At 41.2% G+C, this 144,179-nt stretch overlaps 3 protein-coding genes and 1 pseudogene across 10 annotated transcripts in view; 2 read left to right on the top strand and 2 right to left on the bottom strand.

Moving 5' to 3' along the window:
• The window catches only part of ACBD7 (acyl-CoA binding domain containing 7), a 13,124-nt gene extending 3,025 nt beyond the window's left edge, over positions 1-10,099 (bottom strand). Inside the window, exon 1 of the mRNA XM_066279663.1 lies at positions 10,042-10,099. Within this exon, the coding sequence (XP_066135760.1) occupies positions 10,042-10,053 (12 nt within the window). The 5' untranslated portion in view covers positions 10,054-10,099. The remainder of the gene's footprint in view (positions 1-10,041) is intronic.
• Positions 10,100-23,175: 13,076 nt separating this feature from the next.
• Positions 23,176-23,275, top strand: LOC136306990 (U2 spliceosomal RNA; annotated as a pseudogene).
• An 18,935-nt stretch (positions 23,276-42,210) lies between these two features.
• Positions 42,211-47,262, top strand: RPP38 (ribonuclease P/MRP subunit p38). 5 transcript variants are annotated; one of them, XM_066279314.1, is made up of 3 exons: positions 42,211-42,231; positions 44,420-44,528; positions 46,324-47,262. In XM_066279314.1, exon 3 carries the CDS (start codon positions 46,339-46,341, stop codon positions 47,182-47,184), a length of 846 nt encoding a protein of 281 aa, XP_066135411.1. In that variant the 5' UTR covers positions 42,211-42,231; positions 44,420-44,528; positions 46,324-46,338; the 3' UTR covers positions 47,185-47,262. The 5 variants fall into 5 exon arrangements, with proteins under 5 accessions (XP_066135411.1, XP_066135407.1, XP_066135408.1 ...); XM_066279310.1 differs by lacking the exon at positions 42,211-42,231 and adding an exon at positions 42,283-42,456; XM_066279311.1 differs by lacking the exon at positions 42,211-42,231 and adding an exon at positions 42,283-42,466.
• A 2,825-nt stretch (positions 47,263-50,087) lies between these two features.
• On the bottom strand, positions 50,088-143,209 carry NMT2 (N-myristoyltransferase 2). 4 transcript variants are annotated; one of them, XM_066279308.1, is made up of 16 exons: positions 142,996-143,209; positions 100,888-100,923; positions 100,185-100,192; positions 95,602-95,607; positions 87,611-87,746; positions 87,189-87,231; positions 83,699-83,843; positions 79,579-79,697; positions 79,393-79,484; positions 79,162-79,278; positions 76,852-77,022; positions 73,095-73,203; positions 63,394-63,564; positions 53,284-53,451; positions 50,912-51,049; positions 50,088-50,729 (listed from the first exon to the last, which is right to left on the bottom strand). In XM_066279308.1, exons 1-16 carry the CDS (start codon positions 143,103-143,105, stop codon positions 50,709-50,711), a joined length of 1,590 nt encoding a protein of 529 aa, XP_066135405.1. In that variant the 5' UTR covers positions 143,106-143,209; the 3' UTR covers positions 50,088-50,708. The 4 variants fall into 4 exon arrangements, with proteins under 4 accessions (XP_066135405.1, XP_066135404.1, XP_066135403.1 ...); XM_066279307.1 differs by lacking the exons at positions 95,602-95,607; positions 100,185-100,192; positions 100,888-100,923 and having other exon boundaries at positions 142,996-143,150; XM_066279306.1 differs by lacking the exons at positions 95,602-95,607; positions 100,185-100,192; positions 100,888-100,923; positions 142,996-143,209 and adding an exon at positions 93,357-93,502.
• Between the last annotated feature and the right edge of the window lie 970 nt (positions 143,210-144,179).

The raw sequence follows: 144,179 nt of genomic DNA, 5'->3' as shown, positions 1-144,179 counted from the left end.
CCCAGAAAGAAACTTATGCATATATAGTCAATTTAATATACAAGAAAAAAGCCAAGAATATACAATGGGGGGAAGAGAGTCTCTTCAATAAATGTTGGGAAAACTAGCCACATGCAAAAGAATGAAACTGGATCACTATTTATACCATATACAAAAATCAACTCAGAATAGGTAAAACACTTGAATGTAAGACTTGATACCATAAAACTACAAGAAGAAAAAGTAGGCAGTAAGATCTTTGACATTGATCTTGGAGATAATATTTTTTGGATTTGATGCATAAAGCACAAGCAACAGAAACAAAAGTAAACAATTGGAACTATATCAGACTATATACAGCTTCTGCACAGCAAAAGAAATCATTAATAAAATGAAAAGGAAACCTACCAAATGGAACAAAATATTTGAAAATTATATAGCTGAAGAGCATTAATATCCAATATATATAATATATATTTTTTTCATATAAAAATATATAAGAAAGTTCTTATAAAAATATAAAGGAATTCATATAATTCAGTAACAAAAAACAATCCAATTAAAAAATAGGAGGTAGAGCTGAATAGATGTTTTTCCAAAAAAGACATACAAATGGCCAACAGACACATGCAAAGTTGCTCAACATCAATAAACATCAGGGGAATGCAAAACAGAATGAGACAGCACTTCACACCTGTCGGAATGGCTCTTATCAAAAAGACAAGAGATAATAAGTGTTGATAAGAGTGTGAGAAAAAGGGAACCATTGTACTCTGTTGGTGGGAATGTAAAATGGTGCAGCCACTATAGAAAACAGTATGGAGGTTCCTTAAAAAAAAAAATTAAAAATAGAACTGCCGTATAATCCAGCAATTCCACTTCTGGGTATTATCTGAAGGAGACAAAAATCACAAAAAGACATCCGCACCTTCATTTTCTTATTTTTTTTTTTATGGATATAGAATTCATTTATTTAGGTCTTCTTTTATGCCCTTTAATAAAGTTTCACAGGTTTCTTCATGTAGATCTTACATGCTTCTTGCTCGATTTATCTCAAGATGTCTCAGGTTTGGTTACTGTTGTGACTGGAATATTTTTCCTGTTCTTCAAAGCTATTGATTTATTTCATGTTAATCTTTAATCCAGTCAGATATTTCAGTGATCTCTCTTACTAATTCTAATGGGTTTTTTGGGGGGTTTTGTGTTTTTTTTTTGTATTTTTCTGAAGTTGGAAACGAGGAAAGACAGACAGACTCCCGCATGGCCCGACCGGGATCCACCCGGCACGCCCACCAGGGGCGAAGCTCTGCCCACCAGGGGGCGATGCTCTGCCCCTCCGGGGCGTCGCTCTGCCACGACCAGAGCCACTCTAGCGCCTGGGGCAGAGGCCAAGGAGCCATCCCCAGTGCCCGGGCCATCTTTGCTCCAATGGAGCCTTGGCTGCGGGAGGGGAAGAGAGAGACAGAGAGGAAGGAGGGGGGGTGGAGAAGCAAATGGGCGCTTCTCCTGTGTGCCCTGGTCAGGAATCGAACCCGGGTCCCCGGCACGCCAGGCCGACGCTCTACCGCTGAGCCAACCGGCCAGGGCCTCTAATGGTTTTTGAGGTAAAATCTACATACAGTTAAATGCACATATAATAAATACACAGTTCAGTGAATTTTGCTAAATATATTCACTTGTAAAACATCCTGCTCAGGAAAGTTCTAATCGTTATTTTTTAAAGATGATTTTGTAGGATTTTTTAAAAATTTATTTATCAAGGTCTATCCATGTTATTGTAAATGATCCGATGTCATCATTTCTTATGGCTGAGTAGTATTCCATAGTATATATGTACCAAAGCTTTTTAATAACCTCGTCCTCTGACGGACACTTGGGCTGTTTCCAGATCTTTGCTATTGTGAACAATGCTGCCACAAACATGGGGATGCATTTCTCCTTTTGGAACCGTTCTATGGTGTCCTTGGGGTATATTCCTAAAAGTGGTATAGCTGGGTCAAAAGGCAGTTCGATTTTCAGTTTTTGAGAAATCTCCATACTGTTTTCCACAGTGGCTGCACCAGTCTGCATTCCCACCAGCAATGCAGGAGGGTTCCCTTTTCTCCACATCCTCGCCAGCACTTATTCTGTGTTGTTTTGTTGATGAGCGCCATTCTGGCTGGTGTGAGGTGATACCTCATTGTGGTTTTAATTTGCATTTCTCTAATGATTAGTGATGTTGAGCATTTTTTCATATGCCTGTTGGCCATCTGTATGTCCTCTTTGGAGAAGTGTCTATTCATCTCTTTTGCCCATTTTTGGATTGGATTGTTTGTCTTCCTGGTGTTGAGATTTACAAGTTCTTTATAAATTTTGGTTATTAACCCCTTATCAGATGTATTGTCAAATATGTTCTCCCATTGTGTAGTTTGTCTTTTTATTCTGTTCTTGTTGTCTTTAGCTGTGCAAAAGCTTTTTAGTTTGATATAGTCCCATTTGTTTATCCTGTCTTTTATTTCACTTCCCTGTGGAGATAAATCAGCAAATATATTGCTCCGAGAGATGTTGGATAGTTTACTGCCTATGTTTTCTTCTAAGATGCTTATGGTTTCACGGCCTACATTTAAGTCTTTTATCCATTTTGAGTTTATTTTTGTGAGTGGTGTAAGCTGGGGATCTAGTTTCTTTTTTTTGCAGGTAGCTGTCCAATTTTCACAACACCATTTGTTAAAGAGGCTGTCTTTACTCCATTGTATTTCCTTACCTCCTTTGTCAAATATCAGTTGTCCATAGAACTGTGGGTTTATTTTTGGGTTCTCTGTTCTGTTCCATTGATCTATATGCCTGTTCTTATGCCAGTACCAGGCTGTTTTGAGTACAATGACCTTGTAGTATAACTTGATATCAGGAAGTGTGATACCTCCCACTTTATTCTTCTTTTTTAAGATTGCTGAGGCTATTCGTGTTCTCTTTTGGTTCCATATAAATTTTTGGAATATGTGGTCTATATCTTTAAAGTATGTCATTGGTATTTTAATTGGTATTGCATTGAATTTATAGATTGCTTTGGGTAAAATAGACATTTTAATGATGTTTATTCTTCCTAACCATGAGCACAGTATATGCTTCCACTTGTTTATATCTTCCTTGATTTCTTTTATCAATGCTTTGTAATTTTCCAAGTACAAGTCTTTAGTCTCCTTGGTTAAGTTTACTCCTAGGTACTTTATTTTTTTGGTTGTAATTGTGAAGGGATTGTTTCCTTAATTTCTCTTTCTGACTGTTCATTGTTGCACACCTTCATTTTGATTGCAGCACTATTTACAGTCAAGACATGGAAACAACCTAAGTATCCATCATCAGATAAATGGATAAAGATGTATACAGTGAAATATTATTCAGCCATAAAACGGAGGCAGTCCTACCATTTATGACCCTGAGAGCATTATGCTAAGTGAAATAAGTCAGACAAAGACAAATATTGTATGATCTCATACATGGAATATAAAAAACAAAACTCATACAAACAGAGAACAGTTTGGTGATTACAAAAACAGGGGGTTGGGGGATGAGGAAAATAGGTGAAAATAGTCAAAGGTTAAAAATAATGTGATCGAGGCCTGTTGGCTCAGTGGATAGAGCATAAGCCCAGAGTGTGAACATCCTGGGTTTGATCCAGAAGTGACCATCTGCTTCTCTTCCTCTCCCTCTCCCACTTCTTTTTCTCTTCCCCTCCCATAGCTAGTGGTTTGATTGGTTCAAGTGTTGGCCCCAGGCACTGAGGATAGCTTGGTTGATTCAAGCATCGGCCCCAGACAGGGATTGCTGGGTGAATCCTGATTGGGATGCATGCAGGAGTCTAGGAGTCTGCCTTACTATTTCCCCTATTCTCACTTACAAAAAAAAAAGTAACATTTTTCCTGTAAGTTTAAAGTACGGTGGTACCTTGAGATACAAACAGGCGAACATACAAATTTTTTTTTTAAGATACGAGCTGCAACTCGGTTTGTATTTTTGTTCTAGATCCGAGCGAAATTCCGAGTATGAGTCGTGATTCGGGAAGCTGCAGCTAGTTGGCACGTTGACACACAGGTCCACTATCGGCAGTTTGATGCACAAGTTGACTGACTTACGAGCTCGGTTACAGAATGAATTAAATTTGTATTTCAAGATACCATTGCATATAAATAAAAGTTTCTATTAAAAATTGTTTAGCTTGACCAGGTGGTGACCCAGTGGATAGAGCATCGTCCTGGGACACTGAGAACCCAGGTTTGAAACCCCAGAGTCGCTGGCTTGATTACAGGCTCATTCATCCAGCTTGAGCATGAGATTACAGACATGACTCCATGGTTGCTGGCTTAAGCAAGGGATCACTGGCTTGGCTTGAGCTCCCAGGTAAAAGCACATATGAGAAGCAATGAATGAACAACTAAAGTGATGCAACTATGAGTTGAAGCTTCTCATCTTTCTCCCATCCTGTCTGTTTCTGTTTCTGTCTCCGTCTCTGTCTCTTTCTTGCTAAAAAAAAATTGTTTAATCACATTATACTCAAAGCAGCTTTCTCAATCACCCTCACGAACACTTTCTTCACTTCTTCCTAACTATACTTTATTATATGTAATAGCTTTGCTATTAATTAACTAATATCTTGTTCAGGGCATATGCCTCCCACATTCTTCAGCATCTTTGTTATTTATACCCACTTAGTGGCTAGCTACTGAAGGCAATATTTCTGATTTCATCGTGTAGATTCCTTTAAACAAAACTTGCAAAACTTATTTCAACTGGTTCACAGAAAAGAGAAGTTGTTCAGCCAACCTAGAGCTGACTAGTGAGAAGAAACTGGCTTCCTGGAAATTTTGTCTACAAATATTCTGAGTTATAAATGTTGTCCTGCCCTCAGGATTTATCTCTGAAAACCATGACCTGGTTTTCCCAACATCTCAGGCTGGCCTAGGACCCTTAGCTCAAGAATGGGCCAGTAGCTGCCCCTTCTAATATTCCTCACAGGGACAAGTGCTTCTAGAAACTTGGCTCCTGTCCCCTTTCTACTTATTGATTTTTAGAGAGAGAGAGAAGTGGGAGGGGGGTGAGAAACATCAACTTGGAGTAGTGGTTGCTTCTCGATGTGCCTTGCCCAAGCAAGTCCCGGGTTTTGAACCAGCGACCTCACCGTTCCAGGTTGACACCTTATCCACTGCACCACCACAGGTCAAGTGTCCTGTCCCCTTTTTGACCTCTTAGTATTATACAAAGACTATGGTGATCCTTTTCCTAAACAGAATTTTTCCATTATTTTTTTAATAGAATGTATTTTACCTTATGTTGTTTTAAACCACGGAGAAGCAGGAATTGTCTGGTACCAAACAAGACAGTTTCAGTGAGGCATTCTACTCCTATACTGCATTTGCTTTCTCCAAAGCCAGAGCTCTCTTTTACTTATTTATTTATTTATTTATTTATTTATTCATTTTGTGGGGGGGAAGGGAGGAGGAGGAACAAGGAGCATCAATTCCTGTATGTGCCTTGACCAGGCAAGCCAGGGGTTTTGAACCAGTGACCTCAGCGTTTCGGGTCAACACGTTATCCACTATACCACCACAGGTCAGGCGCCAGAGCTCTTTTTTGATCCAAAGAGAAAGCAGATAGCTCCACTGTAACTTTAGAACCCCAGTGATGTCAGCAGAGTTGCTGGATAAAATTTCCATCCAGTGTCAAAGTCAGGACAGTAGCACTGCTGAATAGTTGTTTTGTAATGAGAAAAAATCACTTGCAAAGGGGGGAGACCAGAGTCTCCAATTTAAATAACCTTGAAGATGGCCTTGCCTCCTAATTATCCCCTACAGGAATCTGAGAAGCATGTGGGCATGTGACAAGGAACAACCCTCACACCCCATCCCAGCCCACCGCCTCATCTTTCTGTCTCTAGGAAATTGTCAGTTGCGTTACACAGTGTCATAGTTAAGGACATAGACTCTGAAGCTAGACTGCCTTAGTCTGAATTTCACCTTCACCACTTCAGAGCTGTGTGACTCTAGCCAAGCTCCTTAACCTCTGTATCTTCATCCAGAATACTGGCCAATAACATCACCTATCTATAAGGTTGTTAGGCAGATTTAAATAAGTTAACACATAAAATATTTAAAATAGTGCCTGGCACATAGTGACTGGTCAATAAAGTTTAAATACTTTGTTTTATTACTAATTTGTTTTATTATAAGGCTCTTTGAGAAAAAAAGAACTTGTTCTAGAAAAAAACTGAAAAAGGTATTCATAATGAAGACATGAAAAATACTTTTTTATAATTTAACAAAGACTACAAAATTGTTTTTACACACTCAGTTTTGTAATATAAAAAAATAAAGACTAGAAAGTATTCTAAAATATGTAAAAATTACCTTTGTTTTTTGATAAGTTTTCTAGTTTTTTAATACTTTCTATACTCTCCAAATCTTCCATAATGTGCATGTATTGTATCTATAATAAGGACAAAATGAAAAGGCTACATCAGTGGCAGGGCTTCCTGAGGGCAAGGCAGGCAGGACAACTTAGAGAAGCCTGGAGTTCCTCCCCTTCTGGTTTTTTGGGTGTCTCCAGTGTTCCTGTTTGTTGTAGAGTCTCAAGTCATTTTCCAGTGACAGCAACTCAATTCACTTTGGTAAGTTAAGCCTGGATTAGAATTCTAAGGCTTCTCAACAACCATGCTAACTAGGCATCCTGCCTTTCAGGAAGGAGTTTCTGGAAAATTGTTCTTCATAGTATACATAACCTAATGAAAGTCTGAGACCTTCTCCTGAGAGGACTGCAGAGGCTGACACAGTTTCACTGGTGGTGTGGGGGTCCCTGTCCCTCCCCCCTCCCCAGGTGGAGAGGCCCATCCCAGAGCAGGCCTCAGGATCATTCTGTCTTTACAGCATGCCCTTCGCTGGCACCTTGACTTGGCACATTCCTACTCTGTGGTGTGTGGTTCACGTGTGCCTTCCTCTACAAGGACTTTCCCCATCCAACCACAACAAGCTCTAGTGCAGGGGTCAGGAACCTATGGCTCGCAAGCCAGATGTGGCTGTTTTGATGGCTGCATCTGGTTCGCAGACAAATCTTTAATAAAAAAAATAATGTTAAAAATATAAAACATTCTCATGTATTACAATCCATTCATTTCCTACCGCTCATGTTCATGGTTGCGGGTGGCTGGAACCAATAACAGCTGTCCTCTGGGACAACACCAAATTTTTATTGGATAATGCGTAATGTACACAGGTCGTTGTATGGCTCTCACGGAATTACATTTTAAAATATGTGGCGTTCATGGCTCTCTCAGCCAAAAAGGTTCCCGACCCCTGCTCTAGTGGGAAGAACACTGGCCTCGCATCAGGATGCTGGGCTTGAATTCCATCCCTGAGACACACTGCCATGGGGTTCTGTGCCAGCAACTAAGCTCCTCTGAGATTTGGCTTCTGCTGAAAAAAATATCCTGTCAACCTCGGTGGGAAGGCATTAAGATGAAAGACAATTAAGAATGTAATTATTTTTATTTTACTCTGTTGACTCTGCTTGCCCAGAGCTCATCACTTGTATCATACTATGTATTTAACAGATGTATTGGCTAGGCAACCAGGGGTGAACAGGGCAGCCACCTTTCAAGGAGCTCAGGCTCTCAGGAGATGAGCAGGTCAACAAGGACCATGTGATACCTGGGTGCTCTGGGAACAAAGAGGAGGGAGTGGCAGCAGGTGTAGGAGAAACCTTCCCAGAGGAACTAGAAGTTGGCTCAGCTGGAGGTCATGTGGGATAGACGGGCAGGAAGGATTGCAGGCAGCAGGGACAGCATTTATCACCTCTCAGCATAAATGCTGGGTGGGACTGTACTTATTGGTCCCCCACATATCCACAATAGAGGGCAAACATAAATACTCATCTTGGTAGCAAGAGCTGTGCCCTACAGAGTGCTAGCAGGTGGTACAGCCTGTGTGAGGCCCTTGTTGAATAAATGAATACATGAATGGATCTGAGGACAGTCTGAAAGTTATAGGTGAGAAGCAGCTTTAAATGTACAGCTGTTTGCATTAAATTCCTAAGCATTCTGGGCAAAACAAAACGTTGTGATGTTCCTCTGCTACTGTGGAGCTAGGCTCACTGATGTTGGTGAATTTCTGCCTCTTCAGAGCTGACTGTCCTAGAGCTGGTCCTCAATATCCTGGTTCAATGCATATGTGCATCATTTCCTGGCAACTCTGGTGGACAGTCTTCAAAACAAACTGCCCTTAGGCCTCTCCCAGACCCTTTCCTATTCATGTGTTCACCACAATGACCCCTGACCACACTCCTGGTGGAGCAGTAACCCCACTGTTTTCACTATCACTTACAGTGGCTGCATCCTGCCTTCCCAGAGATGGAAGCGATCTCTTACTACCTAGGAACTCTGACCATCCTGGTGTAAATTTCCTTTCAGATTTCACTGCAGCTGAAGACAGCCCCTGAAGGTGACTTTCACCTACTCTAGCTTTATTTTCTGAAGCCAAAGAACATGCTCATCCACACATAGGGTGGATAATACCTTTGTGAGCAATCCTTTCCCACTGCGAAACTGAATTAGGAAAAGCATAAATTCTCACACTCAAGGAACTCAAAGTTCTTAGGTTGTGCGAAGGTATGTGTGGAGGGAAAGGGGTTAGTTATGTGTCAATTGTAAAATCGCGAATTCCCTAGCCTCAGAAAGATGGGTTTTCTTGAAGAAGCAGTCTGCCTTGTATTTTCATCATCTAAGAAAGAAATATGTCTAGTTTACATGACTGTCAGTTCACCTAAAAGCTTTGTTGCAGAAGTAAACATAATACTAAAATAAAATTTAAAAATTATAGCTGATTAGAAATCCCATTTTTCCCCAAACAAAACAAAACAAAATATTAAGCTAAAAAGGAAGAAAGTTTTGACATCGAAAGATTTGATTATTTCAGGGAAAGTTCAATATGCCTTTATGTCATACAAAAAAAAAACAACACACACACACACAAAAACTAAGGTTCAAGGATACACTTATCTTTATCGGACACTCAGCACATGCCAGGCAGTTTTAAAAGTTCTATACATACAGTTCATTTAATTGTGACATTGCCTCTCCTCCATTTTTAGATGAGGAAACTGAGGCACAGACAGTTTAAGTATGTCACAGGCTAAGAAGGGATAAGGTTTAAATGTGAAACCGGCTGGCTCTGGACTATGTGCCTTTGCCCACCATAACATAAAGAATGCTTAATGAAACGAGCTGTGCTCATTCCATGAAATTGTATGCAGATATTTTGAGATTATACTTTCAAAGAACATTTAATGATGACAAAATGAACAAAAATGTGTATACATAGTAGTATAATCATTGTGTCTATATACAGCCACATATTTGTACATACATATGTGTACACGAACACCCTGTGTGCACAGACATGCGCACATACACATTTCTGGCACACTTGAGAAAGTAACCCATTATGTCAGCAGTGGTCATCACCTAGGTTAAGGAATTAATGACGGTTTTTACTTTATGTTTGTTCTCTTTCCCCCAAATTCCCACCCTGAACATACATATTTTTCACATATCATAGCAATAGTATTTTTAAATCGTAGTTTTACAGATACCTGCCCCTGCTGAACAGAGAGAGCCCCTGGACGTGCCGGGGAGCAAAGCGGCGCGAGTGAGACGCCAGACACGCTTGCCCCCGCTTCTGTCTCCAAGAGGAGCGAGTCGTGGAGCAGGGCCGTGTGTGCCCCCCGAGTCACCCGGCGTCCACCCTCCCTGGCGCTCGTGCCTAATTTGCGTTTAACCGTTTCCCGGAGTTCACAGGGGTTGCCTTAGGGGCCCCGGCTAGCCGTCAACAAATGGCACCGGTGCGATCCTATGTCCACGGCAATACGCGGGCGCCGGCGAAGGGGTGAAAGCGTAGACCGCCCACGGGTGACAAGGACGCAAAGCGCAGGGTCCCAGACGCTCCGCCGCCGGAAGACGCCACGCCCGCCCTGCCCCCGTGGGCACGCCCTGCCCCCGTGGGCACGCCCTCCCCGAGGCCCGGTCATCCTCTGACTCACCTGCAGGGACATGGTAGTGGTACCTGCCGCAGCAACACTCCGAGAGCTTGTTGCCCTGCCCTACGTCCCGCCGCTCTTTAAAGAGCAGCGCGCTCCGCCCGCAAGCTCCCACTGGCCATCAGCCTGGGAGGGCGGCGCCAGGCGGTGACCGGCCCGAGGCTCCCGCTGCGGCTGCCATGGGAAAGGTGAAGGGAGAATTTAAATAAGTTCTCCGCTCTTGGCTCGCTCACCGATTCTTTCTCACGAAGATGTTTGCATGAAATCCAAATAGGTGTCCCCGGGCACAGTCCTCACTTGAGATTCCTTTTTTATATATATACCTTGTCCTCCCCATAATTCCTGGAAACCTGGACGGTAGACAGCGTTTGTTCAGACCTTCCGCGTCTCCGCACCCGTCTCTACACACAACTCATCGGAAACGAAAAAGCTGGGAGTTTGGGTCTTTTTCTCCTCTTTTAAAGCAAAAACACATTCTGAACACGTGCTGCAACCACCCTAACTAGTTTTCAAAGGCACGGGGACTATATCCCTATTCAATCTGACCCCATTCTTCAGGGGGAACAAACCCAATGTCATTCCAAGTCTGCAGACACAAAGAATCGGGTGCTGATTCAAATTCGATTAAATTTTCAAAGAACTGGAACCGCATTTCTTGGTCAAATGAGTTAATTTCCGGCTTTTCACTTAAATAGAAACATTGTGCTGTAAGGTGACTGGGAGAACCCACAGAGTCAGTGTCAAGAAAGTAAATTACTGATTTGAAACGTCTAACGATGCAACAACGTCCAACGATGCAAGGGACAGAGAAGAAAAGTCCCGAAACATTTTGGCTTGTTTTTGCACCAAACTACATTTAAAAAATATCTGCTTCTTCATGTAAATACGTTGGTTTTCAATTTTGTCCTCAAAAATATTTTCATAGTGATATTAGTGAATTTCCAAGTAAAGATAAAAAAAGCAAATGTTACAAAACATACTGGGCACAATTTTTGTGTTTTTATTTTTATTTAATTTCTGGATAATGGGTAATGCACACTGGGTTCAAAGGCGAAGGGCAGCTTCAGAACAAGTGAACACTTCCTCTGCGACTGAGAGCCCTGTCTAAAGTGTACCAGCAGGTAGACACTGCAGTGACCGCCAGATCTGTGTCTATCTTCAACAGAGGCATTTTGGCATTATAACTATTTTAGGAAATCAGGAGAAGGGGAGAGGGAAGGCACTTCTGCTGTTTTATTCTCTAAGTCTAGAATCTTTGTCTTTTAAAGACTCTTCTCAGAGTACATTCTTCTCTTGAGTTGTCATTACTAGATGTAATGTCAGAGCCTGTGTGTCTTGTCTCTAAGAGCAAGAAGGAAGAAGAGATCATGAAAATAGTGATGCCCTCTGTCCAGTATACTAGGTACAGTAGAAACGCAGCTTTCTGGAACCCATAAGGAGTGAGTCAATATAGACAGAAAATCATGTTCTGGTTTTTTTTTAAACTATTTTATTAAATATTACTTATAAACCAATATATATACACATATAATAAAAATTTTTATATTAAGGGCACATTTATGAACCAACTAAGTTTAAGAAATTGTACATGACTTTTACCTTTGTGATTCTACTGATTCCATTCCATCCTATGCTCCTATTTGTTCATTAATTCATTACTTTCATTCATTCAAATAGTTTAGTTCATGCAATACATTGAGTCCCCACTATAAGCCTGGTATTGTTCTAGATTTTTGAGAGACATCAGTCAACAAAATTGCAAGAATCTTTATTCTTGTGCTGCATTCTGGTAGGAAGTTACAGGTGATAAACACTACAACAAGCAAATTACATACTTATTAAAATATGTTTGGTGAAAAGTTTCAATTTAAAAAAGAACAGAGCAAAAAGAATGGAAAGTCTTGAGTGTGTAGGATGAAGGAGGTGACTTGGAATTGTAAATGGGGTGATCATGGGTCTCTTTGGGAAGATGACATTTGAGTAAAAACTTGAAGGTGGGAGAGCTGACCAGGAAGATCCCTAGGGAAGAGCTTACCTTGCAAAGGCAGCATCCAGCACAGAGGCCCAAATGAACAAACTTCCCTGGTGAATGAGAGGAACAGCAAGGAACCAGTGTTGCCAGAGCACAGGAGTAAGAGCAAAAGTCAGAGAACAGGAAATGGAGACCGGCTCTTATGAGGTCTTCTTGCACAAAGGCATTTGGTTTTAGTGTGAGTGAAACAAAACCATTGAAGGGTTTTGAGAAAGACTGACATGATGTTGACTTTTTTAATTTATTTATTCATTTCAGAGAAGAAAGAGAGAGAGAAGTGGGAGGAGCAGGAAGCATCAACTCCCATATGTGCCTTGACCAGGCAAGCCCAGGGTTTCAAACTTGCGACCTCAGCATTCCAGGTCAAGGCTTTATCCACTGCGCCACCACAGGTCAGGCTGATGTTGACTTTTTAAAATGATCATTCTCTTTTCTGTGTTGAAAACATACTACAGGGGAACAAAGTCAGAAGCAAAATCTTTACTGTCATAATAATCCAGGAAACAACTTAAGAGCATCTCAAATTCAGGTGGTAGCAGTGGAGGTAGTGAGTAGTTCAGATTCTGGATATATTTTGAAGGTAGAGACAACAAAAGTCCCTGACAGATTCTACATGGGGTGTGAAAGAAAAAGAAGAGTCAGGATAACTACAAGATTTTTGACCTGAGTAACTGAAAGCACCATAGGTGGAATTGGTTTGGTTGGTAACAAAGATCAGAAATTCAGTTTTGGACATGCTACTTTTGAGATATCAGACATCCAAGTGGAGATGTCAAGTAGGCACTTTGATATCCAAGTCTAGTCTGGGTTGGGTATATAAATTTGGGACGCATTTACATAAGGATAATATTTAGAACCTTGAGACTGGATGGCCCTGGAAATTGAAGGTATATAGAGGAGAAAAGGAAAGAGCTGTGGCCAATTCCAGCATTAAGGGTTTAGGGAGAAGAAGAAGAAGAAGAAGAAGAAGAAGAAGAAGAAGAAGAAGAAGAAGAAGAAGAAGAAGAAGAAATAGAAAGAAGAAGAAGAAGAAGAAGAAGAAGAAGAAGAAGAAGAAGAAGAAGAAGAAGAAAGAAGAAGAAGAAGAAAAGAAAACAGGAAGTGGCCATTGAAGTAACAAGAACCAAGAGAACGTGGCGTCCCAAGAAAAGGAAAGAGCTGTGGCCAATTCCAGCATTAAGGGTTTAGGGAGAAGAAGAAGAAGAAGAAGGAGAAGGAGAAGGAGAAGGAGAAGGAGAAGGAGAAGGAGAAGGAGAAGAAAAGAAAACAGGAAGTGGCCATTGAAGTAACAAGAACCAAGAGAACGTGGCGTCCCAGAAACCAAGTCAAGAAAGAATAGCAAGTGAGAAAGTATATTAGGGTAGATGAGGACTAAGAATTAATAATCAGATCTAGCAGTAGAGTGTTGGCCTAGCATGTGGAAGTCCCAGGTTTGATTCCCAGCCAGGGCACACAGGAGAAGCGCCCATCTGCTTCTTCACCCTTCCTCTTCTCCTTTCTCTCTCTCTTCCTCTCCTGCTGCCAAGGCTCTATGGGAGCTAAGTTGGCCCAGGAGCTGAGGATGGCTCCATGGCCTCTGCCTCAGGTGCTAGAATGGGTCCGGTTTCAATGGAGCAACGCCCCAGATGGGCAGAGCATCGCCCTCTAGTGGGCATGCCAGGTGGATCCCAGTGGGGCCCATGAAGGAGTCTCTCTGACTCCTCGCTTCTCACTTCAGAAAAATACAAATAATCATCATTATCATCATCATCAGATTTAGGTCATTGTCAGGTCAGCAATTTTCTACCTTTTCATGTCATGGCACTCATAAACTAATTACTAAAATTCTCAAATTTTGTTTTATTCACACCAGATAGCTATTGTTGTGTTGGCTGTTGTCTTTTTTATTATTATTATTTGACAATCTGAGGGAAAAGAGGTCAGCGTCTCTAAGCAAATAGTTAAGTATTAATGTTTCAAAAATTCTTGCAGCACACCAGATGAAAATCACCGGTTAAGATCACTGATGACTTATAGTGGTTCAGTGGATAAAGCATTGACCTGAAACACTGAGGTGGTTGGTTCAAAACCTTGGGCTTACTTGGTCAAGACACATATGGGAGTTGATGCTTCCTGCACCGCCCCCCCCCCCGCCACACACCTTTTCTCTCTTACTGCTCTTCTCCCCTCTCCTCTGTGAAATGAATAAATTTTTAAAAAATCTAAAAAAAAAAAGAGAGATCACTGATGACCTGAAGAGAAGTTTTAATGCAGTGGTGGGGGCCAAAGACTAATTAGAGTGATTTTAAGAGGAAAAATGAATAGCAATTATAGAATAGTTTTAATGGCTATTTGTTTATTCCTCCACTAATATCACGCTGTCTTATTAAATCCTCCCCATTTTGTTCTCCAGGAACAGTTTTGGCACTTTGCTCTTGCATGTAAATTTTAACATCCATGAATCAAATTCCACAAAATAGAAATTTTTAAATATTTCTTGAAATTGCAATGAAACTCTGCATCAGTAGGATGAAGGTAGGAAAGCTGATATCTTGATGACACAAAGTTTTACTACTCATGGCTCATATATCTTTTTCAGTTTGTCTTATTTAATGTTTTCAGAGTAAGTTTTCTAATTTTCTCTATTGATGTTTTTGCACATCTCTCGTAGATTTAATTCTAAGTAACTTTATAATTTTTGATGATGTTGTAGATAGAGTCTTTAAAAAGATTGCATTGTTTATTTGGTATATAGAAAGGGAATTGATTTTTGTATATGATCTATCCAGCGGCCTTAATATATCTTTTATTTTTCAGTAAATGATTTTGCATTTTCTATATAACAAACATAGTCTATGAACAATGACAGCTACATTTCTTCCTTCTTGTTTTTCTGCACTAGCTGGGACCTCCAGTATAAGAACAAATGGGAATAGTAATAGTGTACATCCTCGTCTTGTTTCTTAGATGTAACCCTTTCAGTGTTTTGCCATTGAATGTGATGTTTCCTGTAGTGGTTCATTATTTATAATTTGGTAAGAATTTGTTTTCATGAATGGATGTAGAATTTTATCAAAAAGTTTTCTATGTCTTTATCAGTATGAGCACATGATGTTTCTCTGTTAGGCTTTTAAAGAGATAGCTTACATTAATTGATTTTCAATTGTTAAATCAACTTTGCATTCTTTATTAATCTCAACTAGATCTTGATGAAATATCTTTTTAAAAACACACTGAACAGTTTGCTACATTTTGAGATTATTTTTGCCTCCATGTTTATGAGTGACATTAGTTTGTAACTTCCTTTTTTCAGACTTCTTTCTAATTTTTCATATCACCATTATGCCAGTTCATACAAGTTGGAAAATCATCTTCCCATTTCTGTATTCTGGAAACAGTTGTGTAGAATAGAGAAAATTACAAAAAGAGACGAACATACAGTAGCCAATGACATACCAGCTGAATTTCCTCTTGCTGCCTCCCTAACTTCCAATCCCTGAGGTTAAAACACACTTTCATTTTTTCTAAATTGTGACTCCCACAGTGAATAATTATTTGTATTTTAATTCTGATTAGAAGGGAGGGTCTCATCCTGGCTCAGCTAATTGATGTTTACTACCTCTCTAATACATTTCTTTTTCTAATAAGGGGGAGAGACAGACAGAAAGGGAGAGAGATGAAAAGCATCAACTTGTAGTTGTGGCACTTCAGTTGTTCACTGATTGCTTCTCATATATGCCTTGACTGGGGGACTCCACCTGAGCCAGTGACCCCTTGTTCAAGCCAGCAACCTTGGGCTCAAGCCAGCAACCTTTAGGCTCAAGCCAGCAACCATGGAGTCAGGTCTATGATCCCATGCTCAAGCTGGATGAGCCCATGCTCAAGCCGGTGACCTTGGGTTTTGAACCTGGTTCCTCAGCGTACCAGGTTGTTGCTCTATCTAATGTCGTCTATCCACTGCACCACTTCCTGGTCAGGCAACAATCTCTCATTTGTTTTAATGTTCCTCATTAAACTTGCAAAATTCTTAGGCTTTGGTGTCAATGATAATATGTAGTAGCCAAAGCTGAATTAAAGTACATAGAGATAGCCTGACTGGTGGTGGCACAGTGAATAGAGCATTGACCTGGGATGCTAAGGTCCCAGCTTCAAAACCTCAAGGTCGCTGGCTTGAGTGCGGGCTCATTGGGCTTGAGCACAGCCTAGCCAGCTTGAGCGTGGGGTCACCAGCTTGAGTGTGAGATCATCAACATGATCCCAAGGTTGCTGGCTTGAACCCAAGGACGCTGGCTTGAGTAAGGGGTCACTGGCTTGATCTGAGCCCCTGGGTCAAGACATATATGGAAAGCAATCAATAAACAACTAAAACTGATGTAACTATGAGTTCATGCTTCTCATCTCTCTTACTTCCTCTCTTTCTCTCTCAAAATAAATAAATAAAGTCTATAGGGCTTATAATTTTGGCTCTACTCTGCTCTTTGGTTGCATGTGTTTTACATATTAGTGTCCAGTTAATGTACTCTGCAGCTGAGTTCCTTCTTCCTACTGGGGATACCGCTGGTTCCCCACCGAGAAGACATACCCCTCACCTTTTTTGTCAAGAACTCTATGTCTGCTTAGTTATAGAGCCCAAAGATGCTCAGGGAAGGTGGGTCCATCTGCAGAAGAAGAATTATAATTGGCCTAAACCAATCTTTCTTGACTCATTTATTTCTGCCAGTCATTGCTTTAGGTATGAGCATATAACCAATTCTGTCCAATAAGCCACAAAAGGAAGTTGTTGGGGATTCTTAAATTTTATGATAAAAGGAAAGATACTTATACCTTATACAAGGAGATTATATAGGTTATGATGACTTGGTGCTGTGACAGCTAAATTGTGACCTCGAGAGGACAAGCTTGAGGGCAAATGCCAACACTCTAAGGATGGAAAAGGGGAACTATAGAAAGCCCTTGGGATTTTGATGATCTGCTGTGTAGCCAAATGAGCCAATTCTGGAAAACTTCCAGACTTCCATGGCAGATAAGAACCCCTATTAAATAACCACTTTCAGTAGGAATGTTTTGTTACCTACAGACTGCCAGCATCATCATTCCTAAAACTCGATGAAAATATTATACATGCACTTTTACACTATATTTAATACAGATGGTACATGTATTTGCAAAAAAGTGATCCCCACTTTCCTCTTAGGCACATAGAATCTTTACTGTGCTCTAGGCCAAGCCTTCTTATCAAGTGAGGGACTAGCCATGTCTGAGACAACAGACAAGCACCTGTTTTTTTTTTGTTTTTTATTTTATTTTATTTTTTTAATGGAGTGACATCAATAAATCAGGATACATATATTCAAAGATAACAAATCCAGGTTATCTTGTCGTTCAATTATGTTGCATACCCATCACCCAAAGTCAGATTGTCCTCTGTCACCTTCTATCTTGTTTTCTTTGTGCCCCTCCCCCTCCCCCGTTCCCTCTTCCTTTCCCCCCTCCCCCCCATAACCACCACACTCTTACCAATGTCTCTTAGTTTCACTTTTATGTCCCACCTACGTATGGAATAATGCAGTTCCTGGTTTTTTCTGATTTACTTATTTCGCTTCGTATCATGTTATCAAGATCCCACCATTTTGCTGTAAATGATCTGATGCCATCATTTCTTATGGCTGAGTAGTATTCCATAGTGTATATGTGCCACATCTTCTTTATCCAGTCATCTATTGACGGGCTTTTTGGTTGTTTCCATGTCCTGGCCACTGTGAACAATGCTGCAATAAACATGGGGCTGCATGTGTCTTTACGTATCAATGTTTCTGAGTTTTTGGGGTATATACCCAGTAGAGGGATTGCTGGGTCATAAAGTAGTTCTATTTTCAGTTTTTTGAGGAACCACCATACTTTCTTCCATAATGGTTGTACTACTTTACGTTCCCACCAACAGTGAATGAGGGTTCCTTTTTCTCCACAGCCTCTCCAACATTTGCTATTACCTGTCTTGCTAATAATAGCTAATCGAACAGGTGTGAGGTGGTATCTCATTGCAGTTTTGATTTGTATTTCTCTAATAGCTAAAGAAGATGAGCATCTTTTCATATATCTGTTGGCCATTTGTATTTCTTACTGGGAGAAGTGTCTGTTCATATCCTCTTCCCATTTTTTTATTGGATTGTTTGTTTGTTTGTTGTTGAGTTTTATGAGTTCTTTGTATATTTTGGATATTAGGCCCTTATCTGAGCTGTTGTTTGAAAAAATCATTTCCCATTTAGTTGGCTTTCTGTTTATTTTGTTATCAGTTTCTCTTGCTGAGCAAAAACTTCTTAATCTGATGTAGTCCCATTCATTAATTTTTGCCTTCACTTCTCTTGCCATTGGAGTCAAATTCATAAAATGCTCTTTAAAACCCAGGTCCATGAGTTGAGTACCTATGTCTTCTTCTATGTACTTAATTGTTTCAGGTCTTATGTTTAGATCTTTGATCCATTTTGAGTTAATTTTTGTACAGGGGGAGAGACTGTAGTCCAGTTTCATTCTTTTGCATGTGGCTTTCCAGTTTTCCCAGCACCATTTATTGAAGAGGCTTTCTTTTCTCCATTGTGTGTTGTTGGCCCCTTTATCAAAAATTATTTGACTATATATATGTGGTTTTATTTCTGGACTTTCTATTCTGTTCCATTGGTCTGAGTGTCTATTTTTCTGCCAATACCATGCTGTTTTGATTGTCGTGGCCCTATAATAGAGTTTGAAGTCAGGTATTGTAAGGCCCCCAGCTTCATTCTTTTTCTTTAGGATTGCTTTGGCTATTCGGGGTTTTTTATAGTTCCATATAAATCTGATGATTTTTTGCTCTATTTCTTTAAAAAACGTCATTGGAAGTTTGATGGGAATTGCATTGAATTTGTATATTGCTTTGGGTAATATAGCCATCTTGATTATATTTATTCTTCCTAGCCAAGAACAAGGTATATTCTTCCATCTCATTATATCTTTTTCAATTTCCCTTAAAAATGGTTTATAGTTTTTATTATATGTCCTTTACATTCTTTGTTATGTTTATTCCTAAGTATTTTATTTTTTTTGTTGCAATCGTGAAGGGGATTATTCTTTTGAGTTCGTTCTGAATTGTTTCATTGTTGGCATATAGAAAGGCTATTGACTTCTGTATGTTAATTTTGTATCCTGCGACCTTACTGTATTGGCTTATTGTTTCTAGTAGTCTTTTTGTGGATGCTTTGGGGTTTTCGATGTATAGGATCATATCATCTGCAAAAAGTGATACCTTTACTTCTTCTTTTCCGATATGGATGCCTTTTATTTCTTTGTCTTGTCTGATTGCTCTGGCTAGAACCTCTAGTACCACATTAAATAAGAGTGGAGAGAGTGGACAACCCTGTCTTGTTCCTGATTTAAGAGGGAAAGCCTTCAGTTTAGTGCCATTTAATATGATGTTAGCTGATGGTTTATCATATATGGCCTTTATCATGTTGAGATATTTTCCTTCTATACCCATTTTGTTGAGAGTCTTCAACATAAAATTGTGTTGTATTTTATCGAAAGCCTTTTCTGCGTCTATTGATAAGATCATGTGGTTTTTGTTCTTTGTTTTGTTGATATGGTGTATTACGTTAACCGTTTTACATATGTTGAACCATCCTTGAGATTCTGGGATGAATCCCACTTGATCATGATGTATTATTTTTTTAATATGTTGTTGTATTCAATTTGCTAGTATTTTGTTTAGTATTTTAGCATCTGTATTCATTAGAGATATTGGTCTATAGTTTTCTTTTTTTGTGCCATCCTTGCCTGGTTTTGGTATGAGGGTTATGTTGGCCTCATAAAATGTGTTTGGAAGTATTGCTTCTTCTTCAATTTTTTGGAAGACTTTCAGTAGAATAGGGACCAAGACTTCTTTGAATGTTTGATAAAATTTGCTGGTATAGCAGTCAGGGCCTGTACTTTTATTTTTGGGGAGGTTTTTAATGGTTTTTTCTATTTCTTCTCTACTAATAGGTCTGTTTAGGCTTTCTGCTTCATCTTGACTCAGTCTAGGAAGGTTGTATTGTTCTAGGAATTTATCCATTTCTTCTAGGTTGTTGAATTTAGTGACATAAAGTTTTTCATAGTATTCTACAATAATTCTTTGTATATCTACGGTGTCCGTGGTGATTTCTCCTCTTTCATTTTGGATTTTGTTTATATGAGTTCTTTCTCTTTTTTCCTTGGTAAGTCTTGCCAAGGGTTTGTCAATTTTGTTGATTTTTTCAAAGAACCAGCTCCTTGTTCTATTAATTTTTTCTATAGTTTTTCTGTTCTCTAATTCATTTATTTCTGCTCTGATTTTTATTATCACCTTTCTTTGGCTGGTTTTGGGTTGTCTTTGTTCTTCTTTTTCTAGTTCCTTAAGGTGTGAAGTTAAGTGGTTCACTTGGGCTCTCTCTTGTTTGTTCATATATGCCTGAAGTGATATGAACTTCCCTCTTATCACTGCTTTTGCTGCATCCCATAGATTCTGATATGTCGTATTGTCATTTTCATTTGTCTGTATATATCTTTTGATCTCTGCACTTATTTCTTCTTTGACTCATTCATTTTTTAAAAGTATGTTGTTTAGTTTCCACATTTTTGTGGGATTTTTTTCCTCTTTTTTGCAGTTGAATTCTAGTTTCAACGCTTTATGATCAGAAAATATGCTTGGTACAACTTTGATTTTTCTGAATTTGCTGATGTTGTTTTTGTGGCCCAACATATGGTCAATTCTTGAGAATGATCCATGTACACTGGAGAAAAATGTATACTCAGTCACTTTGGGATGAAATGTCCTGTAGATGTCTATCATATCCAGGTGCTCTAGTGTTTTGTTTAAGGCCACTATGTCTTTGTTGATTCTCTGTTTGGATGACCGATCTAGAGCCGTCAGCGGTGTATTGAGGTCTCCAAGTATGATTGTATTTTTGTCAGTTTTTGTTTTAAGGTCAATAAGTAGCTGTCTTATATATTTTGGTGCTCCTTGGTTTGGTGCATATATATTAAGAATTGTTATGTCTTCTTGATTCAGTGTCCCCTTAGCCATTATGAAATGGCCATTTTTGTCTCTGAGTACTTTTGCTGTCTTGTAGTCAGCATTATCAGATATGAGTATTGCTACGCCTGCTTTTTTTTGGATGTTATTTGCTTGGAGTATTGTTTTCCAGCCTTTCACTTTGAATTTGTTTTTATCCTTGTTACTTAGATGAGTTTCCTGTAGGCAGCATACAGTTGGATTTTCTTTTTTAATCTGCTACTCTGTGCCTTTTTATTGGTGAGTTTAATCCATTTACATTTAGTATAATTATTGACACTTGTGAGTTCCCTATTTCCATTTTATATCTTGCTTTCTGTTAGTTTTGTGTCTTGTTTGATCCTTCTCTTTCGTTTTTCTCTTTTGTTTTTATTTGGTTGTATTCCATACATCTTTCCTCTGTTGCTATCTTTTTTATCTCATGTGCTTCTGTGGTGGTTTTTTCAATGGTGTTTACCTTTGAGTAATGAAAAGGGTTCCTACCCTGTTCATTGTAGCGAACTATTTTGTGAATACTTTTGCACTCCATCGTCCTTTGCTACTGTTAATCAAGCACCTGTTTTTTGTGTGCGATAAAATATATATAACATAAAGTTTATTATTTTCACCATTTTTTAAATTTTAATTTATTGTGTTTACATACATTCTAGTGTTCCCCTGAATGCATCCTCCCCTCCCCCATGTTCCCCACAACATCCCCCTTTTTCCCCTCCTACAACACCCTCCCCCTTTTTCTCCAGGATTACCTTTTCTGCTCTCTATAACATTGTGTTATGTATGTATAATTTCAGCAATCTCTTTCCCTTTTCTGATCCCATCCTATCATCCCCTTTCTCTCTGTCTGCTTTCCCTCTGGTCCCTTTGATCTCACCTCTGTCTCTATTCTGTTCCTCAGTTCTCATTGTTCCTTGGATTCCTCAAATGAGTGAGGTCATATGATATTTTTCTTTCTCTGCCTGGCTTATTTCACTTAACATAATAGTTTCCAGGTCCATCCATGTTGTCGCAAAAGGTAGGATTTCCTTCTTTTTCATGACCTCATAGTATTCCATTGTGTATAGGTATCGCAAAAGGTAAGATTTCCTTCTTTTTAATGGCCCCATAGTATTCCATTGTGTATATATACCACTGCTTTTTAATCCACTGGTCCACTGACAGACACTTGGGCCATTCTGACTGGTGTGAGATGATATCTCATTGTGGTTTTAATTTGCATTTCTCTAATGATTAGTGATGTTGAGCATTTTTTCATCTGCCTTTTGGACATCTGTATATCCTCTTTGGAGAAGTATCTGTTCATTACATTTGCCCATTTTTTGATTGGATTGTTTCTATAACTGGTGTTGAGTTTTACAAGTTCTTTATACATTTTGGTTATTAACCCTTTATCAGATGTATTGTTGAATATGTTCTCCCATTCTGTGATTTGTTTTTTTATTCTGTTCATATTGTTTTTAGCTGTGCAAAAACTTTTTAGTTTGATATAGTTCCATTTGTTTATCCTGTCCTTTATTTCCCTTGGAGAAAATCAGCAAATATATTGCTGCAAGTGATGTCAGAGAGTTTACTGCCTGTGTTTTCTTCTAAGATGCTTATGGTTTCACAACTTACATTTAATTAAGTCTTTTATTCATTGTGAGTTTATTTTTGTGAATGGTGTAAGTTGGTGGTTTAGTTTCATTTTTTTGCAGGTAGCTGTCCAATTTTCCCAACACCATTTGATAAAGAGACTGTCTTTACTCCATTGTATGCTCTTACCTCCTTTGTCAAATATCAGTTGTCCATAAAGCTGTGGGTTTATTTCTGGGTTCTCTGTTCTGTTCCATTGATCTATATGCCTGTTCTTATGCCAGTACCAAGCTGTTTTGAGTACAATGACCTTGTAGTATAAATTGATATCCGAAAGTGTGATACTTCCCACTTTATTCTTCCTTTTCAAGATTGCTGAGGTTATTCGTGTTCTCTTTTGGTTCCATATAAATTTTTGGAATGTGTGTTCTATATCTTTGAAGTATGTCATTGGTATTTTAATAGGAATTGCAATGAATTTTATAAATTGTTTTGGGTAATCGCTTCTCGGCCTTTTGGCTAAGATCAAGTGTAGTATCTGTTCTTATCAGTTTAAATTTCTTTGGGTAATATAGACATTTTAATGATATTTACTCTTTCTAACCATAAACACGGTATATGCTTCCACTTGTTTGTATCTTCCTTGAATTTTTTTATCAGTGTTTTATAATTTTTTGAGTACAAGTCTTTAACCTCATTGGTTAAATTTACTCGTAGGAACTTTATATTTTTGGTGCAATAGTGAAGGGGATTGTTTTCTTAATTTCTATTTCAAACAGATCATTATTGGTGTATAAAAATGCCTCTGATTTCTGAGTATTAATTTTATATCCTGCCACCCTGCTGAATTCGTTTATCAGGTCCAACAGTTTTTTGACTGCGACTTTAGGGTTTTCTATATACAGTATCATATCATCAGCAAATAATGATAGTTTTATAACTTCTTTTACAGTTTGGATGCCTTTTATTTCTTCTTCTTGTCTGATTGCTGTGGCTAGGACTTCCAGAACTATGTTAAATAAGAGTGGTGAAATGGGGCACTCCTACCTTGTTCCTGAACTTTTGTCCATTGAGTATGATGTTGGCTGTGGGTTTGTCATAGATGGCCTTTATTATATTGAGGTATGCTCCCTGTATTCCCACTTTGCTGAGAGTGTTAATCATAAATGGGTGCTGGATTTTATCAAATACTTTTTCGGCATCTATTGATATTATCATGTGGTTTTTCTCTTTTCTTTTGTTTATGTGATGAGTCACATTGATTGATTTACAAATATTGTACCAGCCTTGCCTCCCCAGAATAAATCCCACTTGATCATGATGTATGACTTTTTTCATGTATTGCTGGATCCGGTTTGCTAATATTTTGTTGAGAATTTTAGCATCTAAATTCATCAAGGATATTGGCCTATATTTTTCTTTTATTGCGTTGTCTTTACCTGGTTTTGGAATCAGAATTATGCTCACCTCATAAAAGGAGCTTGGAATTCTTCCCTCCTCTTGAATTTTTTGAAATAGTTTGAGAAGGATAGGAGTTAGTTCTTCTTTGAATGTTTAGTAGAATTCACCTGTGAAGCCATCTGGCCCAGGACTTCTGTTTATTGGGAGTTTTTTGATAACTGTTTCTATCTCATTTGTTGCAATCAGTTTACTTAGGTTTTCTGATTCTTTCAGATTGATTTTTGAGAGATTATATTTTTCAAGGACATTGTCCATTTCACCTAGGTTGTCTAATATTTTGGCATACAGTTCTCACAGTATTTTCTTACAATCCTTTGTATTTCTGCTGTGTCAGTTGTTACTTCTCCACTCTCATTTCTAATTTTATTTATTTGAGTCCTCCTTTTTTCTTGGTGAGTCTGGTTAAAGGTTCATCAATCTTGGTTAAGATTAAAACCAGCTCTTGGTTTCATTGATCCTCTGTACTGTTTTGTTCTTTTAGCCTGTATGTCATTTATTTCTGCTCTGATCTTCATTATTTCCTTCCTTCTACTTCCTTAGGGCTTTACTTGCTGTTCTTTTTGTAGTTGTTTTTTTATTTTTATTTTATATTTTTGTTTTTTTTTACAGTAACAGAGAAAGAGTCCGAGAGAGGGATAGATAGGGACAGACAGACAGGAATGGAGAGAGATGAGAAGCATCAATCATTAGTTTTTTGTTGTGACACCTTAGTTGTTCATTGATTGCTTTTTCATATGTGCCTTGACCATGGGGCTGCAGCAGATTGAGTAACTCCTTGCTCAATCCCGTGACCTTGGGTTCAAGCTGGTGAGCTTTGCTTAAACCAGATGAGCCTGCACTCAAGTTGGCAACCTCGGGGTCTTAAACCTGGGTCCTCCGCACCCCAGTCAGACGTTCTATCCACTGTGCCACTGCCCGGACAGGCTTTTTCTAGTTCTTTTAGTTGCAGGGTTAAGTTGTTTATGTGAGCTTTTTCTAGTTTTTTAAGGTATGCCTGTAATGCTATGAACTTTCCTCTCAGGACTGCTTTTGCTGTGTACCATAAATTTTGAGTTGATGTATGCTCATTTTCATTTGTTTCGAAGAAAATTTTTTATTTCTTCCTTGATCTCATTGTTGACCCATTCATTATTTAATAACATGCTGTTTAGTTTCCAAGTGTTTGAGTGTTTTTCAGTTTTTATATTGTAGTTGATTTCTAGTTTCATTCCATTATGGTCAGAGAAGATGCTTGATATGATTTCAATCTTCTTAAATTTCTTGAGGCTCATATTCTGCCTTAACATGTGTTCTATCCTAGAGAATATATCGTAAGCACTTGAAAAGAATGTGTATTCTGCTGCTTTAGGTTGAAAGGTTCTGACAATATCTATTAAATCCAGTTGATCTAGTGTGTCCTTTAATTCTGCTGTTTCTTTATTAATTTTCTTTATTGAGGATCTATCTGGTGATGTTAGTGGGGTATTGAAATCCCCTACTATTATAATATTGCTGTTGATCTCACCCTTTATGTCCATCAAAGTCTGCTTTCTATATTTAGGTGCTCCTATATTAGGTGCGTAGATATTTATAATGGTTATCTCTTCCTATGGATTATTCCCTTTATCATTATGTAATGACCTTCTGTATCCCTTTCTATAGTCTTTGTTTTAAAGTCTATTTTGTGCCTGACCTGTTGTGGCGCAGTGGATAAAGCGTCGACCTGGAAATGCTGAGGTCGCCAGTTCAAAACCCTGGGCTTGCCTGGTCAAGGCACATATGGGAGTTGATGCTTCCTGCTCTTCCCCCCCTTCTCTCTCTTTCTCTCCTCTAAAATGAATAAATAAATAAAAATAATTAAAAAATAAATAAATAAAGTCTATTTTGTCAGATATAAGTATTACTATCCCAGCCTTTTTTTATTTGCATTTGCATAAAATATATTTTTCTATTTTTTTCTTTGTCTATGTGTATAATTTGTTTTGAGGTGTGTTTCTTGTAGACAGCATATATATATGGGTCCTGTTTTCTTATCCATTCAGTTATCCTATGTCTTTTGATTGGAGCATTTAATCCATTTACATTTAAGGTTATTATTGATATATAGTTGTTTCTTGCCATTTCTTTTTAAATCTACATTTCTCTTTTACTAGTTTTTTTTCCCCACTTTGTTCTGTCTACAGCAGGCCCCTTAATGTTTCTTGCAGCTTTGGTTTGGTTGTGATGAATTCCTTGAGTTTGTTTTGTCTGTGAACCTTTTTATTTCTTTTTCAATTTTAAACCATAGCCTTTCTGGTTAAAGAAATCTTGGTTGTATGTTCTTGTTCTCCATTACTTTGAATATTTCTTGCCATTCCCTTCTGGCCTCAAGTATTTCTGTTGAAAAGTCGGATGTCATCCTTATGGGGGCTCCTTTGTAGGTGATTGACTGTTTTTCTCTTGCAGCTTTTAGTATTCTTTCTTTGTCTCTTAGCTTTGGTATTTTGATTATGATGTGTCTTGGTGTAGGTCTCTTTGAGTTCTTTTTTAATGGGGTTCTATCTACTTCTTGAAACTGTATGACTCTTTCCTGCATCAATTTAGGGAAATTTTCAGCTATAATTTCTTCATTCAGGTTCTCTATCCCTTGGTCTTTGTCTTCTCTAGGAACCTTTATTATGCAGATTTTGTTTCTCTTCATGTTGTCAGAGAGCTGTCATAGCGTTACTTCAGACTTTTTGATCCTCTTTTCTTTTTGCTGTTCTGCTTCTGTGATTTCACTTATCTTGTTCTCTAAGTTGCTGATTTGATCCTCTGCTTCATCCAGCCTGCTTTTCATTCCTTCTAATATAGTTTTCATTTCTGATATTGTTTGTCATTTCTGTCTTGTTCTTTTTTATGATTTCAGTGTCCTTTTTGATGCTTACAATTTCTTTATTTAGGTGTTCATTAAGTGCATCCATTGTAGCTTTGAGCTCCTTAAGCATACTAACAGTCATTATTTTAAACTCTGCATCTGGTAATTTGATTATTTCCATTTCATCCAGATCCTTTTCTGGAGATTTTTCTTGTTGATTCATATTGCTTATGTTCTTCTGTCTTCCCATTGTTCCTGTTTGTGGTTTGCAGGCTTGTTCAAGTTGTGGTCTCCTTAACTAGTAGAGCCTCTTTTCTGTTTTCTATATCTTATCTGGGTCAGGTGTGAGGAGCCCTTCCTTAAGATGCCACTCTAACAAGGATTTTTAGGTCCTGAACTGTTACTCTTCATATCTGGCCTCTGGATGTGCCCTCCCTGAACCTTCCTGGCCAGAGCCTGGTGCAGACCAGTGGGGGTCACTGCCTATAAGTGACCCTTATCTATCTTTTTGGAGCAACAGACGATCAAGATCCTATGGTGCCTCTGCTGAGTCCAGGTGCCATTGTTAATATCAACTTAAGCTGGCTTTTATCTACTTTTGGCCTGGAGGATGTTCGTTTAAATGTTCAGGTTCCCTTGAGATCTGCTTTCTGCCGCCTTTTATTGGTGGCTACTTGTTGGGCTTAGTACTATAAATCAGGGGTTAGGTAAGGTATTGGATGTGGCTTTAGCATCAGTTGTGGTTCTATCTTACCTTCTTTTTTACTTTATTTTATATTTTACTTTTTTTCAACCTCACAAGGGTGTGATCACAGGAGTCTAATGGGTGTGGCCTTTGTGTTGCCGAGGTGCATTCTGTTTGCATGACCACCACCACCACCACAGCTGCTGCCACCTTGGGCATTCAGGCACAAGCGTGGCTGGTGCCAGCCCGCAGCTGCCATTGCTGCTGCTTCCGCCTCGTCTTGGCGGGTGGGACTGCGCGCACATGTGGCCGTCTGCAAGCCTTGGCCAGCTCCAGGTCTCCGTCCTGCCACTGTGGGCTGGACTGCATTCACGCATCCTGGCTGAAAGCCTTGCCCCCCCCCCACCTTGGCCTCTGCCTTGCCCCCATGGGGAGGGGGCTGCGTTCATGCACTTGGACTGGAGCTACGGCCAGCTCCTAGCTTCTGCCCCTGAGGACCAGACTGCGTTCCTATGTCCTGCCACTGACTGCTCTCCAGCGAGAACTCAGCAGTGTGGGGGTGGTGTTGTAACTCTGACCTCAGCACTCAATACTGTATCCCTGACAGGCTACCTGCTAAAAGTTACTATGCTTGGACTATAGCAGAGGAGCTTACATTTGGCTGGTGACCAGCCTCACTTTGCTGGTATTGATGGTTCCAGAAAAAATATTCACTTTAGATTTGGGGAGTGACTCAGCCCAGGTGTTAGGGTAGCTGTCCCTCAAAGTGTATCTCCCTGTGCCTCCTAGATTACACTCTTTTCCTGCTACTTTTATCTTCTCAGTTCTCCCCGTCCCCTGGAGCCCTGGGTGAATGGTTGTGAAAGAGGTTTTCGGTGTGGTCACTTTAAGACGAATTCTGGGTCTGAGAAATCTCTTTCTTGCAAACAGTATCCTGACTTGTTTCGCAGCTAAATATTTTCCTTACACCTCTTCTAGGCTCCAGGGATGCAGGCTGGGGCTTCAGTCCTGGGGCCCAGGACCCTCCCCTCTCTGGTAAAACCCCTCTGCTACACGAGTCCCCTGGGCTGCTGCTCACTCCCAGTAGCTGGGCAGCCCTCTCTGCATTTCCACTTTTCCTGTCAGTCGCAGTGTGGCTTCTTCAGTGATCTTTGGTTATAGATTTTTCTTGGTTTAGCCCAAAGTTGGTTTTTCCAGATGATTGTTCTTAAAATTAAGTTGTAATCCACTTTGGTTCTGGAAGGTGGAATTTGGAACGTCCACCTACTCCATTGTCATCTTGCCGCCCCTCTATTTTAACCATTTTTAAGTGGAGAATTTAATGAAGTTAAGTACATTCACAATACTGTATTGCCACCACAACTATCTACTTTCAAAACTTTCTCATCTTCCCCCAAGGAAACTCTATATTCATTAAATAATAGCTTCCCATCCCCTCCTCCTTCAGCCCTGGTAACCACTATTCTGCCTTCTGTCTCCATGAATTTGCCCCTTCTAGTTACTTCATATAAGTATAATCATACAACATTTGTCCTTTTCTGATTGACTTATGTCACTTACCACAATGTTTTTCAGAGCTCATCCCTGTTGTAGCCTGTATCAGTACTTCATTCTTTTCTAATGACTAAATAATGTTCCACTTTGTGTGTATATCACATTTTGTTCATCCATTCATCTATTGACAGATGCTGGAGCTGTTTCTACCTTTTAGCTTTGTGGATAATGCTGCCATGAGCATGAGCATGTGAGTATCTGTTGTATCTAAGCTTTCAATTCTTTTAGCTATACAGGGGTGGGCAAAGTAGGTTTGCAGTTTTGAGTACACAAAACACAGTTTATTCTTGTATTTTTATTTATTAATTACTGTATTATTTGCCCATAGGAACAACTGAAAATCTACTTCTGCCTCACCCTGCATACTGAGGAATGGATCTGTTGGGTCATATCATTAAATCTACGTGTACTTTTTGAGGCATTGACAGTTTTCCACAGCAGCTGCACCATTTCACATTACCGTTCCACCAGCAATGTAGGGTTTTTGATTTCTCACATACTCTCCCACATATTCTATTTTTAAAAAATAATATCTTAGTGGGTGTAAAGTGGTACCTCATTCTGGCTTTGATTTTTCATTTCTTTACTAAGGATGTTGCACATCTTTTCATGCATTTATTGGCACTACACATATCTTTTTTTGGAGAAACAGCTAAGTCCTTTGCTTGTTTTTGAATTAGGTTTTTATTGTTGTGTTGGAGTTACATATTCTGAGTATTAATTCTTTATCATATTATGATTTTCAGATATTCCCCCATCTGTGGATTCACTTTCACCTTGATAGTGTTGATACACAAAAGGTTTTCATTTTGATGAAGATCCGATTTACATTTTTCCTCTTGTTATCTGTGCTTTTAGTGTTATATCCAAGATATTGCTGCCAAATGCAATGTCATGAAGATTTCCCCCTACTTTAAGAGTTTTATGGCCCTGTCTGGTTGACTCAGCAGTAGAGCAGTAGATCATCAGCCTGGTATGTGGAAGTCCTGGGTTTGATTCCTGGTCAGGGAACACAGGAAAAGTGACCATCTGCTTCTCTACCACCCTCCTTCCCCTCCCGTAGCCATGGCTTGAATGATTCTCACAAAGTTGGCTCTGGGCACTGAGGATAGCTCCATGACCTCACTTCAGGTGCTAAAATAGCTCGGTTGCCAAGCAATGGGGCAGTGGCACAGACAGGCAATGCATCACCTGGTAGAGGGCTTGCCAAGTAGATCCTGGTTGGGTGCATGCAGGAGCCTGTCTGTCTGCCTACCAGCTTCTCACTTAATGAAAAAAAAGTTTTATAATTTTACTTCTTATTTGATCCATTTTGAGTTAATTTTTGTATAAGATGTAAGGGTCAACTTCTTCCTTTGCCTGTGGATGCCCGTTTTCCCAGCACCATTTGTTGAATAGACAGTCCTTTTCCCATTAGCCTCCTTGTCAAAATTAATTGACCAGGTATGTGAGGGTTTATTTCTGGGCTATCTATTCTATTGGTTTATATATCTGTCTTTATGCCAGTATAATGCTATTTGATTACTGTAGCTTGGTAGCACTTTTATAAATCAGGAAGTTGGAGTCTTATAATTTTGTTTGTTTTTAACATTATTTTAACTATTCAGAAGTCCCTTGAGATCTTATATGAATCTTTCTATTTTAGCAATTATCTGGACAGAAAATACAAACACAAACCCAATGTCTGATTCCCACCACAGATTTTCTGAGTTAAGGGCTGTGAGGTAGGACACAAGCATCAGGAATGATGCGGCCAAAGTTGACCTCTATTGCCTGAAATAATTAGCTGGCCTTCTCAGCCACTGAATAATATAGATGATGGTCCACTATTGTTCAGGTCCTACTGACCTTTTCAACCTCATCTCACTGCTTCCTCCCCACGGCATGCACACTCTACCCACCAGGTCTACTGAACCACTACTCTAAGTTCCTTTTTCCAGGTTAATTGATAGCTGCTGCTCCACTTTCTGATATGTCCTTCCCCAACCTTCTTAACTGACCAATTCCTCTTTCAAGACTCAGTCTAGATGGCACCTCCTCCAGAAGCCTTTAGGACAAGAAATATGTTTAGTTTGGTCTATAACCCCATATCCATCTCTCCTCTCCTTTCCTCCCATTCTCACCTTCCTTCAAGAGCTCCTGCTGCACTGGCCCCCCCTTCTGCTGTTTCAACAAGCCTCATGAAGAAGTACAGCAGCTGAAAAGTGGAGACAAATCTTACAGAACTGGGCCTTTTTATGGAACTGCTGTCATCTCTAAGCAGGAGGAAGCTGATCCTTATACACAGGTTGGCCCCTCCCACACTACCCAAGCACAAAAAACATGGACACAAACAGAAAACAGAGTAGTAGCTCCAGACAGGTAGCCCACAGTGGATTATAAACAACTGCTGACAGCAGCCTATACCTGAACACCAACCAACAAAGAGGACCCAGAGTCAACACGACCAGTAGCGGGTAGCTGACTACACCAATGCTAGACTCAGCTAGCTGCACAAGTGGCATGCCCAAAGGAGGAGTCCAGCAGACACCAGACACTGAGGAGAATAAATAGGCACAACAGGATAGACACTACAAAGTGTCTAGTACACGTGATTGTTGTGGTGCAAGTCACAACTGAACAGAACCAGACCCCAAACTGATTGAATTTGGGAAGCTTTATTCACTGGCCAGTGGTCTGCTTGCCGCGTCTCTTGCAACAGACAGCAATGAGCTCGGGGGGAGAAGGGTATTTATAAGCAAAAAACACAAGGTTACAGATACTTCAGCAGTTTGTACAATATCTTTGCAAAAGCACACAAGCACACACTGTTCTAAGATAATAAACCACCTTCCTACAATATCTGCAAAGCTGACGCACAAGGAACGCATCCTGCCCCTGCTAGCAAGATTAGATTTGAGCCTAAATGCTGAGGCTTGTGAGAATTTACTACTTTAGCTGTGGCTATAAGCTAAATTGGGTCAGGGGTCTTCCCTAGCATAGGCTGGCATGCCAGCACATTCCCCACTGGTTTTATCAGGGAATCAAATAATTTTTTCCTCATTGGTATGAACGGACTGATAATGTGCCTCTAGTACTAGAAACTTTACGGCTTGAATTCTTTTTTGTATATACTGCGTAAGGCAGTTAATAATACACGGACCAAGGGTGACCCCTACTATAAGTAAAATGAGAGGTCTGATAAGAGCAGTAAGTAACTTAGTGAGCCAAGGGAATTAAGAGAATAAATTCTCATACCAATTTCTTTCTGCCTTGCGTTTTTCTTCTCTATCCTGGAGTCTTTTTCTAAGTTGGCTGAGACTTTCTCTAATTACTCCTGAGTGATTAGTATAGAAACAGCAAGTCTCTCCTACTACTAGGCAGAGACTTCCTTGCTTTAGGAACAGAAGGTCTAAGCCCCATCTGTTCTGTATAGCTACTTCAGCAAGGAAGCTGAGTGAGTCTTCAAGCTTCTCTGTTTCCTTCTAGAGTTTTAAGGTCATAGTCTATTAGGACACTTAACCTCTTGTACTTTTGATGTCCAATTATGAGAGCTGCAGTCCCTGTGGCCGCGGCACCAGCAATTTCTAGACCTACTACCACAGGAACTAGTACGGGTGCTCTTTTTATATGGCCTGTTTTTTTCTAAACCTAAGTGCTCTCTTCTTCCTTCTCCCGAGTAGTAATAAACCTGTCGAAAGATATGAGTTAGTATACACAATTGGGGGGTGTCAGTGAGAGACCAAAAAGAAATACAGGGAGTGATGCCTGTAGTACAAGCAAACCAAGTTCCTTCTGGTGCTGCTAAATAATAGCTACTGTCCCAGTAGCCTTCCCGGAACTGACGGTCTCTGATTTCGCTCCTGGAGGTGCCGGAATCCCAACAGGGGGAGGTGTCCAGAGAGTAATTGCTAGATGAGAAACAGGTGCCTCATCCCTGAAAGTCTCTTAAGGTTAGTCTGGGGGTATGTCCCCACTCACAGTCTTTATCAGATATGCTGGTGACACTAAGCTTTCGAATGTCTCCTTCTTTGTTCCCTATGTTCCGGTTAGCTCCAATTCCTATGTAATAAGGGGGTTCAGGACTAAGGCAAAGCCAGTAGTCCTTAGTCATATTAGGGGAGGTGTGATTGAGAAAATAAAAAATGATCTGGAGGGTGTTGAAGATTTGCCGCTGGGGTGGTGCCCCTCCTGGGGGACTTTGAAGAAGTTCCCTTGGGGCAACTGCATGGGGGCCAAGGAGCCAGATATCCTAGAAGTACTAGGGGGTGCTCTGGGTGGTGTGACTAGCTTAAGAGGGGACTGAAGGGGTAGTCCTTCAGAGATAATGTCCCTAAGGGGTCCTATGGGGTTATGGGCTCACAAATAGGATTCCCGGGTCATGCCCATCAACATACCATCTGAGACCCCAAGTTTTCCCCCCTTCCTACATGTCTCTTTGAAAGTCCTTTGGCTGTACTACAGCTGGATTGCAATCACCCATGGCACAGTTTTCAGTGGGGGTTTTATGGTGGACAGTTCTCTTGAAGTCGAGGAGGGGATCCTTGTTCCTCCAAGTAGCTATAGTCTCACAGCCCCATTCCTTGCAAAAATAGTCCTGCACTGCATTGCCACACATTGGTGGTCCTGATAAGGAGCATATGTAATGGTTGGTTCACCAAAGTCTGCGTTCCCCACTGAAGGTGCCACGGTCATACTCTTTGACCAGGCATGGAATCACGTGTGGTCTCTAAATGTCCCTTCTGTTCCCTTTGAGTTGGACTAGAAATTTCCTAGTAATTGGCAGAGATCAAACTCAAACCTTGCTGCCCAGGAGTGGTCAGTTGGCTGATTATTTCACCATCGGTGGTTCTTGTTAGCTGCCAGGTAAAGCTGGTTGGGGCGGGGTGGTCCTGGAGTCCTCCTGCAAAGACACTTAACAAAATGATTAGACTCATTTGAACCTTATAAGTAGGGTTTACGGTCTCCTGGATTACCTACTTCTGGTTGTTTGGGGGGGGGGGGTGTTCAACCTTCTTGACTTGGGAGTGATGGATCCAATGTTTCTTTCCTTCTACCTTAACAGCCATTGGTGTGTTAAGGATGACCTGAAAGGGACCGGTCCACTTGGCTTCAAGGGTGTCTGAGTCCCGCTTTTTCAGCCAAACAAATTCTCCTGGGTCTGCTATCGGCATTAAAGCTCTTTCCTTGGGGTCAGGGTGTGCCTCCTGCACTAGGCGGTTGGTTTTCTGTAAACCTTTATTCCAAACCTGTAGGGATCTAGAATGAGAAAGACAACTGGACAAACAGTCCCCTGAGAATGTATAGACAGACAAAAACAAACCAGACAAAACCAAACCTGAAACCTTACTGGCCAACCAAACCTAAAACCTGATCTGAAACCCGAGATCTCTGGCCAAACCTGAAACCTGAGATCATTGGCCACCATCATGTGCCAGGATTGGGTCGCGAAGGTTATGCTGTATTCAGCCTTGCCGCCAACCCCCCTGAGGGCACCCCAACCTGTCCAGACCCTGTTTACCGGTAAGATCCTGAGCTGCTCAAAGTCCAATTGAGTGCTGCCTCGTGCCTGAGGCTGAGGAACGTCACTCAGAGATCTCCCCCTAGGCAGGGCACCTGAAAGCCCAAATAGGTTCTGATCAAAAGAAAAGTTTGGTGATCCCAGATGAGCCTTCAAATGTTGCAGTGCAACTCACAACTGAATGAAACCAGAACCCAAACTGATTGAATTTGGGAAGCTTTATTCACTGGCCAGTAGTCTGTCCGCAGTGCCTTTCGTAATGGACAGCAATGAGCTTGGGTGGAGAGAGGTATTTATAGCAAAAAACACAAGGTCACAGATACTTCGGCAAATTTGTACAATATCTTTGCAAAAGCACACCAGCACACACTGTTCTAAGATAATAAACCACCTTCCTGCAATATCTGTATGGCTGACGCACAAGGAACGCATCCTGGCTATAGCTAGCAAGTCTAGATTTGGGCCTAAATGCTGAGGTTTGTGAGAATTTTCTACTTTAGCTGTGGCTATAAGCTAAATTGGTTCAGGGGTCCTCCCCAGCATGGGCTGGCATGCCAGCACAGTGATCAAAGCTGACCCTTAGAGCCAACCAGCCTGAAAGGATAACCTTACCCACGAAAGGACCAACTGCACTCAAGACTCACATACAGCAGAAAGTAAAAATAACCCTCAAGAAACATTCCTAGAGCAAGGAACACAGGTGGCCCAGAGGTCAGTACCACTGAGCCCATCTTCCTCATAGAGATACCACAACAAATTTGAAAGTCAAAGCAGGACTACCTAATACAAAGACAAAATGAGAAGACAAATAGGAAACAAATGAATCAACAAGAGAAATACCCAGAAAAAGAACTAAATAAAATGGAAGTAATCAAACTATCAGACATAGAGTTTAAATAATGGTTATTAGGATGCTCAAAACTCTTAAGAGTTAGCATGAAAACTAACACACTGAGAAATTAAACAAAGAGAAAGTAAGCATTAAAAAAGACATTAAAACCATAAAAAGAACCAGTCAAAAATCACAAATACAGTATTAGAAATGAAGACTGCACTAGAAAGAATCAACAGCAGGCTGGATAAAGTGAAGGATTAGATGAGCGACTTCAAGGACAAAATAAATGTAATCACAGAAGCAGAGCAGCAGAAAGAAAAGAGGCTCAAGAAGACTAGGGAAACTCTAAGAGACCAACATTTGCATCATAGTGATTCCTGAAGGAAAAGAGAATGAACAATGGATAGAGAACTTGTTTGACAAAATCATAGCTAAAAACTTCCCTAACCTAATGAAGGAAAAAGTCACACAAGTTCAAGAAGCACAGAGAGTCTCATTAAAGAGGAATCCAAGGAGGCCCATACCAAGACACATCATAATTAATATGCCAAAGTTCAGAGAAAAAGAAAAAATACTAAAAGCTGCAAGAGAAAAGTAAGTAATTACCTACAAAGGAGCCCCCATAATGCTGACATCTAGTTTCTCTCTCTCTTTTTTTTTTTTTTTGCATTTTTCTGAAGCTTGGAAATGGGGAAGCAGTCAGACAGACTCCCGCATGCACCCGACTGGGATCCACCCAGCATGCCCACCAGGGGGCGATGCTCTGCCCCTCTGGGGCGTCGCTCTGTTGCATCCAGAGCCATCCTAGTGCCTGAGGCAGAGGCCACAGAGCCATCCTCAGCGCCCAGGCCATCTTTGCTCTAGTGGAGCCTTGGCTGCGGGAGGGGAAGAAAGAGACAGAGAGGAAGGAGAGGGGAAGGGATGGAGAAGCAGATGGGTGCTTCTCCTGTGTGCCCTGGCTGGGAATCGAACCTGGGACTCCTGCACGCCAGGGCGACGCTCTACCACTGAGCCAACTGGCCAGGGCCGACATCTAGTTTCTCAACAGAAATGCTTCAGGCCAGAAGGGATTGGTAAAAAATATTCAAAGTGATGCAAAACAAGAACCTACAACCAAGACTACTCTATCCAGCAAAGCTATCATTTAAAACTGAAGGAGAAATAAAGAGCTTCATAGAGAAAAATAAGTAAAAAAATAAAAGGCTCAAGGAGTTCATTACCACCAAACCAGTACTGCAAGAAATGTTAAAGGGCCTGCTATAAGAAGATGAAAATGGGGAAAAAAGAAATAAATTAAGAGAAAGAGGGTTCTAGGTTTAAAGAATAAAATGGCAATAAATAAGTACATATTATTAATAACCTTAAATGTAAATGGATTAAATGTTCCAATCAAAAGACCTAGGGTGGCTGCACGGATAAGATAAGAGGACCTGTATTTATGCTGTCCACAAGATACCTACTTCAGATCAAAAGATACACATAGACAGAATGTGAAGGGATGGGAAATATATTTCATGTAAATGGAAATGAAAAAAAAGGTGGGGTAGCAATACTTATGTCAGACAAAATAGCCTTTTAAAAAAAGGCTATAGTAAGGGACAAAGAAGGTTACTACTTAATGATAAAGGGAACAATCCAAAAAGAGGATATAACCATTGTAAATATTTATGCACTCAATATAAGAGCACATAAACACATAAAGCAGATTATGATGGACATAAAGTGTGAGATCGACATAAATACAATAATAGTAAGGGATTTTAATACCCCACTAATATCAATGGATAGACCCTCCCAGACAGCAAATCAACACAGAAACAGCAGTCTTAAATGACACATTAGATAAACTGGATTTAATTGATATCTTTAAAACATTTTACCCCAAATCAGCAGAATATATATTCTTTTGAATGCTCATGGTACATTTTCTAGGATAGAACATGTTAGGAGGCAAAACAAGTCTCAATAAATTTAAAAAGATTAAAATTATATCAAGCATCTTCACTGACCACAATGGCATGAAACTAGAAATCAACTACTATAGAGAAACTGAAAAACATTCAAATACTTGGAAGCTAAATAGTATGTTATTAAATAATGAATGGGTTAACATCATTGTTAAGGAACATCTAGGAAGAAATAAAAAATTTCTTCAAGGCCCTGGCTGGTTTGCTCAGTGGTAGAGCACCGGGCCCAGCGTGTGGAAGTCCCTGGTTTCACTCCCGGCCAGGGCACACAGAAGTGCCCATCTGCTTTTCCACCCTTCTCCCTCTCCTTTGTCTCTGTCTCTCTCTTCCCCTTCTGTAGCCAAGGCTCCATGGGAGCAAAGTTGACCCAGGTGCTGAGGATGACTCAATGGCCTCCGCCTCAGGCCCTAGAATGGCTCTGATTCTAGAGCAGTGCCCCAGAGGGGCCGAGCACCGCTCCCTGGTAGGCATGCTGGGTGGGTCTTAGGCGCATGCGAGAGTCTGTCTGTCTGCCTTCCCCATGCTCCTCACTTTGGAAAAATACAACAACAAAATTTCCTTGAAACAAATGAAAATGAACTAACAACAACCCAAAATCTATGGGACACAGTGAAAGCAGTCCTGAGAGGGAAGTTCATAGCATTACAGGCATACCTTAGGGCAAAACAAAGCTCAAATAAACAATCTTCACCAAAAAGAACTAGGAAGTGCACCTAAAAGAACTAGAAAGTAAACAACAAATAAAACCTCCAGGAAGTAAAAGGAAGGAAATAGTAAAGATTAGAGTGGAAACAAATGATACAGAGGAAAAAAAAAAAAAAAGGCAATACAAAACAGCAATGAAACCAAGAGCTAGTTCTTTGAAAAGATAAACAAGATTGATGAACCTTTAACCAGATTCACCAAAAGAAAAAAAGAAAAGGCAGAGGATTCAAGTAAATAAAATTAGAAATAAAGAAGAGAAGTAACAACTGATATCACAGAAATACAAATACTATGAAGATCTACATGTCAAAAAATTGGACAACTTAGGTGAAATGGATAATTCCTAGAAACATATAATCTTCCAAAACTCCCATCCAAGTACTAACCAGGCCCGACCCTGCTTAGCTTCCGAGATCAGACGAGATCGGGCGCGTTCAGGGTGGTATGGCCGTAGATTAATCTTCCAAAACTCAATCTGGAAGAATCAGAAAACCTAAGCAGACTGAGTACAACAAATGAAATTGAAACACTTCTCAAAAAACTCCCAGCAAACAAAAGTCCTGGACTGGATGTCTTCACAGGCAAATTTTACCAAACATTCAAAGAACTAATACCTATCCTCAAGCTATTCCAAAAAATTCAAGAGAAGGGAAGACTTCCAAGTTCATTTTATGAGATTAGTATTTTCCTAATTCTAAAACCAGGTAGACACTACAAAGAAAGAAAACTAGGCCCTGGCTGGTTGGCTCAGCGGTAGAGCGTTGGCCTGGCGTGCGGGGGACCCGGGTTCGATTCCTGGCCAGGGCACATAGGAGAAGTGCCCATTTGCTTCTCCACCCCCCCTCCTTCCTCTCTGTCTCTCTCTTCCCCTCCCGCAGCCAAGGCTCCATTGGAGCAAAGATGGCCTGGGCACTGGGGATGGCTCCTTGGCCTCTGCCCCAGGCGCTAGAGTGGCTCTGGTCACGACAGAGCGACGCCCCGGAGGGGCAGAACATCGCCCCCTGGTGGGCAGAGCGTCGCCCCTGGTGGGCGTGCTGGGTGGATCCCGGTCGGGCGCATGCGGGATTCTGTCTGACTGTCTCTCCCCGTTTCCAGCTTCAGAAAAATACAAAAAAAAAAAAAAAAAAAAAGAAAACTATAGGCCAATATCCCTGATGAACATAGATGCTAAAATTCTTAACAAAATATTAGCAAACTGGATCCAGTAATACATTAAAAAGATTATACATCATGATTAGGTGGGATTTATTCAGGGGAGACAGGCTGGTACAATATTTGCAAATCAATAAATGTGATTCATCACATAAACAAAATAAAGAATAAAAATCATAAGATCATATCAATGGATGCAGAAAAAGCATTTGATAAAATCCAGCACCCATTTATGATCAAAACTCCCAGCAAAGTCAGAATACAGGGAACACACCTCAACATAATAAAGGCCATATATGTCACACTTCCTGATATTCCAGAGGGAAAGGGGTGATGGAGGTAGGGGGAGTGGGGCAAAGGAGGTGAAATGGGAATGGAGAGACTTTGCACGGAGCATGGAGGGCACAACGTCTGGGGTTGAGGGTGTTATATTGAGTGGTACACTTGAGACCATGTTAATACAATAAAGTAAAATATTTTTAAAAATTGATAACTTGAAGACTATGCAAAACACGAAAAATGTATATGAAACAAAATGAAAACAAAATTTTACCTATATTATTTTTTTAAAATATAAATGTGTGCAAAAAATGTGAAACAAATTAGGAGGAAACATAGAGGAAATGTTTTGAGGTAATTATGTCATGAGAACATTTTTTTTGTTGCTGTTCTGTTTGTATGATATAAATGGAAAAGAAATGTAGTTATTCATTTTAGTAAAACTCTTGTGGAAATTTTATGACTGGTCTCAAACTAGAATGCAAGCACTAAAATCATAGAGGTTACAGTTAATTTTTATTAACTTAATTCTTAATTCAGATTGTCACTGGATTCATCATGGTTATCATTATCGAGCGCTTTCTATGTGCCAGGGCCTGTACCAAGCATCTTACATAGATTAGCTCTTCTAATCCTTACAACAGGTAGTATTATTTTTATCGCTTCATAGAGGGTTAATTAGCTTGCTTTATGGTCACAGGCCTAGTTAATGATGCAATTAGGGTTATAACCTAGCCAGCCTGGCTCCAAAGCTGTGGAGGGTCATGGCAGCTGATCTTCATGGAGCAAATATGAACTGAGAGGAGGCTCTAACTCTAACTCTAAATTTGGAACTTAATGGAATAAAAACTTACATACATTTCCTCCTCTTTACTCTAGCATTTCAATTAAACATGTGTGCCTCCATTTGTCTTCTAGCTTCAAAATGAGAGCTCTGAGATGACTTTAGAAGTGCATGGTTACAGTTCATCACAATGTATTGGATTCATTTTATGAAAGAGAGCCTGCTGTTATACTCAAACTCATGTTACTTTGTTCTTTTTTTTTTTAATAATTTTATTTTTTTAATGGGATGACATCAATAAATCAGGATACATATATTCAAAGATAATAAGTCCAGGTTATCTTGTCGTTCAATTATGTTGCATACCCATCACCCAAAGTCAGATTGTCCTCTGTCACCTTCTATCTTGTTTTCTTTGTGCCCCTCCCCCTCCCCCTTTCCCTCTCCCATTCCCCCTTCCCCCCGTAACCACCACACTCTTATCAATGTCTCTTAGTTTCACTTTTATGTCCCACCTACGTATGGAATAATGCAGTTCCTGGTTTTTTCTGATCTACACTATGGAATACTACTCAGCCATAAGAAATGATGACATCAGATCATTTACTTTGTTCTTTTTAATCTTTCTAATTGTGATTTAAAAAAAAACACCACATTGTACTTTTACCCTGTGCTGCAATAATCTTTTACAAAAAGCAACACAGCTCTTTGTTTTGTTCATTTTACAGGCAGTTAAGTACATAAAGGTGATGAAAATTGAAAGTACAGAAATTAAACCGAAAAACAAAAAAATAGGGAAACTAAATTAGCAGTGAAGAGATTGAGAAAAAAGGAAGACTTTAAGAAAAGAACAAGGAAAAGCCCTGGCCGGTTGGCTCAGCAGTAGAGCATCAACCTGGTGTGTGGAAGTCCCGGTTGGATTCAGGGTCAGGGCACACAAAAGAAGCGCACATCTGCTTCTCCACCCCTCCCCCTCTCCTTCCTCTCTGTCTCTCTCTTCCCCTCCAGCAGCCAAGGCTCCATTGGAGCAAAGTTGGCCAGGGAGCTGAGGATGGCTCCATGGCCTCCACCTCAGATGCTAGAATGGCTCCAGCTGCAACAGAGCAACGCCCAGAGCGGCAGAGTATCACCCCCTGGTGATCATGCCAGGTGGGTCCCGGTTGAGCCCATGTGGGAGTCTGTCTGCCTCTGCTTCTAGCTTCGAAAAATACAAAAAATGGGAGGGAGGAACCTGAGTAGTGAGCATACTCATTAGATCATAATCAATTTACTGTCTCCTAAGTTCTTGCCAAGGGTAAATCAACAGATTCAAATCCCTGGGCTTGAAAATGTTCTTCAGCCAGTTTACAATTGTCAAAACCTTCCCATTAAATCCCTTCCTAACCATTCGTCTTTCTTTATTGGTTGAAGTAGCCACAGCAGACATTTGGAGTTTCCTACCTGCTCTTGCAGAACTCAAAGCAGCCTTCACTCTCCTTTTCTCAGGGGGCTCAAGATGGCCTAATTATTGCCTGTAGGAATATTTTTATCCTCAAACCACTCTTCATCCCCCATTTATCTTGATTTTCGTGGTGCTGGGGATTCCCGCAGGGATTCCATGGAGATAGGGGCACTAGGACAGCGCTAGGGTTTTGCATCCCTTAGGCAAGCCAAATACAGAAAAGTGGTGGTGGCGGTGGGGGGGGGGGGGCTAAGACTGCCAGGCGCTGCAACGTAGAAACTGGGTCACGAGGGAGAGAATGACCGTGAGAGGACCAGGCTTCAGGAGGATATTGGATTCTGAATGGTTCCCAGATCAAGCAGTGGAGCTAGCAACAGGTAATCATGGCAACCATGAGATCTCGCGAGACAGACAGTGCGCCTGCCCACAGCTGCTGTAGGTCGCTGTCTGGAGCCTTCACCCCACCCGCAACCTCACGGCGTCATTTCTCATCCGGCTCCTGAGTTTGTATACATTTTGTCCTCGCTCTGGAGCTTCCGGGTCGCGCGACGCAGCGAGGCGACTTTTTCTGTCGTGAGTGAGCTAACGGAGAATGACGAAATGTGAGATTTTGTGAGCACCTGAAGGCGGGGAGTGGGGTGGGAGTGGGAGTGGGGTGGGGGTGGGGGTGGGGGTAGGGTCTTGCGCACGCGCATGGCGGCTCACGTGGAGCTGGCGCCGTAGCTATCGTGAGTGGGCGGGAACCGGGAACGTAGAGGGGCTGGAAGGGGCACACTTGGGGTGGGATCTTGGCTGAGACTCGGCAGTTCCGAGGCCACGGGCGCGCAGGGTCTCCAGGACTTCCCCGGGGTCGCCCGCCGCCGCCTCCCCGGCGTGTTTTCCCGTCTTCCAGCCGTGGCTCGCGCGCTCCGTGATCTGCCTGGAGCGGAGCGTTTTTGGGTATGAGAAATACTAAGGAAAAGCTTCACCCTAGCCTTTCAGTACTCCACAGCGGAAAGTGTAGGCCGACAACAAAATAAAATAGTAAAAGTACAGAAGGCTCTAGGTTCAGGGGCGGCAATAAAGGAGGTATGAACTGGGACGCGGCCTGTCCTCCCTCTGCTGCTGGATCTAGAAACCGGGAGGTATCCCTGAGTCCACTTTCTGCTTTACTCCCAGTGGATCACAAAGCGGCCGATTTTACCTCTTAACTACCATGTATTTCTATCCATCCCTTCTGCAGCGACTCGACTGCAGGCCATCATCATTTCTTACCAGGATTTTTCCGGGAGCCTCTACTGCTTCCAATCTTGGCAATGACACATGCTCAAATCCACAAAGATCTTTCTGTAGTGCTTTTTAATCCTGCCAATCCACTGCTATAAGGCGGTACAGTCACTTCCTACTGTAAGGCCTTTCAGGGACCCTCTCCATCTAGTTCTTACCTACTTTTCCTAATACCTCACTACTCTCTCTGGCATCTGCCCCTGTGACATTCACTTATTTCCTTTAATGCTGTTCTCTAGACACCCTAATTGTTACTCCCTTTGTTGTCTTTTTCAGCTATCTAGACAAAAGGTCACTTCCTCCAGGAGTCCCGCCCTTATACCCTCAACTAAGTCAGGTTTCTTTATATTCTTTAGTACCCTGTAGTTCCCTGACCTGAATGTCTTATTAGCTGCGGGATCAAAGGGACCAGAGGGAAAGTGGACAGAGGGAAAGGGGATGATAGGATGGGATCAGAGAAGAGAAAGAGATTGGTGAAATTATATACACATAACAGAGTTATAGAGAGCAGAAAAGCAAATCCTGGAGGGTGTTGAGGGGAGCACAGGGGAGGGGCGGTGATTCGAGGGGACACTAGAATCTAAACTAAAATCAATAAAAAAATTTATTAGCTGCTGATACATCTTCCTCATAGATTCTGAGCTCAGTGAAGCCAGTTTTTTCTGTAATACTTTATGGCTTAGTACCTTGTGGATAATCCAGAAATATTTGTTGAAGAATGGAAGTTGTGAGGCTGAGGATGGTAGTAGTATTCCAGGCAGAGGGAATAATGTGCATGAAGATGTCCAGAAGAGAAGCTGGTGGCCTCCTCAAATAGCATGTGGTTCAGTGCTGGGGTGTAATGTGCATGGTGGGCACATAAGGAAAAAGGCTGGGGTTTGATGGGGACACAGTTTGGAGGGCCTTTTCTGTTAGTTACCTTAAAGAGTTTGCCTGGGATGCTGACGACCCAGGTTCAAAACCCTGAGGTCGCTGGCGTGAGTGTGGGCTCACCAGCTTGAGTTTGGGGTCACTGGCTCAGCTGGAGCCTCCCGGTCAAGGCACATATGAGAACGCAATCAATGAACAACTAAGGTGCCGCAACGAAGAATTGATGCTTCCCACCTCTCTCCCTTCCTCCTGTCTGTCCCTATTGGTCCGTCTCTCACTTAAAAAACAAAACAAAACAGAAACACTTGATCCTATAGGCAGTAGAGGCCTCTAAGACATAGTTCAAAAGAGACCTCAGCAAGGGTTTCCTGTTTTTCTCCTTCAAAGCTGTTACTTCTTACCAGTGAGTACTTTGTTTTTGGTTTACAGGACATTAAGATTCTCCTTATGTCAACTTCTTGGTTCTCATCACCCCCATCCGATTCTGAAGACTAGAGACGTTAATGCATAGATTGCCCTTCCTCCAGAGCACATAACTGTAAGTATTTATTCTGTGGTGTTTGAATGCTAACACATTAACTGACTGGCAGTTTGGCAAGAGCTCTCAGATCAATTTTGTCTTGCTCATTTTCCTGACCACCTTGAACCTGATGCCAGCCTCTGCCAGTCACCCTTGGATTTGGATGAACTACTTTCTGGTTCCCGGAGCTTGAGGGAAGGATGGGGAGGGCTGTGCAGTGGAACTGGTTTGAAGGCAACATATACTGAGTCTGTAGCAGTAGACAGGATACTGACACGAACAAGGGCTGACCTGTCACCCCATGAAACTGTGGAGACCAGAAAAGGTCAGGAGACTTTTTTTTTTTCAGGAGACTATTTTTTAAGGCTGTCTAGTGTGGAAAGGCATCTTGTAGTTCTTAATTCCACTTCTGTATTACATTCATCCAGGCACCTTTTTTGTAAATGCAGATGTCCTAGCCCTATTCTCAGGATTCCAATTGAGTAGATAGAGTGTAAGGACCAGCCATCTTTGTGTTTTAAAGGTTTCCTCATCGATACTTTGAACAGTTGTGCAGGAATTTGTGGTACCCAAGTTAATACATGGGGCAAGTGCCTTATAAATTCTGACATTCCAGAGACACTTGCTTGTCAACATCAGTAGACAGACCGTTAAGGGGGAGTTTAACTGGAGAGGGCTTAATTCCTAATCCTGCATGGGGTGTTTCACGGAGGGCAGGCCTTGGTGGGATAAAGGAGGGAATATCTGGATTGAGAAAAATCTGGTTTCCTAAAAATAGGGATAGTTCCAAACTTCAGACTTCTCCAGGGATGGCTTAACTTCCTTGGGTTTTGCCACGTGGGTCCCTGTGGTTCTTAGCTGAGCCCCAGGAGAATGTGAGGAACAAAACCGAGGGAAGGGAACAGAATATGCAGTTCCCTCTGGGGAAGGGAAACAGGACATACTCTCTAGACTAGTGTTTCACATTTTCCCAGTAAGGCTCCTTCTGGTTATTTTTTCTTAGTGGATTAGTATCTTCAAATTTCATTACAAAACTGTCCTAGTTCTCATCAAATTGCCAGCTGGAGGAGCACTTGGCTTGGAATAACTGTAGGAATGGGGACTGTCCACCTCCATATGTACCAAATGTTTTAGGAAGGATATACAAGAAGCTCAGGGTCCAGGAAGGCAGGCTTAAAAGAGGGCATAAAAGGAAAATATCATTTGAATTTTAATCATGTGCCTTTACTATTTCAATTCTTAAAAAAAATCACATCTAGTTTATTATAAATGGGAAAGGCTGCGAGGGTCCTCACAGATTGTTAGCTCCATGTAAGCAGACATGGGGCTTATGTGGGTAGATACGGGACTTGTTTACTGCTGAATCCCAGTGCCTAGAACCCAGCCTGCACACTGGAGGTGCTCAGTGAATATTTGTTGAATTGATGAATGGAAGCCTAACTAGAGAGGAATTTAGAAAATGGTAACAAATTTATAAGTTAATACCATACAGTCATTAACAGGATACATAATTTTGAACAAGTATAAACGCGGAACACTTTTAATAAACGAAATAAATAGAATTTTACTGATTGCTGTAATACAAAACATTCACATATTGCCTGTATATAAATAATGAGGAAGTCGTATAAAAAAAATGGGGAAAATAAATGACTTAATCTTAAAAGAGAGGTTAAGTGTATGGCCACATACCTGGTCCTGGATAATCAGGCTTGCTGTAGCCTCTAAAGAATCAGAACTAATGCAACCAGAATATTGTTAAGACACGCATCGCTAGTTAACATGAATTTTCCTTTGTCATCCTACTTCTCAGTGAAGGATTTTTGGAATGGCTGCAGCTCCGCAGGCACCGGGGAGGGGCTCTGTTCGGAAGACAAGACCTTTAACTGTCAAGACATCACTGGACAACCCATACACGATCTGCTGGAGTGCCCTGGAGAGGGAGGACATGCACTTCATCTTACAGACACTTGAAGACAGATTTAAATCTATTGGGCTTGAGAAGATTGAAGATAAGAAGAGAAGTAAAAAGCCTTTTTTAAAAATACAAGGCAGAGACAGACATAGCATAGATGTTGGTATCAATGAGGAGGTGAAGGAGAAAAAACAGGAAGATAACCAAAAAGTGTCAGGGTGGACTTCTGTCTGTGTCAGAAGGCAGCTTGCCATTGGCGTTAATGAAGTCACCAGGGCTCTGGAAAGGAACGAACTGCTTTTAGTTCTAGTGTGTAAGTCAGTCAAGCCTGTGATCATCACTTCACACCTGATTCAGTTAAGTTTAAGCAGAGCGGTTCCTGCTTGTCAGGTTCCCCGTCTCAGTGAGAGAATCTCGCCTGTTATTGGCTTAAAATGTGTCCTGGCCTTGGGATTCAAAAAGAACACCACTGACTTTGTCAATGAAGTAAAAGCTATAGTCCCCAGAGTACCCAGTTTAAATGTACCATGGCTTCAAGATAGACTTGAAGACTCCAGGGAAAATTCAAAGTCTGAATCTTTGGAAAGCCAAGACAAAGACATTTTGGACACTTCCTATGAAGACCTTGCTAAACATAAGAGAAAGCTCACTGAAAGTCGGCAGAGTATAGTGCTGCAGCCCCTTAAAATAAAGAAACTGATACCAAACCCTAATAAAAAGAGGAAACCACCCAGGAACAAAAAAACTACTTCAAAGTAATTTTGTATAAACGTCACTTTATACAGTTGGAAAAAGATACCTTGTACAAAAATGTTGAAATAAACTGAGTTACTTTTACATAGACTTGTGGGAGATTGAGAATGTTCCTTTCAAATGTATTTAAGACTTTTTAGATAGCACAGCTAATGCTGAAGTTTAAAAACAAATGCAGAAAATGTTCAGAAGTATGCATATCAAAAGTTTATTGAAACTAATGTCATGCTTGTGTAAATTCACTTTTAAAAAAGGCTGATACAGTGCTTGTGAGCAAGAACATCTGTATCCTACAGCATTTAACATCTTTAAAACTTGGAAAATGTACCACAGTAAACATGGTTCTGGTTAGTAGGGTAGATGAAATTGGATTGCAGATAATCATCAGTTTTCAAGGAAATCATAAATACTGAGCAATAGACAGTCTTCAGAAACAATACATCAGTTTTTACTTCCTGTTGATTTGACTTTCTTTGGGTAGGTATAAGCATGGGCTTTGGAGAAAGGCTTGATACTTATAGAAAAGCCAGACAAAGTCTTTTGACTAGTTAGAATTCACCCCTTTACATGGTTAACATTTACTTGGGCCTGACCAGGCAGTGGCGCAGTGGATAGAGCGTCGGACTGGGATGCAGAAGACCCAGGTTCAAGACCCCAAGGTCGCCAGCTTGAGCGCGGGCTCATCTGGCTTGAGCAAAAAGCCCACCAGCTTGAATCCAAAGTCGCTGGCTCCAGCAAGGGGTTACTCGGTCTGCTGAAGGCCCGCAGTCAAGGCACATATGAGAAAAGCAATCAATGAACAACTAAGGTGTTGCAACACGCAATGAAAAACTAATGATTGATGCTTCTCATCTCTCTCCGTTCCTGTCTGTCCCTGTCTATCCCTCTCTCTGACTTACTCTCTGTCTGTAAAAAACAAAACAAAAACAAAAAACATTTGGAAATTTCACATGTATAAAAAGTGTGATGGTAATTAGGGAGCTTGGATTCTCAGGTGGATCAGTGCAGTGATGGGCATCCTTCACATCAGGTAATGGAGCATAATCAACACTGTAGTGTCTCCTACTTACAACATGTGCTTGAATGACTGCTCTAATTTAGGGGGAAGGGTTATCAAAGTTCGTTCTCAGCTTAAATTCTGGCTGACACATGGATTACGCTACCTTTCAATTTTAATACTCATTTCAATTTTACTGAATGGCATCCTGGCAAAAATTTAAAAAAGGATCCCTCATGAAATAGCACTTCCATTATTGACAAAGAATGCAAGACAATTTTTTTAATGCTATATAAAACACTATATTATATTGAAATTCAGTTCTAATAGCTTCTTAGTAAACAAGCAGTTTTACTGATTATTATTAATGGTCATTGATAATGTTTAATTTAGAGGCAGCTGTGCCAGTTATTTTTAAGTGAGAAAACGTGATTTCTATAATAACTGGAATTTTATAAATGAATAAAGGAACAATGCCACAGTTTCACCATGAGGTAAGCCCATTCATTACAAAATTTCTGACTGGATCCCTGGCCAGACAGCTCGGCTGGTTGGAGTGTTAACCCGAAGCAGAGGTTACAGGTTTGGTCCCTGGTCAGGGCACATACAGAAACTGCTCAGCGTTCTTCTCCCTCTCTCTCAAATCAATAAATAAAATAAAAATTTCTGGCTGGCAATTCTAGTTATTTGAAAACCTACCCTATATGACTCTGTGCCATAAAAATGAATAGAATGTAATTCCCAACTGAGCCTTGATTCCATATTAAGTTAAAATCTCATTTTCTTAATGCTGGTGTCTCAAAAAGGTTTCAGTGAATTGGTTCAGTTTGCTTCTTGAAATTTACATATTCTGTTCAGAAAGAATGGCAATATAATTGGGTTGAAGCATGCTAAATGAGAAGTTTTCCTTGAAGTCTTCAAGAAAGTACACAGCTCTGAATGAAGTAAGCTGAACTGTGGGCCCTATGTGCGCCCTCTACTGGTAGCCTCACAAGCTTCAGAAAGGGCTTTCAGCTCCTTAGTGTAATTCAGGAACATCAAATTATTTTTTTCTGTAAGGGCCAGAGAGCAAATAAATATGTTAGGCCTTTTGGTTCATAGGGTCTCTATTGAAATAGCGCTGCTCTTTGTAGCATGAAGTAGCCACAGGCAGTACATAAATGAATGTGTCTGTATTCCGATACTTCATTTATGAATGCTGAAATTTAAATTGAATACAATTTTCATGTGTCACAAAATGTTATTTCCCCCCAACTATTCAAAAACAAAAAACTATCTTTAGTTTGTGGGCTGTACAAAAATAGGCAATGGGTTGGATTGAGTTGATGGGCCATAGTTTGCTAGCTCCTGTTTGGCATAAGAATAAGATACGACTGGTTTCATTTCACTACATATAATATGAAGAAAAGGGTATCATGCTGTCTAAAATAATTAAATGTTTCTGGACTGAACAGCTAGGCACTGAAAGAGAAGGCAGGAAGAAGAATCTACCTTGTGGTATTTGAGTGAAGGCCAGTTTATGTGGCCTCACTTACCATCTTTCCCCCTTAGGCTACTGGCTATATATACATGTATGTACACTGTTAAACTTGGTTTTTCAAATTCTAGATAAAAACACCATCAGTAACAAAATTATGAATACTTATTTACAAATAAGATATTTTCCATTAGTATGACAGCTTTCACGGTCAAGTTAGAGTAAAGGACTGTACAATTCAGTAGAAGTAATAAAAACATTCAAACTATCAGTATCCTGATAGCACTAATAAATTCCACTGGGCATTTTCTTTGACTTCAGTGCTTTCATTTCGTGTTCTCACACATTCTTGCTGTTGCTGAGAAGAAACAAGTTAGTGCAGACTCTTTCAGAGAGCATATTGCATGTCTACACAAAACGGCTTTTGAACCAATCTACTGACCTGCTGAAAGTTAAAGTACAAATCTATGTGTTTATTTGGCAACTTTACTTCTGGAGAAATAAATGTAGTGCCAGTACATTTTTATCTCGTTCTGCACATTAAACATCCACCACCAATCACTGAGTTGTGAAGTGCTGATTCCAGAAATGTTTTCAATGGCAGCATGGAAGGTGACATAAGGAGAAACTTCCCAAATGGATCCTTTACTCCATTACATGGACAAACAGACCACCACTTAATAAACAGAAATGCAGCAGTTTATTGCCACACATTAGTAAAGATTTTCTAACATGGGTCTGTGACTTCTGTTCCATTCATTAAAAAAATCCCTTTCTGGATGGAAAAATACCTTCTCTTCCTCAAAAGACAGCCAAAAGTTTGGAAATTAGAGGAATGCACTCCCTGTACCCTTTCACCCCTTCTTCAAGTGGGTACACAGTGGGAAGAGTAACTAGAAAGATGTAGTATTGGCCACATAAGGATGTTTTTTCAATTGTTACCGACTATATTGATTTCACTTGTGCTTTTATTCTTTGGAATGGCAGTTCCAGGAATCATTAAATAAAATAATAACAAATGATGGTGTCAAGAGTTCTAGAAAGGGAAACGTCCACCTATTGTAATACCAGTCCAACCTAAAGGGAGGGAAGAAATGGAACAGTTAAGAACACATAAGCAAGAGAAATTAAATTATAATGTAGTACAATAGATCTGTATTTTTTTAAAACCTACTAAAAAACTTAATAATCCTAAAGGAAGTATAGAATTTCCTAGGTAAATTTCTTAAGGTTACAAAGGATGTATCAACTCCTCTTACCTTTTCAGAATCTGTTCCTGGACACCTCCAATTGTACAAGTAATACTGTAAATTGCCATCTCCTATACCAAACTTGAGTTTTTCCAAGAATGTCTTATTTTCCATCAAATCTAGTGCATTGAATACATCAAATCCTTTCTGCCAATGTAAAAAGGATTTAAAGTAGAAAATTTCAGAAGTCTAGAATACTTACTCTCTGTATTATTTCAGCATAACATTTATTTCCTCTAATAACCTGAATGTGCATTTATAATAAGATCCAATGTCTGTATATATAGCATAGGTTAAAAATTCAGTTCAGGCCCTGGCTGGTTGGCTCAGCAGTACAGTATCGGCCTGGTGTGTGGAAGTCCCAAGTTCAATTCCCAGCCAGGGCACACAGGAGAGGCGCCTATCTGCTTCTCCACCCCTCCCCCTCTCCTTTCTATCTCTCTCTTCCCCTCCCGCAGCCCAGGCTCCATTGGAGCAAAGTTAGCCTGGGCGCTGAGGATGGCTCCATAGCCTCTGCCTCAGGCGCTAGAATGGCTCCGGTTGCAACAAAGCAATGCCTCAGATGGGCACAACATCACCCCCTAGTGGGCATGCTAGGTGGATCCTGGTCAGGCACATGCAGGAATCTGTCTCTCTGCTTCCCTGCTTCTCACTTCAGAAAAAAACAACATTTTTTTCCCCAGTTCGAAACTATCTCACAAAACCAGCAGTGAATCTGAGGGAGTCAGCAAGATTATCCAGAAATGCTGAATCAAAATACAGTATGCTGGCTAAGAATGACATAATGAAATCTATTAGGAGTTCAGAAAATATTTTGTTCCTGTTTTAGAAAGAATGGTCGCCTAGATGGCTCCATCTTCAGAATTGTTAATTACCAGTCTTTCTAAGTTCTGATTGAGCTCAAGTTGCAGCCAAGAAACCAAAGGTGTAAAAACTTTAGTATATTTGTCTTGGAAATAAGTTTAGCAAAATTTAACAGTAAAAATCCAATGTTCTTAAAATGTTAGGCAATACTGAGCAAAATGTGATATAGATGAAGCACCTAATTTTCCATTTCTCAAGGTTTGTATCTAACTTATTACAGGCCTTTTTTGGGCGTAGTTGAAAATGAGCAATGGGATCAAAGAATCAGGTTAATATTGACTTTGGGATCCAGTAATGGCTTTTTTTTTTTTTAATCGATCAAATACTAGATGCAAGGAAGACACTTTGATGTACTGTCCCTAACTTCTCATGAACAGTATTTTCTCATATTAAGTAACTGCATCAACATGTCTATTGATTTCAATTTCTTTTTAAAGGAAAATGTTTCTTTGTAGCAGTAATTTTTTTTAAAAAAAGGTTTGTTTATTGATTTTATAGAGGGGGCAGTGACTAGAAGTAGTTGCTTCACTCTAGCTGTTCACTGGTTGCTTGTCATATGTGCCTTGACCAGACAAGTCCAGGGTTTCAAACCAAAGACCTGTGTTTCAGGTTGTCCCTCTACCCACTGCACCACCACAGGCCAGGCTATCACAAGAACTTAACAATTAGCCTACTTACTATACTGAGGAAATAAAAAGCAATATAGTAAAACATATTTTGAATTTTGTACTTTTCACTTTAAATTATTTAATTTTAACAATAATCCTCTTAATTAAAAAAATTAAATCCCTTTAATTTTAAAATTCAGAGACCATTTATTTGAATCAAAAAACATATTCCCTGACTGGTGATGGCACAGTAGATAAGAGCATTGACCTGGGAAGCTGAGGACCCAGGTTTGAAACCCCGAGGTCACTGGCTTAAGTGCAAGCTCATCTGGCTTGAGTGTAGGTTTGCTGGCTTGAGCCTAGGATCATCAACATGATCCCAAGGTCACTGGTTTAAGCAAGGGGTCTCTCTTGGCTGGAGCCCCCTGGTCAAGGCATGCACAAGAAGTAATGAATGAACAACAAAAAGTGATGCAACTACGAGTTGATGCTTCTTATCTCTCTCTCGCTTCCAGTCTGTCTGTCTCTATCTCAAAAAACCCACAACTTAACTGTTGTTAATTATTCACTGTAAAACAACCACTCATATATTTTCCTTATATCATGGGACCAAATATTTCTTATATTCCTTATGGGTTTTATGTCTTCTTATATGTGTTTAAAGCATCTACTTTATACAAAGTGTCTTTTTGGTTAAGTTGTAATAGAACTGATTATGAAAATAACCACTAAAGTTTTAAAAGAAACTCTTTATCAAAATTCTTCCTTTGACTAATGATCAAAAGTACAAAAAAGAGAAAACTTCAAATAAATCCCTTCTCTGTGGAAGAAAATACACTAAGATGCTTTATGTACCTTGACAAATATATTTGGAAAAACACAAAGCACAGAAAGGAATGAATTGCTTACCAATTTAGCAATTATGAGTGCATCATTCATGAGGTCTAGCAGGGGTGTCTCCGTATGAATGTTGTAGAAGGAATAGGCAGCTTTGAGGCTCTTGTGTGCAGGATGATGCATGACTGTGGAGGGCAGTGTGTAGAAGCTCAGGAAGTCAGTAAGTTTACCACTGGAGTTCTAAAGAATAAAGGTAATGTCAGGTAAAAACCTCCTAAGACAAATTTTCTCTATGTATTTAAGCTAACTTTTTGATCTTTGATGTTTTATCTTAGAACAAAAAGCAACAACTTGGTCCTGGCTGGATGGCTCAGTAGTAGATTGTCAGTCCAGTGTGTGGATGTCCTTGGTTTGATTCCCGGCCAGGGCACACAGGAGAAGCACCTGCTTCTCCACCCCCACCCAGCCCCGCTTCTCTCTCTTTCTCTCTCTCTCTCCTCCTTTCCTCCTGCAGCCATGCCTCAATTGAAGCAAGTTGGCCTGGGGCACTAAGGATGGCTCCATGGCCTCCACCTCAGACACTAAAATATGGCTCTGGTTGCAATGGAGCAAGGGCCCCGGCTGGGCAGAGCATCACCCCCTAGTGGGCTTGCTGAGTGGATCCAGTCGGGCGCATGTGGGAATCTGTCTCTGCCTCCCTATCTATCCTCTCACTTAAAAAAAAAAAAAAAGGCAACAACTCATACCTCTCCTTTGGCAGTCTGATTGGGAGTCCTGTAGAGCAGTGGTCCCCAACCCCGGGGCCGTGGACCGGTAACGGTCTGTGGGCCATTTGGTACCGGTCCGCAGAGAAAGAATAAATAACTTACATTATTTCCGTTTTATTTATATTTAAGTCAGAACGATGTTTTATTTTTAAAAAGGTACCAGATTCCCTCTGTTACATCTGTCTAAGACTCACTCTTGACGCTTGTCTCGGTCACGTGATATATTTATCCGTCCCACCCTAAAGGCCGGTCCGTGAAAATATTTTCTGACATTAAACCAGTCCGTGGCCCAAAAAAGGTTGGGGACCACTGCTGTAGAGTATGTTGTACAGAAGCCAAGAAAGATATTATGGGGTTATAACCTTAGGCTAGTGCTAATGATTTGCATAAAAATCTTAAGCAGTGGAAAGTTTTAAAAGGAAAGCTTCTCTTGGGATGACCAATGGATCTCCCTAGACTTACTGGAAAAATGATCAAAGGAGAATCATTGTTTTTAAAGAAATAAGAGTGCTAAGTATTAGAAGGCTGCCTTTTCCAACCAACAGACATTGTATAACATTTAACATCTTCCTGGCACAAGGTGAGAATTGTATTAGCGTAAAGCAAAGTTGGATAGAGTTTGGAAGCTGTTTTTAGAAGCTTGTGAAAGGGCATTGGTACTACACCAAAATATACATACATGATTTACCTGAGAAGATTTAAAGCTATCAAAAATCAAAAGAGATTCACAAGTGATACTGATTTCATTAACATTTAATACCAGAAATTAGCTAGTATTATTTGGGTTGTTTTACTAGCTCTATGCAGTTTGAATAAAGTTACACAGTTGAGGCTAGTCCACATGCTTGCTACTGCTAGTATTTTTTTTAGCCGAAAAGATAATTCCATAGGGATGAAGTAACTGGTTTTTGAGTATTTCTGATTCATTAAAACCATTTTTAGACATTAAGAAGTTACAGACATTAAGCTAAAGTGATTCTCTATTGTGTTGTTGTATTAGCAGCTCAGTTTTAGAGATGAAGTATAGACCTAAACTTTTCAGCTTTAGATAAAGATCTTCAACTTAAAAATCAATACCGTGGAAATTAAAAAAACCCTCACTGGATGGGCTTAATAATAGAGAGGAAATGAAAGAGCACAGACTCACTGAACTTGAAGAAGTTAGTAAAATTTACCTAATCTGAACAGAAAAGTGAAAACATACTGAAAAAATGTTAAGTCTCAGGGATCTATGGGACAGTAAAAAAGTTCCAACATTCATATCACTGGGGTCCCAGAAGGAAAGAGAAAGTGTGGAGCTGAATGAATATTTGGAGAAATAATGGCTGAAAACTCCCCAAATTTGGCAAAATACACAAAACAGATTCAAGAAGTTGAGTGAGCTCTAACAGGATAAACTAAAAAATATATCCACTCCAATTTTGAATTTCCAAAGTATAAACACAAAAAATTTGAAAGCAGCCAAAGAGCAACAATGCATAGCCTACAGCAGGGGTCCCCAAACTACGGCCCGCGGGCCACATGCGGCCCCCTGAGGCCATTTATCCGGCCCCCACCGCACTTCCGGAAGGGGCACCTCTTTCATTGGTGGTCAGTGAGAGGAGCATAGTTCCCACTGAAATACTGGTCAGTTTGTTGATTTAAATTTACTTGTTCTTTATTTTAAATGTTATACTTGTTCCCGTTTTGTTTTTTTACTTTAAAATAAGATATGTGCAGTGTGCATAGGGATTTGTTCATATATATTTTTTTATAGTACGGCCCTCCAATGGTCTGAGGGACAGTGAACTGGCCTCCTGTGTAAAAAGCTTGGGGACCCCTGGCCTACAGAATACCAATTCAACTGACAGAAGATTCTGCATCTGAAATCATAGAGGCCAGAAGGAAGTCTCAACATTTTTTAAGTGCTAAAAGAAAAGAACCATCAACCATGAATTCTATATCTGGTGAAAGTCTCCTTCAAGAATGAAGGGGAAGTAAGGACATTCTCAGACAAATGAAAACTAGAAGAATTTGTTGCTAGTAGACATATTTTTAAGACTGACCAAAGGAAATTCTTCAAATAGAAAGGAAATAATAAGGAATCTTGGTGAATCAAGAAGGAAGAACAAACACTAAAAACAGCAGAAAGTTTTGTATAAAGTAGACCCTTGAACAAAGTGGAAATTAGGGGCACTGACCCCCTGGGCAGTTGAAAATCTGCATATAACTTTTGGCTCCACCAAAACTTAACTACTAATAGCCTAATGTTGATTGGAAGCCTTACTAATAACATAGTCAACACATATTTTGTATGTTATATGCATTATATATTATATTCTTAATGTCAGCTAGAAAAAAAGAAAGGTTATTAAAATCGTAAAGAAGACAAAATACACTCATAATTCTATATATAGTTATTGAAAAAAATCAGTATATAAGTGGACCCATACAGTTCAAACCTGTGTTGTTCAAGGGTTAACTGTATACTATAAATTATGCTTCAACTCTTAACTTTTATAAATTTATGTGGTGATTGAAACAACAGTTATAATACCATCTGATACTCAGGACATTGATATAAGTCAAGAATGTAAAAGGACATGAATGGAAGAGAAGTTACTTGAAGTGGTAAAATGTTGATACCAGTATACTATTATCAGTCACACATACTGTAATACCCAGAGCAACCATCAGGGAAACTATAAAAATATGCCAAAACTAGCCTGACCAGGTGGTGGTGCAGTGGATAGAGCGACAGACTGGGCCATGGAGCACCCAGGTTCAAAACCCCAAGGTTGCCAGCTTGAGCACAGGTTTGCTGGCTTGAGCATGGAATCACAGACATGACCCCATGGTCACTGGCTTGAAGCCCAGGGTTGCTGGCTTGAGGAACGGGTTACTATCTCTGCTGCCGCCCCCCCTCCCGGTCAAAGCACATATGAGAAAGCAATCAATGAACAACTAAGGAGACTAAGGAGCCACAAGGAAGAATTGATGCTTCTCATCTCTCTCCTTGTGGGAGACTGCAAGTTGACAGGGTCCTAGCAGTTTAGATTTTTGGAGGCCAGAGGTGTGGAGGATTGGCAGTAAGCTGCCAGGGTCCTCGCTGCCCACCCCCTACCTCGCTTGCTTAAGTTGCTAAAGGATAAGCTCATCCCCACAACCTCTGATCTTTTGATTAAGTTGCTAGAGGCAATTTACATGCCCTTCCTCTCACCCTTTGTTCTGCTGTTGCCTGATTTCAGTTATGCATGGTGGGGCGATTCCTGTTTATGCCTGTTTATACTTCATACATGTGACTTTGTATCGGAGACTTCCTTATTTTGCATACAGTGCTGCACTATATAATAAAGCAAACTGGGGGTTTTGTTCTTGCTCTGGCTTGCTATCAGCTTGCAGAGCCCTCCCGACCCCACACTTCTTTTCTCTTTTATTTCTTCATTCTGCACAGTTCTCACTCAGGGCCTGGACAATTACTAGCTATGCTGGTCCATGGCATCTCTCTTCCTATCTGTCTGTCCCTATCTTTCCCCCTATCTGTCTGTCTCTGTCACAAAAAACAAAAACTACCAATTCTATACAATCTATTCTAGAAAATAAGAGGAGGTAATACTTCCCAGATCATTTTGTTAGGCAAGTATTATCCTGATGCCTAAACCAGACAACAACTGTACCAACCCCCTACAAAACACAAAAATACCCAACCCCCAAAAACCCTGCAGACCAAATAGCTTTCATGGATTCAAAAAATACTTAACAAAATATCAGTATTCCAAATTAGAAAATGTATAGAAAGAATTATACACTATAACCAAGTAGATTTTTTTCTAGGAATGCAAGGGTGGTCAAACATTTGAAAATCAATGTAATATACCATATATTAACAGACTAAAGAAAACTCAAATGATCATATCAACTCAAGCAGAAAAACTCAACACCCATTCATGAGAAGAACTCTTGGCAAGTTAAGAATGGAGGGGAATTATCTCAAATTAATATGGTGCAGCTACAAAAATTCTGCAGCTAACATGGTGGAAGACTAAATATTTCCCCTTAATATGAAGAACAGTGCAAGGATGTCAACCTTCACCATCCTTGCTCAATAACTAGAAGATCTAGCTGCTTCAATAAAGCAAGAAAAAAAAAGGGGGGGGGGATACAGATAGGAAGAGAAGAAATAATACTTTACTATATGCAGATGATGTGATTGTCTATGTAGAAATCCCAAGAAATCTACAAATAAACTGTAATAAGTGATTCAGCAAGACTGCAGGATATAAGATGAACACAGAAAAAGCAATTGTATTTGTATATACCAATGATGCACATGCAGAAACCAAAATTAAAAACACAGTATGATTTATAATCACTCCAAGGAAAATAAAGTATTTAGATATACAATTAAAAAAATATGAGGCCCACACCAACAACACACAGTATAATTAAAATGACAAAGGTTAAAGACAAAGAATCTTAAAAGCAGCAAAAAGAAGATAGTTACCTAAGAGAGCGCCCATAAGACTATAAGCTGATTTCTCAACAGAAACATTTCAGGTCAGAAGGGAGTGGCATAAAATATATTCACAGTGATGAAAAGCAAGAACCTACAGCCAGGACTAATTTACCCAGCAAGGCTGCCATTTAACATTGAAGGAGAAATAAGGAGCTTCCCAGACAAGAGAATGTCTGTCTGTCTGTCTCTCTCTCTCTCCATTCTTCTCTCACTAAAATAAATAAAGTAAAATAAAATACCTAAGAATAAATTTAACCAAAGAGATAAAATACTATACTCAGAAAATGATAAGACACTGGAGAAAGAAACCGAAGAAGATACAAAAAGTGGAAGCATATACTGTGTTCATGGATAGGAAAAATTAACATCATTAAAATGTCCACATCACCCAAAGCAATCTATAGATTCAATGCAATTCTTATCAAGATATACCAATAGAATATTTCACAGAACTAGAACAAATATTCCAAAAATTTATATGGAACCATAAAAGATCCCATATAGCTACAGCAATCTAGAATAAAAAGAACGAAACAGGAGAACTCACACTACCTGATAGCAAACTATAATATAAGGCCATAATAATCAAAACAGCAGGTACTGGCATAAAGACAGACATATGGATCAATAGAACAGAATGAAGAGTTCAGAAATAAACCCACATCTTTATAGTCAGTTAATATTTGAGAAAGGAGACAATAACATACAATGAGGTAAAGATAGTCTATTCAATAAATGGTATTGGAATATCCAACAAATACATGCAAAAAATGAAAACTAGATCACCTTTTTACGCCATAAACAAGAAAAAATTCAAAATAAATTAAATGTTAGACTCAAAACCATAAAAATCCTAGAAGAAAACACAGGCAGTAAAATCTCAGACATTCTTCATAGTAGTATTTTTCTGCTATATCACCTCAGGCAAGTGAAACAAAAGAAAAAATAAGCAAATGGGACTATATCAAGCTAATAAATTTTTGCACAGCAAAGGAAACCATCAACCAAAAAAAAGACAACCCACTAAATGGGAGAATATATTCTCCAATGAAACATCTGATAAGGGGTTAATATCCAAAATCTACAAAGAACTTAAATTCAACATCACTAACAACACAACAACAAAACATTCATTAAAAAATAGGCAGGCCCTGGCAGGTTGACTCAGTGGTAGAACGTTGACCTGGCATGTGAGAGTCCCAAGTTCGATTCCGGGTTAGGGCGCACACAGGAAAAGCGATCATCTGCTTTTCCCATCCTCCGCCTTCTCTCTCTCTCTCTCTTCCTTCTCCTCCCACAGACATGGCTGAATTGATAGAGTATGTGGGCCCTGGGTCCTGAGGATGGCTCCATGGAGCCTCTGCTTTAGGTGCTAAAGATAGCTCAGTTGTAAGCATGCGCTTCTGATAATCAGAGCATTGGCCCCAGATGGGGGTCACTGGGTGGATTCTACTCAGGGCACATGTGGGAGTCTGTCTCTCCATCTCCCCTCCTCTCACTTAAGTAAGTAAGTAAATAAATAACTAGGCAAAGGACCTGAACTGACACTTCTCTAAGGAGGACATACAAATGGCCAATAGACATATGAAAAGATGCTAAATATCACTAATCATCAGAGAAATGCAAAATAAAAGCACAATGAGATATCACCTTGCACCTGTCCAAATGGCTATCAATAGGTCAGCAAGTGTTGCCGAGGATGTGGAAAAAGGGAACCCTCAAGCACTGGTGGGAATGAAGACTGGTGCAGCCACTGTGGAGAGCTATATGGAGTTACCTCAAAAAATTAAAAATGAAACTGCCTTATGACCCAGTGATTCCACTTCTGGAAATATTTCCAAGAAAACCTGAAACACTAATTTGAAAGAATATATGTACTCAGTGTTCACTGCAGTGTTATTTATAATAGCTAGCTTGGAAGCAGCCAAAATGTCCATCAGTAGATGAGTAGATAAAAAAATTATGGTTTATTTATGTAATGGAATACTACTTGGCCATAAAGAAGGAAATTTACTCTTTGCGACAGCGTGGATGAACCTGGAAATTATTATGCTAAATGAAATAAGCCAGTGAGAGAAAAACAAGTACCATATTATTTCACTCATATATGTACTATAATAAACAAACAAAAGAGAAACAGACTCACAGATAAAAGAACATACACCTGTCAGAAGGGAGGAGGGTTGTGCACTGGGTGAAAAAGGCAAAGAAATTAAAAAAACAAAACAAAAACTCCTCATAGACACTGACAACAATATGCTGATTATCAGAGGGAAGGGGGGTGGGGAGGAGAACAGGGTGCGGGGAGATAAATGCTGACGGAGACTGGACTTTCGGTGATGAACACAATACAATATACAGATGATTGTTATAGAACTGTACACTTGAAACCTGTATAATTTTATTAACCAATGTCATCCCAATAAAATCAATGAAAAAAACATACAGGATCTGAATGCTGAAAATTACAGAATACTAATAAAATAAATGGAGACATACCATGTTCAGGATCATAAGACTTGTCAAATTAATCACTTTCTGAATTAATCTACAGATTTAATGTAATTTTTATCAAAATCTCAGCAAGTTATTTTTCAGAAAAGGACAAGCTTATTAAAATTTTTAAATAGAAAGGTGAAACAAATACCCTCACATGTTAGTGATGATGTGAGGAAACAGGAGTTTTTATGATCTACTAGGAGATATTTGGCCATCTTTAGTAATGCTATAGATGTGTGTGACTCTTGGACTCAGCAGTTTGACTTCTAAATAGACACGTGAGGGCAGCAATGCTCCAAATGTGGTCCGTGAATCCCTGTGGGTACCCGAGACCTGTTCAAAAGTCTGTGAGGTGGAAACTATTTCCATGAGAGCACTAAGAAGTTATCTGCATTGTTTGTTCATCGTGTGGACATCTACACTGAAGACTGCAAAAGCGATGGTGGTACAAGTGCTGGTGCCTCAACGCAGAACAAGGCAGTGGCACCAAACTGCGCCTGTTGCCACTTTATTCATCATCACTACATCCTCACAGTTAGAAACAGGTTTCACATAAGGATGTCCTTAAGAATTAATTCTTGATTACAAATTAACTCATAACATTTAACTCATCTTTTTGATCTTCTGTGTGAAGCATTTCACTGCAGACTGAAACACGAAGACTGTCTCAAGAAGCCCTTCAGTGTGAGCTGTGAGCTGACTAGCCACTTTTTTCATGGAACATCACTTTAAAGTAGGACTGGCAAACTGTTCATTCAGACTTGGGTATTTGACACATCCGAAAACCTGTGATGTGACCCTGTCACTTCAAGGGAAAAACTTGCAGTTGAGCTTTCAGGTGCAAGTTAGATGTTTAAAAAAACCAGTATCCTCCACAAGAAGCAATATTTTATACTTTTTTGATGATGACAATGGTATAATGTCAATGAATGTGATTTTCCTTGTACAGTATTATATAATAATACATCAATATTTGGAAGATCTATGTAACTCAGTGAACCAGTGTTTTCCAAATGATTGATATAATAATGTTGTAAAACTCACTAGTAAAAAAGTCATTCAAAAAACAAGATAAACCAATGGATTTTGATCTAATAGAGTCTAAAAAGTTCATTAATATGATTTCAGATACAAAATATCCACAATTATCTGAAAATTAAAAACTCATTCTTTTACATATCTCCCATGCTCTGTTTTCATATTCTTCAACCAAAAGAATATACCATGCCCTGGCCAGTTGGCTCAGTGGTAGAGTGTTGGCCCAGCTTATGGAAGTGCTGTGTTCAATTCCTGCTCAGGGCACACAGGAGAAGCGACCATCTGCCTCTCCACCCCTCACCTTCCCCCCTTCTATCTCTCTCCCTCTCCCTGCCTCCTGCAGCTATGGCTCAAATGGTTCAAGCAAGTTGGCTCCAGGAACTGAGGATGGCTCCATGGCCTTGCCTCAGGTGCTAAAATAGCTCAGTTGCAGAGCAATGGAGCAACGGTCCCAGATGGATAGAGCATCTCTGGGTAGGGGGATTGCCAGATAGATCCTGGCCGGGGCGCGTGTAGAAGTCTGTCGGCCTCCCAGACTCTCCCTTAGTTTAAAAAAAAAAAAAATGTACACAAAGATATCCATTCCAGCACTGTTTTAGAAAAAAAGTTTAAAAACAAAAACTGCTCAACTGTTTTTAGAAAATGTCCTCTGAATTCCCTGTCTCCTCCACCCTTCCTGCCCTAACTTGGCCATAATCTTATATCCAGAATATGCCTGACAAGGCTAAAAATACACTTCCACAACTAAAGAGTGAACAGGTCTCTCCAGTAGCTTCTAACTGATCTTGTTCCTTTCTCTCCTCCAAGTACTTACCAGTTTAAATCCTAACTTCTGAACCCAAACCCACTTCAACCAAAAGAGCTTCTAAGTGAAATGGCCTTTGTACAAAAAATTCTAAACTTTTTAAAAAATGGTTTTAAAATCTCTTATGTTAAATTTGTCTAACCAATAATCAGAAAATCTAAACTGTTACTTTTCTTTCCTTCCTCTGACCAAGGTTATGTGGCTGAATCTCAACCAAAGGCAGTTCAGTTCCAGCTTTGCAAAACCAAAGGAATATTAAACCTTGAAATGTATCTACCTCTAAGGAGGTCATCCAAATTGGCTTTTCCCAAAAGTGAGAAAAGCAATTAATTTCACAAGTAGCAATGGAAAAGTATCGTGATTTTCTATTCACAAGCAGTACAAGTGTGCTTTTATCCAGGACTGGAAAGTGTAAGAAGAAAACCTGGTTCTGGCAGGGTGAACAGAAATCTGGTATAGAAGCAGTAAGTCATGGAGGAAGAGGAACATAACGGCACTGTGTGATCCTTTTGAAAAACAGACTTAATGGTACAGTATTTTCATACTTTTCAGAACTACTGTTATCACCTTATCTTTACCTCCACTACAAAGGTGTCAATGATGTGCTCCTGGGGTAGGAACCAGTGGGCTACTTCCTCTTCATCCATCACAGGGGCGAGATGAAACCGCTTCAGGTAACCGTTGGTTAATTCTTGAACTGCTTTGATATCTCTTGGTTCCATTGGTCTTAAGCCTGAAGTTTTTGTCACCTTGTTAGAATGAAAACAAAACGGGAAGTTTAAATACAGAAGAGTAAAAAGTACTTTGCACTGAAGTGTGTGGTCTGCAGACCACCTATATAGGTGTCACGGGGAAGCCTGTTAGAACTGCAGACTTTTGGACCCGCCCCAGACTTACCAAGTCAGAATCTGCTATTCAGCAAGATTCCCTGGTGATGCGTATACACATTAAAGTTGGAGAAGTACTGAGTTAGAATATATGCTAGACCAGGGGTCGGGAACCTATGGCTCGTGAGCCAGATGTGGCTCTTTTGATGGCTGCATCTGGCTCGCAGACAAATCTTTAATAAAAAAAAATAATGTTAAAGATATAAAACATTCTCATGTATTACAATCCATTTATTTCCTACCACTCATGTTCATGGTTGTGGGTGGCTGGAGCCAATCACAGCTGTCCTCTGGGACAATACCAAATTCCATATTTTTATTGGATAATGTGTAACATACACGGGTCGTTGTATGGCTCTCACGGAATTACATTTTAAAATATGTGGCGTTCATGGCTCTCTCAGCCAAAAAGTTCCCCGACCCCTGTGCTAGACAATGTGCTGTATTTTATCGCCACGCGCTAAGTCCTTGGTCAATATTGCCCATGACCCAAACAAAATCAAAGGAACACTCCAAGCTAAGCTATAGACTAGTGTCAAGAATTTAAACAGCCTACATGACAGGGCGGAGCAATCTTAGCATGTCTTCTAGAGTACTGTGCTTTAAAACCGCCATGTCTGACATTCTGAAAACAAAATTGAGTTGAGAAACTTATTCAATGGCCTGTGAAAATGATGTAGCTATTTTGTTCTTGTGAGCAACAAAAATGAAATCATACTGATCAGAATGGGAAAGCAAGTGGTTTTTTTTTTTACCCTAAACCATGTATTATACCAAATTCTAGAGTCCTTATGTTTTCTTACACCTTCTAAAACCAGTGAGGATGTGATTTCAACATCGTATTCTTTTTTTAATTAAAAAAGTTATTAATTTTAATTTATTGTGTTAACATGGATTTAAGTGTCCCACTTAATATGATACCCTCACCTCCTACCCTTGTGTCCCCCATACACCCATTGTACACCTACCCCCTTCCCTCTGATTTGCTGTCCTGTTTTCTGTATCTATGTGTTATGTATATAATTAACTAATCCCTTCACCTTTTCTGATCCCATCCCCTCAGCCCCCTTCCCTCTGACAGCTGTCCCTCTGCTCCTTGTGACCCCACCTCTGCCTCTAATCCATTCCTCAGTTCACTTTGTTCATTAGATTCCACATATAAGCGAGATCATGATACTTGTCTTTCTCTGCCTGGCTTTTTTCATTTAGTATAATAATCTCCTGGTCCATCCGTACTGTTGCAAAAGGTAAGATTTCCTTCTTTTTCATGGCCATGTAGTATTCCATTGTATCTATGTCCACAAATTTTTAATTTCCTTTTCTACTGACAGACACTTGGGCTGTTTACAGATCTTGGCTATTCTAAACCATGTTACAATTCGCATGGGAGTGTGTATCTTCTTTTGAATCAGTGATTTTGTATTCTTAGGATTCTTAAAAGTGGGACAGCTAGGTCAAAAGGCAGTTTCATTTTTAAGAAGACAAGTGTCTTAATAGCCAAGATGTTTTCTAAAGGCAAATGGCTGGCTGCCAGGCACTGGCCTGGGCCTCTCATGCCATCTTTTGATTAAAGGTATCAGAATAGGCACTTGAGTCCATTCTTCCAAAGTGTCACATTTCCATTAGGTTATAAGAATAATAATGGTCAGGATTTGTTTGATTTCCTAACCTGAAAAGAGCTCTAGACACCATTTAGCTCTCTAGGAACTATCTAGACACCAGGACACTTAAGCCTAGAATGCTTATTTATACAAGCAAAACACTAAAATCTTAGGAATGCAATTTCATTTTTCCAGTTAATTTTTTTTTCTTGAAGAAATAATGGTTACATTTAAAGGATAACTTATATAGGAACATTGCTACTACACCTTTCCCCTCCTAATTATTTATAAATATATTTAAATTGAGAGCTGCCTCCAAAATTAGATCACTACGATTCCTGCATGCCCCAGACTAGTACTACAGCAGAAGCCCAGGTGGAAAATAGGTTTTCACCTTGCATGCTGGCTCTGCTTGATATTAGTTGTGCTGAGGTTTCTAAGGTTCCATGACAATGAATCCTTATTGATTAGTGGGGGGAAGGAGATGTGTTCTTTGTACTGACAGACCCAATAATCCATAGCTGAGTGTTTACTGTGTAAAACCCAACTGTGATTTATGTAATCTATAAAGACATAATGCAGCTAAAATACTTTAATAGTTTAAGAGAATTTAAGTTCTTAACATTTAAAAGGGAACCACTACTTCTAGCTTTTTGTGGCTCTCAAAGCCAGAGGATGAGAAATTTGCACATCCTGGTTCCCATCCCAGACTAACCCTTCAGGCACACAGGGCAATGGATATGAGTTGAATGAATTCCTATGATTTGTACCACACTCATTTACAAGGTGAGGTGAAGGCTACATACAGACATGGAAAAAGTCACTGCCAGCGATAAAAAGACAATACTTCTATGAGCTGGCATTTACACGCAAGCCAGGCGTGAAATTACATTTTTCTTTTGTTTCCCCTGAGCCAATTTTGTATTGGTAGTATTTTTATACTGCAATTCATGGGAAGAAGGAACCTACATGTTTCCCAATACTATTACATGTAATAAATATGTATTTCTAAATACTAGTTGGAAGACCAAAATCATACAGAATGCATACTGCAGTCATTAAAAAGATTATTTCTGCTATGAGGACGACCTTGATAAATTTTAAATAGCCTTTCTCAATATTAGACTTTTTTCTTTTGTTACTGGTTGAGTAATATCAAGCAATTAGATTAACCATTGAAAGTAATAGGACACATGATATGTTAATAGAAAACAGAAGAAGAAAAGGCTTGTCAGCTTTCTAAAGCCAACGATTCTTTTGCAGCAGTTCTCACGCATGCAATATTCATGCTGCAAAACCACTAAAATCAACATCCTGGAAGCAGCTGTTCGTAAATATTTTGATCAGCTCTCCTTTATGCTCTGAAAAATCACTGAGTACTTACTTCCAATGAGCTTTGCTAATATGGTTACATTCCATTATTTGTCTTACTAGAAATTAAGTTAGAAAATTTAAAACAAAAGAACATATAAGCGCACATTTCATATAGCCTCTTGAAGATTTCATAGTATACTTGTGAGATAATGAAAGTAAATGCAAATTTTTTTAGTATTATTGTAAAAATAGCAAAAAATATTTTCTAGTAACTGAGAAAAACCTTAAATTTCATAAGCAAACTCTTTATCTCAATCAGACATCTTTTGCTATGGTCCAACTAATATGTATTACTCATTGGCCTCTATGTACATTGAAATTCGTGTGAAATCCGCTTATAAGGGTATAAGGGAATAAAGCTCTGAATCTACCAAAAAACAGAAGCTGTGTTGTATGTAAAACTATGTGGCATGAATGTTTTAAGGCCAAGATTCCAGAGTAGAGATGTAAGCAATGATTATGGTTATTTATTTGATTTAAAAAGCCTGGCTGGTGGTGGCACGGTGGATAAAACATCGAACCGGAATGCTGAGGTTGCTGGTTTGAAACCCCAAGGTCGCTGGCTCTAAGCACAGGCTTCTCAGTGTCAGGTTGCTGGCTTGAGCAAGAGAATCGTCCACATGATTCCAAAGCTAGCCAGCTTAAACCCAAAGGTCACTGCCATAAAAAGCCCAAGGTCACTGGCTTGAGCAAGGGGACACTGGCACAGCCCCAGTCAAGGCACGCACAAGAAAGTCAATGTACAACTAACGTGAAAGCAACTACAAGTTGGTGCTTCCTGCTCTCTCTCCCCTCTCTCTTGGAAGCACTCAATGCACAACTAAAGTGAAAGCAACTATGAGTCAATGCTTCTCATTCTCTCCCCCACCCAAAAAAAGGAGGCAGACACTAAAAAAAGTCTACTGCTGCTAAATCTGGAACATCTTATGTGTCTTAGCATGTCTTCACAAGTGTGTCCTTGCAACACAGCAAAAACACTGGAAGATTAATCTGATTCCTGTTCTTTATCTGATTCAAATTACTCCATATTTACAATCACTAACAAAAAAACATATCCAACTTTGTTTGGAAATGCTCAACACCAAATGAAAAACAAACTAACATTAAAAGGATAGAGAAATGACCTGACCAGGCGGTAGCGCAATGGATAGAGCCTTGGACTGGGACATGGAGGACCCAAGTTTGAAAACCCGAGGTTACCAGCTTGAGTGTGGGCTCATCCGGCTTGAGCACAGCCTTACCAGCTTGAGTGTGGAGTCGCTGGCTTGAGCCCAAAGGTTGCTGGCTTGAAGCCCAAGGTTGCTGGCTTGAGCAAGGGGTCACCTGCACTGCTGTAGCCCCCCCACCCCATGTCAAGGAACATATGAGAAAGCAATCAATGAAACTATGGTGTTGCAATGAAGAATTGATGCTTCTCATCTCTCTCCCTTCCTGTCTGTCTCTCCGTCGGTCTGTCCCTCTGTTTGTAAAAAAAGGGGGGAGGGTAGGTAGAGAAATGTATTATTCTTGGAAAAACCTTAGTATTTTAGATAGCAGTAGCTAATGGCATGGCCTCCAGAATAGTTTTGTCCTCACTTTAAACTGGGCAAGTAAGTCTGGTGTTTCCATGTCGTCTTCTGTGAAATGGGGAAAATGACCTGTACACCTAAGATCGTTATGAATAATAAACAAGACCACAGATGCGCAATGTCTAGCATGATGGCCACAATAAATGTTAGCTCATATTCAGAAGTCCACTAAAAAGATACAAAGCAGGCACCTTAAGCAGAAAAAGTAATAATGAATCCGAAAATAAGATATCCACAGAGCAATAGTTAGTTTCAATGAGGTTCTTCTCTTCATGCTTAATGATACACAACTGTCCTTAATGACACATCTGCTAGTGGTGGTTCTACCTGTGAAGAGGTGATCTGGTATATACTGCATTGTCCAGCTTCTAACTCAAGAGACTGTTGTCAGTACCTTCCAATTTTTCCAATACTGTACTTCCCTCTCTTCTACTTCTTTTTCATTAATAAATGCCTCTTTATCTTTCTTCCCTTCCCTATGACTTAAAAAGCGGGAGGGAGACTGGAACATGCCAATGAAAGCTGTTTGGACCTTGACAGTCGTCCTTTCCTGTCTTAAGCTATGCTCTAGTGGCTGCACAGTAAGACATCTGATGAGACTGAACCATGATGCCCCCCAGAGATAAGTTAGACAATGGCAGGAGCAAAGGGATCTAACAGGCAAATAGAGGCCTGGGGCCTGCATCCCAAGACCTCCACTTAATAATGATAGGCCTCTAAGTGTCAAACTTCATAAGCCTTTTCATCTGTAAAATGGGTCTAAGAAGTATACCAACTTCAAAAGGTTATTGTAAGAATATACTGAGCCTGATCAGGCAGTGGCGCAGTGGATAGTGTCGGACTGGGATGCGGAGGACCCAGGTTCGAGACCCCGAGGTTGTCAGCTTGAGCAAGGGCTCATCTGGCTTGAGCAAAAAGCTCACCAGCTTGGACCCAAGGTCGCTGGCTCGAGCAAGGGGTTACTTGGTCTGCTGAAGGCCCGCAGTCAAGGCACATATGAGAAAGCAATCAATGAACAACTAAAGTGTCACAATGAAAAACTGATGATTGATGCTTCTCATCTCTCCATTCCTGTCTGTCTGTCCTTGTCTATCCCTCTCTCTGACTCTCTCTCTGTCCTTGTAAGAAAAAAAAAAAAAAGAATATACTGAATAACATATGTATGCGAAAACACTTTATAAACTTCAGTTAATTGGGGAAATAAAAACCAATTCCTTGCTTGACCAGGCGGTGGCGCAGCGGATAGAGCGTCGGACTGGGATGCAGAGGACCCAGGTTCGAGACCCCGAGCTCGCCAGCTTGAGTGCAGGCTCATCTGGTTTGAGCAAAAATTCCACCAGCTTGAGCCCAAGGTCGCTGGCTCCAGCAAGGAGTTACTCGGTCTGCTAAAGGCCCGCGGTCAAGGCACATGAGAAAGCAATTAATGAAAAACTAAGGTGTTGCAACGCGCAATGAAAAACTAATGATTGATGCTTCTCATCTCTCTCCATTCCTGTCTGTCTGTCCCTGTGTATCCCTCTTTCTGACTCACTCTCTGTCTCTGTAAAAAACAAATTAAAAAAAAAAACAAAACCAATGCCTAACCAGTGACTTATTACCAACTGTTACCTGCACTGATTAATTCTTGTACAAAAACATAAAGGCTGATGAATGAAGTCAAGTCAAAAATACTTTTAGCAGCTCAAATTCTAATCATCGAATACACTAACAATAGGTACTGAAACTCTCTAATCTTTATTCCCTTTTGGGCAACCTATGTGTAAGTGGGCACTTTCCTTAGGAACAAGCTAGACCACCTTAGGTTCAACATGCTGAAACTGAGGGGACCAATGAAGTACAACATTAGCCTCTACTGCAAAAAGCAGATGTGCTCAAAGTTTTTAATTAATCACAAACAGCAAAGTAGTTAACAACTGGCAAGGAGGACAGTGAGAATAAGCAGTGCCTTTTGTCACTGTGTTCCATCTCAGCTGGGTGCTGTGCCCGTTTCTCACTGACATTTGTGCCCCTGTGACTCTGTCTCTCACAGTGGCTCTGGGTCTTAGCCATTAGCAGAAATTGTTTCCAGCTTTGGAAGAATCAAGAAATATTGACTGTCACAGTAGTGTGACCTTTCTGAACATTTTCCTGTTTCTTAATTTCACAGCCTACACCTTCAAGCGCTTCCCTTCCTTTCTGATGCCCTAGCTTGAGAGGCCCGCTCCTTCTTCTGCTTCTTCACATCACTGCATTCTTTATTTTCACCTGTTCTGTGTTCCCCCTCTCTTCCTGGCGTCACAGAGAGGCAGTGAGCTCATTAATTCAAGCCCCTACTTCTAGCATCTACAGCTAAGATAGAAGGGAAAAACATGCCTTCTGATCCTTCTGCCAGGTTGTGAAGCCCAAGAATAATGACCCTGCTTTCCTTCACCTCTAGTTCTCTCATTATTAAATTCTGTGTAAGGCCTGACATTGATTTCTGTCTATTATCAGAAAAAACCAAAAGAAACAAAAAAAAACAATTTGTGCAGCCTCTGATTACATTCACTGACCAAAAGAAAAAAGGGACTGGAGTGTGCTGCACCCAGAATGGCCACAGGTGAGGTCCTTGCCACGTTTGAGAGAGGAACATGGTCACATTTTGTATGACCTCAGCCAAATTAAAATAGTACTAAACTACCTTGAAAATACTACCAAAATAAAATAACTCAAACAAGAAGAAATAAAAACTTCAAACAAGATCCCATCTGGGGCAGATTCTAAAATGTTCCCCAGTGAGGTCTGCCTCCTGGTCTTCATGCCCTTTATCCACTCCTAAGTGTGAGTGAGACCTCTGATGTATATGTCTAACCAATGCAATATGGCAATGGTGATGGGAAGTTACTTTTGTGAATTGGGAGTAAGGCTCTTAACATCCATCCTGCTGGAGGATTCTTGCTACGGACTCTCCTCACTGGCTCTGATGAAGCAAGCTGGCATATTGTAACTACACTGCGGAGAACCCCATGTGGCAAAGAACTGAGACAGTGTGGACTGCAGCAAGGAACTGAGACCCTCAGTCTAACTGCCCACAAGGAGCTCACACCTGACAACAGCCCTATGAAGCTGCGAGTGGGTCCACCCCTGCCCAGTTTTCAGAAAAGACCTGGCTGACTCCTTGATGGCAGCTCGTGAGAGACACGGAAAGAGAAGCCTCAGCTAAGCTGTGCCTTCACTCCTGACCCACAGAACCTAGGGACAGTAAAGCTGTTGTTTTAAGCCTCTACATTTGTAGCTGTTACACAGCAATAGATAATACACCATCCCAGCCAAGACTGGTAAGCACATTAAAACTTTTACAATGAAATATTACTCAGCAATAACAAAGAATGAAATCTTGGCATTTGCAACAACATAGATGGACCTAGAGCAGGGATCGGGAAACTTTTTGGCTGAAAGAGCCATGAACGCCACATATTTTAAAATGTAATTCCATGAGAGCCATACAACGACCCGTGTACGTACGCATTATCCAATAAAAATTTGGAGTTGTCCCGGAGGACAGCTGTGATTGGCTCCAGGCACCCGCAACCATGAACATGAGTGGTAGGAAATGAATGGATTGTAATACATGAGAATGTTTTATATATTTTTTTAATTAATTTTTATTTATTTTTTACAGAGACAGTGAGTGAGTCAGAGAGAGGGATAGACAGGGACAGACAGACAGGAACGGAGAGAGATGAGAAGCATCAATCATTAGTTTTTTATTGCGCGTTGCAACACCTTAGTTGTTCATTGATTGCTTTCTCATATGTGCCTTGACCGCGGGCCTTCAGCAGACCGAGTAACCCCTTGCTCAAGCCAGCGACCTTGGGTCCAAGCTGGTGAGCTTTTGCTCAAACCAGATGAGTCTGCTCTCAAGCTGGCGACCTCGGTATATCGAACCTGGGTCCTTCCGCATCCCAGTCCGACGCTCCATCCACTGCGCCACCTCCTGGTCAGGCTGAGAATGTTTAATATTTTTAACATTTTTTTTTTTTTTATTAAAGATTTGTCTGCGAGTCAGATGCAGCCATCAAAAGAGCCACATCTGGCTTGTGAGCCATAGGTTCCCGACCCCTGACCTAGAGAGTATTATGTTAAGTGAAATAAGTCAGAAAGACAAGTATGGTATGATATCACTTATACAGGGTGGGTAAAAGGAGGTTACAGTTATGAGTACATGAAACAGAGTTTATTCTGATACTATTATTTATTAATTACCGTATTATTTTCCATACAAATGGTAAACCACTTTTGTGCACCCCTATATGTGGAATCTAAAAACAGACAAACAAAAACAATGAAAAAACACAACAGAAACAGACCCAGAACAAGCTGGTAAGTGTCAAAGGGGAGGTAGTAGAGGGATGGGTGAAATAAAAACATTTTTAATAATAAAAAAATACATTTTCCCTTATTAAAATAGAGACAATTTTCTCATATTGGAAATTTGCTAGTTTAAAAAGATTATTTATTAAGACATTATTTCCTCTCTGAGGTCTGTCCTCTAAACCTTATACCTTAGTTCCATTGAGTTAAGATTTCATCAGAAGCCTGTAACTTTTCTTCTCTTAACAGACCATAATATTCAAAAGTTCAAAACTTACATGTCTAGAACTTAATCCCATCCAACCACAAACTGAATTAAACAGCCTTAAAAAAACAAACTGGTATTTCCAAGTGCACTCTCTTACTTTTCCTAGCCCCTGAGTTTTACACAGACCTTTCAGCTGCCTATTCAGAGCCTCAGATACATAAGCCAGTTTTTAAGATTCCTGCAAATAATTGTCTACATTAAAATCCTCAATATTACAGTCTTGAAAAACAGCAGATCATTTTTACTTACATCCGGAAGTCTGTACAGCTTCATTGTTCTCTGTAAAGTCATATTTCTACTCAAGTGAGAAAATTTCACTTCTACCAATTTTCTGGGGTTTAGTGATCGATGCCAGTATCTGGAATACAATAAAGATTTGAAAATTGGACTGATTTCTAACTCTCCAAGTTTTTACTCTGTCTCAGCTCAGCGGCTGTAGGACATTTAATGAACACTTATGTTGTGTCTGGTGCAACACTGGGTTCTGGCTCTCTTCCAATGCAATTATGTTAGCACTTTTTACCTCTAAAATATGTCCTGCATTCCTAATTATGTTCCCTTTTAGTTTGTGACCATCTCTTTCAGTAAAGAGATATCTTAAAATTGTACAAGTTATAATAATAAAGACTAGTTTGCAAGTGTAAGGCCAGTGGCCAGAGTAGCCGATGAGTGGAATTAAGAGCTGTTTGGCTAGTTGCCCATAATGAACCTTCACCTCTGGTGATCTGCACTGATAGCCAGGCTATCATGGACTGACCCTTTGGATTGCTACTTAGCACACTAACCACAGGATGGTAATGCACTGTGCACTATGGGGTCAGGCCATGTGGCAGGACTTATGGGAAACGAGACACCAGAAGCAAGTGACAGTATATCATGTCACGGGGCATGCCCCTCTAGCCCATCCTGGGAATGATGAGGCAGACACCTGGGCAAGGGTGCAATGGTTGGAGACTGCACCTGCAGGTGATGTGGCACAGTGGCTCCACCGGCGCCTGCTCCATGCAGGACAGAAAACTATGTGGGCTACAGTTAAGGCGTGAAACTTGCCTGTGTCCTATGCAGAGGTACTTGCAGCTTGTGAGCAATGTGCAGTGTGTTCCAAAGAGCACCCTCAGAGACCACTGGTGTCACCTGGACAGATCCAGAGGGGTCATGTTCCAATGACACGATGGCAGATAGACATCATTGGACCCTTACCAAAGTCAGAAGGGTACCAGTATGCAGTCACCTGTGTAGATACTGCCACCGGTCTGCTTGCTGCTTACCCCGCCTGTAACCCAGACCAAAGGGCAGTCATACAGGCTCTGGACCGCCTGAGTGCTGCATATGGGCGACCGCTGGTCCTTGAAAGTGACAATGGTACCCACTTCACTGGTTCAATGGTGAGGCAATGGTCTCAAGACCTAGGGGTGGACTGGAAGTACCATGTTCCCTACCACCCTCAGGCTGCTGGTATCATTGAGCGGTATAATGGACTCTTAAAGCAGGGACTGCGACAGGAGGGGGGCACCGGCTCCCTTACTGGATGGACACGTTGCTTAGACAGTACTCCGGATTTTGAATAAGAGACCTCGATGGGGGAGCCCAGCTCCAGTAGAGCCTCCTGCATCGGGCAGCTGCCCCCATTCAGTTGCAGATCACACCAAGGACATTTTACTCAAGCCAGGTTTTGGACAGCAGGGCAACGTGCTCTTGCCTGCTCCAACAGCCCTTCTTAAAGGACAACGGCTTCAATGGACTTGGCCCTGGACTGTACAGGCCCCCTATCTGAGATGCGTGGCCTTGTTGGCACCATGGGGAAAGGGGCTAGAGGTGGACCTCCAGTTAACTCCCTGGGCAACCAGCACCTGGCCACCTAAGGAAGAAGTGTATTATTCTTTCAGTGCTCAGGGGGACAGCATTATGAAGGGCACCTTTGTAATTTCTTTATGGCCCATAATGAGTTCTCCTATCTTGCTGTACATCCAACCAGCAGACCTTGGTGTGCAGGCCAATAAGGCTTGGTATGCCAGCCTGGGGCGGCCTCTGGTACCTGCTACGGTGCTGTCTGCAGATAGAACTCTGGCCTGTATTCGGCCAGAGGGAAAGATTTGCCTCTCTAGGTGCCGCTGACAACTCTCTTGTTTTGCCCATAGCTTATGATTTGTTAATTCTATTGCTATAGTTTGTACTGTTTCTGTTTATGCAATGTATCCCACTCTTCACACAAGGACCATCGTGGAAGATACCTGTGGTGTAGATTGTAAAACGAGCAAAAAGGGTGGAATGCTGGTCAAATAAGTTTGTAAAATATAATTTTTGTTTGCCTGGATTATAGTTTGCATTGGGGGCTGGGCAGCACCAGGTGTATGTGGTCTGTGAAATTGCAAATTACCTTCCTGCTTGGAAGAGCCATTGTTTTGCTAATGTTTGTGCAGAGAAACAGCGGAAGAGACAGAAAGAAGCCATGTTTGCAGAGTGAGAGAGGAGAGAATGCAGAGTGCTGAAGCAGCCAGTTTGTGCAGAGAGAAAGGAGTGAAGATGAGGAACCAGAGCTGAGGGTCTTTGCTAGCTCTGCTGAGTCTGGTGAGGCCTTTGATTCTAGGAGGAACCGGAGAAGATTCACCTGGTTGTGGAACCTGAAAATGCGTCAGGGCTTTGGGAGCTCTGAATGAGAGAGAAGTGTTTTCCCTGCCTGTTTGTTCACCGGCCAGTGCAAGACTTTAACAAAGGAATGGCCCACCATTTTTTGGCTGTACTGTTTTTTTACCGTCTGTCTGAATCCAATGGGAACCTGCATGGCGCCGGCGGTGGCCACTGGCCTCACAGCAAATATTTAATAATCATTGCTGATTCTACAGAACGCAAACCAAAACGTTTAAAAACATGAAATATTCCTAGATCAGTAGCCTTCATGTTTATTTAACACAAACCAAAGACAACTTTTTAAGAAACCAGCGTGATTTCTTAAGTAACACCAGTTAAGGTATTGGGATAAATATTTTGTATTAATATGTACCTGTGAAGCCTTACTTATTGTTTATTTATGAATAATAGGATAGTAATTTTGTGGTTTTATATTTCATACTGTGTTTACCTGAAGTTTCATTTTGAGTCAAAAATAGTGAAGGGAAAGAAACTGATTCTTCAGAAACAGGTTAGTCAAGTGACAAGCTGATAACAGCTTTCTCAGCCTATTAACTTTTGAAAGCTTGTTAAGAACAGGTGGAGTCCAGTAAAACAGGCTTTAAGCCTCTTCTTATTCCTAGGGACTAAGTATGTCTGGGCTTTCCAGATGAAGTTTATCAAGCTTTTGGAATAATACACAGAGCATGGTATAAGGCTGAGTGTTAGTGGAGGAAAGAAACTGGTACCACTCTGGATATTTCCACATCACGATGCCCTGGGTTTCCCCAGCACTAATCTTTCATATGGAAGAGACACTGAAATAGAGCTCCTGGTCACTGGACTCAAGTGGCTGCACAGTCACTGGAAAGAAGACTGGGCCTGTGGTTCTCGCTGCTAGTCTCCACCTCTGCTACCAACCAGCTACATGATCACAGGTGAGCCAAAATCCCTATGAGCTACATGTGAGGAGAATAATACCATATTCCCCCATGTATAAGATACACCCTTTTCTGAAAAATTTGGGGTCTAAAAACTGGGTGCGTCTTATACAGTGGTTGTCAAGTCATTTAAGAAGTGTGGCATTTCAAATGCCATAGATGGAACTGAGGACGAGGCAATATATAAAGACAGTGATTCATCATCAGACACAGATAAGGACAAGCTAATGGATGGGAGTTTTGACAGTGATGAGGAGTTGTATGAATTTTATGAAGAATAAAACTTGAGTTCAATAACTTTATATAATACATTTTTTCTCAAACTTCAGGCCCCCAAATTAAGGTGCGTCTTATACATGGGAGCATCTTATATGAGGATACGGTACTTCTAAGCAACAGGGCAAGAAGGCTCAATGCTTCAGGACAGGTAAGATGCAAGGTAAGGGTGTAGCTATTACCTGCATGTGGCCACTGGCTTAGGAAGAACCACACCAGCAGTATAAACGGCCTGGAAAATCCCTTCCAGGTTCACTCTTCTAGTTATTTCTCGAATTAACACTGGGGCTACCCGTTTGGATCTCAATTTCTTATGAACACACAGAAAGTTGATTTCAACCATCTTCTTCACACTAAGAAATAAAGATGTAAAAAATCAGAGCAAACATAAGATGAAAACATTATTCAAAATGAAATGACACCCTCCTGACTGGTGGTGGCACAGCAGTAGATAATGCGTTGACCTGGAATGCTGAGATCCTAGGTTCAAAACCCTGAGGTGGCTGGCTTAAGCATGGGCTCATCCAGCTTGAGTGCAAACTCACCAGCTTGAGCATGGGGTTGCCGGCTTGAGCATGGGATCACAGACATGACCCCATGGTCGCTGGCTTGAGCCAAAGGTTATGGCTCAAGCAAGGGGTCACTGGCTCAGCTGGAACCCCCCACCCCTAGTCAAGGCATGTATGAGAAGCAATCAGTTAATAATTAAAGTGCCACAACTATAAGTTGATGCTTCTCATCTCTCTCCCTTCCTGTCTTTTTCTCTCTTGCTAAGGAAAAAAAAAAAAAGATGACACCCATAAAATTTCAAAGAATAAGGAACTGAAAGACCCCCTTAAACACAATATTTAAGAAAAATATTCCATCATCTAGACATTTCACAAATTCACATCAGTACACTATTTCTTATACAACCCTACAAAAAGATTATAACTCTAAAGGAGATGCAAACCCCTTATTCTAAATAAATTTTAGGACTTTGGTTTTTGGTAAGTTTTTAGTTTAGAAACTGGATCCAAGGTGCCCCAAACCTGTAATGTATACAAATATGGCAATAACTGGGTCACCAGATGCAGAATCTGATAAGATGTTACTTTGGATACAATACAATCCCCAGGACCCTGAGCGGTGCTGCTCTGAACCATAATAAACCTTCTACAGCTTCAAAGCCCATTCCCTGCTCTGGTTCAGGTACACAGGCATTGCATTCAGCACATAATATTCCTTAGGAGTAAATGTCTTTTAGCAGTAAATAACCTAATATATTAAAAGCTAAACATCTATCTATATTATGCATTAGATCTCTGACTTTCACAGCTGGGTCTTTGACTTTCTTGATGGAATACCCAGAGCAAAAATGCATCGCACTTTTATCCTATGAAATGGAAAGATTTTTTTTTTTTTTACCACAGACAGAAAGAGAGTCAGAGAGAGGGATAGACAGGGACAGACAGACAGAAACGGAGAGATGAGAAGCATCAATCGTTAGTTTTTCGTTGCACACTGCAACACCTTAGTTGTTCATTGATTACCCCCTCTTATGTGCCTTGACCTCGGGCCTTCAGCAGACTGAGTAACCCCTTGCTGGAGCCAGTGACCTTGGGTCTAAGCTGGTGAGCTTTTGCTCAAACCAGTTGAGCCCGTGCTCAAGCTGGTGACCTCGGGGTCTCGAACCTGAGTCCTCGGCATCCAAGTGTGACGCTCTATACACTGTGCCACCGCCTGGTCAGGCTGGAAAGATATTTTTTAAATCTCTCCTAAATCCCTGGACAGTTATCTCAGTCAGGTGAGAGCGTTGTCCTGAACAAGGTTGTGGGTTCAAGCCCTGGTCAGGGTGCACATGGAAAGCAATCAATGAATGCCTGACTGGTAGAACAAAAAATGAATACTTACCTTCCCCTTTCCCTCTCTCGGTCTCTAAAAATAAGTAAATAAATAAATAAGCCCTGGCCAGGTAGCACAGCTGGTTGGAGCATCACCTCTGAGTGTGGAGGTGGCCAGTTTGATTCCTGGTCAGGGCACATACAGGAGCAGCTCAATCAATGTTCCAGTGAATTTCTCCCTGCCTCTCTCAAAAAACAAACCAAAACAAGAAATCTCTCCTACAACTTTTAAAATAACCTTTCCCAGAAATATATCTGAAATACCTATTTACAGCTTTGTTTATTCTGCTACATACATACATACATACATACATAGGTATATATGTACACAAAACAGATGAGACTGAGAGGCAGAGGGAGAAGGAGGGAGAGCTGCCCTTTTCTGTGGTTCACAGACCAATGCTTGAAAAACTTAACAAGCTTTATTTTGTAGAGCAGTTTTAAGTTTAGAGCAAAACTGAGCAAAGTACAGTTTCCATATACCCTTACTTCCCGAACAACCTCCCCCCTATCAGCAGCCTGCATTAAGTCACTTTTAAAAGCCCGTTTTAATTGCAGTTCTTGAAAAAGCAACACATCAACACTGCCATAGGCAAGCTTAATATGTACCTGTCATAAATCCGAATGTTGGCTGGGATGGCACTTATAAACCCTACCAGTTTCTTGTTTGAAGACACTCTGACTCCACAGTGCCACTGAAGAAGCCAGCCCGGGGGACGCAAAGCCCTGAAGTCAATGTATGCAAGGAAAACAGGCTCTGGTTAGAGTGCAAGAAAACATGGACAGACAGATGTGCCACCCCACCGCCACACCATGGCCCGTGGGACCAGTGAGACTCACCATAGCAGGAACTCAGGCGAATAGTCAAACCGAAACATGTTATCATCATCCTCTACGTAATTCTCATTTAACAAGGTGTACAACTCCTTGAGCTACAAGATCAAACAGGTGTCTTTTCTATGGTGCTCAGACCAACTCAGAAGCAATCATGTGAGCACAGGTGATGGATTTAAGAGTTTTACTCACCACTTCGGCATTACCCAAATCTAAAGTGTCCCACATAAAACCCTGTGGCAAGGAATACGGTTCCTGACGAACGTTGTCTTTGTCTGCTTCAATTGCACCGTGAGATGTTATCACTTCATCTAGAGAGGGAGAGAAAAGACAACAGAAAGAGAGACCATTTGATTACAAAGTATTCTGATGATCCAAAATGGTCCATTACATAAAATAAAATCAAACTGAGGGTCCTTGGGTTTACTATAATCTTTTAAAAATGTATTGTTATTTCAGCTAGCTCTAGAGTGGAAAAGGGTGGCTAGGTGGTGGTGGTGGGGAGTAACTTATTTTACCGCTAAAAGGAGAAATCATCTCTCATGCAAGGACAAAGTGCATAATCAAACAATAGTAACTTCTCAGTCTCAACCCTGAGATTACAGATTAACTGTACAGCACTGTGGGAGACAATGAAGGTTTGCTGACAGAGATGTTCCCTTTATATTCTGCAAGTCAACAAACTGGAGGGTGGGGAAGGAAGGAAAGGGCTTGCAGACACCTATAACCCCTTCTAGAAAATTCTAAAATTAATTTCAGGACTGTTTATGTCTCTCCACCTGGATTGCTGGCACTCCAGTTCAAGTCATCAATGTCTCTAGCAATTTCCACAAAGGTGCCCTTTTCCAATTTCTTCTCTGCAAATTCCCACTGTAGCTGGGATAAAACCCAGCGTCCTGACCATGCGGCTGCCTGGCCATCCTGGGCACACCCACTCCGCCCAGCTCCCCAGGCTTAGCCACAGCGACTGCCCTTCGGCTGGCCCCAGCTCAGGGCCCTGGTGAGGCCCTCCCCGTGCTCTCCCAGGGCTGGCCCTGCAGTTTCTTTCAGATATACATGTATGCACGGCTCTCACGCAGCACCTTTCCCTGACTAACATGCCTTCCTGCCTGGAGCATGTCCTCCCCTTCGACCTCCACCCAGCCACCACTTATCATACTTTCACACCAGTTTCCCCACTACTGTACCCCAGTGCCTGGCACTTAATTACACTCAACAAATATCTGCTACATATAATTCCGCCATAAAATAAAGAAGGAACTCACGCCATCTGGACAACTTGGGTGGACCTTGAGGACATTATGCTAAGTGAAATAAGTCATTAAAGACAAGTACAATACAATCTCATTTACATATGGAATCTTAAAAAAATAGAAAAATAAGAAAGAACTCATCAATACAGAAAAGAGAGGCAGGAGGTAGAGGGTTGGGGAAGTGGGTGAAGAAGTTCAAAAGGTACAAACTTATAAGATAAATTAGTCCTGTAATATACAGCATGGTGACTGTAATTAACAGTACCATATTGCATTTCTGAAAGTTGCTATGAGAATAACTCTTGAAAGTTCTCATTACAAATTCTGTAGCTATGTGTGGTGAGGATGTTAACTAGACTTACTGTGGTAATCATTTTGCAATAGATATATACTGAATCATTGTTATACACCTGAAACTAATAGAATGCTGTAGGTCAGTGGTACCTTAATACAGAAAACAAGCAAACAAGTAAATAAAACCAAAGAGGGAAACCCTACTGTCTGCTGACTACAGATGACCCTCAGGTACAGGTTCTTACCACCACAGACCCTTTGACAGGAGGAAGTCACAGGGTTTGGATCAGCTCCAAGGGGTTTCCTTTTTCTTCTTTCCAATCCCTGACTTTGTTGCATGCATCTTATCTCCACTGTCCCAGTGCACCTCCAAAGGAATACTTGAGGCTTCCTCAAGTCAGCCCAAGTGGCCAGATTCCCAGCTGCTCCCTTAGAGTCCTTGCAGACCGTTGCTTAGGGCTTAGCTATCCACACAGCATCAGGGGACCATCCCATTCAAGTAGCTGCAAACAGCTGACTGTGTGGAGACTGAACCAGGTCATAGCTCTATAGAGAAACAGAGAGGCACTGTCTCCCCGATGTTCACACGCTCTCCCCTATACCTCAGGCTCTCTCTTCAGTACCATGGTCTCTAGAACTAGAGAGTCCTACAAGGATTTAGGGAAGAGGCCAAAATGCGGTGAGCACCCAGGCTATCCTCCCAAAGAGGTGTGCTGGGGTTAGGTGCCCTGGAAGAGGCTTTCTTCTCCTCAAGACAGTGACCTAAAAGCCACCAACAGCTGGCCAAGCACCACTCAGCTAAACACATACATTCAGATCAATATACACATCCTTTTAGCTAAAGGTCACTCAATTCAGTCATTTACACTCCTGTAAATTCATTCTAGAGTGTCTTTCTCTATTACCACATACACTTCCAGAGCCTGAAAGAAAAGAGAGGGAGAAAATTTTCTTTCTTCTTTCTTTCATATTCTGAAGCTCATGCTCTTGAAGCTGCTTGTGGTGGACGTGGGTGAGAGATAAATGCTAACTTCAGAAGTTTGAGAACAATTATTTGAAGGCACAGAAAAAAGGACTATTCCTTAATTTATACAAACCAATTATTTGTAACATAATGGGGCTATTAAGAGTTCTGGATGTCAAGTAAGTCTTTATAATACAAAGAATCTGGAACCCAAACAAACAAGAAAGAATAATATAGAAATTATATAATAAACTATTGTCACTCAAACATTAAAAGAAACAGCAGATTTAGCTTATAACACATTTATTAATATTAATATGGCATTTAAATAATCCTTTTTTTTTTTTTTTTTTTTCCATTTTTCTGAAGCTGGAAACGGGGAGAGACAGTCAGACAGACTCCCGCATGCGCCCGACCGGGATCCACCCGGCACGCCCACCAGGGGCGACGCTCTGCCCACCAGGGGGCGATGCTCTGCCCATCCTGGGCGTCGCCATGTTGCGACCAGAGCCACTCTAGCGCCTGAGGCAGAGGCCACAGAGCCATCCCCAGCGCCCGGGCCATGTTTGCTCCAATGGAGCCTTGGCTGCGGGAGGGGAAGAGAGAGACAGAGAGGAAAGCGCGGCGGAGGGGTGGAGAAGCAAATGGGCGCTTCTCCTGTGTGCCCTGGCCGGGAATCGAACCCGGGTCCTCCGCACGCTAGGCCGACGCTCTACCGCTGAGCCAACCGGCCAGGGCCTAAATAATCTTTATTTGCATATGTGAGAGGAACAATTAAATGGTGTTTATGGAAACTTAAGTGCTAAAAGTCTAAGTGAAATATCATGGAGTGGGTATAGCACTGAGGAGAGAGCCCTATTAAAAAGGTTCTAATGTGACCCAGAGCCCTTATGAAGTCCTTCACGAGGGGTCTCAATTCCCTTATTATACTGAAATATTATCACATTGGTTATAATCAACACCACTGCTGAGTGTTCAGTCTTATTGTTAAGCAGTGCAAAGAATTTTCATTTCAGTAAGATTCGATAGGTCAAATTTTCCATCTTTTGAACTGAGATGTGTGACTGCTAAAAATTTATGTGTAGGAAAAATAGCTCCGTGAAGCTCAATACCAAAGAATAGGGGATTGAGGAGACTCCTTTTATGGGTACTTTTTTTTTTTTTTTGGTATTTTTCTGAAGCTGAAGCTGGAAACAGGGAGGCAGTCAGACAGACGCCCACATGCGCCCGACCGGGATCCACCTGGCATGCCCACCAGGGGGCGATGCTGTGCCCATCCGGGGCGTCGCTCTGTCGCGACCAGAGCCACACCAGCGCCTGGGGCAGAGGCCAAGGAGCCATCCCCAGTGCCCGGGCCATCTTTTGCTCCAATGGAGCCTCGGCTGCGGGAGGGGAAGAGAGAGACAGAGAGGAAGGAGAGGGGGAGAGGGGTTGGGGTGGAGAAGCAGATGGGTGCCTCTCCTGTGTGCCCTGGCCAGGAATCGAACCCGGGACTTCTGCACGCCAGGCTGACGCTCTACCACTGAGCCAACCGGCCAGGGCCTATAGGTACTTTTAATATGCTAATGTTTCAAGTGAAGGAAAACTGGATTGTTTTCTTATAGGGATAGAAATTAGATTATAATTGCTGTTACTGAAAGGCAACATCACTGCCAAAAATATATATTTTAATTAGAAAATTACTGCTTTTGTGTAAATTTCTGTGAAATAAAACAAGTTAAATTAGTGAAGTAAAGCCTCTTTTGTGTTTTTTGTTTGTTGATAAACCAGCTTTGTTTTGGGAGGGGGCAGAAAAGCTTACTTAGTTTGGGTACCGGCTGTGTGTCCCAAAACTGGTATCTGTGTTTGGCAGCCTCATCGATGTTCCTGGCGGGGCCCTGGCAGGCCGATAACAGCTCCATTGCTCTCTGGATATCCTGCAACTTCTGCATGGGAATGGCAGGATTCTACAACAGCAAAGACACACAGACACAGGCTATGAGGAAACTGCCATTGTTCCAAAGCTTGGGGCAGAGACACATGCATCTGCCTTGGAGACTACAACACCAAAAAACAAAACAGCCCTCCTCTAAGCCGGTCAGGGCTCATGTATACGAACATGAAAATACAAGCCAACATGTTATGTTAAAGATAACCATAGCTCTACAGTTTTTCGGGGCCCTGACAGTTTGGGAAATTTAAAGTAAATTGAACTACACTTCGCTTTAGTTTCCCACCCATGTGCAAATGGTCTTCACCAGTACTCATCTGAGCGGAGCAGCAAAAAGTAGTGACATGCAATGCATGCATTACTGTCATAGGGCAGCCAGCCAGCCACTAGCCTTGGTTTCATTGTTAGGGTTAATGCTCTACAGCAGCAACGTGGAGACAAAGGAAATAACTTCCAGAATGAAACCAGGCAGACAAGGGAAATTTTAGTTCATCAAGAAGAAGAAGGAAGAAAGAAATCTGAATTTAGTTGTGAGCTGGGAAATGAATCAGGAAAGGATATCTTGAAGGATGCCTTCCTTCTAGACCACACCCTGCCCTCTCCTAACCCTGACACCCCTCCAGAAACAAACCTTCCAACAAGGACCGAGTTGATGTTTCTCTCTCTCTTTCTCTCTCTCTCTCTTCCCCCTCACACTCTCCCACCTCTCAAATCAGTGGAATATCACAAATCCCCTGGAATATCACCCAGAACCATTACCATTTTTTGTAAGCTGTTTATCTTATATTTTGATTGAAGTCTAAATCATAAGGGTCATCTTAATTACAAATATTAATTTAACAAAATACTTCTGCTGTTCTAAAAAGGCTAGTGCATTTTTAAATTTCTCATTTGCATCTTTTGAACCTCCAAAATAAAAGTAACTGGTTTCCAGCAAAGTGAAATTTACATTGGACCCCCAAGAGACACAACCTGTTAGGAGACCTACACCTCAAACAGGAACTAAAAGCACCGCATATTCCAGCTGGTAACACTTGAACATGTATGTATCTATTTACCTTTAAAAAGGAAAAGTAGAACCCATTCTTACAGAATGCACGTAATTTGTCATGGTAATTCTTCTTTCCTACTATGGGGTTAAATTCCCTAACCCTTATATATCAAATGAAAACTATTTTGTAACAAACATGAATCAGTACCTTTGTGCCAAAGGAGCCAATGGCATCCCAATTCCATGAATAGGCATTCAGAGTGCTTTCTACTTGACCTAATTAGCCTCAACAGGTTGACCAGTAGTGTTTACATGAAATCACCATTTATAAATTTATATCCCATTGGGATTAATTTATAGCCCAATAGCATATGATTACTTTAAATGCTTTCTTAAAGTAGATTCAAGCAAGCACAATTTCAAATTCATGGTACCAACGCAGTAAGGAACACTCAGCTATGATAAGTTCCTAAACCTATCCGTCCACCTTCAGTAGCAGCACCACCTGGGGAGGAACGAATTCGTGTTAGGAAAGGTGAGAGTGCACACCAACCCTGCATTAGCTTCCACTCCAAATCCCTAAGGAAATGTCAGATGGGCCTCTTTTCCTTCACATCTGCTCCTTGTAATATAAGTACATCAACTGTTCTCTTAACCAATTATTTTCCAAATTTAATACTTTGTAAAGCTATAAGAATCTAGACAAATAATTTATTTTGGTTCTTGAGTGTACACCAGAATATTCTCTAAAAATTAGGTCTCACTATAATTTACAGTGTTACCAAGAGCTGGCATCAGCTTAAAAGAAAGGAGCCTAAGTTTTAAAAAATGCAGTGGAGAATAGCTACATTAAAACAAGATTAACTTGGCCCTGGCCGGTTGGCTCAGTGGTAGAGCATCGGCCTGGCATGTGGGAGTCCCGGGTTCGATTCCTGGCCAGGGCACATAGGAGAAGCGCCCATCTGCTTCTCCACCCCTCCCCCTCTCCTTCCTCTCTGTCTCTCTCTTCCCCTCCTGCAGCCAAGGCTCCATTGGCCCAAAGTTGGCCCAGGCACTGAGGATGGCTCTATGGTCTCTGCCTCAGGCGCTAGAATGGCTCTGGTTGCAGCAGAGCGACGCCCCAGATGGGCAGAACATGACCCCCTGGTGGGCATGCCGGGTGGATCCCGGTCAGGCGCATGCGGGAGTCTGTCTGACTGCCTCCCTGTTTCCAACTTCAGAAAAATACAACCCCCCCCCCAAAGAAAACAAGTTTAACTTATTCTTAATTTAAAAAAAGAAAAGAATTTCTCTACAATATAATGCTAACAGTTACTCCAGCCTTGGCTGGCTCTAGTTTCTTATAAGTGACCAGAAACAAGGGAAGGGCTCAACATCACTAGGGGTACAGAGATGGCAGAAGCTGATGGCGATGACAGAAGCAATAAGGAAATGGCAACAACTGCATATAAGTGACACCGCATTTATCTGATGAAGCAACGTGGAGAAAGGGGGTAAATCTTGCAAGCTTATAGTATGCCTTATATGAGTTACCTTGGAAATGACATCCAGTTAATAGAATATTTATTACCTGAGAACTCAGGTGAAAAGCTAGGGAGGAAGAATCCATTTTCTTCTCTCCCCACAAAGGTAGTCAGGGGAAAATCAGGGCAAGTAATTTTCCTTCTCAGTGATTCTTGGTCCTTATATAAAACAGGCACAACAACACCACTACCAGCAAGATTCATTTCATGCATTATAGGAGGAAAAAAAGTTAAACCCCACAGAACTTGCATAATGGTTACAAATGTCATGTAGACAGAGTGCTTTACAATATATAAAAACCATTTAATAAAAATGATCTAATTGCAACCTCATGACAACCCTGTGAGTTGGAGACAAAGCATCGCCCTCACTTTGCAGATGAAGAACTGGGCTTTAGGAGGGGCAGAACCCTGTGCAAAGGCCAAGCTGGAGAGCCATGGGGCCAGGACTGAGTCTGGGTTACCCATCCCACCCACCTCCTGAGCCCTTTCCATTATATACATCGCCACCATCAGAATAACTCTATTTCATTATACTTCTAATTCTACCCCTTTTCACTGCGAGTTTCTTGCATCAAGAAGGCTCTGTGCTTCCCTGAACCCAACAAACAAAGCCTGTGTTCACACTAGGGTGACTGGGGTTTGTCCTAGAGAAAGGGGTGCCTGCCATCTGTACCACCAACGTACCAATCTGCCAACACAGTGCCCATCCAGATAACTTCTGGTTTGGTTAAAAGGGATGTTCCTTCAGGGGAAACATTAGGAGCTATTTCCCACCCTTGGCAATGGAATTGAGAATGGCCACTGAAGACTGGTCTGATTGATTCAAAGTCAATGTAAGACTTACCCTTGGCTGCTCCCGCTGAAATCTGCTGCCAGATGGTGTTGTGCTATTCAGATAATTAGACAGACACCCAGAAAAATTAACATGTGAATATCTTCTGAACTAAAAGTCATTAAATATTAAGTGTAACTTCAAAAAAACCCTAATAGCTCACATTGAGACTGTTCTATGATACAATCTATGTATATGTTAACTTGCTGAGAAATATGCAGGTGATATCCTAGGACAAAAAACACAGCATGGACCTCTTTGTTATCTGGGTGCTGATGTCAGATTTAAGAAGGCTGTAAGTACCCTCTGGTTACTATCAGTACAGATACAAAAACCCCCTAAGTACACCTCTGATCCACTAGGTGCTGAGCTGAACAAACCTGCTCTCATATGCATGAACCACCACACAGATTAAAAGAAAACAGGGCTCTCACTTTTGAAGGCTGCTGAATCTTAATCTCCTGGGAATCAGATGCAGAGTCTGACTTGGTGCCTCCAGAACTTGGTTTCTCCTTTTTTCTCTTCTGTTTCTTCTTTTTCTTTTTGGCACCCAAGTCCCCTCTGGAACTTCTGTTAGGAAATTCACAGAGGGTAAAACAACAAATCATTATATAAAATTAATCATTTAGAACATTCCATACATAGGGAAAAAACTATGTAAAGATGTATGATATTGTGATTTACAAGAAACATATATATTTGGCTTTTGTTTATGGTTCCTGGCTCACAAGCCCCTAAAACCCTTGGAATTTCCTAAGTGATGAGAGCTTAAAGATGTCCAGTATGATAATGAGGTGACTTTGGAAAGCTCCTACAGGCTGGTTTGCCAGTAAAGTCAACCATGTGATTAGCCAGTTGGAACTTTATGTGCTAACTCCCAACTTCCAGGGATAAAAGAGGGGAGGACAATGGCTGATGATTTAACTGGTCATGGCTATGTAACGAAACCTTCATAAAAACCCATAAGGAGTCTGTCTGACCAGGCAGTGGCGCAATGGATTGAGGATCCAGATTTGAAAACCCGAGGTTGCCAGCTGAGCACAGGCTCATCTGGCTTGACCGTGGGCTCAACAGCTTGAGCAGGGGGTTGCTGGCTTGAGTGTGGGATCATAGTCATGACCCCATGGTCACTGGCTTGAAGCCCAAGGTCACTGGCTTGAGCAAGGGGTCACTGGCTCAGCTGGAGACCCCTGGTCAAGGCACTTATGAGAAAGCAATCAATGAACAACTAAGGTGCCACAATTATGAACTGATGCTTCTCAGCTCTCTCCCCTCCTGTCTGTCCATCATTCTCTCTCTCTCTCTCTCTCTCTCTCTCTCTCTCTCTCTCTCTCTTAAAAATAAACCCGTAAGGACAGGATTTGAGAGCTTCCAGGTTGGTGGAGGTACTGCGAGGGTGCTGTGCCTGGAGAGAAGATAGAAGCTCCATGCCCTTCCCTATGCACTTCTTCCATCTAGCTGTTCCTAGTTATGTCCTTTTATGAGAAACTAGTGATCTAATAAGTAAAATGTTCCCTGAGTTGTGTGAGCCACTCTAGCAAATTAATAGAACAAAGGGTGTCTTGGAAACCTCTGATTATAACTGGTCAGAAATATATACATGTAAAAACCTGGATTTCTGCTTGAAAGTGGGGGGCAGTTGGGGGAGCTGTCTTGCAGGACTGAGCCCTTAACCTGTGGTACCTGGAACTGTATCCAGGTAGTGTTAGAATTGAACTGAATTCTCAGAGGCTCTGCTGGTGTCTGAAAACTGTGTGGGAAGCCCCTCCTCCACCAGCACCACCAGCACTAACACACACACAGGAACTGGGTCCAGGAACCCAAAATGGGATGTAAACGGGAAATGAAATTTAGTCCAATTAGGAAGTTAACAGGACAAATATCTTAATCTATACTCAGTCATCCTACAAGGTGCTTAGATATCATTTCAGCAGGAAAATTGTAGATATAAACCATATTTTATAACAGAAGTCAAAGAGCTTTCAAAATTATTACTGCTCCACTAATCTACTTCTTAGCTTTCTAAAGGGAGAGATACATGTTGTAAAAAATTCTTATAAACATCTCTTGGGTACAATAAACCACTGATCTTGACAAAACGGAATTTAAAAACTACTTCCCTGAAGAGGGGGAATTCTTTCTTGATAAGAATTTACACTAAAAGAATTAACAGTAAATAAACTACATGAAAAAATATTCACTGGTAAAACACTTCTGTTTGGAACCCTTGTCATCTTATGACTGTCATCTTCTGAAGAGCAAAAGAAACACAAGGACGTTTAGAATTTCCATTTATTTGGGCCTACCATTAACTATATTCTCAGAATGTAAGTTAAAATTTAGAGCCAGAGATTATTATTGCACTTTTGCTCAATGTAGGGAAAAGTGATGGAAATAATCAGTTACATTCTGTTTTTCCCAATTAGCTCTATCAGTTCCCACTCATTTTCTTTCTTGATTTTTTTACCTAATTGTAAAATACATATTCATCATAGAAGACACAAATGTCATTAATATATTAACATCCTTCTTATAATACCATCCCCTTAAAGACAACCAACAGTTTTTCTGGTATATAGTCTTCCAAAATCATCTTTCTTTTCTAAGCATGTCTTTGCTCTTACTAAAAACAAATTTTTTTTTTTTTTACAGAGACAGAGAGTGAGTCAGAGAGAGGGATAGACAGGGTCAGACAGACAAGAACAAAGAGAGACGAGAAGCATCAATCATCAGTTTTTCGTTGCAACACCTTAGTTGTTGATTGATTGCTCTCCCATATGTGCCTTGACCATGGGGCTACAGCAGATCGAGTAACCCCTTGCTTGAGCCAGCGACCTTGGGTCCAAGCTAGTGAGCTTCGCTCAAACCAGATGAGCCTGCGCTCAAGCTGGCGACCTCGGGGTCTCGAACCTGGATCCTCCACATCCCAGTCCGATGCTCTATCCACTGCGCCACCACCTGGTCAGGCTAAAAATAATTTTTAAACAATAACTGAATCTTAAACCATTTTAAAACTTCCTTTTTTTCCCCTTTCACTTCACAATATGTTTTGGACTTCTTTCCATGTCAGGATATATTGAGCTACCTCATGTCTTTTTGGCAACTGGGTAGCATTCCATTGCAAAAACATCATATTTCATTTCTGTATTAAAAATGCTGCTGCCAAAAAATATTCCGGCACCTTTGTTCATTCATGTCCAAAGGTGGAAATGCTCGGTCAAGGGCCATGCACAGTCTTAGTTTTAGTAGATAATTAAGACTACTTTAATAAATACTGTGCCAATTTGCTCTCAACCAACAGTAAACTGAACAGTTTCTTGTTCTGCATGTAAGAGCTTAAAAGTCATCACTGCATCCTAACAGTGTGAAAAATCAACAATTCTTCTTAAATCCGTAAGAGGCGAGAATACAGGACAAATTGCTGCCCCGAAGGTTGGAGATACAGAGAGGTGAATACAGAACCACAGTTTCCAGGAGCAGAGACTCACCAGCTGAAACCACCACAGGAACCATCATCTAGGTAGAAAAGCCTCAACTGCAAATGACCAAGTGCTGGAGGCTACATGTGGACAAGTCTAAAAACTGCCTTGGACCAGTAATAGGGGCCGGTCTCTAAAACTTTTGAGTTTTGCCTCCAGGAGCCCCAGCAGGTTCCCACAAAGAGTACTGAAGAAAAGTCCCCTTGGGCTTCCACCAAAAGGATGAGAAAGGGAACCATTTTGAAATTCCTTCCTAACAAGGTGTGCCCTCAGGAGAGATTAGGCAACCACAGCCTAACCTGCTGGGATTACACTGGGGAACAATTTTTTTTTTCATTTTCTGTTGCATGAGGTTTTAGAACTGTTTCTATATATTTCTGCATCGCTGATTCCAAATCAAATCCATTTTTTGGTGCATGCTCTAGTTTTTATGCAATTTTAATTTATTTTTGTCACAGTTAATGGCATGCATTGGTTTTTAAACTGGAGTTAAAGGGCAACGACTCTTGGATTGAACATAACCTCAAGGCAATTAATGTTTTACAAACATCACTTTTACCTAATTGTAGTTGTTTTTAAGTGTAAAAATTATTATCTGATAAAAACACCCTCTTATTTTGTTTTAAGATTGAATCATGGCTTCTTTGAGTAGGCATAAATTTAAGAATAGTCCTGACACCTCCTGTTATATATGTGGCTGTTACACACTTCAACGTCAAAGGCGCAATATTTCATCATTTGTGATACGTGTATATATTGCCTATTTTCAAGTTCCCCTTGGTGATCAAGACAAGAATTGGGCTCCTCATATTGTGTGTCATAATTGTGAGGAAATGCTTCGTGACTGGACAAAAGGAAAACGTAAAGGAATGCCTTTTGGTATTCCTATGGTTTGGCGTGAACCTAAGGACCACAGCAGTGACTGTTATTTCTGTCTGATCCATACAAAGGGCTTCAGTAAGAAAAACGGCATATGATCGCATATCCTAATATTCCTTCAGCAATATGACCTATCCCACACTCTGAGACGCTCCCGGTTCCAGTTTTCAATGGTTTTATTTCTTCTAAGGATGAAGAAAGTGAACATGGTGATCAAGTGTATTTTGATAAGATGCATGAGGAAATAGAATCTGAAGGGTCTTCTTCTGATGCCAAGCAGTCACTAACCTCCTCAGCAGTTTAGCCAACCTGAATTGAATGACTTAGTAAGAATGACATAAAAATTGTCCTTGACTTTCTGAAGTATGAGGAGCATAACTGGATCATTTGTGTGAATCTTAAACTGGTAAATTTCCTGCTAGGACAACAGAGAGGTTTCACGAATTATCCTTGCTTTCTGTGTTTGTGGGACAGCCAAGCTCAGGAGAAACACTGGACACAGAAGGAGTGGCCGAAACGTGAAGCTCTGGAAGTAGGGATGCAAAATATTGTGAATGAAACTGTAGTTAATCAAGACAGGATCATTTATCCCCCACTTCACATCAAACTTGGCTTAATGAAGCAGTTTGTCAGGCTTTGAATAGAGAAAGTGAATGCTTTCAACATATTATTTCTGCTTTTCCTGCCTTGTCTTTTGAGGAGATAAAAGCAGGTGTATTTGATGGACCTCAAATTTGAAGCCTCATACATGACGAAGAATTTGCCAGGAAGATGAATTAAGGAGGAAAAAGCAGCATGGCAGTCTTTTGTGGAAGTTACAAAGAACTTCCTTGGCAACAAAAAAGCAGAAAACTATGAACTTCTGGATCAAAAAATGCTGTTGGCTTTCCGCGACATTGGATGGAACATGAGCATTAAAATTCACTTCCTGAATAGTCACCTTGATAAGTTTCCCAAAAATCTTGGAGCTGTTAGTGATGAGCAGACTACTGCTGGAGCATCAAACGAGATTGTCATCAACAAGTACACAAACGCAAGAGCTACAAACACAAAATTTTGCCTGAATAGAATTTAAATGTTTTATGCAAATTTTATGATTAAAATAAGTTTTAATATGTTCTGTTTTTAAATTGTAGACAAATTCTGATGCAATCATATCTTTTAGTGTATTAGTGTATTAACTGCATTATATAAATTATATTTTCACAAAGATGATGCCCAAGAAGACATTCTACTTCATTATGTTAAACTAAATGTTGAAAATTTTACAGTAAGATGAAAACCTAAAATCTTGAATTGCAAAAAAACTGTAGCTTATAGAGAAAAACTAATGTCAGATTTGGGATCAGCACACTCAAATTAGGTAAGGACAAGTATTTTTTTGTGGATGCAACAAAAATTTTGTTCCCCAGTGTTATCAGAGCCTAACTGAATTGGGGAAAGGAAATATCCAACTCCAGCCCATGTATAAGATGCATCCCTTTTCAAAAAATTTGGGGTCTAAAGAGTGAACATAAAAAGAGCCATTATATAGTTGTTCTAGCTTGTTGTGCCGACAGAACCAAGCTGCCTCCTATGCTGGTTTTCAAATACAAAACAATGTCAAAAGAAGACTTTCCTCAAGGAGTGATTGTCCACGTTCATGACAAGGGTTGGATGGATCAGGATGGGATGAAGATCTGGTTTGAGAAAATTTGGAGAAGGAGACCAGGTGGGCTCTTACGCAAACCTGTCCTATTGGTGCTTGGTCAGTTCAGGGCACACATAACAAAAAACACAAAAAAGATTGCTGCAGAGCAAAAAACAAAACTTGCCATCATACCTGGAGGCTTGACATCCCAGCTCCAACCATTTGATGTCAGCATTAACAAACCCTTCAAAGCTGCCATGAGAGACAAATGGAACCAATGGATGAAGTCTTCTGGGGACAATTTGACACCAACAGGAAGAGTGAAGAAATCAACTATAGGAGAAGTTTGTACCTGGGTGAAAAGATCCTGGGATAATATTGAGATTGAGATAGTTGTCAAGTCATTTAAGAAGTGTGGTATTTCAAATGCCATAAATAGAACTGAGGATGAGGCAAAATATGAAGATAGTGATTTGTCATCAGACACAGATGAGGACAAGCTAATGCAGGGGTAGTCAATCTTTTTATACCTACCACCCACTTTTTTTTTTATCTCTGTTAGTAGTAAAATATTTTCTAACTGCCCACCGGTTCCATAGTAATGGTGATTTATAAAATAGGGAAGTAACTTTACTTTATAAAATTTATAAAGCAGAGTTACAGCAAGTTAAAGCATATAATAATAATCACTTACCAAGTACTTTAGGTCGGATTTTTGCTAAGTTTGGCTGAATAAATCTTTATAAAACAACTTACTATAATTAAATCTATCTTTTTATTTATACTTTGGTTGTTCCGCTACCGCCCACCATGAAAGCTGGAACACCCACTAGTGGGCAGTAGGGAGTAGGCTGACTACCGCTGAGCTAATGGATGGGAGTTTTGACAGTGATGAGGAGTTGTATGAATTTTATGATGAATAAAACTTGAGTTCAATAATTTTATGTGATATACTTTTTTTCAAATTTCAGGCCCCAAAATTAAGGTGTGTCTTATACATGGGACTGTCTCATACATGGGGAAATATGGTACATAATGGGAATACCTAAAGGAGAAGAGAGAAGGGACAGAAGAAATATTTGTAGCAGTAATAACTGAGAATTTCCCAAAATTAATGTTAAAAACCAAACCATGGATCCAGAAAGCTCAGAGAACATCAAACAGTATAAATGCCAAGAAAAAAACCCAAACATCTACATCTAGGCATATAATTTGAGACTACAAAAAAAATCAAAGATAAAGAAAATCCTGAAATAAGTCAGAGGGGAACCAGAGGGGGTTAAAAAACACCTTCCCTATAAAGGAACAGAAAATAGTAAATAGGAATGTCAATTTCCCTACTTGTTTGCCAGCACTAAAGTATTATTACAATTCTTTTGACACCTCCATCCACAGTCTTATAGGTGGAAAAAACTCTTATAAATTTAAATTTCTTTATATATAATCTAGAGTGAGGCTATACATTTATTGACCATGTATATTTTTCCCATGAATTACTCATTCATATCTTTTTTCTGTTAGCTGTCTTTTAAAAAATTGATTTTTAGGTGTTTTTTATTAAAAGCACAGATAGAACCTATCATTTATTAGGTTTTTTTACTTTGGGCACTTTAAGCTCATTTAATCTTTGCAACAGCCCTATGAGATACTACTTTCTCCTATACAACATGCCTAATTTGTTGTCTACTATTATATTACAAACACTTTCACCAGTTTATTTTTTGGCTTTCGTCTTTACTTATGGTATCTTTTCCTGTACAGATATTAAAATATTTTCTCTTGTGGTTTCTTGGCTTTTAAATCAAAGGCATTTTTATAACTAACAATGAACTGTCTGAAAGAGAAATTAAGGAAACAATCCCCTTCACCATTGCAACCAAAAAACTTAAGTACCTAGGAATAAATTTAACCAGGGAGATTAAAGACTTGTACTTGCAAAAGTATAAAACATTGATAAAAGAAATCAGGGAAGATACAAACAAGTGGAAGCATATACCGTGCTCATGGTTAGGAAGAATAAACATCATTAAAATGTCTATATTACCCAAAGCAATTTATAAATTCAATGCAATACCAATTAAAATACCAATTGACATACTTCAAAGATATATAACACATATTCCAAAAATTTATATGGAACCAAAATAGAACACGAATAGCCTCAGCCATCTTAAAAAAGAATAAAGTGGGAGGTATCACACTTCCTGATATCAAGTTATACTACAAGGCCACTGTACTCAAAACAGTCTGGTACTGGCATAAGAACAGGCATATAGATCAATGGAACAGAACAGAGAACCCAGAAATAAACCCACAGCTTTATGGACAACTGATATTTGACAAAGGAGGTAAGAGCATACATTGGAGTAAAGAAAGCCTCTTCAACAAATGGTGTTGGGAAAATTGGACAGCTACCTGCAAAAAAATGAAATTAGACCACCAACTTACACCATTCACAAAAATAAACTCAAAATGGATAAAAGACTTAAATGTAAGCCGTAAAACCATAAGCATCTTAGAAGAAAACATAGGCAGTAAGCTCTCTGACATCTCTTGCAGCAATATATTATTTGACGATTTATCTCCATGGGCAAGTAAAATAAAAGACAGGATAAACAAATGGAACTATATCAAACTAAAAAGCTTTTGCGCAGCTAAAGACAATAAGAACAGAATAAAAAGACAAACTACACAATGGGAGAATATATTGGACAATACGTCTGATAAGGGGTTAATAACCAAAATGTATAAAGAACTTGTAAAACAATACCAGGAGGACAAACAATCCAATCAAAAAATGGGCGAAAGAAATGAATAGACATTTCTCCAAAGAGGACATACAGATGGCCAATATGCATATGAAGAAATGCTCAACATCACTAATCATTAGAGAAATGCAAATTAAAACCACAATGAGATATCACCTCACACCAGTCAGAATGGCGCTCACCAACAAAACAACACAGAATAAGTGCTGGCGAGGATGTGGAGAAAAGGGAACCCTCCTGCACTGCTGGTGGGAATGCAGACTGGTGCAGCCACTGTGGAAAACAGTATGGGGATTCCTCAAAATATTAAAAATCGAACTGCCTTTTGACCCAGCTATACCACTTTTAGGAATATACCCCAAGAACACCATAGCACTGTTTGAAAAAAAGAAATGCACTCCCATGTTTATGGCAGCATTGTTCACAATAGCGAAGATCTGGAAACAGCCCAAGTGTGTGTAAGTGGACGAATGGATTACAAAGCTTTGGTACATATATACTATGGAATACTACTCAGCCATAAGAAATGGTGACATCGGATCATTTACAACAACATGGGTGGACCTTGATAACATTATACTGAGCGAAATAAGTAAATCAGAAAAAACTAAGAACTATATGATTCCATACATAGGTGGGACATAAAAATGAGACTCAGAGACATGGACAAGAGTGTGGGGGTTACGGGGGGGGGGGGAGGTGTAGGGGAGGGGATGTTGGGGGAGGGGAAGGGCACAAAGAAAACCAGTTAGAAGGTGACGGAAGACAACTGGACTTTGGGTGATGGGAATGCAGCATAATCAAATGTCAGAATAACCTAGAGATGTTTTCTCTGAACATATGTACCCTGATTTATCCATGTTACCCCATTAAAATTAATTTAAAAATACAAAAAAAAAATCTTGCTTAGAAAAGTCCTTCCTATTCCAAAATTACATAAACATCATTCTACACTTTCCTTTCTCTATGGCTTTGGGAAAAAAATATTTAGCTTCCTAATTCAGTTGGAATAAAAGGTATATAATGTGAAATATCTCATCCTTATTTTTCTTTTTCTTTTTTTTGTGACGGAGAGAGAGAGAGACAGAGAAAGGGACAGATAGGGAGACAGACAGGAAGGGAGAGAGATGAGAAGCATCAGTTCTTCGTTGCGGCACCTTAGTTTCTCATTGATTGCTTTCTTGTAAGTGCCTTGACCGGGGGACTACAGCAGACTGAGTGACCCCTTGCTCAAGCCAGAGACCTTGGGTTCAAGCTGGTGAGCTGTGCTCAAACCAGATGAGCCCATGCTCAAGCTGGTGACCTCAGGGTTTTCACTGAACCTAGGACCTCTGCGTCCCAGTCTGATGCTTTATCTACTGCGCCATGCCTGGTCAGGCTCTTGTCCTTATTTTTCAAAAATACTTTATAAACAGTCACATTATAACATAACTCATTATTAATGGGGTTAATTAACACTGTATTGCCCAAAGACTAACAAGCAGATATAATAAGACAGGTGACCATGACTACTTCTTGGATGTCATTACACAGTAAGGCTCTCTTTTTGCCAGACATGGCTCCAGGTACAAGCAGTTTCAAAACATGTCCAAAATTTCTTTGATACTCTTCCAACAAGAGCTTAGGTCTCTTCCCCTCCCCTTGAATCCCAGCAGGCTTGTCATTTTGCTCTTAACACAGAAGAAATGCACTATGTGACTTCCAAGGCTAAGTCACAAACACAGTTTCTACCAGGTTCCTTTGGTATGTTCACCCTTGGGGCATCCAGGAGTCACATAAGAGGTCTGACTGCCCCAACCACCAGGCTAATAGTGCTGCTGAACTTCCAGGCAGCAGCTGGTGCCAACTAGCAACCGTGGGAGGGAGCATTCTTGGACAGTCAGCTTGGTCAATCAGAAAAAGACTCTCCAAAGCAGTGTCTGAGAGCACCTGCCGGAGGCCGAGGCCAGGCATGTTCACACTGGATTTGGGTAGATGGTAGAGGAACTGTGGAGCCAGATAGGGTAGGGTCATTCCTGTTAGTAGATTCTTGCAATGGCAGACGAGAAAACAGGCAGGGAAAACCATTTCTCATTGCAGCAGGAGAATGAACAGCAAAACAGTCCCTCACAGTGGTGGGCAAGTAACCCACATCAAAGGAAAGCATCCGTACCCTTACGGGCAAGCACGTCTGACACATGCTCATGAACTAATCACGCAAAGTGCAAGCGCGCAAGACTAACACACCTGTTTCCCCAACAGGCCCCAAGTGAGAAATTGCCTTTACCAATTTCCTTACCCAGAGAATCTGTACGCATGATAAAATAATTGTTTTAAGTCACCAGATTGGTAATAAAAACCAGTACAGAAAGTTGGAACCTAAAAATGGAGAGCTGCTCTCACAAAAACCTAAAATGCAAGGCACTGGCATCAAGATCAGGTGTAAGAACTCTGAGGAGACACCGAGCGTGAGGGCCTCGAGGAGGCTGTTGGTGAGGGCTCAAAAATTTTTTTTAAATATTTAATTGAATGATTATTTCAATGATTTCTTAATTCTCAAATAAAGACTGAGAAAAAAAGACCTTTGTTATACAGTAGGGGAGCATTTATAAAACTGTTGCCAGCAAAAATGTGAAAAGTAGAAAATGTTCCTAATGAACTTGATCATCTAACTAAAAAGATTTCTGGGCAGAGGGCTCAAATCTCTCTGGCGTTTCCTAGCTGTCTGTAATAAAACGAGAGAGGAGAGAGTAAAGAATGAGCTACCTAGTTTTTGCATGAAATTTAAGTAATATATAAACCCATTCAGTACTTTCTAGATTAAAAAACAAAACAAAACTTTTCCTCATGCCCAGCAACTCCTGAAAGCAAAGGAAGGATACATATAATATGGTGACAAAAACTGATTTGATCTTGAATGATAGGCACACAACACAACAGTTCAAATGCTATAGAGATGTTCACCTGAAACCTACGTACTCTTATTAATCGCCGTCTTTTTTTTTTTAAGAGGAGAGATAAAGAGAGAGACTGACAGGGATAGAGGGACAGGAAGAGAGAGAGATGAGAAGCATCAACTCATAGTTGTAGCTCCTTAGTTGTCCACTGATTGCTTCTCATATGTGCCTTGACCAGGGACTCCAGCTGAGCCAGTGTCCCCCTTGTTCAAGCCAGTGACCTTGGGCTCAAACCAAAGACCATGGGGTCATGTCTATGATCCCACACTCAAGACAGTGACCCCACAGCTCAAGCTAGTAAGCCTGCTCTCAAGCCAGCAACCTTGGGGTTTCGAACTTGGGTCCTCAGCATCCCAGGCCAACACTCTACCCACTGTGCCACCACCTGGTCATGCTAAATTTAATTTCTAAATAAAAAAATAAAGACACATATCATATAATTTCACTTATCTGTGGAATATAAAATATAAAATAAACAAAAAAAACAGAAACAAACTCATAAATATAGAGAACAAATTGATGGATGCCAGATGGGAGGGGGTTTAGAGATGGGTGAGAAAGGGGAAGGAAATAAGAAGTGCAAATTGGTTGTTACAGAAGTCATGGGGATCTAAAGTACAGCATAGGGAATATAGTCAAATAACTTTTTAACAACTATGTATGATATCTGATGGGTACTAGACTTACATAGGGAACCACTTCAGTAGGTACATAAAATCTAGTCACTATGTGGCATACCTGAAACTATTATAATGCTGTATGCCAACTGCAATTTTTTTCTCTTCAGAGAGAGGCAGGGAGAGATAGACAGAGTGACAGGAACATCCAGCTGTTCCTGTATGTGCCCTGACCAGTGGTCAAACCTGCAACCTCTGTGATTTGGGACAATGCTCCAACCAACCGAGATGTCCAGCCAAGGCTCCAAGGGTAGTTTTAAAATAAAAAATTTAGGCTCAGTGGTAGAGCATTGGTCTGGCGTGTGGATGTCCCAGGTTTGACTCCCAGTCAGAGCACACAGGAGAAGCACTCATTTGCTTCTCCACCCCTCCTCCTCTTGCCTCTCACCTCACCCCCCTCTCCATGCAGCCATGGCTTAACTGGAACAAGTTGGCCCCAGCACTAAGGATGGCTCCATGGCCTCTGCCTCAGGCACTAAGAGGAGCTCAGTTACTGAGCAACAGAGCAATGCCCCAAATGCAAAGAACATGCTGCCTAGCGGGCTTGCCATGTGGATCCTGGTCAGGGAGCATGCAGGAGTCTGTCTCTGCCTCCCTTCCTCTCACTGAATAAAAATAAATAAATTTTAATTTTTTGACCTGGAATGCTAAGGTCGCTGGTTCAAAACCCTGGGCTTGTCTGGTCAAGGCACATACGGGGGTTGATGTTTCCTGCTCCCTCCGTGACCCTCTCCTTTCCTCTCTAAAATGAATAAATAAAATCTAAAAAAATATATTAAATTTAAAGTAAATTTTAAAAAAATGGCCTCAGTACAAAAAGTCAAATCAGGGTGGCCTGTAAGACCCATCATTAGGTCGGCCTGGCATGTAGAAGTCCCAGGTTCGATTCCTGGCCAGCGCATATGAGAGAGGCGCTCATCTGCTTCATCCTTCCCCCTCTCCTTCCTCTCTATCGCTCTCTTCCCCTCTCACAGCCGAAGCTCCACTGGAGCAAAGTTAGCCCGGGTGCTGAGGATGGCTTCATGGACTCCACCTAAGGATCTAGAATGGCTCCAGTTGCAATGGAGCAATGTCTCAGATGGGCAGAGCATCACCCCCTAGTGGGCATGCTGGGCGGATCCCAGTCAGGGCACATGTGGGAGTCTGTCTCTCTGCCTCCCCACTTCTCATTTCAGAAAAGAAAAAATAATTTTTTTAAAAAAAAAGGATCCTTCATTAGGGCCTTGGAAAGATCTACCATGCTACCTCCTTGGCCTTTCTAGACATAAGGCCTTATAAGTTTCTGAAGGATTTGCCTTGTCCATCCTCTCTAAACAAGACAGCTTCCAAGAATTTTTGTTACACAAAAGCCTCACCAGGATCCCAACAAAGAGAAAAGCTTATCTGTAAGAGATTTGTGGGTAACTTTTGCCTAACGGAGTGGATTAAAAATTGAAACTCAGGAAGCCCATGACATTTTTTAATGAATTACTTTGTCTTGAAAGAGCCAGGGCAGAACAGAATGAAAAGAGGCCTTTGGATCCTCAAGCCTTTTCGGGCAGGAAGGAGACAGAAAAAAAACGTACCTCACTCAGATGCAAAGTTAGTTTTCTTTTGGAAGGATCTCTTTTTCTTTAAGTTAGAGGAGGGGATAGTTAGAATCCTGCATGTGCCCCTACCAAGATCCATCCTGCAGGCAACCCCAGTCTAGAGCCATGCTCAAATCAACTGAGCTATTTTTAACACCTGAAGATGACATACTCAGGTCAACCAAGCTATCCCCAGTGCCCGGGGTCCATGCTTGAAACTATTGCTGCAGGAGAAGAAGGAGAGACGGAGGAGAGGGAAGGGAAAGAGAAGCAAATGGCTGATTCTCTTGTGTGCCCTGACCAGCAATCAAACCTAGGACATCCATATGCCTGGCTGACACTATCTACTGAGCCAACCGCCCAGACTGGAGGGATCTCTTAAAGCGCATGACCAAGAGCCCAAAGGACAAGACCAGAGCTGCAGAGAACAGCTGCGGAGAACATCCTAAAGAATAAGGCGGAACTCGAATAAGAACTGGCAACACATTACTAAACAGACTTCAAAACTGCTATGGACCAGCCTGGGGTGTGCTATTTTCCCCTTCTTGAATGGAAATGTCTACAGTGGCTCTCCTACTTCTGTCCACCATATCACAACAGGTGTATGGAGAGCAAACACATAAATCTGCTCAGTTCACAGAAATTCTGATTGACTGCGGGGGCCTCATCCACACCTAGCCTGGTTTAGATGACGAGACCCTGGACTTCGAGCCTGAGCCTAGCATATAAGCTAAAAACACAATTATGATTTTGGAGGTCTCAGGGAGGGTAACTGTATTCTGCATGTGGACGAACGTAAATAACTTTTGGCCAGAAGATGAACTGTGGTTCATCTAAAAATTTTTAAGACTCCTCCCAATGAAAGATAGAATCTAGTTCCCACGAGGAGCTGGTCAGTCAGAAGCACAAGTGACAACCTGAACTTGTAACTGGTTTTTGAAGTAGGGAGGAGGCAGTCATGCAGGACTGAGCCCTCAGCCTGTGGGATCAGAAGCTGTCTCGCCATAAATAGTGCGAGAATTGAATTGAGCTGTAGGACACCCAGCTGGTGTAGGAACAGCCCCCTCACATCTGGTGTCAGAGGTGCTGTGTGTGTGTGACAATATCATGAGAGTAAAAGAGAGTAGGAGGAGAACTGGGTTTTCCTACCCAGATGTGTGGTACACATGATTCTTGCTTGCCAGGATTCCTGAATTCCCTTTCCTACCAGCAGTTGAGAGTATGTCGCATATACTTCCCACCCCTTGAAATGCACAAGTTGGCAATTGGCTTAGCCAATGAAAGATGAGTAGATTTAACAGGTGATTCTGCCATGTAAAAGCCTGGAGAGCCATTAGACTTTTCTCTCTGATGAATTCCCCTTCCAGCCAAGTCCTGCAGAGCCTTGCCAAGATGATGGCATCAGGAGGTGATGGCGCCTGTTCTGGCATATGCCCTGAGTCCCTTTAAGGAGCAGAGGCCCCTGCCACCATGCATTAGTGTAGGTGGGAGATAAACCTTTGATGACTAATGCAACAGAATTATAGTGTTGTTATTACCACTTCGTAACTTGGGATATCCTACCAAAGTGTTAGCCTCATCACGCAATATCTAGGCCATAAAGGGACTTTCTGCCAGTTATTCATGTATTAAAATCATACCCTTAAAAAAGTTTTTCTTAGTGAGAGAGCAAGAGAGAAAGAAAGGGGGGGGGGTACAGACAGGAAGGGAGAGAGATGAGAAGCATCAACTTCTTGTTGTGGCACTTTAGTTGTTCCCTGATTGTTTGCCATACATGCCTTGTCCAGGGTGCTCCAGCCAAGCCAGTGGCCCTGGCTCAAGACAGCGATCTTGGGTTCAAGCCAGCGACCATGAGGCCATGTCTATGATCCCATGCTCAAGCTGGAGATCTCAGGATTTCGAACCTGGGTCCTCAGCATTCCAGGTTGGCATTCTATCCACTGTGCCATTGCATGGTTAGGCAAATCATATCCTTTTTAAATTTAAAATGAATATAATTCATTCCTCTACAATATCAAAATATGAAAGGTATGTTCAATAGTGAGAAAAACTGTTTAAGAGAAAAGCACTTGAGCTATAGCTTCACATTTCCCTATTCCAAATCCTAAAATAGAAAATAGTGTTCATTTTTGGAGATAGATTGAGACCCTGCCAAAAGGCACCTTAGTGGTCTAAAAATAGTAACACAATCCCACCCCAAAATGGGTAGTTTATTTTCCTTTGTGAATAAAATCTGTACTGTTATGATGTTTATATTTAAAATCATTTGGTGGCTCAGGACTCTCATACATATCTGACTGAAAATTGGGCTTAAACAAACATATCACAACCAGATACTGGAGCTCAAAATATACTGTGGTTAAGTATGTCAAACTCTCTGATTTGGGAGTCTGAATATTTCAGATGTTCCCCCTTCAATGTTCCCATGGCTGGCACCTTGTAAAGTAGTGAACTTGCTGTACTCAAGCACTGTGAGCCTGACCAGGCGATGATACAGTGGACAGAGCATCAACTTGGGATGCTGAAGTCCCAGGTTCAAAACCCTGAGGTTGACAGCTTGAGCGTGGGCTCACCAGCTTGAGCATGGGACCACAGACATGACCCCATGGTCGCTGGCTTGAAGCCCAAGGTTGGTGGCTTGAGCAAGGGGTCACTGGCTCAGCTGGAGCCCACCCTCCACAGGTCAAGGCATGTATGAAAAACAATCTGAACAAACTAGAGTGCTGCAATGATGAGCTGATGCTTCTCTCTTCCCTTTCCTGTCTGTCCTTAGCTGTCCCTTTCCCTCTCTCTTAAAAAAAAAAGAATTGTGAATGCATGATTTATGTATGCATTTGTTGTGAGTGTGTGTGTGTGTGTGTGGGGGGGGGGGTTATAGAAGAAAACTATTTATATTTCTAGCCCTAAAGTCTCTGATGCTTCCAGGCGCAACACAAGTAGATTTTTCAAACAAAAGGCTTGTTGAACAAATGCATGAATAATTCTAGCTCTTTAGTTGGACCCAAGTATAGACTGTCATATGGTAAAATAACTCAGAAAGCTACAATTCTCCCTATCTGGGTGGTCAAGTCTATTGCAGACATATTCATTCAGCATCTACTATATGCTCAGCATTGTGTCAGGGAGATGGCAGGAACTGAAGTCAACTGAGAGACGGCCTTAGCTTCACAATCCAGAGAATTACTCCTCTCCTGCCTCAATCCTTTAACTGCTGGTGTTTATGGCTTTTCTAGAAGCCACAAGGACCCCAGGAACTCACAGCTTTCCTGTCCAATACAGCCAGTTTAAAATATCTCCAAATTTCCATGCTTTCATTCAGACAGCAGGCTGAGGAGTTACGAATGGCGTGGATGGCTATCCAAACTGGATGGAATTATCTCCACCAATGAAGAATCCAGAAATAGATATCCTGAGTGTGAATCCATTTTTTTCTGAAACAGATAAATTAAGCTCATGGAAACTGGTGTGGATATAGAGATAGAAAAGATAAAAATAGACTGTTTCAGCAAAAATTTCTTAAGTATATGTTTCTATCACCTACAAATCATAGGACACTTGGGCAAAGAAGTTTTCTATTAAGTTACATTTTGGTAGTTAATTGATAGCATGCACCAACTATATTGTTTAAATTATACTATCTTATTTTGGTATAATGTAGAAACTACAGTGTGTCCGTAAAGTCATGTGCACTTTTGACCAGTCACAGGAAAGCAACAAAAGACGATAGAAATGTGAAATCTGCACCAAATAAAAGGAAAACTCTCCCAGTTTCATACCTATTCAGTGCAGTTGGATGTGGGCTCACGCACAGACTTTTTAGGGCTCCTTAGGTAGCTATCCCGTATAGCCTCTACAGACTCGTCACTGACTGATGGCCTACCAGAACGGGGTTTCTCCACCAAACTGCTGGTTTCCTTCAACTGCTTATCCCACAGAGTAATGTTATTCCTATGTGGTGGCACGTCATTATAAATGCGCTGATATTCACATTGCACTTTGGTCACGGATTCAAATTTAGCGAGCCACAGAACACACTGAACTTTCCTCTGTACCGTCCACATCTCGACTGGCATGGCCATGGGCTGCTCCACTGTATACATGGTGTTACGTCATCATCCTATAGAAACTGGGAGGGTTTTCCTTTTATTTGGTGCAGATTTCACATTTCTATCGTCTTTTGTTGCTTTCCTGTGACTGGTCAAAAGTGCAGCATAACTTTACGGACACACTGTATAAGTATTTTTGTTAACTCTAGTTTTTCAAGGACTTATTTTTCCCTCTCAAATATAAAACTGTCAGTGACCAACATAAACTGGCACTAAATTAGCCATCCCCTCCTCCAAACTCCTAGATGTATCTGATAGAATTTATGCAGTGATGAAAAGCAGAGCTGCCTAACCACTGCGAAGGCAGAGCTATCTTCCATTCCCCACAAGCCTCAAGGAGAATAGAATCTAAAAATGAGAGCTGACAGGTGCACTGCCTCACATCATTAGGATAACTATAATCAAAACAGGTAATCCTTCTTTGTTGGCAAAAATGTGGAGTGATCATACACTCCTGATGGAAATGTGAAATGGTGCAAGAGCTTTGGAAAGAGTCTGGCAGCTCCTCAATATGCTAAACACAGTTACCATGTGACTCAGCAATTCTACAACCAGAAATATATATCCAAGAGAAATACACATATGTCCACACAGAAATCTACACACCCATGTTCAGAAAAGCATTATTCATAACAACCAGAAAGTAGACACTTCCCAAATGTCCATCAACTGGTGAATAAAGAAAATATGGTATATCCATACAATGGAATATTATTTAGCAGTACAAATGAACTGATGCATGCTACACCATGGATGAACCTTGAAAACATCATGCTAAATGAAAGAAGCCATTCACAAAGGACACACAGTATATGATTCCATTCATATAAGAATTCCAAAACAGGCAAATCTACAAGAGAGACAAAATAGATTAGTGGTTGTCAGAGGCTGAGAGGATGAAGAAGTTGCAAAGTGTCAGCTAAGGGATATAGGGTTTCTTGGGAGATGATAAAAATGTCCTAAAGTTTATTTGGTGATGGTTGTACAAGTCAGTGAACTGTATTAAATGTCACTGAACTGTACAATTTAAATGGGTGAACTGTAGGGTATGTGAATTATATTTCAACAAAGCTGTTAAAAAAAAATTGGGAGGTGAGGCCCTGGCCAGTTTGCCCAGTGGTAGAACATTAGCCCAGCATGTGGATGTCCTGGGTTGGATTCCAGGTCAGGGCACACAGGAAAAGCGCCCATCTGCTTCTCCACCACTCCCATCCCTCCCCTCTCACTTCTCTCTGTCTCTGTCTCTCTCTTCTCCTCCTCTCCTGCAGCCATGGCTCAGTTGGAGCGAGTTGGCCCCGGACACTGAGGATGGCTCCATGGCCTCCGCCTTAGGCACTAAAAAAATGGCTCTGGCTGCAATGAAGCAAGGGCCCCAGATGGGCAGAGCATCGCCCCCTAGTGAGTGGGCTTGCCAGGTGGATCCCAGTCAGCATGCATGTCGGAGTCTGTCTGTCTGCCTCCCCTCTTCTCACTAAATTAAAAAAAAAAATTGAGAGGTAAAATTCCTATCCCTGGTGGGTGGTGAGATGCTGCTAAGGCCCCAGGATAATAAAGGAAAATACTTGTTTGAGAAGAAAAACTGACTCAGACTTCCAGTACTTTTTCAGCTGATTAACTGAATCACAGAAGTTTAGCCCTTTTATAGATTTCTCTTGGATCTTTAAGAACAGGAGTTCCATTTCCTACTTCCCCAAGAATTCATATGAAAGATCACAATGAAAACCTCTCAATTTTCTTGCCCCAGGAAGGACAGATACTTCACTTTCTGTCTAGAGAGAATCTCTGGCATATTCAAACCACAAGTGTAAACCAATAAACTCCTTAGCAATGCAGATGTCAAATACTTAATAAGCACATCCTTTCAAAGAAGTATTCAAGACTTTTACAGATAGGGTTAATAGAATGAGTAAAGGAATACATTTCACAGATAAGTGTCAACTTGCTCCAGTTGCTCCAGGAGAAACGAGAGAGGCAGACAGACTGCTAGCTGCCCCCAAAATCCATTGTACCCTTTCTCCCTGAGCTCACAGCGAGCTCCCGCCCCTGGCAGTGAGACATGGCCATGTGACTGAGTTCTGGCCTGTGGGACAAGAGTGGAAGGGACATAGGTACGCCTCTTTACTGGCCCAGAGACCCTCTTGGGCATGCTTCTCCACACTCCGCCTTCCCCATGCTGAATGGATGTGGGTGTAGGGTGAGACACCAGAGGATGACACAGCCATGTGATGGGGAAGACTAGCGCCAGACTGCCAGAATGAAGGCAAGTGTCCTGGCCATCCATCTGAACACCTTGCACAGGGCTGTCCTATGAATAAGAAGAAAACCTTCTTGGCCTGACCAGGCGGTGGCGCAGTGGATAGAGCTTCGTACTGGGATGTGGAGGACCCAGGTTTGAGAACCCGAGGTCGCCAGCTTGAGTGCGGGCTCATCTGGTTTGAGCAAAGCTCACCAGCTTGGACCCAAGATCGCTGGCTCGAGCAAGGGGTCACTCGGTCTGCTGAAGGCCCACGGTCAAGGCACATATGAGAAAGCAATCAATGAACAACTAAGGTGTTGCAATAAAAAACTGATGATTGATGCTTCTCATCTCTCTCTGTTCCTGTCTGTCCCTATCTGTCCCTCTCTCTGACTCTCCGTCTCTGCCACAAAAAAAAATAAAATAAAATAAAAAAAAATCAACCAATGAGTTCATAAATAAGTGGAACAACAAATTGATGTTTCTCTCTCGCCTTCTCTAAAATAAATAAATTTTTTTTTTTTAAAAAAGAGGATAACCTGACTACATCCAAGTTAAGCATTTTGTGGCAAAGCGATTATAAACCAAATTTAAAAATACAGAATGAGGCCCTGGCTGGGTGGCTCAGTGGATAAAATATCATCCCAGCACATCAGGGTCAAAGGTTTGACTCCCAGTCAGGGCACGTACTAGCAGCATCAATAAGTACCAACTAGCCTGACCTGTGGTGGAGCAGTAGATAAAGCTTTGACCTAGAACACTGAGGTTGCTGGTTTAAAGCCCTGAACATATGGGAGTTGATGCTCTCTGCTCCTCCCCATTCTCTCACTCTCTCCTCCCTAAAATGAATTAAAATCTTAAAAAATATAGATAAATAAGTATACAACTAAATGGATAAATAGAATAGTGAATTGACTCTTTTCTGACTCTCCCTCCATCAGTTCTTTCACTCTTGCACTATCAATGGAAAATTAAAAAAAAAAAACACCGAATGAGGCAAGATTTTTATAAAACATGCAACAAAGTGCTAATAGTCAGAATCTATAAAACCCTCTCTCCTGACTTGTGGTGGCGCAGTGGATAAAGCGTGGACCCAGAATGCTGTATCCAGGTGGCACATAGAAGAAGCAACCACAATGAGTTGATGCTTCCCATTTCTCCACCACCCCCTTCTCTCTCTCTCTAAAAATCAATAAATAAAACCTTTAATTTTTTTTTTTTTTTTTTTTTTTTTTTTTGTGACAGAGACAGAGACAGACAGAGGGAAAGACAGGGACAAACAGGCAGGAAGGGAGAGAGATGAGAAGCTTCAATTCTTCCTTGTGACTCCTTTATTGTTCATTGATTGCTTTCTCATATGTGCCTTGACTGGGGGGCTAGAGCAGAGCAGAGTGACCCCAAGCCAGCCACCTTGGGCTTCAATCCAGCGACCTTTGGGCTCAAGCCAGAGACCATGGGGTCATGTCTATGATCCCACACTCAAGTCTGCAACCCCGTGCAAGCCAGTGACCTTGGGGTTTTGAACCTGGGTCCTCTGCATCCCAGTTAGACGCTTTATCTACTGCACTACTGCAAATTTTTTTCATTGAAAAGCTCTTTCTTCTCTTTCACATTTTACCTCCATTACAAAATAGGCAACATGATAGATATCCTGACCAGAACTGCAGGCATTAGTTAGGGACTGACCATCTAGTTTTGAATATTTGGCTCCACTACTTCCTAGCTGTGAGCATCATATTATTTAACCTCTCAGTGCCTCTGTTTCCACACCTATAACAGGATGACCTTTTCAATAGCGTTATCAAAATTGTGAGGATGAAATGAGTTAATACAATAGCAATAGTAGTTGGCACAGAGAAATCAGTGTTAGATATTACCATGAATGTTTTGCTTTTCTTCATATAACATTGTTAGCTAAAAATGTATTACTTTTTATTTGTCTTCATCTAACTAGAACATAAGGTCCATAAAACAGCATTTTTCTTTGTATTCTCAGCACCTACAACAGAGTCTGAAGGGGTGGCAAAATGGCGAGAGAGTAGGCAGACATTCCAACTTCCACCTCCCAGAACCAAAGTGGATTACAACTTAATTTTAAGAACAATCATCTGGAAAAAACCAACTTTGGGCTAAACCAAGAAGAATCTATAATCAAAGATCACCAAAGAAGCCACACTGTGACTGGCAGGAAAAGCAGAAACCCGGAGAGGGCTGCCCAGCTCCTGGGAGCGAGCAGCGGCCCAGAGGGACTCACATGGAGGTGGGGTTTTATGGGAGAGGGTAGAGCCTTAGGCCCCAGAGCCTAGAAGAGGCGTAAGGACAGTATTTAGCTGCGAAACAAGTCAGGATACTGTTTGCGAAAAAGACAGATTTCTCAGACCCAGGATTTGTCTTAAAGTGACCACACAGAAAACCTCTTTCACAACCACTCACCCAGGGCTCTGGAGAATGGGGAGAGCTGAGAGGACCGGAGTAGCAGGAAGAGAGTGTAATCTAGGAGGCACAGGAAGAAACACTTTGAGGGACAGCCACCCTAACCCAGGCATGGCCAGCATACAGCCCGTGGGCTGGATGAGTTTATGCAGCCCACGATTAAAATTTTAATATTCTCCGCTACTTTAAAATCTCAGCTACTCAGAAGCGGAAGCGTCTTTGATCATTGGAAATCAAGATATTTAAGAAGACAGTAATATGTGGAAAAGAATTCCTTCTGCGTGTGACTAATCTAGGGTTAACTTCCATAATTGATCAAATAAATTTGCCAAGCTTATTTTTAAAAAAAATTCCATTATAAAGATTTATAACTTTTGTACACGACTGTACTCAATATGAACTGTGTGACATTTAGCAGTGATGTGAAACCCACATTCTTTTAGGCAGAGTTTGCCAGTGCACACCCAAGGTCAAACAATTTGTTATTTTTATGGTCAAGTGTGCTGAATCAAGTGGTATTATAGCAAAGACAATAGCTGCAGTTAATAACTGAAAACATGTCCAGGCTATTTGTAAAACGAAATAATTGTTTTATTTGAGATATAACTCCTTCAAGCTCATTCTATTAATTAAATATGGTTTCATTTGATTGTGATACAGTTTGGATATTTATACGATATGTAATTATATATATATTTTTGTATTTTTTTCTGAAGCTGGAAACAGGGAGAGATAGACTCCTGCATGTGCCCGACCAGGATCCACCTGGCACGCCCACCAGGGGACGATGCTCTGCTGGGACCAGAGCCATTCTAGCACCTGGGGCAGAGGCCAAGGAGCCATCCCCAGCGCCCGGGCCATCTTTGCTCCAATGGAGCCTCGGCTGCGGGAGGGGAAGAGAGAGACAGAGAGGATGGAGAGGGGGAGGGGTGAAGAAGCAGATAGGCGCCTCTCCTGTGTGCCCTGGCCGGGAATCGAACCGGGACTTCTGCACACCAGGCCGACGCTCTACCACTGAACCAACCAGCCAGGGCCATTTTTATTAAAATAATATTGTATAGAGAAGGCAGAGGAAGGGGCGGGAGGGGGCGGGTCGTGGTGCTGCTCCCACCCTCCCCCCCCGTGCTCGGGCGGAGAGGTAAACAAACCGCACGCGGGCTGCAGACTGCGCGGCGGGGCCAGTGGGGGCGGCATTCGCTGAGGACAGCGCACAGCGGAGCCACGGCCAAACTGGCCCACCTGCCTGCCGCACATGTCCCGGGGCCGTGTCGGACTGTAGCCTCCCGCGGCGCCTCCTGTCGGCGGGGGAAGGGAGCGTGGAAAGGCCCTCGCTGCTACCACGGTGCCCATGGAGCGGGTGCGGATGATCAACGTGCAGTGCCTGCTGGAGGCGGCCGAGTTTTTAGAGCGCCGGGAGCGAGAGTGTGAACATGGCTACGCCTCAACATTTCCCTCCATGCCAAGCCCCGACTGCAGCATTCAAAGCCCTCACGGAGGCTGAGCCGTGCACAGAAACACAGCAGCGGGAGCAGCAACACCAGCACTGCCAACAGGTCTACACACAATGAGCTGGAAAAGAATCGTGAGAGGAGGGGAGGCAGAGATCAACTCCTGCATACGCCAGGACCAGGATCCACCCGGCAAGCCCACTAGGGGGAGCAATGCTCTGCCCATCTGGGGCCTTTGCTCTGCTGCAACGGGAGCCATTTTTTAGCACCTGAGGTGGAGGCCATGGAGCAATCCTGAGCGCCTGAAGCCAACTCGCTCCAATAGAGCCATGGCTGCTGGAGGGGAGGAGGGGAGAGAGAAGGAGGGAGAGAGAAGGAGAGAGAGAGAGAGAGAGAGAGAGGAGAGAGAGAAAGAGGCAAGAGGGGGAGGGGTGGAGAAGCAGATGGGAGCTTCTCTTGTGTGCCCTGGCTGGGAATTGAACCCAGGACATCCACTTGCTGGGCTGACTCTCTACCCCTGAGCCAACCGGCCAGGCCTATAAATTAAATTAAATAAAAGACAGCCCCACTTTACACAGTGGGTGCTAACTATATAGCAACGTATTACCCTAATAAAAAATGAAAAAAATAATAATATTGTATATTAAAATATTTTTCACTCACATTTATTCATAAATAAATTATATAATAAAATTATTTACTTAAACGAACCATTTTTGTATTTAACATTTTTTAATTTTAATATTTCATCCGGCCAGTGAAAAAAGTTTTCTTTCTAATCTGGCTCAGGGGCAAAAATTGTTGGCCATGCCTGCCCTAACCCCTGGGCTAAGTCACTCCCCAAATCTAAAGAATATTTTTCCTGGAACCAGCAGTACCAGCAAAGGGAAGCAGGTCACCAAAAGGAAGCTCTTCTGCTACAGTCAGAGCAAAAGAATCACTTAGAAGCAGGGAGTCCGTCAGGGATACAGTACTAAGTGCTGAGGTCTGACCTACAACACCACCCCCACACTGCTGAGAGCTCGCTGGAGGGCAAGCGGCAGTGGGATGCGGGAGGGAGCGCAGTCCTGTTTGTGGGGGTCCTTAGCTGGGAGCCGACTGCACCTGCAAGCACATGAACGCAGTCCCGCCCCTGGGATGGGGTGGAAGCCGGGGAATCTGCCCGGCTTGCAGCCCTGGCCGCCCCAAAGCAGTCTCGCCGGTGGAGGCAAGGCAGAGGCTGGGGGCGAGGTCAGGGCTTGCAGACCAGGCATGCGCTCGCAGTCCCACCCTGGAGGCGAGGTGGAAGCCGCAGCGATCGCAGCAGCAGGCCAGTGATGGCAAAGCCCTTGTCTGAACAAACGAGGCGGCAGCAGCAGTGGTGGCAGGCCTGCGGACAGACCACACCTCGGGAACACAAAAGCCACACCCAGTGGACTCCTGTGGCCACACTCTTCTGAGGGCTGAAAAAAAATAAAAATTAAAATAAAATAAAAAGGAAGATTGGATAAAACGATACCTGAGGCTAAGGGTCGCCACATCCTGAGGCTTGCCACATCCAATACCTTACCTAACCCCTGATTTAGAGCACTGAGCCCAACAAGTAGCCACCAATAAGAGACGGCAGAAAGCGGATCTCAGGGGAACCTGAACATTTAAATGAACATCCTCCAGGCCAAAAATAGATAAAAGCCGGCCTAAGTTGATATTAACAATGGCACCTGGACTCAGCAGAGGCAGACACAGGATCTGGATCGTCTGTTGCTCCAAAAAGATAGATACGGGCCAGTCATAGGCAGCAATCCCCACTGGTCTGCACCAGGCTCTAGCCAAGAAGGTCCAGGGAGGGCACATCTAGAGGCCAGATACAAAGAGCATCAGTTCAGGACCTAACAACCCTTGTTAGAGTGATATCTTAAGGAAGGGTTCCTCACACCTGACCCAGGTGAGATATAGAAAACGGAAAAGCGGCTCTACTAGTTAAGGAGACCACTACTTGAACAAGCCTGCAAACCACAAACAGAAACAATGGGAAGACAGAGGAACATGAGCAATATGAATCAACAAGAAAAATCTCCAGAGAAAGATCTGGATGAAATGGAAGGAATCAAATTACCGGAAGCAGAGTTTAAAATAATGATTATTAGGATGCTTAAGGATCTCAAAGCTACAATAGATAGACTTAATGAGCACCTAAATAAATTGTAAGCATCAAAAAGAACACTGAAATCATAAAAAGGAACCAGACAGAAATGACAAACACAGTATCAGAAATGAAGACTACACTAGAAGGAATGAAAAGCAGGCTGGATGAAGCAGAGGATCAAATCAGTGACTCAGAGGACAACATAAGCAAAACCACGGAAGCAGAAGAGCAAAAAGAAAAGAGGATCAAAAAGTCTGAGGAAACTCTAAGAGAGCTCTGAGACAACGTGAAGAGAAACAATATCTGCATAATAGGGGTTACTGAAGGAGAAGAGAAAGACCAAGGGATAGAGAACCTGAATGAAGAAATTATAGCTGAAAATTTACCTAAATTGATTCAGGAAAGAATCATACAGGTTCAAAAAAGCAGAGAGAATCCCATTTAAAAAGAACCCAAAGACATCTACACCAAGACATATCATAATAAAAATACCAAAGCTAAGAGATAAATAAAGAATACTAAAAGCTGCAAGAGAAAAACAGTCAATCACCTACAAAGGAGCCCCCATAAGGATGACATCCAACGTTTCAATAGAAACAATTGAGGCCGGAAGGGAATGGCAAGAAATATTCAAAGTAATGCAGAAAAAGAATCTACAACCAAGACTTCTTTATCCAGCAAGAATATTGTTTAAAATTGAAGGAGAAATAAAAAGCTTCCCAGACAAAAAAAAAAATCAAAGAATTCATCACAACCAAACCAATGCTGCAAGAAATGTTAAGGGGCCTGTTGTTGACAGAACAAAGCAGGAAATAAATCTAGTAGAAGAGGATTGTAGATTTAAAGAAAAAAAATGGCAACGACTACATATCAATAATAACCTTAAATGTAAATGAATTAAATGATCTAACCAAAAGACATAGGAGACCTGAATGGATAAGAAAACAGGACCCATACATATGCTGTCTACAAGAGAACCAGCTCAAAACAAAAGATACACATAGTCTGAAAGTAAAAGGATAGAAAAAAAATATTTCATGCAAGGAAATGAAAAAAAAGCTGGGGTAGCAATACTTGTATCTGACAAAATAGCCTTTAAAACAAACACTATAGTAAGGGATAAAGAAGGTCACTACATAATGATAAAGAGAGCAATACAACAGGAAGAGATAACCATTATAAATATCTATGTACTTAATATAGGAGCACCTAAATATTTAAAGCAGACTTTGATGGACATAAACGGTGAGATCAATAGCAATACTATAATAGTAAGAGATTTCAATACCTCACTAAAATCAATGGATAGATCCTCAAGAAAGAAAATTAACAAAGAATCAGCAGCCTTAAAGGACACACTAAATCAACTAGATTTAATAGATATCTTCAGAATCTTTCACCCTAAAGCAGCAGAATATACATTCTTTTCGAGTGCTCATGGTACATTCTCTAGGATAGACCACATGAAAAGGCATGGAATGAGCCTCAACAAACTTAAGAAGACTGAAATGATATCAATAATCTTCTCTGACCACAATGACATGAAACTAGAAATCAATCACAATAGAAAAACTGAAAAACAAACACCTGGAAACTAAACAGCATGTTATGAAACAACAAATAGGTCAACAATGAGATCAAAGAAGAAATAAAAAATTTCTTTGAAACAAATAAAAATGAGCATACAACAACTCAAAATTTATGGGACACAGCAAAAGCAGTTCTGAGAGGGAAGTTCATAGCATTACAGGCATACCATAAGAAGCTAGAGAAAGCTCACATAAACAACTTAACCCTGCAACTAAAAGAACTACAAAAAGAACTGCAAGTCAAGCCCAGAGGAAGTAGAAGGAAGGAAATAATAAAGAACAGAGGAGAAATAAATGACATAGACGCTAAAAGAACAATACAGAGGATCAATGAAACCAAGAGCTGGTTCTTTAAAAAGGTAAACAAGATTGATGAACCTTTAACCAGACTCACCAAGAAAAAAAGAGAGGACTCAAGTAAAATTAGAAATGAGAGTGGAGAAGTAACAACTGACACAACAGAAATACAAAGGGTTGTAAGAAAACACTATGAAGTACTGTATGCCAAAAAATTAAGACAAATTAGGTGAAATGGACAAATTCCTTGAAAAATATAGTCTCTCAAAAATCAATCTGGAAGAATCAGAAAACCTAAACAGACCGATTACAACAAATGAGATCAAAACAGTTATCAAAAAACTCCCAACAAACAAAAGCCCTGGGCCTGATGGCTTCCCAGGCAAATTCTACCTAACATTCAAAGAAAAACTAACTCCTATCTTTCTCAAGCTATTTCAAAAATTCAAGAGGAAGGAAGAGTTCCAAGCTCCTTTTAAGAGGCGAGCATAATTTTGATTCCAAAACCAGGCAAAGACAACACAAAGAAAGAAAACTATAGGCCAATATCCTTGATGAATTTAGATGCTAAAATTCTCAACAAAGTATTAGCAAACCAGATCCAGCAATACAAGAAAAATATCATACATCATGATCAAGTGGGATTTATTCTGGGGAGGCAAGGCTGGTACAATATTTGCAAATCAATCAATGTGATTCATCACATAAACGAAAGGAAGGAGAAAAACCACATGATAATACCAACAGATGCAGAAAAAGCATTTGATAAAATCCAGCACTCATTTATGATAAAAACTCTCAGCAAAGTGGGAATACAGGTAACATACCTCAACATATAAAGGTTCATCTATGACAGACCCACAGCCAACATCATACTCAATGGGCAAAAGTTAAAAGCAATCCCCTTAAGATCAGGAACAAGGCAGGGGTGTCCCCTTTCACCACCCTTATTCAACATAGTTCTGGAAGTCCTAGCCACAGCAATCAGGCAAGAAGAAGAAATAAAAGGCATCCAAATTGGAAAAGAAGATGTAAAACTATCATTATTTATTGATAATATGATACGGTACATAGAAAACCCTAAAGTTGCAGTAAAAAAACTACTGGACCTGATAAGTGAATTCAGCAAGGTGGCAGGATATAAAATTAATACTCAGAAATCAAAGGCATTTTTATGCACCAAAAATGATCTGTCTGAAAGAGGAATTAAGAAAACAATCCCCTTCACTATTGCAACAAAAATAAATAAAGTACCTAGGAGTAAATTTAACCAAGGTTAAAGACTTGTACTCGGAAAGTTATAAAACATTGATAAAAGAAATCAAGGAAAATACAAACAAGTGGAAGCATATACCGTGTTTGTGGTTAGGAAGAATAAACATCATTATAATGTCTATATTACCCAAAGCAATTTATAAATTCAATGCAATTCCTATAAAAATACCAATGATATATTTCAAAGATAAAGAACAAATATTCTAAAAATTCATATGGAACCAAAAAAGAACACGAATAGCCTCAGCCATCTCGGAAAAGAAGAATGAAGTGGGTGGTATCCCACTTCCTGATATCAAATTATACTGTACTACAAGGCCATCGTACTCAAAACAGCTTGGTATTGGCATAAGAACAGGCAAATAGATCAATGGAACAGAATAGAGAACCCAGAAATAAACCCACACCTTTATGGACAATTGATATTTGACAAAGGAGGTAAGAGCACACAATGGAGTAAAGAAAGCCTCTTCAACAAATGGTGCTGGGAAAATTGGAACTACCTGCAAAATAATGAAACTAGACTACCACTCCAAGCAAACAACACCCAAAAAAAAGCAGGTGTAGCAATACTCATATCTAATAATGCTGACTACAAGACAGAAAAAGTACTCAGAGACAAAAATGGTCATTTCATAATGATTAAGGGGAAGTTGAATCAAGAAGACATAACAATCCTTAATATATATGCACCAAACCAAGGAGCACCAAAATATATAAGACAGCTACTTATTGACCTTAAAACAAAAACTAACAAAAATACAATCATACTTGGAGACCTCAATACACCGCTGACGGCTCTAGATCGGTCATCCAAACAGAGAATCAATAAAGATATAGTGGCCTTAAACGAAATACTAGAACACCTGGATATGATAGACATCTACAGGACACTTCATCCCAAAGCGACAGACTATACATTTTTCTCTAGTGTACATGGAACATTCTCAAGAATTGACCATATGTTGGGCCACAAAGACAATATCAGCAAATTTAGAAAAATTGAAATTGTACCAAGCATATTTTCTGATCATAAAGCCTTGAAACTAGAATTCAACTGCAAAAAAGAGGGGGAAAAACCCACAAAAATGTGGAAACTAAACAACATACTTCTAAAAAATGAATGGGTCAAAGAAGAAATAAGTGCAGAAATCAAAAGATATATACAGACAAATGAAAATGAAAATACGACATATCAGAATCTCTGGGATGCAGCAAAAGCAGTAATAAAAGGAAAGTTCATATCACTTTAGGCCTATATGAACAAACAAGAGAGAGCCGAAGTAAACCACTTAACTTCACACCTTAAGGAACTAGAAAAAGAAGAACAAAGACAACCCAAAACCAGCCGAAGAAAGGAGATAATAAAAATCAGAGCAGAAATAAATGAAATAGAGAACAGAAAAACTATAGAAAAAATCAATAAAACAAGGAGCTGGTTCTTTGAAAAGATCAACAAAATTGACAAACCCTTGGCAAGACTCACCAAGGAAAAAAGACACAGGACTCAAATAAATAAAATCCAAAATGAAAGAGGAGAGATCACCACAGACATCATAGAAATACAAAGAATTATTGTAGAATACTATGAAAAATTATATGCCACCAAATACAACCACCTAGAAGAAATGGATAAATTCCTAGAACAATACAACCTTCCTAGACTGAGTCATGAAGAAGCAGAAAGCCTAAACAGACCAATCAGCAGGGAGGAAATAGAAAAAACTATTAAAAATCTCCCCAAAAATAAAAGTCCAGGCCCAGACGGTTATACTAGTGAATTCTATCAAACATTCAAAGAAGACTTGGTTCCTATTCTACTCAAAGTCTTCCAAAAAATTGAAGAAGAAGCAATACTTCCAAACACATTTTATGAGGCCAACATAACCCTCATACCAAAACCTGGCAAGGATGGCACAAAGAAAGAAAACTACAGACCAATATCTCTAATGAATACAGATGCTAAAATACTAAACAAAATACTGGCAAACCGAATACAACAACATATTAAAAAAATAATACATCATGATCAAGTGGGATTCATCCCAGAATCTCAAGGATGGTTCAACATACGCAAAACGGTTAACGTAATACACCATATCAACAAAACAAAGAACAAAAACCACATGATCTTATCAATAGATGCAGAAAAGGCTTTTGATAAAATACAACACAATTTTATGTTTAAGACTCTCAACAAAATGGGTATAGAAGGAAAATATCTCAACATGATAAAGGCCATATATGATAAACCATCAGCCAACATCCTATTAAACGGCATAAAACTGAGGACTTTCTACCTTAAATCAGGAACAAGACAGGGTTGTCCACTCTCTCCACTCTTATTCAACGTGGTGCTAGAAGTTCTGGCCAGAGCAATCAGACAAGACAAAGAAATAAAAGGCATCCATATCGGAAAAGAAGAAGTAAAGCTATCACTTTTTGCTGATGATATGATCCTATACATCGAAAACCCGAAGGACTCCACAAAAAGATTATTAGAAACAATAAACCAATACAGTAAGGTCGCAGGATACAAAATTAACATACAAAAGTCCATAGCCTTTCTATATGCCAACAATGAAATATTAGAAAACGAACTCAAAAAAATAATCCCCTTCACGATTGCGACAAAAAAAATAAAATACCTAGGAATAAACATAACAAAGAACGTAAAGGACCTATATAATGAAAATTACAAAGCATTGTTAAGGGAAATCGAAAAAGATACAATGAGATGGAAAAATATTCCTTGTTCTTGGATAGGAAGAATAAATATAATCAAAATGGCCATATTACCCAAAGCAATATACAAATTTAATGCAATTCCCATCAAAATCCCTATGAGATTTTTTAAAGAAATGGAACAAAAAATCATCAGATTTATATGGAACTATAAAAAACCCCGAATAGCCAAAACAATCCTAAGGAAAAAGAATGAAGCTGGGGGCATTACAATACCTGACTTTATATTATAGGGCCACGATAATCAAAACAGCATGGTATTGGCAGAAAAATAGACACTCAGACCAATGGAACAGAATAGAAAGCCCAGAAATAAAACCACATATATATGGTCAAATAATCTTTGATAAAGGGGCCAACAACACACAATGGAGAAAAGAAAGCCTCTTCAACAAATGGTGTTGGGAAAACTGGAAAGCCACATGCAAAAGAATGAAACTCGACTACAGCCTGTCCCCGTGTACTAAAATTAATTCAAAATGGATCAAAGACCTAAATATAAGACCTGAAACAATAAAGTACATAGAAGAAGACATAGGTACTAAAATCATGGACCTGGGTTTTAAAGAACATTTTATGAACTTGACTCCAATGGCAAGAGAAGTGAAGGCAAAGATAAATGAATGGGACTACATCAGAATTAAAAGTTTTTGCTCAGCAAGAGAAACTGATATCAAAATAAACAGACAGCCAACTATATGGGAACTGATATTTTCAAACGACAGCTCAGATAAGGGCCTAATATCCAAAATTTACAAAGAACTCATAAAACTCAACAACAAACAAACAAACAATGCAATTAAAAAATGGGAAGAGGACATGAACAGACACTTCTCCCAGGAAGAGATACAAATGGCCAACAGATATATGAAAAGATGCTCAGCTTCATTAGTTATTAGAGAAATGCAAATCAAAACTACAATGAGATACCACCTCACCCCTGTTAGATTAGCTATTATCAACAAGACGGGTAATAGCAAATGTTGGAGAGGCTGTGGAGAAAAAGGAACCCTCATTCACTGTTGGTGGGACTGTAAAGTAGTACAACCATTATGGAGGAAAGTATGGTGGTTCCTCAAAAAACTGCAAATAGAACTATCTTATGACCCAGCAATCCCTCTACTGGGTATATACCCCAAAACCTCAGAAACATTGATACGTGAAGACACATGTAGCCCCATGTTCATTGCAGCACTGTTCACAGTGGCCAAGACATGGAAACAACCAAAAAGCCCTTCAATAGAAGACTGGATAAAGAAGATGTGGCACATATACACTATGGAATACTACTCAGCCATAAGAAATGATGACATCAGATCATTTACAGCAAAATGGTGGGATCTTGATAACATTATAAGGAGTGAAATAAGCAAATCAGAAAAAAACAAGAACTACATGATTCCATACATTGGTGGAACATAAAAATGAGACTAAGAGACATGGACAAGAGTGTGGTGGTTACCAAGGGTGGGGGGGGAGGGAGGACATGGGAGGGAGGGAGGGAGAGAGTTAGGGGGAGGGGGAGGGGCACAGAGAACTAGATAGAGGGTGGCGGAGGACAATCTGACTTTGGGCGAGGGGTTTGCAACATAATTTGATGACAAAATAACCTAGACATGTTTTCTTTGAATATCTGTACCCTGATTTATTAATGTCATCCCATTACCATTAATAAAAATTTATTAAAAAAAAAAAAAAAAGAAACTAGACTACCAACTTACACCATTCACAAAAATAAACTCAAAATGGATAAAAGACTTAAATGTAAGTTGTGAAACCATAAGCATCCTTGAAGAAAACAGGCAATAAGCTCTCTGACATCATTGCCAGCAATATATTTGCTGATTTATCTCCACGGGCAAGGGAAATAAAGGACAGGATAAACAAATGGAACTATATCAAACTAAAAAGCTTTTTACATAGCTAAAAATATGAATAAAATAAAAAGACAAACCATACAATGGGAGAACATATTCGACAATACGTCTGATAAGAGGTTAATAACCAAAATGTATAAAGAACTTGTAAAACTCAACACCAGGAAGATAAATAATCCAATCAAAATTGGGCAAAAGAAATGAATAGACACTTCACCAAAGAGGCCATTAGGCAGATGAAAATATGCTCGACATCACTAATCATTAGAGAAATGCAAATTAAAACCACAATGAGATACCACCTCACACCAGTCAGAATGGCGCTCATCAACAAAACAACACAGGATAGGTGCTGGCCAGGATGTGGAGAAAAGGGATCCCTCCTGCACTGCAGGTGGGAATGCAGACTGGTGCAGCCACTGTGGAAAACAGAATGGAGATTCCTCAAAAAATTAAAAATGGAACTGCCTTTTGACCCAGGCATCCCACTTTTGGGAATATACCCCAAGAACACATCAATGATTCAAAAGAAGAAATGCACCCCCATGTTTATTGCAGCATTGTTTACAATAGCCAACATATGAAAACAGCCCAAGAGCCCATCATGGAATAGTGGATTAAAAAGCGGTGGTACATATACATAATGGAATACTATAGGGCCATGAAAAAGAAGGAAATCTTACCTTTTGCGACAACATGGATGGACCTGGAAACTATTATGTTAAGTGAAATAAGCCAGGCAGAGAAAGAAAAATATCATATGACCTCACTCATTTGAGGAATCCAATGAACAATGTGAACTGAGGAACGGAATTGAGACAGAGGAGAGAACAAAGGGACCAGAGGGAAAGCAGACAGAGGGAAAGGGGATGATAGGAAGGGATCAGAGAAGGGAAAGAAATTGGTGAAACTATACACACATAATACAACATTATAGAGAGCAGAAAAGCTAATCCTGGAGGGAAAAGGGGAGGGTATTGGGGGAAGGGGGAAAGAGGGATGTGAGAGGGAACATGAGGGAGGGGGGATGCATTCGGGGGGACACTAGAATCTATGTAAACACAATAAATTAAATTTTTTTAAATAAGATTAACAAAGCCTATAATTGCACAGACTTGAAAGCAGATCATATTTCTATTTAGAAAAATGTATAAAAATAAAAGACCAACTTCAAAAAAAAAAAAAAAAAAGAAACCACAGAGTCTGACATATAAAAGGTCTCCATACATGTTTGTTGGAGGAATAAGGAATCACCATAAAAATCACTAAGAAGACAAACGACTGACAGAACAATGGGCTAAGGATAGAATAAGCGACTTGCAAAAGTGGAAACCCTAACAAGCTATAAACTTTATAAAGAGCTACAATAAGCTACATCACCAGCAATAAGGAAAATAAAACAATCTCCGACTCTACTTTTTATCTACTGACTTGCCAAACATTTTGAACTCTGTTACTAACGGGAAAATGTGAGAAAAGGGAACATTCACATACTTCTGGTGAAATATGAACTGATGTAGCTACTTTGGAGAACAAGCTGGCAATGCCACCATCACCATCACCACCATTGTCATAGCATCCAACATTTAGCACACTTACTATGCATCAGGCACTGTACTTAATTAAGCACCTTACAGCCTTGTAAACTGTCGCAACTTTATGTAGTAAGTCCTTTATTATTATCATTTCTATTTTATAGACAAGAAACTAAAATACAGAGAGGTCAAATAACTTGTGAGCGTCACATAATGGCAGAGCCAGGATTCGAATCCAACCATCCAGCTTCAGAATCCATGTAATTACTACACTACACTGTCTGTTGTTTATGCACTTCCACTGGGTGAACATCTTTTTTAGGTATTTATTGGCAATTTTTTAGGTCTTCTTTTGAGATCTGCCTATTTACAACCCCTGAACACTTTTTATTAGCCTCGCTGTCTTTTACTAAATTGTAGCAGATCTTTAGTACTGTGTGTGTGCGTGCATGTGTGTGTGTATTGTTTGTGTGTTTAGAAAACTAAGTCACTTTATTACAGGGAAAGGAACTGCAAGGGAGAAAATGGGAGGTTTTGATGCAGTTGATGAAAAACAGCAGAGATAACTCGAAGGTGCACCCCAGAGCCCTGCTGATGGAAGAGCATTCACACACACAGATGTGGGACGCGAGCCAAGGCAAAGTCAGATTCTCCCCTGTACTGGCCACAAGCACGCCCTCATGCTAGGTCAGGGGCACCCATCTTACACAAGTTGACCATGTGGCCACCCAGGTCAAAAATGGGCTCTAACTGCAGTTCAGGTTCTTGAAGAAATTATATGAGTGAGTCTGTCTCTCATTTATGCAATTCCAGTAATGACTTCAGCCTTCTTCTCCCCAAGTGTAATTAATGCACAACACAGTGCAAGAAGCAAACCTTCCAGCTGCCAGCATCTGACGGGACCTAAAGTAATATTTCAACTGTCTCATCAGTTGGGCAGCTTCATCTCTTTCTCAGCATGTCCCTTCTCCTACTGCGACTGATTTAACATCTGTCATAGAGTCTCTTCAACGTCACATCATCTCTGGTCAAAGTAGAAAGTCCTGAAGAAGCCCTTGGAAGGCTCAGAGTTCAAAGCCACCCTAATGTTTATGGCCGGTGAAGGGTGGAACATAATAATGACCTCTATCATTATAAATATCAATCAAGGAGGCAGGTGGCTGCAGCTACTGATGCTGAAGCACTGGGCAGAGGTGACAGTGAGTCCAGCAAACTTTAATATTTACATGGATGTCAGTAGCAGAGGGTGGCTGCCTGAGGGCAGTGGCTGAATCAGAGTCCTGGATTCAACCCAGGCCTGACTGGCACAGAACCAGGACAACTGTCTTGACTAGCTGCTGCTGCTTTTCTTTTTTTTTTAAGTGAGAGGAAGTGAGACAGGGAGACACACTCCCGCATGTGCCCTGACTGAGATCTACCCAGCAACTCCCATCTGGGGCAGATGCTCAAATCAACTGAACTATCCTCAGCACCTGAGGTCAATGCTTGGACCCAGCTATCCTTAGCACCCGGGGCTAACGCTCGAACCAATCAGAACCCTGGCTGCAAGAGGAGAAGAAGGAGAGAAGGGGGAGAAGGGAAAGAGAAGCAGATGGTCACTTCTCATGTGTGTCCTGACCAGGAATCAAACCTAGGACTTCTTGCACACCAGTCTGATATTCTATCCTCTGAGCCAACCAGCCAGAGCCTTGACTAGCTTCCGATCTACACTTTGTTAACTAATCTCCCTCTTCGAGATACTGACTTATTCCTGTTTTGAATTCTTTCCACTGTTACCATAATCTAAATGTGGGAAAGTATATCTCATTAGATTTCTCTTTCTATGATTATTACATTATCAAAAAACAAATTTCAACTCTACCACTTCCACTAAAAACCATATTCTGATGAGTTAATGTTGAATCATAATCAAATTTTATCAAGGCTCACTGGCCAGAAACTAGTCTAGTGTGAAGTTTAGTTTGTGAGGTAAGACTTGTCTGTGCAGATTGTTCAAGATCAAAATAAAGGACATATTTAAAAGCCAAAAAAGATTTTTCAGCTATTTAACAAACATATTTCCTAAAGGTTTACTTCTTTGCCTCTTAGGTAAAACTGTTCCTAAAGATGAAATGATGAACAAAACAAGTAGAAAAGACAATTTTTTAAAAAAGGCTTGAGGGAGTTGGCAGAATATATATCCTTCATAATAGTCCAAATTAGTAAAAAAACTACCTTATTTCCCATAGTTTTAACCACCCATGCTCGCAAATGTTTTTCTGATGAAATAGCTGATACATACTATCTCCTACTTATATGATTTTTCTCATTTCTGGACCTTTCAGAGTTTATTAAGGGAAGATAATGATAAAATTATTTTTTATGGCTGAGATTCATTCAATATTATATTAGCATTTTTATTCAATAATATTAATGTATCAACAAAGTTAATAATATCATGTGCTTTTCAAACTATGGTCCTATTTCTAAATTCCCTTGCATATCTAATTTCCCTTTCTTACATCTTCTTTTCTATATCCCAATGCTGATCACAGACCTAGTCGATTCTTTCATTAAAGGACTGTTCCATATATAGATAAAAATTCCTTGTCATTACAGAGTGTGGCAAAAAATAAATAAATTTTTTTAAAAAAAAGCTTTTCTCCCTCGGAAAAATCTTGTGAAGAGGTGAGGAGCAAACTATGAATGGTCCAGAAGGAACACCACCATCTGAGGTTGCTGAGTCTGTGAGGAGAAGCAGTGAGGATGCAACAGCATAGATAACGGTCAGTTCCAAACTGGGGACAGATCCATGCATGTGCTGGCTAAGAATCCAGGGACAAGTGGCTCAGGAGTAGAGAATGACTAGAATAGAGAAAACAGGACAGTGCAATCAAGTAGAAGGGCTGAGAGAGAAGTCTGTGATATGTGACCAAGAATAAAGGTCAGAAGTGAGACAGAAAACAGGATTCAGTGGGCCTAGTGAAGGGTCACAGGAAAACGTGAAGCTGTGCAGAGGACACCTTTCACCAGCATTATGAACCTGAAGTCCTCAAACATAAAAGGATATGACCTCCCAAATCCAGAACGGAGCTAAAGGTCATGGTCTGCTTTGGGGTGGCAGAGGAAAGAGACAAGGACAGAAACATCCCAGAGCTCAGAGAAATTGTCTAAGAGAAAAGAATCAATTGATAGTGTCTACAAGAAACAGCTTAAAGTTGGGACAAGATAGGAGAGAAGGCAGGACTGCAGTCTCTCTTCTGCAATGTTTATCTTTCCCCTTTACCCTTGGGCTGCAACAGCAGAAAATTCATCCAAGGAGAATAATGGCACATGATGGGCACCTGAGGCAAAAGGTATATAGTCCACCCACAGGCCTGTGTACTGATTATTCAACCCAGTTTTTTCCCAGCCTGTTATCCCTGAGGGTAGCGATAAGGCCCAGGTCAAGGTATGTACTTGTTTCTTTTTTTACATTGATTTGAGAAAAAGGAGAGAAGTGGGGAAGCATCAGCTAGTAGTAGTTGCTTCTCATATGTGCTTTGACTGGACAAGCCAGAGGTTTTGAACCGGCAACCTCAGCACTTCAGGTCGACGCTTTATCCACTGCGTCACCGCAGGTCAGGCCAAAATATGTACTTGTTAAATCACAAGACTTTGAGATACAAACTCTTTAATTCACCAATGAGGACATGCACACCCAGAGAGATTAAATTACTATTCTAAAATCAAATTGGATACCAAGATGGCGCTGGAGTAGGCGGACGTACCAACATCCACCTCCCAGAACCAAAGTGGATTACAAACTAATTTTAAGAACTATCATCTGGAAAAACCAACTTTGGACTAAACTAAGAGACTCTTCAACCAAGGAACACTGAAGAAGCCACACCGAGACTGCTTAGTGTATTCCAAAGTTCTCTTTGCCAAGCCACAGTCGCAGAGCTCCAGGGAAAAGCAACCTGGTCTCATCTCTCCAGGCAGAGAACAGAAGCTTCATATCCACTCATGCTGCAGATGGCTTTTCCAGAATCATTACCAGCTAGAAGCAGCAGTCATTGGGACTTGGGCATCAGCTGCAAAATATAGAATTGTGACAACAATTCCAGTGCCATGCGGACTTTTCTGGATGTGGACTTCTCCTGGACTCCTGCTCCTTGGGACACAGCTCCTAACAGACTGAACTGGGGTTGGGTTGCATTTATCAGGGATTTGGCATGGTGTTAGGGCCAACTTAACACTACTCTTTTATGGATTCTTGCTGTATTGGCCAAGAGTTTGCTTAAAGGCTTCAATCACTGTAAAAAAAAAAATAGAAGACTGGATAAAGAAGATGTGGCACATATACACCATGGTATACTATTCAGCCACAAGAAATGATGACATCGGATCACTTACAACAAATGGTGGGATCTTGATAACATTATACGGAGTGAAATAAGTAAATCAGAAAAAAACAAGAACTGCAGGATTCCACACATTGGTGGGACATAAAAACGAGACTAAGAGACATAGACAAGAGTGTGGTGGTTATGGGGGGTGGGGGGAATGAAGGAGGGAGAGGGGGAGGAGCACAAAGAAAACTAGATAGAAGGTGACGGAGGACAATCTGACTTTGGGTGATGGGTATGCAACATAACTGAATGACAAGATAACCTGGACATGTTTTCTTTGAATATATGTACCCTGATTTATTGATGTCACCCCATTAAAATTAATAAAAATTTGTTTATTAAAAAAATAAAAAATAAATAAAATCAAATTGAAGATTAGTGACAGAAAGTTCATGATTCCTGACTTAATACTCATTTCAACACATCATACTGCTTCCCTAAAACTTGTTAGCTGAAAAAGATTTTAAAATATTAAAAAATATTCTGAAATTCTTTAAAAAGTATTCTGGAGAAGTGATATACATGAGCTCAAAAGACTGGAAATAACCTCAGGATCCATTAACATGGGCAGATTAAAAATAATGGTGTGCAGCCTGACCAGGTGGTGGTGCAGTGGATAGAGCATCGGACTGGGACGTGGAGGACCCAGGTTCGAGACCCCAAGGTCGCCAGCTTGAGTGCAGGCTCATCGGGTTTAAGCAAGGCTCACCAGCTTGAGCCCAAGGTCACTGGCTTGTGCAAGGAGTCACTCGATCTGCTATAGCACCCCCCCAAGGCACATATGAGAAATCAATCAATAGACAACTAAGGAACTGCAACGAAGAATTGATGTTTCTCATCTTTCTCACTTCCTGTCTGTCTGTCCCTATCTGTCCCTCTCTCTGACTCACTCTGTCTCTGCCACACATACACACACACACACACACACACAAAAGGTATAGCCATTCAACAATAGAACATACAGTCCTTTAAAAAATGAGGTTTGTCTATGTGGTTCAATATATAGGGACTTCCAATACACACTGTAAAGTGAAAAACTGAGAAACAGGAACAGAACAGCATGTCACCATCTGTGTTGAATGCATGTGCAGGCACCCGTTAGTATACATATATACATGACCTTGGATGTGTAGAGACCACCAGAAGGACAGGCTAAAAACTGGCACAAGCAGCTGTTTATGGGAGAGAAGCTCAGTGCTGAGAGAATGAGACTTACTTTGTTCTGGATATGTCTTTGTGTCTTTTGAATTGTGTACCATATGCTCATACTATCTATTCAAAATACTAAATCATTTAAAAATTAAGGCCTCTACAAAACCAAAGCTGATATACACATGTAATATCATTTAGCATACAGGTCAGGCTGTGTGGGTCAGAGTCCCCAAACACCAGCAGCATCTGACATGGGAGCTTAATTTCAATTTTGTTTTATAGGAAAGTCTCAGCTCCCCTCCTGGGGGTTTTGCAGGAAAAGATGGGCCAGGCCCCCTCTACCTTGCTCCCAGCAAGCCCCAGTGTGTCTGCTGTGCTCACCTAGTCCCAGATGATTGCCCACCACACTATAGGCAGAGAGAGAGAGGAGAAAGACACCCCATGTTCCAGTAAAAAAACGGTGCTGCTTTCAAGAAGGGGTCCAACAATAGCGGCGTAAGCAAATGATGATACTCTCTTCATGGACTTGCCATCAATTTCACATGATCAGGAAAGAGCTGTACAATGCCTTGGAAAGATGTGCAAGGTACACCAAACGACAAACAGGAACTTCCAGGACACTAGGAATGGTATATTTGTGTTTTCGTAAACACGTGGTAATAGGAAAATATACATATAAATATACCATGGCATTGTCTTTTTCCTTGATGATACAGTCTAACATTCTATATTAAAAATGATGTGCTGGCCTGACCTGTGGTGGTGCAGTGGACAAAGCGTCGACCTGGAACACTGAGGTTGCCAGTTCGAAACCCTGGGCTTGCCTGGTCAAGGCACATACGGGAGTTGATGCTTCCTGCTCCTCCCCCCTTCTCTCTCTCTCTCTCCTGTCTAAAATGAATAAAATTTTTTTTAAAAGATGTGCTTTTGCAAAAAACATTTTCTTAAAAAAACTTTCATTTGGAAAAACAAAAGTCTGCTTTCACCATTTCTTTCTTCAGTTTCCATAAAATGTTACTAAATACCCAACGAGTAGTAAAGAACAAGTATTACTCCTCACCCCTGCCTCCAAAAAAATTAATGAAGAAACTATGGGAAAGTATCATAATAACTGAGTTACCATCTTGTTTCTGTGAACACAGCTGTGGGAATAAAGCAGCCCATATTTCCCTGGTGTGTTTGTGCTAACCCAATATGAGAAGCACAGTGTGCTAACAAAACTGAAACTATAAAGTTAAAACCCCAAGTCAGTAAGGGACCCCCACCAGGTGACTTGTGATGTGGGTTTTCTCCTGCGGCTGGGAGAGCATGACAGGCCACTAATTTACAGAGACTAGAGCACCCACAAAAGCACTCAGTAATACTGTAATAACTATGTCTGGTGCCAGGTGGGTACTTGAGATACTGGGGGGATCATTTTGTAAATTATATAACTGTCCTACCACTATGCTGTACATCCAAAACTAATATAAAATGTTGGATGTAAACTGTAATTGAAAATAAAATCAGATAAAGAAAGAAAAGCACTACCCGCCCACCTCAAATACTAAAGAGGCCAGCATGAGAGCTGGGAACTTGCTTGCTGCCCAGGCTCCCTCTAGCATCACTGTCACCCAGAGATGCTCAATACACCACTCCCCAGACCATGCGCTTCTCACAGGAAACTGACTCTGTAGAGGCCTGCATGATCACAGTGCTGGAGCATGGGGGCCACCAGAAAAACGATGCTGCTATCCATGAGGCTACATTGGGACAGCTATTGCGCCTGATCCTGAAAGGAGATGAGACACTCATGAAATAAGAATAAAAGAGATCTCACTGCAAACTGTACTGATGCTATGATTAAAAGTGGTCATTTAAGGGACCCAAAGAGACACTCAAAAAGGTTCTCTGTAATCAAGCCACAGTATTTTTTAAACAAGGAAATGTATTCATTAATTTTTAAATTCAGTAACATTAGTGTGCCCATTACACTGGTGAATCTTGGCTCCAGTTAGTAATCTCTGACTTATGGGGAGATAACCTTGAACCATTGTCAGACAAATGACTTTATCTATGGTCCTTGAGCCCATGCAGTTTACTGCAAAGGCAAGAGTTTACAGTCAGTGAGAGAACTCAGAAACTAAGTTTGAATCTAAGATGTGGCCTGATTTAACTTTGAACAAGCCTCCATCTCATCTGTTGTAATACTTCAATAGGAAAAACTGTATATATAAAGTAGGAAGCACAAACCAGGAGTTCAAAAAATGAGCTGTTATCTTACCATGCTGGGTCCCACACAGCATAGGGCACACAAAACCAAACACTCTCCAGTCAAGTCCTTTCAATTAGAATTAGAAAAAGAAATCCTTCATATATTCCTAAAGCACAAAGAGAAAATTATTTTAATTAAAATTAATTTGTCAACTGGGACTAAGAATCCCTGGAACACATTCAACAAATCGTTTTTATTGATTGATTGATTTTAGAGAGAGAGGAAGCAGGAGAGAGAAACATTAATCTGTTTCTATATGTGCCCTGAACTCTCCCCACAACCTCTGCATATTGGGACGACACTCTAACCAACTGAGCTATCTGGCCAGGGCCATTCAACAAATCTGTACTAAGCTACCAATGTGTGCAATGTACCAAATATTGCAATGATGGGAGACTGCAAGTGCTGTCTCTGTGCTCAGTCTCCTGCAAGCAGACAGGTAGACAAACACTCCTGTTCTGAGGTGCCGGCCTTGTCTACTATCTACTAACTACATATATACTTTGAATATAGACCTCACTACAGGTGTGGCCCTAAGTAGCCTTGTTGTACCACATAATAATCCTTTCCCTCCACATTCCTACCCCCTGCCACAGCTGACTGGGCCAAGCCTTGCTGTTGCACAATGTGAAATAAGAAAGAGTCTTCTAGTAGGTGGTAGTTAACTGATAGAAGGAGCAAGGGTAGAGAGATAAAAGACCCTGAATTCATGAACTGCCGGTCCCCAATTCTAATTTTAATACAGTTCTGCCATACTTTATTTTGAGGTAACTTACTGTACATTTAAAATAAAATGTCCTTTAATTTAAGTCAGTTTGTAAATGATGTTACTTACACACACACTAACAGATATAAAGAACTCTGTTGCTCATTTACCAGCTATGTGACGCTGGACAAGCCACTTCTCCCTGAGTCACAGATTCTTTTGCAGTAAAACAATGATCTGCCTGAGAAGATGACTGGGGACAAGGGGACAGGGGGATGTGACCAGTGGAAAGGCACCATGTGAAGGATACATTCAGTAAAGGCTAGAGGGCGTTTGGTTATGATGACCTTGGAAGGCTTCATAAAGGAAACAAACGATAGTGGAGCTGGACCCTGAATTTGCAGAAAAGGCAGAGAAGTTCCCACAGGCAAGCTCAGCAATGCATATAAGTAACTAAATACATACTGCACAGAGGGCCCTGGCCAGTTAGTTCAGTTGGTTAGAGCATCATCCCAAAACAACAAGGTAGCAGATTCAATCCTGGGTCAGGGCACATACAGGAAGCAACCAATGAATGAACAACTGAGTGAAACAACAAATGAATGCTTCCCTTTCCCCTCCCCTCTCTCTCCCTTCCTCTCTCTCTAAAATTCAATCAATCAATAAAAAACTCAGCCCTGGCCAGATAGCTCAGTTGCTCAGAGGTTGCCGGTTCGATCCCCGGACAGGGCACATACACGAACAGCTCGATGTTCCTAATGTCCCTCTGTCTCTCCCAGCCTCTCTCTCTTAAAAAAGAAAAATATATATACTGCACAGGGAACCACTTCAATTTTTTTTTTGGAAAAAAAAAAAAGGCAGTAGAGATAGACAATGAATTTTGGACAATTAAGAGACTACTGTCAGAGGGAGAGAGGACTCCTAAGATGACTGCAGGAAATGATGGCCAACATAGGTGCATGGGGAGTAATAAATCCCTTTTGTGAATAATGATGTCTGATATTAAATTTGAAGTTTTTTCTACCCTATGCTATAATCAAACCTTCCCTCATTATTTACAAAACCATCAATAAATGATATGCACAAGCAAGTGCCTTATATTAGTAGTTCCTGATGGGAGGTAGGGATGAAAGGGTCAATTATCTAAAGAGAAACACTAAAGGGGCCCAAAACATTAGGAGACAGTGATGGGGGGGGGGGGGGAAGCTGGCAGCAGCATGGATGTGCCAGAGGGCCAAGAAAACCTCAGTCCCCCCCAAAATCCCACCAAAATGTATGAGCCCAAGCCATTTTGATAATTTTAGAAGGTGAAAGGATGTGGAAACCCTTGGGTTATAGAAAGACAAAATCTTTGAGGCTTCTAGACTCAAAACAAGTCAAAACAAAGAAAAAGAATCAGGTTTCTTATATAAGAAAGAGAAGCAGATTGGCAGAGAAACAACATCTGTGCCACTAAATGCTGAAAGATAATGAAACAATGTTTATGGAAATTGAAGGAAAATAATTATCATAGAACTACATGCACACCAGCCTGTGGTTTATTCATGAGGGCAAAAGAAAGGCATCCTCAAACATATATAAAATCAGAAAACGTATCATATGCATAATCTAATAAAATTAAATTTAAAAAGGAACCCAAAAAAAGAGGGTGTGGTTTACAAGGAATAGTAGTAAGCAATAAAAACAGTAAAGCTTTAAGGAAAGTCTAAGGTTATTTTTTTAATGAACTTATTGGGGTGACACTGGTTAACAACTACACGGGTTTCAGGCGCACAGTTCTACAACACATCTCTGTACACTGCGTTGTGTGTTTATCCCCTCCCACGTCAAGATGTTTTTGATACTATGGATATAAATATAATATAATCATTAAGAGAAAAGCTTTCAGATACAAGGGCAAAAATAAAAGCCAAATGGAATTACAATTCCAAATTATTTCAAAAAAACCTAGGAAAACTAAAGGGGAAGTCAAAATACTCTACACATTTTTGCCTGTTCAGTAGTTTGTTTTGGATAATGGTTAATTTTTGACATTGACAGAGAAATAAGATAAATTATGCCTGTTCAAAATTTAAAGATAATTCCCTGAAGAATATAAAGAAGATATAGGGCTTTTAACCATGTTCAGACCTGTGGAGTCTGACCTGTAGAGGTGCAGTGAATAAAACGTTAACCTAAAATACTGAGGTTGCCAGTTCGAAACCCTGGGCTTGCCTGGTCAAGGCACATATGGGAGTTGTTGCTTCCTGCTCCTCCTTCCTTCTCTCTCTTTCTCTCTCCCCACCCTTGTTCTCTCTAAAATGAATAAATTAATTAAAAATTAAACCACCACCGGCCCTGGCCAGTTGGCTCAGTGGTAGAGTGTTGGCCTGGCGTGCAGAAGTCCCAGGTTCGATTCCGGCCAGGGCACACAAGAGAAGCGCCCATCTGCTTCTCCACCCCTCCCCCTCTCCTTCCTCTCTGTCTCTCTCTTCCCCTCCCGCAGCTGAGGCTCCACTGGAGCAAAGATGGCCCGGGCACTAGGGATGGCTCCATGGCCTTTGCCTCAGGCACTAGAGTGGCTCTGGTCGCAAAAGAGCAACGCCTCCTGGTGGGCGTGGTGGATCCCGGGTGCATGCGGGAGTCTGTCTGACTGCCTACCCGTTTCCAGCTTCAGAAAAATATAAAAATACAAAAAAAAAAAAATTTAACCACCAAAGGAAAAAAACACAACATATTCTGCAAAAATAAAGAATAAGTATTCTGAGTCCCACATAATACCTACTATCCACACTGGCTATTTATTTTTAAATGCCTTTTATTTTTTTTATTTTATTTAATTAATTAATTTATTTATTTATTTATTGTTATTTACAGAGACACAGAGAGAGTCAGAGAGAGGGATAGACAGGAACGAGAGATGAGAAGCATCAATCGTCAGTTTTTCGTTGCCACACCTTAGTTGTTCATTGATTGCTTTCTCATATGTGCCTTGACCGTGGGCCTTCAGCAGACCGAATAACCCCTTGCTCGAGCCAGCGACCTTGGGTCCAAGCTGGTGAGCTCTGCTCAAAACAGATGACCTGTGCTCAAGCTGGCGACCTCGGGGTCTTGAACCTGGGTCCTCTGCACCCCAGTGTGACGCTCTATCCACTGCGCCACCGCCTGGTGAGGCCACACTGGCTATTTAAATTGAAACTAAAAATTCAGTTGCTTAGGCACACTAGCTGCATTTCAAGTGACTAGTGACCTCTGTCTTGGACATTTCCAACATCATAGACAGTTCTCTAAAAGAACAAATAATGAAAAATATAATGTAATAAATGAATCCATGAAACGTATGATCCCATTTATGTTAAATATAGTCTTTATACATATATTAATATGTGAGTTAAACTGTCAATAGTGATATCTGTGGGAAATAGATACGGGGGGGGGGGGAGGGGGACTTGGCCAATTGGATTAGTGGTAGAGCATCAGCTCGGAGTGTGGATGTCCCAGGTTCAATTCCCAGTCAGGGCACACAAAACAAGTGACTATCTACTTCTACATCCCTTCCCCCCACCACCCCTCCCCAGCCATGGCTCTGGTTCGAGGGCATCAGCCCGGGACGCTGAGGATGGCTCCGAGGAGCCTGAGCCTCAGGTGCTAGATATAGCTCAGTTGTGAGCATAGCTCCAGATGGGCAGAGCATCAGCCTCAGACAGGGTTGCCAGATGGACCCTAGTCAGTGTGCATGCGGAACCCTGTCTTTCTATATCCCCTCTTCTCACATGGAAAAGGAAAAGAAAATTAAGAAAAAAAATACCTGGGGTTTTTCACTATATACTTTATTGTTTGAATTTTTTTTTTAAGATTTTTATTTATCCGCCCTGGCCGGTCGGCTCAGTGGTAGAGCATCGGCCTGGCGTGCAGAAGTCCCGTGTTCAATTCCCGGCCAGGGCACACAGGAGAAGCGCCCATCTGCTTCTCCACCCCTCCCCCTCTCCTTCCTCTCTGTCTCTCTCTTCCCCTCCCGCAGCCGAGGCTCCATTGGAGCGAAGATGGCCCGGGCGCTGGGGATGGCTTCTTGGCCTCTGCCCCAGGCGCTAGAGTGGCTCTGGTCGCAACAGAGCAATGCCCCGGAGGGGCAGAGCATCGCCCCCTGGTGGGCGTGCCGGGTGGATCCCGGTCAGGCGCATGTGGGAGTCTGTCTGACTGTCTCTCCCCGTTTCCAGCTTCAGAAAAGAAAAAAAAGAAAAAATAAAAATAAAGAATTTTATTTATCCATTTTTATTGGAGAGAGAGAGAAAGAGATAGAGAGAAGGGGGCGGGGCAGGAAGCATCAACTCCCATATGTGTCTTGACCAGGCAAGCCCAGGGTTTTGAACCGGTGACCTCAGCATTCCAGGCCGATGATTTATCCACTGCGCCACCACAGGTCAGGCTGTTTGAATTTTTAATGAGGATAATTTACTCTTATAATGAATAAAAGTCATTAACATATTTCAGATGGATTAACAATAAACCAAGCAACCAACCTCTTTCTTGAACCATGGTACAGAATTTGGCTCCAATCTCTTAAGGTAACCAGCAACTCCTATATATTTACTGTTTTGTGTTTTTTTGTTTTTTTGTTCTTTTACAGAGACAGCGAGAGAGTCAGAGAGAGGGATAGGCAGGGACAGAGAGTTGAGAAGCATCAATCACTAGTTTTTCATTGCGTGTTACAACACCTTAGTTGTTCATTGATTGCTTTCTCATATGTGCCTTGACCGGGGGCCTTCAGCAGACCAAGTAACCCCTTGCTGGAGCCAGCGACCTTGGGCTCAAGCTGGTGAGCTTTTTGCTCAAACCAGATGAGCCTGCGCTCAAGCTGGCAACCTTGGGGTCTCGAACCTGGGTCTTCCGCATCCCAGTCAGACGCTCTATCCACTGCACCACCACCTGGTCAGGCTATTTACTGTATTAATAAACAATTTCAAGATGGCACCATATGTGTAGTTTAGCCAAGATCTGGGGTTTGTTCTGGTCCCAAGGATGATAACTCCATTTTTCTTTCTTTCTTTCTTTTTTTTTAAATTTCAGTTAGAGGAGGGAAGGCAGAGACAGACTCCCACATGTGCCCCAACCAGGATCCACCAAGCAAGCCCAGTAGGGGATGATGCTCTGCCCATCTGGGGTGTTATGCCGTTGCTCAGCAACAGAGCTCTTCCCAGCACATAAAGCGGAGGCCATAGAGCCATCTTCAGTTCCAGGGGTTAACTTGCTCCAATCAAGCCATGGTTGCAGAAGGGGACGGTGTGGGAGAGAAAAAGAGAGAAGCGAGAGGGGGAAGGGTAGAGAAGCAGATTGGCACTTCTCCTGTGTGTCCTGACGGGCATCGAACCCAGAATATCCACACATCTGGCCGAGGCTCTACCACTGAGCCAACTGGCCAGGGCCAATAACACCATTTTAAATTCAAGTCTGAGTGGACTTTCATAACCTCAAACTATAGTTCTTGAATTGGGGAAGTTCCTCGGGCAAAGGCAGTTGATAAGAGATCAAATTTCAGAAACGGCAGCTTTGTATTATCTCTTAAATTTTCCATCACAAATAGCAAAAATAGAAAAATCAGTTGAGAGTTGTAGTTCTTTTTTTCATCTTCCCATTTATTTCACAAAGTTGACTAAGGAAAAGAATCCCACACCTAATTTCAACAATTTCAGAAAAAGTCAATAGTTGAAATACTGCACAAAAATAAGTTCTTTTTCCTCCCATAAACTGGGGGTGGAAAAAGAGAGGTTATATTCTTTGTTAAAAAGAATTCCAAGTTTTAATCTTTGCCATATTTTAAATTTTCTGGAAAAAAATATTCTAAAGGTCTGGGAATAACTCTCAAATACTAAAAACCATTTCATATCTACCCCAGGGAATAATTTAATCATGTATCTGCCAACAAAGGCACATTCATATATGCTTATTTTATACCCTATGTAAATAGTCTTGGCACAAGTCTCCTATTCCACCATAGTGAATATTAAGAACAAAGCTCTGTTCTTGGAAAGATGAAAAACATCACTTTGTCTAGGAAATGTGTGTTATTTTTTTTGTTGTTGTTTGTTTTTGGGGTTTTTTTTTTTGTTTTTTTACAGAGACAGAGAGAGTCAGAGAGAGGGATAGACAGGGACAGACAGACAGGAACGGAGAGATGAGAAGCATCAATCATTAGTTTTTTGCTGCTTATTGCAACACCTTAGTTGTTCACTGATTGCTTTCTCATATGTGCCTTGACCGCGGGCCTTCAGCAGACTGAGTAACCCCTTGCTCGAGCCAGTGACCTTGGGTCCAAGCTGGTAAGCTTTGCTCAAGCCAGATAAGGCTGTGCTCAAGTTGGTGACCTTGGGGCCTCGAACCTGGGTCCTCAGCATCCCATTCCGACGCTCTATCCACTGCGCCACCACCTGGTCAGGCGGAAATGTGTATTCTTAAAGTCAGTGCTGGTAAAGCAAGGTGAGAGATTTGGTTTTGTTGTTAACTTAAATGCCAACTTTTTTTTTTTTTTTTAAGATTTTTTATTTATTTATTTACAGAGACAGAGAGTGAGTCAGAGAGAGGGACAGACAGGAATGGAGAGAGATGAGAAGCATCAATCATTAGTTTTTCATTGCGCGTTGCAACACCTTAGTTGTTCATTGATTGCTTTCTCATATGCGCCTTGACCGTGGGCCTTCAGCAGACCGAGTGACCCCTTCCTGGAGCCAGCGACCTTGGGTTCAAGCTGGCAGGCTTTTTTGCTCAAACCAGATGAGCCCGCTCTCAAGCCAGCGAGCTCAGGGTCTCAAACCCGAGTCCTCTGCATCCCAGTCCGATGCTCTATCCCAGGGGTCCCCAAACTTTTTACACAGGGGGCCAGTTCACTGTCCCTCAGACCATTTGAGGGCCGGACTATAAAAAAAACTATGAACAAATCCCTATGCACACTGCACATATCTTATTTTAAAGTAAAAAAAAAAAAAAAACAGGAACAAATATAATATTTAAAATAAAGAACGAGTAAATTTAAATCAACAAACTGACCAGTATTTCAATGGGAACTATGCTCCTCTCACTGACCACCAATGAAAAAGGTGCCCCTTACAGAAGTGCGGCGGGGCCGGATAAATGGCCTCAGGGGGCCACATGTGGCCCACGGGCCTTAGTTTGGGGACCCCTGCTCTATCCACTGCGCCACTGCCTGGTCAGGCAAATGCTAACTTTTATTTGGGGCCAACCTTGGGGGCCCTGTCCCAACACTGGGCAGTAACTGCTTAATGTGAGATGGTAGGCCGAATAAGAGATAATGACCATGGCTCAATGTATATATTTAACAAGTGGATTAAATGAAGATCAATGGCCCAAAGGAAAGATATATTTCCCCATGTATAAGACGCACCTTAATTTTGGGGTCCAAAATTTGAAGAAGAAAAAAAGTGTTACACAAAGTTATTGAACTCAAGTTTTATTTATTCATCATAAAATTCATACAACTCATCACTGCAAAACTCCTATCCATTAGCTTGCCCTCAACTGTCTGATAATGAATCACTGTCTTCAACAATGAGCGCAAAAATAAGCACGAAAAAGCAGGAAGTGCAAGTAAAAAAATCTACAACCACTCTATAAGATGCATCCAGTTTTTAGTCCCCAAATTTTTCCAAAAAAGATCAAAGCTGGCCTTGAAGATAAAATATAGAGAAATATTGTAGATGAAATTAATTTTTATCTGTAGAAAGTCTTTGCTAGGAAAGTAACAGTTTTTTAAACATTACCTTAGAACTTTTAATTTTCTTGAAAGTTTTCAAGTTCCCTCATGATTTTGACAAAGACCTACTTACTTCCCCTAGTTGTAACTCATTTGTTAAAGCAAGTTACTTAAAGGATCTTTCCAGGTAATCCCTTGTTACTCTAGTCTTTAATTGCTGCATATTATTTGAAAATAACAAAACTAAACTTCTTTGATTACAGGCTAATTAAAATGAACAATCCTTTCCCCATGATTTTGGAATTTTTATAGTGGTATGCCACTTTTGAACTTGAGTGGGCCAAAAAGCTAAACAAAGAACACAATTTCATGAAAAAGAAGATATAAAGAGACTAATTTCATCCTGGCATGCCAAGGTGGTGGGTTCAGTCCCAGTGGGGCACACATGAGAAGCAACCAATGAGTACACAACTAAATGGAATAACTAACTGAAAAAATGAGCTGATGCTTCTTTCCCTTTCTCTCTCTCTCCCTCTCTCTCCCTCTCTCTCTCCCAAATCAATGGGAAAAATTTTTAAGTGAGATGCAAGTATTGAACATAAATAATATTTCATTCATGGACTTCTAGCATTATCAACAAAATAAAAACAATCTTTTTAGTTCATAAAGAAAATTCTATGGGGCCCTGGCTGGTCAGCTCAATTGATCAGAGCGTCCTCCCAAAACACCAAGGCTGAGGGTTCGATCCCTGGTCAGGACATATATGGGAAGCGACCAATGAACGCACAACTGGGTGGAACAACAAATGAATGCTACTCTCTCTCTCTCTCCCTCTCCCTCTCCCTCCTCCTTCTTTTCCTCCTCCTCCTCTTCCTCTCTCTCTCTAAAATCAATCAATCAGCCTGACCAGCAGGTGGCACAGTGGATAGAGCGTTGGACTGGGATGCGGAGGACCCAGGTTCGAGACCCTGAGGTCGCCAGCTTGAGCATGAGCTCATCTGGTTTGAGCAAGGCTCACCAGCTTGGACCCAAGGTCGCTGGCTTGAGCAAGGGATTACTCAGTCTGCTGTAGCCCCCTGGTCAAGGCACATACGAGAAAGCAATCAATGAACAACTAAGGTGTTGCAACGAAAAACTGAATGATGCTTCTCATCTCTCTCGTTCCTGTCCGTCTGTCCCTATCTATCCCTCTCGCTGACTCTCGCTCTGTTCCTGTATTAAAAATAAATAAATAAAATCAATAAATTGTAAAAAAAGAAAGAAAGAAAGAAATTCTATAAAGAAAAGCCTACATGATAATATTTACATTGGGGCAAAATAATCTAATATGGTAGCTTCCTTTCATTTGAGGCTCTAGTTTTAACTTAATATGTCTGAAACAACTAGAAAATACGTTATATACTCAATTGTGAGGGGAAATTGTTTCAGGCCATAGCAGTACTATTTAATAAATTACTGCTTTGTGCACTGACCTAGTGGTCTCAAAGTAATAATTCACCTTTAAAAGGTAAAGCATTTACCTAATCATTCCTCCAAAGGTTCTTTGTCACTTGAATGAAGAAGCCAAAGAGCAAAAAAGGAGAATCTTTCAAATTTTTATATTTACATGCATGAGTTACTTAAGAAAAAAATGTAGGCTCCTACTGAGCCAGATCATCAGAGCACGAGCCAAAAAAACCCACAATCACTCTCCCAAATTCAGCAGATATTATCTAAATTTAAATCCCAAAAAAGTAATTCAGCCTGACCAGGCAGTGGCGCAGTGGATAGAGAGCCGGACTGGGATGTAGAGGACCCAGGTTCAAGACCCCAAGGTTGCCAGCTTGAGCGTGGGCTCACCTGGTTTGAGCAAAGCTCACTAGCTTGGACCCAAGGTCGCTGGCTCAAGCAAGGGGTGACTGAGTCTGCTATAGCCCCCCCGGTCAAGGCACATATGAGAAAGCAATCAATGAACAACTAAGGTGTCACAATGAAAAAATGGTCATTGATGCTTCTCATCCCTCTCTGTTCCTGTCTGTCCGTATCTATCCCTCTCTCTCTCTCTCTTGTCTCTGTAAAAAAAAAAAAAAAAAAAGGTAATTCAACAAGCACAGCAACTTGGGATTTTTACTAATTTCCTTATATCCTAATAGACTACAACAAACCCATGACATCAATTTCTCCCACTAGCAGCAATGTTATCTGCTCTGGGTTAAAACATTTCAGTCCACTAGGCATTCCTAAATTTTGAGTAAGTATGCTAACACATATTTAATGTGCTAAAACCAAAAACTGAAAAACTAAAAAACCAGAATCTGAAAAGGGCATAGAGATGACTTTGGGTGCTAATCTGGGAGCTTCACACAGCCTACAGCAAGGCTGCTGGGGGCAGGCCAGGATCAACAGGGATGAGGAATTCTTTGTACCCTGGACATTCTTGACCTTGGAAGCAAAGAAGTACTAACCAAACTTAAAAAGAAAATGAAAAATAAACAGAAATTACAGGGAAGGGGAAAGCCCGAGGTTTGCTCCAGAAAGATAATGGACAGGTACGCAAGATTGGGGGTAATCTACCATATTTGCATCTAATCCCATTTCTGGCTATTGCTATTGTTTCAAAAACATATCCATACTTAGATATCTATTATAAGCAAAATTCTATTACCACTTAAACAAAACTCAACCTCAGATTTCTGTAGAATTTCCTTTCCTCTCTTTTAAAAAAGCATTCTAGACTTGAATTGGGTACTTGCAGCTGCCATTGAAGTATTCACTACAAATTTATTTTTTTTTAAAAGGACTCACAGCATACACATTTACTCAGTTTTTCTTTTTCTTGATCTTTTATTATTTTATAACACATCAAAGCTCAGTAAAGTTCCTTTCTTAAATAAATCTTCAAGCAGACGTTAAACAGAATGCAAATACTTTACACTTTAAATCACCAATCATTTAAAGATCCTCTGCATGAACTAAATAAACAAGCCATCTGTGACTAAGGCCTCCCGTATCACGGTTTTAAGATGACCTACTTCTTCATTAGTTATCATGGTTTGCAAAATCTCACTTCTAAGGGGCAACATGAAGTACCCTGTGATTGCGCATAGTTTGAATCCAATAGGAAAAAGCAAACACCACCTTTAACGACGCCAGTCTTTATTTAAAATGACCGCCACCCCCCCCCCACCCGCCCTTAAAAAGAGAACTTCAAAGCCACCCTTAATCGGAAGCAATCTTTTCTCCGACGCAAAGCAAATCAAATCTGCGGAGAAGAAACGGGAGCCTGTGATAAGGCAGGAGAAACACGATAAGGTGTGAAAACGCACTGTGCTTTTGGCCTTGAAGATCAAAAGCTGGCCTTGCAAGCTGGGTCCGGTCAGGGCTGCGGGAGCTAACCCCAAGACCGAAATTAAGTCAGGGGACAGGACCTGTTCCACAGACTCCGCAGATACGCTCTGCAGACGCGCTCGGCGAGGCGACCCCGCGAGCCGCCAAGGGAGGCCAGGCCGGGACCCCGGGCGCCCCGGGTCCGGCTGGGCGGGGGCGGGGGCGAGGCCGAGGAAACAACTTTCCGCAGCTCCCCTCCGGGAGGAGAAAGGGCAAATCTAAACAACTCCCCTGCCAGCAGCTTCTCTTTTTTTCTGGCGGCGGCGACAGCTGGAGGAGGGCTGGGAGGGTCTGTAGCGACTTCAGGAGAGGATGACAAGGAACGAAGAGAGGACTTTCTACAAACCTGACCGTCATAAAGGGAAAAGGGCCGCGCCTCCCCTCGGCCCCAACGAGCCACACAAGGGCCGAACCGGCGGTGGGAACCGGCGAGGGCTAGCGGGCCGCGCGACAGGTGACAGCGGCGTGGCGGGTCCCCGCACCCGGGCCCCGGCCTCCCCGCCCACCACGGAGCCTCGTCTCCCTCGCGCCACGGCGCCCGCCAGCCGCGCAGCCCGACCTCCGCACGGCTCGGCGCCGGGCGCACCCACAGGGACCCCCGCCTCCTCGGAGCCGCGGCCGGCCGCAGCCCGCGCCCCCTGCCCTGCGACCGCCAGGCGCCCGAGGCGCCCGCGCGCTTACCCTTTGGCGTGCTCGGTCTCCTCCTCATTGTCTCCGTCTATCCCGCAAGTGTCCTGGTCGTCCAGCTCCAGGCTCTGCTGACTGGCCGCAGACTCGCTGTCCTCCGCCATCGCGGCGGCGCAGGCTGCGGAGGTGGCGCTGGGGGCCGCGGGCGTGGGGGCCGGCGCGGCGGTGACGGCGGCGCCGCGGCGCGTGCAGCTCCCTCTAGTGCCGCCCGCCGTCTTCTCGCAGCCAGAGCCCCGGGCGCCGCCCCGCCCACCCCGCCCACCCCGCCCCGTCCCGCCTGGCCTGGGCCCGCCCACCGCGCCGGGGGCGGGGCTGGTGGGGTTCCGCGCGCAGCCCGTAGCTGGGCCGAAGGGGCGACAGGGGCGATGAGGGGGGAGATGTGCAGGCTGTGGTTGCAAGCCGCGAGCGGGGCGCCGGTTGAGCCCTGGAACCCAATCCTATCCGCGCCTCAGCCCTGGGCCGGCTCTGAATTCTGCAGCCTGCAGATGCCAGATCCTGCGAGTCTTCATCTTTGGATCACAGGCCACGCGATTTTACATCTACATATTAGCGCTTTTAACCATTGCAGAGATTTTTGATTCAGGAGCGGGTGTGTCAAGGACAGAGATTTCTAGAAGCCCAGAAGCCTTCTCCTCTCCTCCAACCATGTACACTTTTAAAAAATTCCATTGTATATCTATAGCTAAATTTCCTCTGTCTCTCTGAACCAATCAGTAAACAAAAAAATTAGGCCCTGGCCGGATAGCTCCGGATAGCCCCGGATAGCCCTAGTTGGAGCGTCCCGCCCCCGCAGACCCTCTTCCCCCCCCCCACCTTGCAGGTTCCATCCCAGGTCAGGGCACGGATCAGCTCAGTGTTCCTGTCCGTCTCTCTCTCTCTCTCTCTCTCTCTCTCTCTCTCCCTCTCTCTCCTTGCCTCTCTCTAAAATTAAAAAGTCAAAATTTCCAATACAGTAGCACATCAAAGTCAAAGTCAAAAAGGCTTCCAGCCCTTTCACTACCTCCTTCCAAACAGGCTTACAGCCCTAAACTCTTGACAGAAAAACTCTAGATCTGCCTCTGTTTTCACTAGACACCACAGACAGTTGGTTTAGACCACAATGAACTTTTTGGGAAAAAACTGGAATGCTGTCTGTTATGCTATGGATTTATACTAGGGGCTTGGACAGTTACAGGTAC

Source organism: Saccopteryx bilineata, chromosome 5 (assembly GCF_036850765.1).
Source record: "Saccopteryx bilineata isolate mSacBil1 chromosome 5, mSacBil1_pri_phased_curated, whole genome shotgun sequence".
Taxonomy (NCBI): domain Eukaryota; kingdom Metazoa; phylum Chordata; class Mammalia; order Chiroptera; family Emballonuridae; genus Saccopteryx; species Saccopteryx bilineata.
The sequence above is the reverse complement of the archived record's forward strand: the minus strand, read 5'-3'. Positions and strand labels throughout refer to the sequence as shown.

What these genes read in the sequence shown, in the direction of transcription:
- RPP38 (XM_066279314.1), top strand. Translation starts at nt 46,339, where the DNA reads ATGGCTGCAGCTCCGCAGGCACCGGGGAGGGGCTCTGTTCGGAAGACA.
- NMT2 (XM_066279308.1), bottom strand. Translation starts at nt 143,105, where the DNA reads ATGGCGGAGGACAGCGAGTCTGCGGCCAGTCAGCAGAGCCTGGAGCTG. An exon ending in ATTTGGGTAATGCCGAAGTG is followed by an intron (nt 79,485 to 79,578) that starts GTGAGTAAAACT and finishes TTGATCTTGTAG; the next exon opens with CTCAAGGAGTTGTACACCTT. An exon ending in CACTCATAATTGCTAAATTG is followed by an intron (nt 51,050 to 53,283) that starts GTAAGCAATTCA and finishes TTACATTGGCAG; the next exon opens with AAAGGATTTGATGTATTCAA.